The sequence below is a fragment of the Hemicordylus capensis genome, chromosome 2 (genome assembly GCF_027244095.1).
Source record: "Hemicordylus capensis ecotype Gifberg chromosome 2, rHemCap1.1.pri, whole genome shotgun sequence".
Classification (NCBI taxonomy): Eukaryota; Metazoa; Chordata; class Lepidosauria; order Squamata; family Cordylidae; genus Hemicordylus; species Hemicordylus capensis.
This window is the reverse complement of record NC_069658.1, coordinates 53,298,394-53,442,572: the sequence shown is the minus strand read 5'-3', so window position 1 is coordinate 53,442,572 and position 144,179 is coordinate 53,298,394. Positions and strand designations below refer to the sequence as shown.

General features: G+C 45.1%; 3 protein-coding genes and 2 long non-coding RNA genes across 8 annotated transcripts; 2 read left to right on the top strand and 3 right to left on the bottom strand.

The window, feature by feature from the left end:
* Positions 1-55,000: 55,000 nt before the first annotated feature.
* LOC128346001 (uncharacterized) lies at positions 55,001-63,938 on the bottom strand. 3 transcript variants are annotated; one of them, XR_008316735.1, is made up of 4 exons: positions 62,626-63,938; positions 60,993-61,189; positions 57,490-59,559; positions 55,001-55,242 (listed from the first exon to the last, which is right to left on the bottom strand). It is a non-coding gene; the product is annotated as an uncharacterized LOC128346001 (long non-coding RNA). The 3 variants fall into 3 exon arrangements; XR_008316736.1 differs by having other exon boundaries at positions 60,993-61,092; XR_008316734.1 differs by lacking the exon at positions 57,490-59,559.
* On the top strand, positions 58,767-64,067 carry LOC128346002 (uncharacterized). The gene is made up of 3 exons (XR_008316737.1): positions 58,767-58,976; positions 61,032-61,410; positions 63,933-64,067. It is a non-coding gene; the product is annotated as an uncharacterized LOC128346002 (long non-coding RNA).
* Positions 64,068-71,972: 7,905 nt separating this feature from the next.
* LOC128347418 (V-type proton ATPase subunit S1-like protein) lies at positions 71,973-119,793 on the bottom strand. 2 transcript variants are annotated; one of them, XM_053302003.1, is made up of 8 exons: positions 119,733-119,793; positions 110,391-110,436; positions 88,519-88,559; positions 84,922-84,983; positions 82,070-82,302; positions 79,797-79,847; positions 78,264-78,507; positions 71,973-73,297 (listed from the first exon to the last, which is right to left on the bottom strand). In XM_053302003.1, exons 1-8 carry the CDS (start codon positions 119,785-119,787, stop codon positions 72,995-72,997), a joined length of 1,035 nt encoding a protein of 344 aa, XP_053157978.1. In that variant the 5' UTR covers positions 119,788-119,793; the 3' UTR covers positions 71,973-72,994. The 2 variants fall into 2 exon arrangements, with proteins under 2 accessions (XP_053157978.1, XP_053157979.1); XM_053302004.1 differs by lacking the exon at positions 119,733-119,793 and having other exon boundaries at positions 110,391-110,529.
* Positions 119,794-131,967: 12,174 nt separating this feature from the next.
* On the bottom strand, positions 131,968-137,456 carry LOC128347727 (40S ribosomal protein S23-like). Its single transcript, XM_053302751.1, has 4 exons — positions 137,305-137,456; positions 135,659-135,818; positions 132,352-132,472; positions 131,968-132,165 (listed from the first exon to the last, which is right to left on the bottom strand). Exons 1-4 carry the CDS (start codon positions 137,384-137,386, stop codon positions 132,019-132,021), a joined length of 510 nt encoding a protein of 169 aa, XP_053158726.1. The 5' UTR covers positions 137,387-137,456; the 3' UTR covers positions 131,968-132,018.
* Positions 137,457-137,781: 325 nt separating this feature from the next.
* LOC128347728 (40S ribosomal protein S23) lies at positions 137,782-142,952 on the top strand. Its single transcript, XM_053302753.1, has 4 exons — positions 137,782-137,938; positions 140,631-140,790; positions 141,833-141,953; positions 142,759-142,952. The coding sequence occupies exons 1-4, from the start codon at positions 137,935-137,937 to the stop codon at positions 142,903-142,905; spliced, it is 432 nt and encodes a 143-aa protein (XP_053158728.1). The 5' UTR covers positions 137,782-137,934; the 3' UTR covers positions 142,906-142,952.
* The last annotated feature ends 1,227 nt before the right edge of the window (positions 142,953-144,179 follow it).

Below are 144,179 nucleotides of genomic sequence, written 5' to 3'. Positions count from 1 at the left end.
CAATGAAAAACCATTTAAAACTAATTAAAATACTTTAAAAAAACATTTACAAACCTAGGAAGGCCAGGCCAAACAAGTAAGTTTTTAGGGCTCTCTTAAAGGCCGACAGCGAGCCTAAACTACGGATATCTGCCAGAAGTGCATTCCATAGGCCAGGAGCAGCTACAGAAAAGGGCCTTTTCAAGTCGCCACTAGATGTACCGGTGGTAACTGGAGACGGACCTCTCCAGATGAACTCAACGAGCGATGGGGATCATACTGACAAAGGCGCTCTCTAAGGTAGCCCGGACCCAAGCCGTTCAGAGCTTTAAAGGTAATAACCAGTACTTTGTATTTTGCCCGGAAACATATCAGGAGCTGTTGCTGACTTGTCACTTTTGTGGAAATCCAGCTGACTGTCAAACTAAAAAAATAAGTAACGCTGAAGGGAGGAGTCTCACGCCTCCTCCTGGGATGTGATTGGTTGGAGTTAAAAACCAGAGCAAGCAGTGGGAATGCACATAGGAGAAAGATTGCAGGGAGTGCGGGGAAGAGCCCATAGCTATGTGAAATGTCCATCTAATCCCCTGAATTATTATTATTATTATTTCTTGTTTACACAGTCAGACAGGTGTTATTGACTGGTTTGTTTTATCCAGACATCGAGTCCTTCCCAAGGACCTGGGATGGCTGAATTTTATTGTCAATTGTTATAGATATCGTCGCAGAATATAGGCTGTTCCCAGTAAAGCTGCTTTTTGTAATTGGCTGATGGTGATTATTATTATTTATTTATTTATTTATTTATTTATTTATTTATTTATTTATTTGATTTCTATACCACCTTCCAAAAATGACTCAGGGCAGTTCACACAGAGAAATAATAAATAAATAATAAATATATAAGATGGATCCCTGTCCCCCAAGTGCTCACAATCGAAAAAACAAATGCCGCGAATCTACTGCGAAGTAGATTCACTCCTCGGATACCCCGCAGCATAAAGCCATGTGTGAATAACTCCCAGGAATAGCTTCAGTCATCCTACCAAGATCTGTCCTCCTTTCCTTTGAAATTCTGCGTTGAGAGCATAATGGGTACTGGACTGCAGAATACCATAAATACTGAAGGCACGCTGAAGATCTAAACTTGGATATGGAGGCTGTTCTCATGAACAGCCAAGACTGGGCTAAGGCAGCTAAGCCTGAGCTTGGCCACCTGTGGAAACTGCTGCGAGCCAAAGGACTCCCGGCCGGCAGCACCTTAGCAGCAAACCCGGCTAAAAAGCTGGGCTCTTAAATAAGGGTAAGGGAACAAGCACTCCCTTAACCCCATTTAGTTGACCAAGTGTCAGTGCCAGCTGTTTTCAGCCGCAGCTGAAACACTGATGGGTGCCCACCCGTTGCTGGGGAGATCTCCACAAGGCACCAGCATTCTCACAATGCATTGTGGGATTTCTGGGGGCCAGTACAACATGTGCCATCCCCCACACCTGGGGCAGTAGCAGAATGTCTGGGCATGTGATCCCATACCAGGATCGTCTGTGGGGAGGACAAGCTTCTGCAGCCTTCCCTGCCACCCACTGGCAAGCCTTCTCATGCAATTGTGAGAAAGGGCTCATATGTTTGATATCTTTCCAAATCAGTTTTGTCAGATCTTTGGAATCAGAGAAAATCAGTGCTGGTTATATAATCTCTCCTTTCTTCTGACCCTCATAATTTGATATCAGATTTTAAACTGCAAACAGTGCAGCCCTTCTTAGGATGTTAAAAGAAACATCAGAGCTACCTTCCTTGATTGTCGAGGATTACAAAGAAGAAGCCCAGGCAAACACAGATGGAGCAAATTAAAGGATCCCATGCAGATTACAAAAGTGTGCTCTGCATTATCTCCCAGTACCCTCTGCAAAGAACCAGATCCTTCCTGAGGGCAGGGGAGGCCTTGGCTGTAAAAAGGCCTTTTCCGTTAGTTTTTGAACTTTCACTATAGAAAACTGGTTTTGCCTTAATGTGAAATCTCTGCTTCCCTTTCCTGTTCATATTACACAGCTAAACCTGAGCGATGTCTGGTTGCTGTAGTTATTTTGATTTTCTACCACTGGGTCTGTTGGTTGTCCATCCTGATACTTTGACTTATTGCCCAAAATACTTTATAGACTAAACATAAATGCTATGAGTGCATGTGAGGAAATAACCCACCCACCTACCCCCAAAAGTGACTTTTTATGCAGTTGATGTGGAATTAATTTTTTGTTTTGTTAAAAGACTAATTTTTCCTTGTAAATTCATAATAATGTATCAAAAGAAACTAGCATCAGTTCCTGATTCTCTTGGACTAAAGTGTGGGATAATTGTAATAAATTAACAACATAATTGTAATAAATTAACAACATTTTTTAAAAGAGGCATGGGGGAATAGGAGCAAAACCTGCTCCTCCCCCACCTTACTTTGCTGTGTTCTCTTTCCTTGTGCCAATTTATGTCCAGGGTAAAAAAATAATCCACTTTTTGCCTCGGTTATTTGGGCAAATTCAAAATATCTGATATGGCCCACAACGCACAGTACTTTACCGTTCTTAATCTTGTGGTAAAGCCTGCTGTCTGGGAAACTCCTTGGGGAGGTTCGAGAAACCCAGCCTTATGCAGTTTTCTCCCGGCCCAACTCCAAAATCAGAAGTGGGCCAAGCCAAAAGAAAACTGCTTAAAGCAATGTAGCATAGCAAGATATGGTAGAGCAGTGATGGATTTCGCTTCCATTCCCCACATGCTCCTTTTAAAACATTTGGGCTGATACTTTCTGTGGTATAATGAGGACACTGCACTATGTGTCAACTCATCATTGGAAATAATGGATGTAGCATCAAACAATTGCGCAATTTTAAGTGGTAGTGGAACAGCCCTGTAGCTCAACACCGCAGGCAGCGTGTTAGGCCCCTGCAGCGGTTACTCTGTGTTACTCTGCGCAACATGTCAGCTTTGTTTATTTGTTTACTTATTACAACTATTTGGTATCCCACTCTTTAGTCAAGGAGTTCTAGAACAGCTTACAACAATTAAAAACAGCAGTAAAGGATACAAATTATTAAAGTGAGCAAAGCAACCAAAACTCTCAGCATAAAAACAGAATAAGATACTAAAAGATCTAAAAGTAAAGGTAAAGTGTGCTGTCAAGTCAGTTTTGACTCCTGGTGCCCACAGAGCCTTATGGTTTTCTTTGGTAGAATACAGGAGGGGTTTACCATTGCCTCCTCCCAGGCAGTATGAGATGATGCCTTTCAGCATCTTCTTATATCGCTACCTCTCGATATAGGTCTTTAGTCTGGGAAACATATCAGCGGGGATTCGAACCGGCAACCTTCTGCTTGTTAGTCAAGCATTTTCCATGCTGCGCCACTTAAGGTGACAAAAGATTTAAAACATCTAGGCAAATAAAAAGGATTTTACTTTGCAGCCAAAAAAAAAAAAATCAGAGAAAGGATCGGGCAAACTGCCCTGGGGACAGAATTCCAAAACTAGGGCACCACACCACAAAAGACCCTCAAAAGGCCCTCAAAAGACCCTCAAAAGTCCTCTAGGGCTTATATATTGAGGGGGAAGAAATGTGAATAAAACACACATAGGCTACTCCATTACACCTAGTGTATGCTAAGCGAATGAACTGTGAACTATGAAATCCCCAGTTCAAATGTCATCTCTCACTCTTTTTATTTTATGTTCAAATGTCATAAACTCACTCTGTGATCTTAAGGAAGTTACTCTTGGTCTCACCCATCACCCCATCTCCACCTGCAATGAGGGGATTATAATTCTGGCCTACCTTACATGATAGTTGTAAGGATGACAAAATTACTGTGCACAGGAATCTCGCTGAAAGTACAATACAAGCACTATTATCATTACAGTTCACAAAACACAAGATTAAGCTGTGGACCTCACATGGTGACCCAATAAAGTTAATCCACTCTATTCTTTTGGCACAAGATGTTTTTACAACATCTGACAGATGCATTTAAGCATACAATGCTTCGTTTTCCCGCTATCTCAGAACTGTGGAATAGAAAAGCCCCAACAATGATTCCATTTGAAAATTGTTATATCTCACTAGTATTGTGACAGCAACTGGGGAAACAGAAATGGGGGTGGGGGGAAGCAATTCTATTCACAACGGATGAGGAAAAGCTTTATTAGAAAAGAAAGGCAACTTGAAGAGTAAGGCCCATGAGCTTCCTGTCTCTGACCTACAGATTGTTGTCCTTGGCAGCGAGCAAGTGGCTTAGCGCAAATTGGATTTCAACCAAGTAAAAGAACAAGCAGCCTTTCAGTCAAGCCAATGGACATTATTAACATTCAACAAAATACTGAAAAGACGTATAAGTAAAATTATTCAGATGAAGGCTACACTTTTTTTTAAAATGGTGGTGTTTTTCTTTAAAGCAAGGATTCTTAAGCTTGGGTCATCAGCCGTTGTTGGACTACAACTCCCATCATCCCAGCCACAATAACTGATTGTCATTGCGGTTGAGGATGATGGGAGTTGTAGTCCAAGAACATCTGGGGATCCAAGTTTGAGAATCCTGGCTTTAAAGCAAATGTAATTGTTTTGAGAGGCACCACTTTTTGACAATTTAAAAAAATGGCTCCCCCCCACTTCATTTCAGTAAAATGATTTGATTTGTAAACTGCCCAGAGATGCAAGTTTAGGGCGGTAAAGAAATATTTTAAACTAGCTGACCCCGCACAGAGCATCTGTGAAGTAGTGCACTTAGCCTTTGGTCTCCCGTCGGGAGACTTTGCTTGGCCTTTCCTCCCCCGCCCCACGTTTTGCTTGGCCATGTATGTTTTTCAGCACTACACAGCAGACAGCAGTCACCTTCTGTGACTTTTCTGGCAGGTGGACAAAGTTAGTGCACAGGTCGCTGTGTTCCAGGCTTGGCCCAATGATCTGGGTGCTACTGGGTGCTACTGCCCTATTGTTGTTATATGCTATTATTCCTGTTTGGCTTAGTCTTAGTCAGTGCTCTTGCCCCTCACACTTCCTCGCTTGGACCCCCCACCTTCTCCTCCCTCTCTGTGCTGCAGATTGTGGTTCTGCTTGGCCCCAGTGCTCTTGTCCCACTCGCCTCCACCAGCCCCCTCACTCGGCCATGCTCCGCCAGCCCCTTCCATTGTCCAAGGTTCCAATCCTCCTCATCTTTCGCCGCCACCAGCTCCCACAGCTTGAACTTGAACTTGCTCCCACAGCCACCGAAGCCTCCCATCCTCCTCGCCGCCACCAGCTCCCTCACTTGGGCGACCACCTCCTGCTGCCCATGCGGGTCCACCGACCACCCAAACTGCTTCCTCCCTCAGTCGGTCAAGCCTCCATCGACAGCAGAAACTCCCTCAGTCATCCACCGCCTCCTCTCCCCGGCCAGCCAACTGCCTCCTGCCGGGCATGCAGCTCCACTGCCCACCCAAACTGCCCACCTCCTCATGCAAGGCCAAGTCCGCTGGCAGGCCAACCACCTCCTGCCATGTGCGTGGCTCCACTGCCCACCCAAACTGCTTGCTGCCCGTGTGTCCGGAACTCTCGCGAGAGTTCTGCCATGCATGTGATTTCCGATGGAACAGCATGTCTGAGAGAAATAAGTATATAGATAATATAATTAATTAAAAATGCACTCTTAAATTCTCGACCTCATGGTGGAGATCATGAGATGCCTGCTGATGGGCCCCAAATGGCCTTCTAGGGGTTGTCTGGTGTTGCTGAAAGGCAATTAGAAGCGCAGGATCATGTCTGTTTCTTACCCTGCTCAAGCCCACAGAACCCTTTTAGGCTCTCCACACAGCTTGTGTGGAAAGCCTTACTGAATCATCGAGGTAACCTTATTAGCCTTCTAGTTAGACCCTTGATGCAGAAAATCCAGAGCTGGAGCATCCCCGTTCAGCCTCTGCTTAGGAAAGGGCTTTAAAAAAAAAACACCCATCACACATACACAACCCCTATATCACTATCATCACCACCGCAATCCTGCCCTAGCTCACCCTGTTTCTCCCTGCCACCACCAGCTTATATTAGAGAACATTGCAGCACACAGTTCCCCATCTCCAATATAAAGCAATCAAGCACAAGCCATGCCACATGATCCTGATGACTGCGTAGCCCTGCTCTAAATTCTTCAGATGTCTAGAGACTGCCCATGGAGGATTGCTGTACCTCACCCCACTGCATATTACAACATGCTCTCAGGATGACAGTCACCTGTTGTTGAACCCACACTTGTTTTGTCTTCCTGTTAGGGGTGGTCCTTTTGTGAGGCTAGGTGAAGTGTTCATCTCAAGAGGCAAATTACTGGAGAACCAGGGATTGATAAATTGCCCCCACTTGCCTCACTTGCATTCCTCTTCCACCCCTGCCATCCGAGCAGCTCTTCGGAGGAGGAGGAGGAGGAGGAGCAGAGTGTGTACACACAGAAAATCAATCAAGCCACCACTGCATGAAAAAGGTGCAGCCTCATTTGGTGCACTGTCTCAGGTGCACTGAGGCCTTGAGTCACCACTGTCTCCTGTGCTGTGCCAGCCGCCTTTCCTATTTCCTGTGATTGAAACTGCTTCCCTCTGTTTATTCTCCAGCTCCAAAACCTACAAAAATATTTATTTATTCATTCATTTATTTATTCATTTATTTATTTAACTTGTATACCGCCCAAACTTTTGTCTCTGGGCAGTTAACAATGACATAAAAACAATTAAAACAAATATAAAAGGTTAAAACAGTTTAACAATTTAAAAACAGTATAAAATTAAAACCTACAGATTTAAAAAGCTGAAAGAGCTTGGGTGAAGAGATGGGTCTTCAGATGTTTTTAAAAAATAGTCAGAGATGGGGAGGATCACATCTCAGCAGGGAGCACATTCCACAATCTCGGGGCAGCAATTGAGAAGGCCCGTCTTCGTGTGGCCACCAGACGAGCTGGTGGTAACTGGATATGGACCTCCTCAAATGATCTCAATGGGTGGTGGGGCACATAACGAAGAAGGCGTTCTCTTAAATACCCAGGGCCTAAGCCGTTTAAGGCTTTAGAAGTTTTAACTAGCACTTTGTATTCTGCCTGGAAACCAACTGGCAGCCAGTGTAGCTCCATCAGCAAGAGAGTAATGTGGCTCTCCGAGATGACCCAGAAACCAACCTGGTTACCGCATTCTGAACCAACTGAAGTTTCCAGACTACGTACAATGGCAGCCCCATGTAGAGTACATTACAGAAGTTCCGTCTGGAGGTTATGAACAGATGTACCACTGTTTTGAGGTCATTGATCTCGAGAAATGGACGCAGCTGGCGTATCAGCCGGAGCTGATAGAAAGCACCCCTGGCCACCACTTCAACCTGAGAAACCAGGGAGAGGTGTGGATCCAGAAGTACTCCCAGACTGCGGACCTGTTCCTTTGGAGGAAGTGTGACCCCATCTAGAACAGGTAGGTCAAAATCATCTCTGGAGTTCTGACCCCGCACAATAAGTACCTCCGTCTTATCTGGATTCAGCTTCAGTTTATTCTCCCTCCTCCAGCCCATTACTGCCTTCAGCAGGCATTCAGGGAAGAAATGCCATCTCCTGAAGAAGTTGACATGAAGAAATAGATCTGGGTGTCATCAGCATATTGATAACATCCCGCTCCAAATCCCCTGATGATCTCTCCTAGCAATTTCATGTAGATGTTGAAAAGCATTGGAGAAAGTACAGAGCCTTGAGGGACACCATACTTAAGCTCAGATTTTGAAGAGCAACAGTCTCCAGTCGACACCATCTGGAATCTGTCCAAGAGGTAGGAGCAAAACCACTGTAAAACAGTGCCTCTAACCCCCATCCCCCTCAGACGTTCCAGAAGGATACTATGATTGATAGTTTCGAAAGCCGGCGAGAGATCCAAAAGGACCAACAGAGTCACACTTCCTCTCTCAGTTGCCAATTGGAGATCATCCATCAGGCCGACCAAGGCAGTCTTCACCCCATAGCCTGCCCAAAAACCAGTTTGAAATGGGTCTAGATAATCAGTTTCCTCCAAGACCGCCTGGAGCTCAGAGACCACCATCCTCTCAGTTACCTTGCCCAGCCTTGGGAGTTTGGAGACAGGCCTATAATTCCTCAACTCTGAGGGATCTAATGCAGGCTTCTTTAGAAGAGGTCTAATAATTGCCTCCTTAAGACAAGGAGGCATCCTGCCTTCCCTCAGAGAAGCATTTATGATTTCCACCAGGCCTCCTACAACAGCCTCCCTGCTAGATAGAACAAGCCATGTTGGACAAGGGTCAAGAGAACAAGTGGTAGGCCTTACCGCTCCAAGCAACTTGTCCACATCCTCAGGAGTTACAAACTGAAACCGATCCATTCAAACCACATAAGAGGAGTTGTTGGACACCTCCAATTCAGACATCGAATTAATTGTGGAGTCTCCGTCTAAGTCAGCCCGAATCTGAGAGATTTTATCTGAGAAAAATTCTTTAAACACATCACAGCGGATAACTGATGAGTCCAAATTCTGGTGGGGGGGGCAGGTACTAGTCCCCTCACAACCCTGAACAACTCCACCAGACACGAGTATGCAGAAGCTATACGGGCAGAAAAGAACCGCTTCTTTGCTGCACATATCACCTGAGTATAGATCTTTAAATTGTGCTATGACATAATCTGTCGGATTCAAGTCAAGTTTTTCTCCACTTGTGCTCCAGTCACCTACCTTGCCGCTTCAGCCCCCGTAGATCTTCCGTATACCATGGGGCCAGTTTTGAAGCAGGTCGGAGGGGACGCTTAGGAGCAATCGTGTCTACTACCCTGGTAAGCAAGTTGTTCCAATTCTCAACCCGGGCATCAACAGGATCACTGGCAGAGCCAACATTAAATCCCTCCAAGTCTTCTTGGAATCCTACCTGATCCAATAACCTCTTTGGGCGGACCATTCTAAAAGGCCCCTCACCCCTGCAGAGGTGGGAAGTGGCTGAAGTCTGACTTTAACCAGATGGTGGTCCGTCCATGACAACGGGGAGGTCACAGGAGTCCCCACCCATGGAACACCACCCTGATAAGAGTGAAAGACCAAATCAAGCATGTGACCTGCAATATGCGTCGGTCCTGAGACCACTTGGGATAGGCCCATAGTTGTCATGGCCGCTATGAACTCCTGAGCTGCCCCAAACAAATTGGTCCCAAAATGAACATTGAAGTCCCCCAGCACCAAAAGTCTGTAAGACTCCAACGCGAGTTCCGCGACCAAGTCCGTGAGTTCAGTAAGGGATTCCGTTGGGCAGCGAGGTGATCGGTACACCAACAGAAGTCCCAATCTATCCCTGGTCTCCAAACTCAAGTACACACTTTCAGTATGGTCTGATACCCTAACAGGGACCCTGGTAAGGGAGATGTTATCCTTATAGACCACAGCCACTCCACCTCCCCACCCACATCCCCTCACCCACTTCTCTACAGAATATCCTGGAGGAAGAAGCTGGGACCAGACTGGGCCACTAGCCTCCCCCAACCAAGTCTCGGTAATACACACCAGGTCAGCCCCTTCATCCCCCTTCATCAAATCATGGATGAGTTCTGATTTATTTTGGACCAACCTGGCATTGCAGAGGAGCAAGGTAAGGTTATGTGGGTTGTTGGCAGTGCTCCCCAAGGTCAAAGAGCTGGCAGGACAGCTGGAATGGGAGACAGCTATTAGGTTTCTGACTACCCTTCCCCTGGAACGGCCTGCTGACCTGCCAATGTTACTTCTATTCCCCACCTCCACTTGTATATCCACTTGAATAGCTGCCCCACATTCAACGAGGGCACTCCCCGCCTCTCCATCTCCCTATCTTTGAACTCCCTCTACCTCCTTTGCCTGAATATCCACTGTTCTCAACATTATTCTTGTCTCCTAGCTCCCCTTGAATGAATGAATGAATGAATGAATGAATGAATGAATGAATGAATGAATGAATAGCTTTATTACAATCATTGATCAGATGTACTTAGCTCACTTTGTCTCTCCCCCACCAATTGAAGAAGCCAGTGTGTTGTAGTGCTTACCATGTTCGATTAGGACTAGAGAGACCCAAGTTCAAATTCTCGTTCAGCCGTAAAACTCACTCAGGACTCTGGACCAGTCACTTATCTCTCAGTCTAACCTACTCCACAGGGTTCTTGTGGGCATAAACACAACCATAACAACCACTCTGGGGTCCTTGGAGGAAAAGCAAGCTATAAATGTAAAGATAATAAACTGTCTTGCTAAACTCCCCAAGCAGGGACTGTGTCATTTCTATATTCTGTAGAAAGGCTTGATCATTGCTGGTACTAACTGAAAATTACAAAGCAGTAGCAGTGGCGGAAACGATACTTAAGCTCATCATTTAATCAGCTTGCCTCTGTTGACAGGAATTTCAATTATGTGATAAGAAAGCTCTGTCCATTATAGCCATTGCACACAACTGCAATATCACCGTATAGTTGCCACTATCATAAAACAGACATGGATTTGTTGTGCACAGAACCCTTTGCAGGTTCACAAGCTATTTAGAAAAGAGTGACCCACTGCTAGTCATACTTTTGACATGTGTTTGCCCATAACTAGTTGTGCCTGGATGTATATTTGAATGGTCAGCCCACTGAAAGCAACACACTCACATACAGAACTCATTGAACATTTGGATGTGCATCAGTACATTGTCCCTGATCTAGCAGTTGATTCATGCATACCTATGGCCACAGGTCTCCTTAGCTGGATCAGTGTGAGTGCCTATGTTGCCATTATTAGTTGTGTACGATTGACATACAGTAGCTATTTAGCAGAGTTATGCCCACCAGAAAGCAATCCTGCAAATTTCACAAGGAAATCCATACATATAGGCCTGCCTGTTTATTCCTTACCAGATCAAATTATCATCTCTGATAATTAGCATCTCTAATGCAATCATATAAATTTAATTTCAACCTTTTGCCCACAAGAAGCTTCATTACACTACCAAAAGATTGGGGGTTTTTTGCAAAAGCTCTCCAGTCTGGGTTTATGTGTGTGCAATTATATTTTTAAAAGCCTGCATTTAAAGCCTTCTTATGCACACTGGTTTATATAAGATAATTAGTTGTTAATGGTAGTGTTTGATCAGATACAAAGAATAGTGGCTGACATACTACGCAGCACTGCACCCTCCAAAGAAGGATGAACTTACTCTGCTTCCAGGCCAGCCCAAATCCCATCCTTGCTGCTTGCGGAGGTGGGGCCTGCTTCCTAAACTGTGTAATCTCTGTTGAGACTGTGCTATTTTTGGTTAATCCATTTCTTGATCCAGGCCAGCTTTTGAATGGGGCTTTAGTTACTTGTATTCCAGTCCTAGAGTAGAGGCGGGGCTAACAATCAGCCAGCAGCAAGAGCATGGAAAAGCAGTCTGCACTTGCCTCTCTATACATAATATCTATTTCATTAAACTGTTAATATTCCAGATTCTACTCCACTGCCTTGTCCTTGCATACCACAACTCTTTCCCTTGGGTTCTACAGTGACCTACTCCCATAATCTCCAGTGGGAGTAAGTCCCAACCGTGATTGTGCACATCTTCAGAGGCATAAAGCAGCCCACATCTCCGCCCAAAGATGGACTTTTGGCTGGCACAGAAGCAGCATGCACACATCCCTCTTCAATGGGTGGCACACCACGCAGTATGTCAGCCAGTGAACTTCACTCAATGAACCACAGATGACATTAGTGTTGGAAATTCTCTTTGGTGAGAGAATCCTTTTTCATTGTAGCAGAGTGCACAGAGGCACAACACAGCAGAATTTACTTAGGCATGCGTGTTTGCTGAGAGTAAAGTAACTTGGAGCCAATTCATAGTTTCAAATCAATATATAAGGCATTTATTAGGGAACTCCATTCTAGATAGGAAAGTGAGGAGTTAGGATCTCTAATCTATCTATCTAGCTGGATGCAGATGGATTCTGCATCTTCTCTGCACACATGGTGCAGGGAGAGAGGCTTGCCATGTTGCAAGGTAGAAGGGCAGGTAGGGAAGAGAGAGAGAGGAAGGAAGTTAGTCCCTGAGATTAGCAATCTACATATCCAAGATTTTCCAGGAGGGCTTTGCCCCCTGGTTTGCCAGACAGCATCAGCAGCTTCAGTGGCTGCCAGCTCCATCACTCAGTCCCTGTCGTGTTTTTGCAGGGACTCAGCAAGTTCTCAAGCCACACTGCCATCCTCTTTGAAGTTTTAAAGATAAGAAAGGGAGGATGTTCTTCAGGGGGCAATTCCTCCCTATGAATAAGCAACTGAGAGGAAGGAGGATCCTGGGGAGAGGAAAGAAAAGATTGACAGTCTAGTCAATGTATTGCTGAGGTATTAATCCACCAGTCAGAGCCTCAGAATGCCCATCCTGCCTATAGGAAAATCATTTCTTTTCTGCTTGGGGAAGTTGGCTATTTTTGTTCTTGACTTTTTAAGGGGGATCTTGAGCTTCAATCCAGATGCTTGTGTCATCTTTCATAGATTCTCACACTCCCTCTTAGCAAGTTTCAGCGCTCTGGCTATGTGATGAACACAGATCTCACACTATTTTTACAGTTCCGTTTGCAGGCTAGTGCTTGAAAATCCATCCCTTTTCCTTACTAATTTTATGTAGTAATTAGGGATGTGAACGGAACTGGCTCAATGCACTCCTGGGAGGGCAGGGAGTTCTTTAAGGGGCGGGGAGGCACTGCCTACCTGCCAGCTCCACCCCGCTGCTTCCCCTCCCATGGCGTTCTCGCAAAAGGTGGGTATGCAGGACTGCAATGTGCCTCACTGCCGCCTCAGACAGCGTTGCCACACAAATGGCCACTGCATATGCACATGGCACACACACACACACACACACACACACACACACACGTGCATGGCATGGCATGTGTACACATCAGCCATTTGCATCACAACACTGACTGGAGCTGCAGGGAGGCATGCTGCAGCCCCTCTGCTTTTTGCAAGAGCACTGACGGGGGGAAAGAGGAAGGGTGGGGCTAGCAGGTAGGCAGCACCTACCAAAAAACCCACCCTTCGAACCGGCTTGAACACCAGTTGATGGAGCCGGTTTGGCGCTCCTAGAATGGAGCGCTGAACAGTTCTGCGCACATCCCTAGTAGTAATGAAAAGGGACAGATTCTGAAGTACTGGCCAGCAGGTGGAACTGTGAAAATAGCACAAGGGTCGTGCGCAGTGTTTGGCCAGAGCATGGAAACACGCTATGAGGGAGCATAAGAATCTATGAAATTCTACACACGAATCTGGATTGTGTGCAAAGAAGGTCTGTAAGTGAGTACCTATTGTGGAAGCTTTAAAAATTATGCAGTAAACTCACATCTGGAAAAGCCCATACTTTAGCAATCATTTTGCTTAATCATTTTAACCAAACTACTAAATCATTTTAACTTAATTGTCTCTATATCATAATATTTTCTTCTAACATTTGGAGATATTTTGTTTCTTTTCCAACTTCTATTGTTCTTTATTTCCACTCTTTCCCCCACTCATCTGGCTTCCTTTGTTAGGTTATTCAATGAGTCTTTTAAAATAATAATAATAATAATAATAATAATAATAATAATAATAATAATTTCATTCTCGTCCTTTCTTTTTTTTAAAAAAAATCCTCTGGACTCTCTTCCAGTCGACCGGTCTTTCACTAACACCACCTACTGGATTTAATTTTTCTTGAATGACACTCATGAAGCCAGGAAGATCAACAGATTAGATTAGTCAAAGGTTAGAGCCAATGAGCCTTTTAAATACCTCCTCCTGACATGCCAGTGAACCTGTTTCTCAACTTCTCTTGCAATAATGAGATGGAAGTTTATCTTTCTTGAGCCATGGAAAAGAGCAAGGGGAGGACACATCTTCATTATGGATGAAGTCCTTTCCCCAGTTGTACATTGATGTTGGGTTGTATATGAGAAATTTTGACTAAGATTTCTAATTTTAAGCAAACATAATGATTAATGTCAGGAAGTTTCATATAAAGTTGTCTTTGCTTGAGTCTAAGATTTTTACTGGCAATCATAACTTTAAACATTAAAGCAATAAAAGCATAATCAAATGTAACAGATTTTGCAATGCTTCACTGATATTGTTAGAAGAGGTTGGAAGAGAGATAAAGGACAAAATCTTTTGTTGTTTGTTGTTATTTTACATATTAATCATAGTTGGGAAATAAAATGGGAGTGAAAACATAAATATACACTATTTAGAACTAATTTGATTTCAAATCTTTCATAAAGGTTTTATGAAAAGTTTTTTATAAAAAAAACTAGTGATTTTTCTGAGCCTTTTAAATTTCCAATCACCATTCACACTTGTATATGCACGAGAAAGAGATAATCAAGTAATCAAGTAAACAGGAAAGCCTACATAAAAATGATAGGAAAGATGACAACAGAAGGAATGAGAGAAAACAAGGGGTGGGGAAAACAATTCTAAATGATCCTGAATATTTGGGGGGGACCACATATATTTACCCCAAATTTCCCCATACAGTATCTTTATATATAATTCTCTAAGACATACCCATGGCTAATCCCATGTGTGGCAGCTCTTGCGAGAGTTAGGAGTGCTGCTGGATAGCCACGGGAGGGGCAGGAGGGAGGAGAAAATGGTGGTGGCGGCAGCTGGCCAGTCGGCCAGAAAGCAGTAGCGGCAGTGGTCAGGAGAAGAAGTCGGTGGACGAGAGACACAAGATGCCGGCGCCCGGCCAGCCAGAAAACGAGGGGGGGCAGATGGGAAGCAGCAGATGGGTAGGCGAGAAGAAGCCAGCTGGCCAGCGAGAAAGTGGCAGGGGGTGGGCAAGATAAGAAGCCAGCACCCAGCCAATCAAAAAGCGGCAGGAGGGTGGCAGACGGGAGAAGAAGCTGGTGACCGGCTGGCCAGAAAGCAGCAGGCTGGCAAGAAGAAGACAGCTGACTGGCCAGCCAGAAACAGATGGGGGGAGGGGCAGGTGGGAGAAGAAGCTGGTTTATTATATTTCAAATGCTACTTCTTCCTTGGACCAGAAAACTATATTCATCATAAATAGGCTTTATGCTTAGTGCCAGGGGCAGAGGAAGGTTTGCAGCAGCCACCACCACCTTTGCTCCCCCTGCCCCCGCCTTCCTCTGGGCCAGGGACCAGCGGCATATGTGTGCCCCAATGCCGGCCACCACATCCCCTGCATCAACATCAGAAGCACAATGGAGAGAGAGAGAGGAAGCACCCAACCACCAAGGAACTACTCATTAACTGGGAGAGGAGAATGACTGTCATGTTGTACCTGCCTCTCAGCTCTGCACACTGCTGCCCTCCTGTGGCAGCCAAGGTTCCTTGCAGACTGACTCTGGCATTTTACAGCTTGGGGCAGGCCTCACCCCAGCCTTTCACTCATTGGCCACTTCTCTGGCACAAGAAGTATAAAGGGACTTCCTGGCTAGAGTAGCCTTGCCTCAGTATCAAGGTTTACTTGCTCTGGTGCACAACTCCCTCCTGATTCTCCTGACTACTCAGTGTGATCCCTGGCCTGTTACAACTCTTGTTTCTCATCAGAGATGCCCTTACCACCGGACCTCAGGGTGCAAGTCTGGGGCTCCACAGCCTCGCTGTCTCTGGGGGCCCTCCAAATCATCCACCCAACCCCAGCATGTATGCCCCAATTTTCTCCCAGCTCCCATGGGCTGTGTCAAATCCAGGACTAGATGGGCCACTCATCAGCCAATGACTCAGACTCTCTCTCTCTCTCTCTCTCTCTCTCTCTCTCTGACTCAGAAGCAGTGCACCTGCTCAGTATGCCTGCCTCCAAGTCTGACCTGCCACATCCTGCCCCTTCCTGGGCTGCTGCATACTGCTTCCAGTACAAGGAAGGAAGGTGACCTTAGCAATAGCAGCAGCATGTGTCACCGGCATGGAGCTGGGTGAATGGAGCTGGAGCTGCAAGAGGGTGATGGCAAGGGCAAGGGTAGCAGCAAGGCTCAGGTGGCTGGCAGGGTCTCTGGCAGGTGAGACTCAAAGACACCAGGCAAGCCAGTGCATGGAGGCCTTGCCTCCCCAGGCTGAGCAGTGTGCCACACAGGCGTGAGTGGAGAGGCAGAGGCAACAGCACCAAGCAAGCACCTGCAGTGAGCCAACCAATGCATGCCTCCCTTGCTTGCCACTGTGCCCACCCAGACCAACCAGAGAACCACCACCACCAGACCAGTCCAGCAACAGGTAACTGAGCGAGTGCACTCAGACCAGAACTGAATTCCACCAACTTCATGCTATGAATTGGGGTCCTGGAGTGGATGGGGAGAAAGAGAGAGAAAGGAGAGAGAAAGGGGGGGGAGTTGTGATATAGCTGCTTCCCTCATAACCCTAACCCCCAACACTTTCTACAGGATCGTCCTTGGGACAAACTTCTGAACAACAATAAGATTATGAGATAGAATACAACCAGAGTGTGCTGGTGCTCCAAGCAGGATCTGGTGCTGCTTAAAGTCGCAATGAGGAGCTGGAGGGTGTGTGTGTTTCTCTCTCTCTCTTTCTTTATTTGAGTGGGGAGTAAGTGCACGAATATTCAAGAGGTGTGTCAGGAAGGAAGATTATGCTTATCTTGGAAGGGGGCGCCATTAGGTCCAGGTTCCAAAATTACCTGGCTGCACCTCCGTTTCTGGCACTGACCTCTGGTGTGGATCCTGACTTTGGTTCTCATCTCAACCCCTTGATTTGACTGATCTTCTGGGTTGACCCTCCTGCTCGTTCCTGGACCTTGTCTCCTGCCTTTGACTCCAATTTCTGCCTCCTGACAGATTCCCTGGTTTGACCTCCTTGCACGTGCCTGACTCTGGTCTAATGCCTTACTCCACAGCCCCAGCTCATTGGCCTCTCCAACGCACCACTCCTGGTTCTCCTCCCAGCCCTGGCTCCCTATACCAGTTACCGCTGCCCACGACTCAGCCTCCTTGACAATGGCAGCACATGTGTGCCCCAATGCCAACCATGCTCCTTTCATCAGAGTGATTCTGACATTAATGTAGGAGGCATAGGAATATAGGAAGCTGTCATATACTGAGTGAAACCATTGGTCTATCTAGCTCAGCATTGTCTACACAGACTGGCAGCAGCTTCTCCAAGGTTGCAGGCAGGAATCTCTCTCAGCCCTATCTTGGAGATAGGCCAGCATCAGAACATGGAAATGCTACTTGTCCTCTCCAGCTGGTGAGTGTTCACCGGCTGTGTGCTTGGGGGGTGGGGGTTGTAAGAGGGTACCTGGGGGGCAGCTCAGGGAAATTTGTTTTTTCCCAGTACAGTGACAGAACTGCTTACTGCCTATACTTCCAAAGTATCTCTTCCCTGTGTAGATCTGTGGTGGCCCAAGACCTCCTCACATCTGAGGCAGGGAACCAAAGGCCAGCCCTCTTCATGTACATGCACACACACTCACCTCTGCCACCTCCTTAGCTGTGACAATGGTCACCACCATGCTATATGCAGCACTTGCACCCTTCTTTCTTGGTAGAGCTCTCCAGCATTATAATGCCCTTTACTTATGTTCTCTTCCACTTCCTACCTCTTATTATCAAGGCAGTGGCGAGGAGGAGGAGGAGGAGCAGGAGGAGCAGGAGGAGGAGGCAAGGGAGTGGCTCTTTGTTGAGCAGTGTCTGTGCCACCGCTTGACAAAGAGCTGCTCGAACGGTGATGGACAGCAGTTATGTACAAGTGATTATCATGTAAATGAAATTCAGCTATCAAGACCAAGGTTGTGAGCTCAAATGTATCCAAAATTACTCTGAATCCTATATTTAGTTACTGCAGTTTTTAAAAAAATGAAACGTCTGGGAGTCATGAATATTTAAAAAATGTTTAATGCTTTAAGACACACACACACACACACACACCCTACTGCCATACTTTTGAATAAAGGTAAAAGCTTTAGAATTCCAGCAGGTTTTATTTGTGCATAACATGGCACAAGTTAAAATGGTGTGTTTTTATTCAGCCACTTCTTGTGCATGTGGGAGCTCTACTAGACACAAGGAGTTTCTGTCTGGGAAAGTCTTCCCAATTTCCTTCAGTCGGGAAGGTAGCTGTGAATGAGGATCCCCATTCACAGAGTCAAAGAGATCCTGTGCAGATTCCCTCTATCAATGAAGTATCTGGGAAGATAACCTGCATGAGAGGCAGTCCTTCCATTAAACAAGAAAGAATTACCTCAGGTAGCCAACTATTGAGGTGCCAGCAGTGGGACCAGATGCCCCCACCTTTAAAAAATTATCCATTTTCTACTAATTTTTGGAGGAATGTGGATCATTTCCAAGTTAATCTGAGACCTTAGGAGAGTTCTCCCATCTCTAAATAGAAATGATATTTATTGATGTTTGTTTTGCTTGGTTTTATACCGCCCAGTATATCTCAGGGTGGTTTACACTAAAACCAATTTAAAGCAACCAACAACAACATTAAAATGATTAAAGCAATTTAAAATCTCAATATGAACTTTAAAACTTGTTAACTGTAAGGCCTGATTAAAAAGGTACATCTGATAAAAGTGGCTAAAATGGTCAGCATCTAACAGCAACAGTTCTAGCAAACAAAAACCATCCACATTTCCAGTGTATTGCAAATACTACTCTCCAAACACAGAATTGGTCTCTGTAAAGGATATCATAACTTATAAAAAGACTTATGGAACTGTCAGAAAGACAGTTTCTTTCCAAAATGCCAAGAATAAAAAAATACACTTAAATATAACCAGTTACGTCATCCAGCTCCAAGATCCAAGTTTCCCACTGTGCAATGTTATTTTAACTCTGACCATCCATGTCTGCCCTCAGCTTTATCATACAATCAGCAAGCATGATATGTTATAAATAACTTCCTACATCAAAGACTAACAAATTACTTTGATGCCTTTTAAAAAGTCAGTGGTTTCTGATGCTGAACATGTTTGCCTTGATCATATGATAGGGAATCATTATACAGTAGAGAACACCTTGTTTCCATTCACAGTTGTTATTTTTATGAGGAGGCATTAGCCTCTGACCTTTGAGATATCTGTATTGGTAGCACACAAACCAAACACACACACACACACCCCAAAAAGGTATCAACTCATACTGGGATATGACATATTCTTGTAGGGAAGAGTGCTGGATCAGAATTGTTCTTCATGCTTGCTGTCTATTCAATATATATTTTACACAGAGAAAAAATTATCGATGCTCCTTGCATTTCTCTAGTAATAAACAAAACATGAAGTGTCAAAAAGTAAAGCAATGGGCTATTAATCACACCCCCTTGATAACCCTGACCCTAGTAAAGCAGAACATCTGTTGTGTGTTTTCTATGGCTGAGAGCCAGAGTCAGGATAAGGGAAGCAGCCGTTTCACTGGTCAAATATTAACATTACACAGCATGTTGATTTTGTAACCACCCTGCAAACTCAGATGCTTTAATGGGACTGTCTCTGATTTGGCTCCTATCCCATCTATTAATATTCCCAGAGTGAGTAACCCATGTTAACAGACAAGCACTAAGTAAGTTATGTCTAGGAAGGTTCAAAAGGAACCACTCCCTTTTCCAGAGCAGAAGAAAGATCTGGGACTAGCAAATGCATCAGATACAGTGGTGTCAAGGGTTTTAGACCAGGGACTCTGGCAACAGAACTCAGGTGCCTTTTTCCATGATCCAGCACATCAAGAGGTATCAGCCTGCATCAAGAGGTATCTCAAGCAGAAGTATTGACCTGCACTGCAGGGAGTGCAGAGGATTGCGGTGGGAAGGAGACGGTGAGGATGCTGGGAGTTGTAGTCAATAACATCTGGAATTCTCTGTTATAGGGGACATTGCTGGGGACCCAGGTTTGAGAAGCCTTGTTCTAGGACAGGGGTAAGCCACCTTGACTCTCCAGCAGCTCCCATAATCCTCAGCTACAATTTATTGTGACGGGGAATGAGGAGAGTTGTAGTTCAGCAGCCGCTGGAGAGGCAAGGTGGCCCACCCTTGATCTAGGAGAACAGTGGAGCAATCTGATTATCTCCTCAGCATATATTTGATGCTCACCACAAGCCCATTAAGCCCCTATCCTGATATGTAAAAGAGCTGTGTAAACCCACAATGTTGCTTGTTAAGAACCAGGGGCTTCAGTGTTTCAGACTATGGCAACATCTGCACATAATGCAGCATTCCATTGGACCTGCTGTTCTGCTCCCCCGCCCCTGCTCCCCCATCTGGATTCTGACATCACAGAGAGGTCACTCTCTGCAGTCAGTGAGACTGCAGAGAGGAGGGGGAACTGGCTGTCTGGGCTTCCTTCTTGACTGAAGGACATCCCTGGCAGCCAATAGCAGGCAGAGTGAGGGAGGAGCTTCCTCCCTCAATTCCAGTTGCAAAACTGCCAGACTGTGGTGCCATGTTCAGATGAAATGCTGGCCCCACTAAACTGGAGGTCCAGGCGGTGAAACTCACTGTAAAGTGAAGGTACAAATCGCAGTCTGGGGTGGGAACACGTGGCTCCATTTTCTCTCATAACTGCCGTTGCCGACATTCAGACATTCAGAAATTGAAACCAGCATTCCCTTCACCTCCAGTTTTGTGCAACATGCAAATGCGGCCTATGAGTAATTATTCTTGAGGACAGTAAGACTACTATACAGTTAAATTGAACAGACATGTTTTTGCTGGATCAGGACCTAGACTAGCTAAGAAACAAGCCAACTCTACCAGCAGCCAAGTCAATAGCAGCCAGCAGCCAACACATACACATCCACAACACATGTGCTTCACACCTATGTGTAAATATTAGAAGAAAGAAAACATCTCTCCAATTGTTAGTCAGGTGCTTGGCAAAAGAAGTGTAGGTACCTACCTTACAGCCAAGTAACAGAGTGGCAGGCAGATTAATAGGACTCTGTACCACATCACTGGTAGAATTCAGAGGAAGGTCTAGACAGAAAAACATATGAGGAAATAATGAAGAAACTGTGCATGTTTAAAGATGATTCCCACAGCAACGGGTAGACACAGACTGACAATTTGGTTGTTGTTTTTTCATTTTATTTAAAAGATTCATACACGGCCTTTTAGGAAAACCCAGCAAGGCAGGTGTAACGGTAAAGTGTGCTGTCAAGTTGGTGTTGACTCTTGGTGACCACAGAGCCCTGTGGTTGTCTTTTGTAGAATACAGGAGGGGTTTACCATTGCCATCTCCCTCGCAGTATGAGATGATGCTTTTCAACATCTTCCTATATCACTGCTGCCTGATATAAGTGGTTCCCATAGTCTGGGAAACCTACCAGCAGGGATTCGAACTGGCAACCTCTGACTTGCTAATCAAGTCATTTCCCTGCTGCACCATTAGGTGGCTTAAGCTGGGTGTGCAACAGTTAAAACAGCATTCTACAGTACTAGCATTCAGAGAAGCACTGAAGCAAGAGCAGTGATGCAAGCCATTTTCTTTGCTCCTCCTCTTCCCTGAGAACCTCACCCAAACCCATTCCTAAGGATCAATGGATCCTCAGCAACAGTGTGGGATTTGACACTTTTGGCTGTAGTGGAGAATCCCCAGAAACCTTCTGTGCAGACACAGAAGCACAGAGCACAGATTTCTGTTTTTCTTGCTGATAATTTGTGATACAGAGATGGAGATTCCCCCCCCACCCGCTAATCACAAGATAAAAGAAATCCCATGGGAATGAGCACAATCCATTATACTCATTGACACAGTGCCCACATGGAGAGGGATTGATATGGGGATCAAGAGAGTTTCCTTCCATCTTCTACCAGCCCAAAGCCCCTGTTGTTGGGCACATGAGATCTATGCACCTCCTTCTCTTCATCTAGCCCTTCTCACTCAGGTACAATTCAAGTTCAGAAAGTAGGCTAGTAGGCAGGTCTGTCTGTCTATCTGTCTGTCACTGTCAGTCTGATTTATATACCGCCTGCTATGTGTAGCTCTAGGTGGTGAACACAATTTAACAAACAACAAGTACAAAACTGAGTAAAAACAGTTAAAACAAATTCATAAAATAAAAACAACGAAACAGTTTAAAATTAATTTTAATTATTTTATGTATTTATTTTATGTATTTATCATATTTCTATACTGCCTGATATGTACATCTCCAGGCGGTGTACAAAATTTAAAATATTTAAAAGTCACAAATTAAAATGCATGTCACAAATTAAAATGCATGTCACAAATTAAAATACATGACACTGGATTTTGTAATTAAAAGCCTGAGAAAACAGGTGTGTCTTGAGAGTCTTTTTAAAAGCAATCAGAGATGAAGATGCTCTTATTTTGGTGTATTCCAAAGCACTGGGGCAGCCACAGAGAAGGCCCAGTCCTGAGTTGCCACCAAACAAGCCAGTGGCAACCATAATCGGGCCTCCCCAGATGATCATAATAGGCATCAGGGTTCATGACAAAGAAGGCACTCTCTTAATACCCTGGACCCAAGCCATTAAGTGCTGTGTCCTCCTTATACACAGGTGTCCATCCATCAAAGAAATCAACAGCAGGCTTATCAGATATTATTTTTCACATCATAACTATCAAATCAGTTCACTATGAGAAATTGGTGAGGTTCAAAAATATGTTGACACAATTAAGTGTTGTGTTGACACTATTCAAATACTCAAAAATGTCACAACAACGTGGGATCAGTTAGACAAATCCTAGGATAGTACAAAAAGGAATGTGCTTAAAAGGAAGTCTGCAGAAATGTATCTAGTTATCAAGATTCTTCTGGCTCTATATGGACACTGCAACACACCGAGCCTTCTTTGTGGCTGCTGCCCTGGGGCTCTGGAATACACTCCCCATTGCAATAAGAGCATCTCCTTCTCTGCTTGCTTTTAGGAAGATCCTCAAGACAGGTACCTGTTTTCCCAGGCTTTTAACTGAAATTTAAATGTTAATGTTTTTATTCACTGAGATTGTTTTTATCTGTTTTATGAATTTGAACTGTTTTATATTGCTTTTACATTTGTGATGGTTTAACTTTGTACACTGCCTAGAGCGGTCTATACCAGACGGTACAGAAATATGAAAAATAAATAAATAATAAATATATAAATACAAATAAACACTCTTATAAAGGAAGATTTTGGACAGTGTGGCACAGATAAAAGAACTGCCTTGTCATAACAGGATTAATTGAAACCTCAATTAATACCAAATTCCCTAGCCAAGAGTTAATGTCATGCCTTGGCCAATAGAATTGATACAGAATACCCAGGTGAGCCTCCAGTCAGTTAGCACTCCAGTAACTGCCTCTGTCAACACACTACTGACATGAGAGTGGGAGTGAAACTGCAGCTGGTAGAGAAATTACCTGGATTAAGAGAGTGTAATTACCCAGGCGCACATACCTGGAATTCTTCCTAGACAACCTTTTCCTCATTAAATGCAGATTTCATCCTTGAGGGATGGAAAGAGGTAATGATGGATGTACTCAGCAAGTGGATTTCAGCAAATGGATTTCAAGTTGTTGAAAAGATTTTGAAAAATGCCTTTACATCAAAATCACAAAGCATGCAAACTACTTTGTGTAATTAACCCTCAGAGCAAATATCTTATGAAGACTGCCAGTCTTGAACACAAGAAGAGGTTGGAATAATTCAATAAAACCAACATTTAACCATCTTGCCTACAAACAAACTATTTCTCTATCAAACCGCAGAGGGAAAGGGATGCTACAATACTATGGCCTGGTTCTCACAATCAAAGGAATGCCAGATAAGCAGGAATCTATACATCCCCATAGCACATGCATTCCTGATTTCCTGATTGAGAAATTTTTCGATGATGTTGAGTTGGCAACACGCCAACCTGATTTTTAACCAAGATTATTAGTCTAAGATGTGACTTCATTAACCATTTCTCACATATGGAAATCAGGAGCACGTGACAAGCAAATGTATAGATTCCCACTTACCCTTTGATGGTGAAAAACAGGCCTATGATTAGTTAAAAGAATAATTCAAAGGGGAAAAAATATATAAGAGGAAACCAGTAATTAACACACATACACAAGCACACAGGAACAGAAAGTGAAAATAAGGGGTAATTAAGGAAGCTGTTTGAGGAGCAACTCACAGGCCACACATCAGTTATCCTGTTACCATGATAAACAGGAAGCAAGAAAAACACACACGCATGCAAAACCAGGCTGGGCTCCCTTTGCCTAGTTTTGCATGCGTGTGTGAATAGGCTCAGTGGGCCCTTTACTGAATTAGACAGACTCCTGGGTAAATGTTACAGAAAGATCTTAGGCATGGGCAAGGGCATTGTTGGATAAAATAGTGTTCATATGGATACAATAATGTATGTTTTTGTTAATATTTTAACATTAACTGTTAATATTTTATGTTATTAAGATGTTGATTTCATCTTTATCTAAAGACCTTGCTTCTCTACAGTTAGCTGCAAGTGGTTCCACACCACATTTTTGTGTTTTCCAACTATCTGTGGAAAAACAATGCCTGACCAATATTAAAGGACTCTGGTGAGGAACAACCACAATCAAGTTTGCAAGTAACACCAAGTAATTAAGGATTGTAAAATCCATTACTCCCAGAATGCTGTCTTCAAACAATGTAACTGGGCAGCAGAATGGTAGAAGATTTAATGCAACACTTTGGGACAAATAAACCTTAACTTCATACGTATGCTGATAGACTGGTTGGAACTACAGCGTAACATATCCTGAGATGACAGTAAAAAGCTCACTGAAAACCGCTCAGTGGAAAAGGCAAAAGGCAAATTTCAGTGACTAACATATCCCACACCATTACACAGACAGTGCCAGACCCACCCATGCCACTGTGTGGGGCGCTAAAAGATGCAGTGATGCTACTGTGCAAGAGGTCAGCACTGGGACTGTGGGCTCTTGAGTGATGGCATGTCATGCATGACTTCCATTATTCACAGCAGCATTGGCAGGTATTTTAGAGCCCTGCAGTGGTGTGGGCAGGTCTGGCATTGCCTGCAATATGCTGTAAGATATGTAAGCCACTGCTATCAGGGATGACCTTTCTCCTCTTTTTACACCAGAATATGCTCAGGGCAAGGTTGTTGTTTTTGAAGAAATTTTCAGTAACATACTTCCCTATGACCTGCAGACACCAAAATTTGCATGGACAATCCTGCCACTTAAATTAGCTGAATGCATTACTTTTTACACCAGAATATGCTCTGGTTATTGCCGACAATAAATGCAAACTTAGTTCCCCAGGGTTCGCCACAAAAACACAACAATGGGCCCTGCCTCGTGGTGTACAGAAGGTTCTTTTTTAAAAAATCTGAATAACATACCTGCCTGTGATCTTCAGCCAACCAGCTCACCAGCTCTCCCTCCCCACCCTCCTCTCATTGATTCCTCCATGGAGGCCAGGTTCAGAGTGCGGAAGAGCAAAGAAATGCCGCAACAGAGAGAAGTGTGGCAGGGGGTAAGGAGCACTGCAGGGAGTAGGAGAAGCAGTGGGGAGAAGATGTGTGGAGATGTAAAGGAGTGCCATAGTGGCAGGGAGAAGATGTGCAGCCACTTATTGGCTGTGGCAGCTCAGCCAGCATCTTGTTGCCCTCGCTGGTAGGGATGTGCATAAAACTGGTTCTCCCGGTTCGGTTCGGATCCGAACCGGGACCGGACCGGGGTGGTTCAGTTTTGGTTTTGCCGGACCACCCCCGGTTCGGTTCAGATCCGAACTGGTTCGGATCTCAAAAAGTAGCTGGTTTTGAAGGGGACCTTGTGTTCTACCTGCCACCCAAATTTCAAGTCGATTGGACCTTCCTCTGATTTTTTACAATCTTTTTAAAAATTTTCAATTTTTGCCCATAACTCCCAATGTGGAGCACTTAGGGGCAAAAAGCTGGGGTGGGTGGTAGCCACCCATGGGTGTCCTCCACCCCAAAAATCCCAAGGCAATTGGTTGCTCCTAGTATTATTGGTGAATTTTTGAAAATAAAAAATTTCCCATTGGCTAGAATGGGGGTTTGGGGCTGCCCCAGACCCGCCTCTGTGGAGCGGCAGCACCCCCAAAGTGAGTCCGGGGCCATGGCAAAAATGGCCTCAGTCCTTCCCAGCAATCCCCGGAGAGATAGGAGTGATGGTTTTTTTAATTAAGATTTTCTAAGGCATTAAATAATATCTAATTGGAAAGAATAGAATGTGTGTCACTGGGTGAAAGGTGATAAAAAGTCACATAGAGAGACAGTTATTCATTTAATGCCTTAGGAAATCCTAATTAAAAAAACCATCACTCCTATCTCTCCGGGGATTGCTGGGAGGGACTGAGGCCATTTTTGCCATGGCCCCGGACCTACTTTGGGGGTGCTGCCACCCCACAGAGGCGGGTCTGGGGCTGCCCCCCAAAAAACCCCAATCTAGCTAGCCAATGGGATTTTTTCTCTTCTTTTCAAGAAATCCACCAACAATGCTAGGGGCAACCCAACAATTGCCACCCCAGCTTTTTTGCCCCTCTCTCTGGGCGCCCTAACACGTAACACCCAGTCAGTCCACCTTAATGCCTACCTACTACCACCACACCTATCCAAGCAACTAAGAGGACACTCAGAGAGACAACACCAACTCTCTGATCTAACAAAAAGGCCACTGCTGTTGCTGCCTGCCAGCACAGCAGCAGCAGTGGAGCAGCACACTAAGCACAACAGCACACACACAGAGAAGAAGCAGGAGGCGGAGCAGCAGAGCAGCAGACCTGCTGCTCTGCATGATGGGTGATGTGATGCCCAAAGAAACCACCGCCTCACTCAGTGCCTGCCACTGACTAGGCCCGACAGGCAGAAGCTAGCCAACCTGCTCTGCTCTGCTCTGCTCTGCTGCTCCCCATGGATGACGCACACACACCCTACATCTGCATCCAAACCAGACCAAGTGCGCAGAGTCAGCACAGGCCAGCAGCCACCAGCCCAGCAACAACAACTACTACTGCTACCACCACATCCAGTGTTGCTGCTACACTAACATTCCCATTCCAGTCACATGCGCCACAGCCTGAGCCTAGCACACACAGCCAACAGCTGCTGCCAGCCAGTGCCTAGCAAGCCAAGCCAACATGAGGAGGAGACCTAAGTAGACGGCGCACGCACACCAACCCATCACGACGCAACTGCAAGGGGAGAGGGCGCAATTACAGGCAGGAGGAGGAGGAGGCGAGGCAATCCTAGCACAGATTTGAAAGTTTAAAATCCACCAGGACAGGACATCTTCTTTTCTACCACCACCAGCTGTAGTGTCTAGTTAGTGAGTGCTGTGCAGCAGCTCAGCTGAGCTGCGTGTGAGGATGATAGTAGCTACTAGTTTAGTTTCAGCAGACTGAGCATTGAGCATTGGCAGTGGCCTTGGGAAGCAACACAATTACACAACACTTACCTGCTGCTGCTGGTTCTAGAAGTTGCCTCTTCTTGTCTTTTCACCGTGTGTGTGTGTGTGTGTGTGTGTGCAGTGAGTGCATGCCTTTTGCCTTACTTGAAAGAAATGCTTCTCTGGTCCACCACCACATTTGCTCAAGGACACAGAGAGGCCCAAGGCAGGTGGTGGCACCAGTGTGAGTGCATGTGTGCTGGTGGTGTTTGCCACCACAGGCGTTTTGTGTGTGTATGTGTGCGCTGCTAGCTAGGAGGGGGGAGGGAGGGAAGGGGGGAGGGAAGGGGGGGAGAGGGATGTGGCAGAGGGGATTGAAGGGGGAGGAGGGTCTGGCTCAGAGTTGGGTCAGCCACATATTATGCACACACGTGATCATGTATGTGCTTCGGTGGGAGACCAGATTCTCATCATCTGCCAGGCTGGGGTTTGGGGGCAGGTGAGGTGGTGGTGGGCTGGAAGGGAGGATGGAGGGTGGTGAAGAGGAAGGGGGGAGGATGAGGGGAGGGATGGAGGGAGGCGTGCGGGGGGAGGAAAAAAAAGGTAGACAGACACACAGCACAGACACAGAAGACAGCACACTACACAGAAAGCATCCACACACAGAGACAGTGCTAGGCATCCATTCACACAGACAGACACTGAGACACACAACAGGAAGAGACAGACTGAGCCTGCACCACACACACACACATACACACACACAGACCCAATTCCCCCCCTGCATAGTTATCAATCAATATGTTGTGTTGGCAGCCAGTTCATTGCTATTCTGATGGTTTTTTTTTGGGGGGGGGGGTTGCCATCAGCCAACATCAACAGTGACCACAATGAAGATGAACATAAGATAATAATTCATTCGTTTCATTATAAAAAATCATCAAATTATTTTCTCCATGTAAACCAAGCCCCCCACACACATGATTTCTGGTAACAATTTCAATAAAATCAATTCATTTAGCATTCATCAATCATTTTCTTCTCCCTTTGTTACCTCTTTTTTTTTCTTTTGCATAATTTTGAGGGTTGGTTTTAACATGGGGTTTTACAGAAAAAAATATTTACATGTTTATTTACATACAAGTATTTACAATATTTACACTGCATTAGAACGTATACCCGCCGCTGCCGCTGAGTCTAGTACTATTTGGGCTGTGCTACTTTTGGGGTGTGTGCCGTGCCCACGCCAGGTCCCCAAATGCTGACAGGTGGAGAGATAAGGGCCTGTGCTGGTCAGCATTGGGTTTCTTTTTAGGTGGGCATGGGCATTGTAAACGTCTGGCCAGTCGCAGCACTACAACTACTACTACCAATGCATCTCTGTGTGGGCACACTACACGCTGCGACTGGCTGGCACAGCTCAGCATCTGTCAGCTCAGCTAGAGGTGGAAGGGGGGAGGGGAGGGATAAGCACAGAGGTCGAGCCAGGCAGGTGACCAACCATGGGGCAACCCACGGTAATCACTCGCCCGGCTCAAACTCCAGCTTGGGGTAGCCCAGCAGGGGGAGATGCACCTTAAGGAAGACCAGCTGCTCCACCAGACCAGGGTCCAAGCGTGAGCGAGCGGGTGTCACCACGTCCCCGGCACGTGAAAACACCCGCTCGCTCTGGACACTGGTTGGGGGGCAAGAGAGGAGGCGCACAGCCACCACCGCCAGGTCCGGCCAGACTTGGCAGCGGCTCGCCCAGAACTGTGCGCAGTCCACGCCGTCTTCCTCCACAGGCTCCTCCAAGTACTGTGCAATGCATTGCTCAGCACTGGAGGGGGGCCTGGCAGGTCGAGCCTCCCACATACCAGGCATGGCGCCATAGCAGAACCGCTGAAACCACTGGGCGGATCTCGAGTCGGTAGCAAGTGGCTGCTGCGATGGCGCCGCCTGGGATGCCGCGCTGCTGGACTGGGAAGAGGAAGGGGAAGGGGAAGCTGATGCCGGCTGGCCGCCCATGCTGCTGCTGGGTGCGGGTTGGGTGGCTGCCCCCGCACCACTACCAACATCCTGGTCTCTGCGGGCCCTAGCGGCCTCCTCCTCCCTAACCTTCTCGACCAGGATGCCCCTCCACCTGGGCAATTCGTCAGCACTCACAGCATTGCCCTTGAGGTCTGGGTGACAGAGACAAGCGAGGACATACTCCTCCCTCTCTCCCAGCACATCAACGAGCCGCCTGTCAACCCCAGACCTCAGCCTCCCAGCCAGAGCACGACCCTCTGGCGTGGTCAGAGAGATATGGAGTCCACCCATCAGCTTCTCGAGACCAACAGCTGTGGGCAGCGCCTGGCTCAAGAGAGTGGTGTCGGCACACAAGCCCTTCGTGGCAAATTGGAAGGGCTGGAGTGCCGACACCGCCTCAGACATCTGCTTCCACTCTGCGTTCGAGAAGTCGCAGACATCCAAGGACTCGTCCCTCGCCAGGGCGACAAGGGCTCTCTCCTGCTCCAACAGGCGCTGGAACAGGAGGAAGGTGGAGTTCCACCGCGTCTCAACATCCGTAGGGATGAGATGGTGAGGAAACCCAAGGTCATCCTGCTTGTGGCGAAGCAGTCTCCTGGACTTCTCGCTGCGGTGGAAGTGGGCGGCCAGCTTGCGGGACTTATCCACAAGCGTGGCCGTGGCAGCAACAGCAACTGGGACGGGACGGGCCCCCCTCTCCTGGGACGCCTTCAGCTCCTTAAGGCCAAGGGCGTCCCTGACGGTCAAATGGAGCGTGTGTGCCATACACCGTATGTTCACACAGTCCATGAATGTCTCGACAGCGGCGGTAACGTTGGCTCCATTGTCAGTGACAATGAAGCCACGGGAGAGGTGTGGACACCCGCCAATCCACTCCTCTATCTGACGGTCGAGTACGGCCGCCACCTCCTCCCCAGTGTGCCTCGTGTCCATCATCTCCACGTGCAGGACGGCCCACCTGTGCCGTAGTGCAGCGGGAGCCACGCCAGACCCGGAAGCATCGCCCGAGGAGGTCCCCTCACTCTCCGGTCCCCACCAGTGGGCAGTGAGGGCCAGGAAAGCAGCGTACATCCCAGTGACACTGGTCCAGAGGTCAGTCGTGAAATGCACACTTGTCCAGTCGTGAAATGAACGCTTGTCCAATTGGGGAGATGGGTCTGGGAGGTTTTTTAAAAAATTGGGGATTAAAGGGTGGACCACGGGCAGTTGGGTGGAGTAGTTGTGGTGTGGGTGGCAAGTTTTTTTTTAATTTTGGGGGAGAGTGGATGGGGGGAGGGCACAGCACCTACGGGGGGGGGAGGGACGCAGTCAAAGCTTGGGCACCTGCAGATCAAAGGAGGAAACCCTTATTTAGTGAACTGAAACACACAGTGTGGTATGGTTCTGGGGGGTGGTTTTCAAGTAATGCTCCTGTGGGGGGAGCATCAACCTCAATGCAGCCTATTTAGTGACTTTAAATTGCACACAACCAAAACCAGAACCCAGTCGCACCTGCACAGAAGTTGAACCCACCCACACTGTGACTCTGCCCACCATGGCAAGCAAGCAGCAGCAAACACTTGATGGCAGCATGGATGGAACATCATCATCTTATATGTGTATTGGCACAGCAGCCATGTAGTAGCAGCAAGCATCAGAGCAGAACCCATGACCCCACTCTGCCCCACCCAGAGGCCAGGAAACTCTCTGGCATGGCATTGGCCCAGCATGTAGTGGCAGCATCAGAACCCATGACCCCACTCTGCCCCAGAGGCCATGAAACACTCTGGAAGGCACCTGTTCAAAGACCAACTGCAAGACGCATGCAATGCAACGCAGCACACAGCAGCAATTTCTTCATTGAGCAAGAAGACACAAGTTACAACAGTACATCTCCTCTCCAAGGGTCCCTCCCTCCTCCCCACACCCAAATGCATTTCAAAATAGGGGTGTCCCTATTTAAAACCGCCAACTAGGGAGGGAAAGGGGGCAACAAAAGGTGCACAATTGCACACGCACTAACCCCTCTTCTTCCGGTCCTTCTCCTGCCGCTCACTGCTGGTCACGAATGCGCCGCCGCCAGCCAGCCACCCCTGGGCTGGGACACAACAGGGCGGCCACACGAGGCACAGGCAGCCGGGGTAGGTCAACGATGGAGGGGCAGAAGTGAGGAGACAGACAACACTATTTGTGTCACTCAACTCACCCCCAAGCAGAGACAAATGAAATGAAAAAGAAAAAAAAACCGATGGCAGGGACCTCCAGGTGAGGTCGGAGGTAGGCTACTGTGTGGCTGCAGCTGTGGGAGGAAGAAGAAGTGAAGGGATGAGGAGAGAGAAAGAGAGAGAGAGAGAGAGGAAGAAGAGAGGAGGAGGAGCCCGGGGAGCTGTAATGTAGCAGCAGGGAGGGGGGATTCGGGTGTGGGAGGACAGCAGCAGCAGCGGTCCCAAGAGGAGAGACCAGAGGGTGTTTGGGGGGGTGGGGGGTGTTTCAGGGGGTCTGGGGTATGTAGCAGGGAGTCAGGGGGGCAAGAGGGGGAGAGACCAGAGGGTGTTTGGGGGGTGGGGGTGTTTCAGGGGGTCTGGGGTATGTAGCAGGGAGTCAGGGGGGCAAGAGGGGGAGAGACCAGAGGGTGTTTGGGGGGGTGGGGTGTGTTTCAGGAGGTCTGGGGTATGTAGCAGGGAGTCAGGGGGGCAAGAGGGGGAGAGACCAGAGGGTGTTTGGGGGGTGGGGGTGATTCAGGGGGTCTGGGGTATGTAGCAGGGAGTCGGGGGGCAAGAGGGGGAGAGACCAGAGGGCAGGGTGTGTTTTGGGGGGATTAGTGTGCGTCAAGGGGGCAGAATCTGGGTGGGAGGGGGCAGGGCTGGAGTGGAGGAGTTGGCAGTGGGGGGAGTGGGTTTCTGGAGGGAGGAGGGAAGCTAGGAGCAGGACCACACAGAGGGGAACAATCAAATTTGAATCAAACCAAACCAATCAATATGAAAAAAAAGTCCAAAAAAGAAAACCTGGGACCAAACTGGGCAGAAAGTCTGGCGGGGGGGGAACCAACAACAACCAGCAGGGAGGAAAGGAGTGAGACACACACAGCAAAACCAGAACCAAAAGAAGCTAATCTCACAACAAAATTCAAAGGAAGACAGGACTCAACAGGCAGCAGCACCAGGGAGGATGGGGAACACTCAGTCTGGGTGGGAGGGGACAGGGCAGGAGTGGAGGAGGTCGCGATGGGGGGAGTGGGTTTCTGGAGGGGAGGGAGGAGGGAAGCTAGGAGCAGGACCACACAGAGGGGAACAATCAAATTTGAATCAAAACAATCTATATGCAAAGTAAAAAAAAAAAGGAAACCTTGGACAAAAGGCAGCCAGAAAGTCTGGGGGGGGGGGCAACAACTACCAGGGAGGGACTGGGGAGTGGGTGGGACACACACAGCAAGCAAAACCAAAACCAGAAGAACCTAATTCCACAACAAAATCCAAAGGAATGCAAGACTCAACAGGCAGCAGCACCAGTGAGGAGGGAAACAATCTTATCTGGGTGGGAGGGAGGGAGGGGGGAAGCTAGGAGCAGGGCCAGAGGGGAACAAATTAACAATCAAAATCAGAACCCAAGGAATCAATTGCAGCAATAATATAAACTAAATCCTCAGAAACAGAACTCAAGCAGCCAGCAATAACAATGGCACAAGTTATTAATTAAAAACTAAAAGCAGCAAATATATAAATTTACACAGAAGCAATAAACAATCAAATTGAATGAAAGTCATTGGAACAAAAGTCAGGCAAGAAGGCACAAAAACAGCAAAGCAATGCAGAATATGGGTGGTGGTGGGGGGGAGGGCAAGCCAAAACTTTGGGAGGAATGAGTGAGGAAGAGAGAGAAAGGGTAAAGGGAGAAGAGAACAGAAGAAAACACAACAGGAAAGGTTGGGGAAAGTTCAGGGAAAAGTAAAGAGGTAACTTTGGACAGATGAGACAGACACAGAGGGCAGATGGACAAAAGGTGGCACACAACAACACACAGAGAGAGCAGAGAGACAGACACACACTAATATGACACACAGTCAGGGACTCACAGCAGACACCAGCAGCAAAAGAGCAAGGTCTCAGAGATGATCCCACAACTGCAGCCAAGAGAAGTTTCCAGAGAAGAGGCTTGGGTTTATATAGGTTTGAAATTCCCTCCTTTGGAAGCCCCCACCTTTGCACTCCCCCCACGGCCAACAGGGTGCCAGCTCTCAACAGTGCAACAGCCAAGCAGCCTACCAGACCAAAGGACTCATTCTGGCCAGTCAAAGGATCAATAGCGCAGCCAATACAATGCCTGAAAATAGCATCACAAAATGGATGCCAGGAGCAAAAGTTTCAGGAATGAGCCACAAAATGGAGGACACACACCAAACTTCACAGAGACACTGAAAACAGTCCATAGAAGCCTCTGGCACTCCCGAACCGGTTTGGAAAATCCGAACCGGCTCGGATTCGGTCCGGATCGGTCCCAAAAGGGCCCGATTTGGTCTGGGATCGAACCGCCGAATCCGAACTGGTTCGGAACAAACTGGTTCTGATCCGAACCGAACCGCACATCCCTACTCGCTGGCCTGTTGCCAGCCCCTGTAGCTTCTTGGCGTTGGTAGAAATAGTTCAGGGCTCAGGGAGCTAGATCCTACCCATGGTTTCATGGGCCAGATCCCACCCTCAAGCTGGGACTTTGACAACCCTGCCCTAGGCAAAGTTTGGCTTGGCTACCCACACCCAGTCGAGAAGTATGGAGCCCTGGCTTTAAATTGAGCTATGCAGGCTGCTCATTTGCTGGGATAGGAGAGAGTTTGGGGGACCGGAGAAGCAAGGCAAGGTTGGCTTTGCTCAGTCACTGTTTCTCCCCTTTCCAGCCCCCCAGCCCCCAGGAAATAAGATATCAATAATACCATTCTATAGATGCATAAGGTACACGGATATTTGGAATACAGAGTGTGTCCTATGCAACCAACATAGCAGATGTTTGCTGCTGTTTCACTACCGTGGCCCTTAATACATATCCACATGTTCGGGGCATGTCAACATTAGAAAGCAGTTGAATTTAAGCTAGTCACAATGGCTAGTGGTATATTGCTCCTTGGAGTTCAATGGGATTTAGGGCCAAATTACACACTGTTCTGCAGTTGCACTTAACCCTAGCCCAGTGGTCTTTTTTTTCATTGCAGAAGAATCATGGTTTTATTTTTATTTTATTTACTACAAAGAAGCCAGATGGAGAGTTGCTAGTTTGATCAGGGAAGCAAAGCTGCAGAGGAAGTGTTTCTTGTATTCTTCTAATCTATACCATTTCCGCAGTGCAAATTCTTCCTTGAAGCAAGTCTCCCTTCCAGGGGCAGGGGAGGGTGGATACAGATTGAATCACAGCAAGGAGAGCTGTTTTGTTTTTTACCTGTTTTGTTGTTTTTTTGTTCTGAGTAACCTGGAAATCCCTGGTTAAGATAAATAAAATGCAATGCAACAGCACTCTGAAAGCTGTGGATATGATTGTAAGGTCTGCCACTTGTCTTGCTTAATGTTGATTTGACTTCAGTGACATCATTAGAGTTAATCCACCACACAATTTAGTTAGACAAGATTTCAGCTCTGAGAGTTTACCATTTCAGTGGGCTTTACGTGATACAAAAAAGCATATCTGTGTGGATGCAAAGCTCCAGGAATAAATGAGATCACTAGAGTGAAAGAATCATCCACTCCCAATTTATTCTGCCATAAAAACTGACAGTTGGGTATTTTAAAGCACTGCAGTGTATAAACAGTTTTGAATTTTAAATGAGATCTCTGGCTGCTGCCATTTTTAGCATCCTCTCGGTAGTGTCTTAGTGTTTTAATGAAATGTCATTTTTATCCTGTATGCTTTACAGATTGTACATTGAATCAAGTATGATAACTCTCAAACAAATGAGAGTCAGTTTAGATGGGTCTGCAGAAGAGAGTGGCTGTTTGCTCTCTTCTGCATATATTTTCATATATATAGGAAGAAGAACCATGGCCAGCCAACCAATGAGGCGCAATGAGGCAGTCTTCTCAGGCGGTAGATTGGTAGAGGCAGCAGATTAGCTACTTCTACCAGCCCACCACCAGTTCCATTAGTGAGTGGGCAAGTGACCATCCCTATCTGTCAGTGGCAGGGAGCAAGGTAGAACTAGAATAAGACAGAGGGGTTCCAAGAACTCGAACCACCCAGCTCCTGGGGGCTGCCTGACTTACCCCTCACCCCAGGTTCCAGCCAGCCAGCCCTCATTTCCCAGCCATTTTAGTAGACAGCAGAGAGAGAGAGAGAGAGAGAGAGAGAACAAAACATGCAGCCAGTAATGAGCACAGCTGGGAAATGAGCTCTAGGGGGCTTGCGCGGCCCTTCGGGGTCACTGGCCACACACCCTTACATGTGATGTCAAACACAGAGGGGTTGCTGGTGTGTGTGTGTGTGTATGCTGTGCGCACATGCACAAAAGAGAGCCAACGTGGTGTAGTGGTTAGAGTGCTGGACTAGGACCGGGGAGACCCGAGTTCAAATCCCCATTCAGCCATGATACTAGCTGGGTGACTCTGGGCCAGTCACTTCTCTCTCAGCCTAACCTACTTCACAGGGTTGTTGTGAGGAGAAACTCAAGTATGTAGTACACCGCTCTGGGGTCCTTGAAGGAAGTGCGGGATATAAATGTAATACATACATACATACATACATACATACATACATACATACATATACACACACACATACATACATACCAAGCAGGGCCACCAGGGAGGGGGGGTGAACACATGCCCCGCTGGTAAAAGCCAACAACCTGGATGGCTTTAAGAGGGGTTTGGATAACTTCTTAGAGGAGCGGTTTATCGGCTACTAGTTGGAAGGCTAAAAGTCACCTCCAATCTCAAAGGCAGGATGCCTCTGAGTACCAGTTTATTTATTTATTTTTTATTTTTGTATTTTATTTGTATACCGCCCTTCCAAAATGGCTCAGGGCAGTTTACAATTAAAACACACCACTAACACAGTAAAGAGCTAAAACAAATTAAAAAACAATATAACAATTAACAATTTTAAAACATTTTAAAAGAACAATTAAACAATAACAATGATTAAAACCCCTGATATCGGGTTTTGAATTTTAAAATAAACCAGAAATTAAAACCCCCACAATTTAGGAAGCTGAGAAAACTTGGGTGAAAAAAAGGGTTTTCAGGTGTTTTTTGAAAATTGCCAGAGATGGGGAGGATCGTATCTCAGCAGAGAGTGCATTCCACAATCTCGGGGCAGCAACCAAGAAGGCCCGTCTCTGTGTAGCCACCAAATGAGTTGGCGACTGGAGACGGACCTCCTGAGATGACCTCAATGGGTAGTGGGGCTCATAACGAAGAAGATGCTCTCTTAGGTACCCAGGGCCTAAGCTGTTTAGGGTTTTGTAAGTTACAACCAGCACTTTGTATTTTATCCGGAAACCTATTGGCAGCCAGTGTAATTCCATCAGTAAAGGAGTTACATGGTCTCTCCGAGATGACCCAGAGACCAACCTGGCTGCCGCTTTCTGAACCAACTGAAGTTTCTGGATGATGTACAAAGGAAGCCCCACATAGAGCACATTACAAAAGTCAAGTCTGGAGGTTACCAGCAGATGTACCACAGTTTTGAGGTCATTGATCTCGAGAAACGGGCGCAGCTGGCGTACCAGACGAAGCTGATAGAAAGCACCCCTGGCCACAGCCTCAACCTGAGAAACCAGGGAGAGGTGTGACTCCAAAAGTACTCCCAGACTGCGAACCTGTTTCTTTTGGGTAAGTGTGACCCTACCCTGAACAGGCAGATCAAAATTGTCTCTAGAGTTCTGACCCCAAACAATAAGTACTTCTGTCTTATCTGGATTCAGCTTCAGTTTATTCTCCCTCATTCAGCCCATTACTGTTTCCAAGCAGGCATTTAGGGAGGATATGCCAGCTCCTGAAGAAGGTGACACGGAGAAATAGATCTGGGTGTCATCGGAATACTCGTAACACCCAGTCCAAATCCCCTGATGATCTCTCCCAGCGGTTTCATGTAGATGTTAAAAAGCATTGGAGAAAGTACTGAGCCTTGAGAGACACCATACTTAAGCTCAGATTTTGAAGAGCAACAGTCTCCAATTGACACCATCTGGAATCTATTCGAGAGGTAGCAGCGGAACCACTGTAAAACAGTACCCTCCTCCCCCAACACCCTCAGATGTTCCAGAAAGATACTATGGTTGATAGTATCGAAAGCCACCGAGAGATCCAAAAGGACCAACAGAGTCACACTTCCTCTGACAATTCCCAACTGGAGATCATCCATCAAGCCGACCAAGGCAGTCTCCACCCCATAGCCTGCCCGAAAACTAGTTTGAAATGGGTCTAGATCATCAGTTTGCTCCAAGACCACCTGGATCTGAGAGGCCACCACCCTCTCAATTACCTTGCCCAGCCATGGGAGGTTGGAAACAGGCCTATAATTGCTCAACTCTGAGGGATCTAATGCAGGCTTCTTTAGAAGAGGTCTAATGATTGCCTCCTTAAGACAAGGAGGCATCCTGCCTTCCCTCAGAGAAACATTTATTATTCCCACTGGGTTGTTTACAACAAACCCCCTGCTAGATCGAACAAGCCATGTTGGACAAGGGTCAAGAGAACAAGTGGTAGGCCTCACCGCTCCAAGCAGCTTGTCCACATCCTCAGGAGTCACAAACTGAAACCGATCCAGTCGAATCACATAAGAGGAGTCGTTGGGCACCTCCAGCTCAGACATCAAATTAATTGTGGAGTCTCCATCTAGGTCAGCCCGAATCTGAGAGATTTTATCTGTGAAAAACTCTTTAAACACATCACAGTGGGTAACTGATGACTCCAAATTCTGGTTTCAAGGGATGGGGGGCAGATACTAATCCCCTCACAACCCTGAACAACTCTGCTGGACGTGAACTCACAAAGGCAATACAGGAAGAAAAGAACCACCTCTTTGCCGCACGTATTGCCTGAGCATAGATCTTTAGATGTGCTCTATGTCGCAATCTGTCAGATTCGAGTCGAGTCTTCCTCCACTTACATTCCAGTCGCCTACTGTGCCATTTCAGCCCCTGTAGATCTTCCGTATAGCAAGGGGCCAATTTTGAAGCGGGTCAGAGGGTACGCTTGGAAGCAATTGTGTCTACTGCAGGGGAGTAACAGCAGGAGAGAGCGCATAAGAACATAAGAACAGATGTGCTGGCTCAGGCCCAAGGCCCATCTAGTCTGCATCCTGTTTCGCACAGTGGCCCACCAGATGCCGCTGGAAGCCTACAGGCAAGAGTTGAGGGCATGCCCTCTCTCCTGCTGTTATTCCCATGCAACTGGTACTCAGAGGCATCCTGCCGTTGAGGCTGGAGGCCTATAGCCTATAGCCCTCTGACTAGTAGCCGATGATAGACCTATCCTTCATGAAGTTATCCAAACCCCTCTTAAAGCCATCCAGGTTGTTGGCTGTCACCATATCATGTGGCAGAGAATTCCACAAGTTGATTGTGCGTTGTGTGAAAAAGTACTTCTGTTTGTTGGTCCTAGATTTCCTGGCAATCAATTTCATGGGATGACCCCTAGTTCTAGTGTTATGTGAGAGGGAGAAGAATTTCTCTCTGTCCACTTTCTCCACACCATGCATGATTTTAAAGACCTCTATCATGTCTCCCCGCAGTCATCTTTTTTCTAAACTAAAAAGCCCCAGGTGGTTTTGCCTTGCCTCATAAGAAAGGTGCTCTAGGCCCCGGATCATCTTGGTTGCCCTCTTCTGCACCTTTTCCAGTTCTACAATGCCCTTTTTTTGATGTGGTGACCAGAATTGTACGCAGGACTCCAGGTGTGGCCGCACCATAGTTTTGTATAAGAGCATTATAATATTAGGCATGTCCTGAACTCCTGCCTGTGGCTTCCAGCGGAATCTGGTGGGCCACTGTGTGAAACAGGATGCTGGACTAGATGGGCCTTGGGCCTGATCCAGCAGGGCTGTTCTTGTGTTCTTATGCCACTGGTCAGTGGTGCTGGCAGCAGTGGTAGATGCCCCACCACTGAGTCACTCTTCTTCCTACAGCTGCCACTGCAAGGCAGGGGGCAGAGAACAGAGTGCAAGGAAGGGTGGGGTCATCCACACACATCCTTACACTCAGTGTCTCCCACACACACACCCGCCCTCTTCAAAAGGCAGGCAGACTGGGACTAGTGAGAGGTGAAGGGAAAGCAGTAGCAGGAGTCCTCATTGCCACCAGGTAAGGGAAGATGGAATGGAATTGGCATAGTGTCACGCCCTTGCTCTCAGATAGCGAGGAGGAAGGGGATGCTGACAGCCCTTCAGCCAATGCAGGGGTGCCTGAGGGGCAGAGCCCAGCTGTCAGTTCCCAAGAGACGGCTGAGGCAGGTCCGGCTGATGTCTCAGAGCAGGCACAGCAGTCTGAGGCAGCAGAGACAGTGACTGACAAACTGGAGGATGTGCTGTGCAGGCAACCTCCACTGACTCCACAGCAGAAGTGGGTCACAAGACATCAGGCACAGCTGGAATCCATCAGGAGAAGTAAGCGCCTCTTGCAGAGGGCTGATAAGCCTTGAATCCTTGCCAGCTGAGTGTTATCAGCTTGGACTATAAAGCACATCTACAGCTTGCAGTTAGCCACTGGAAGACAACATATGTCATCCCTAGTGTTGACAGCCTTCAGCCTGAGCTAGAGAGACACACATTTTCGAGCCGTGTTTTGCTTCTGCAACCCAGACTGGTCTTTAGTTAACTATCATCCTAGACTTCCTTACCGGGTGGCCAGATTGATGACACATGGGGACTGAGACTGGGGTAAGGGTGAAAGTCAAGGACAATTGGGAAAACTGGCAGGGTGGGGGAAAGAGAGCAGAGTTAGCAGGAGGAAATCAATGGTGGTAGGAAAAGGAAAGCAGGGTTGGCAGGTACGGGTGAAAGAGATCAGAGTGGGCGGGGCAATTGGCATGGGGAAATTGAGATGTGCCTTCGGGGTGGGTAGGGAGGAAGGAGTCATTGGCACACAGTAGGGATGTGCCTGGTCCGGAGCAGTCTGGACCGGCACCGAAGGAAGGCCTTTCTTTTAGGGCGGGGAGGGCTTACTTACCCCTCCCGCCTCTTTGCCCCCTCCAGCGCCCATATTTCACTGTGTAATTGGGGTGCTGGAAACCAGCCGCCCCCGCTGCCCTGCCCCCCGCGAGCGGATTAGGGCCAAAAGTAAGCTACTGCCACCGTCGCCCGCCCTCCCTCCCTCCCAGCCGCCCGCCCAAGTCCTCACCGCATGGTGTTCCAAAAACGAGAGGAGCTCGCGAACAGAGCTCCTCTCTCGGCAAAGTCTTGGCCCCAACTGGGGCCTTGGGCGCGCGCGCACCGCATAGGACACCTGGGAACTTCCGCCGGAGGTCCAGTCTACCCGCCAGCAGGGGACGGGCCTCCGGCAATCGGAGGCCCGGTCTACCCGGCCTCGTCCCCTGCTGGCGGGTAGACCGGGCCTCCGGCGGAAGTTCCCAGGTGTTCTATGTGGCGCACGTGTGCCCAAGGCCCCAGTTGGGGCCGAGACTTTGCCGAGAGAGGAGCTCTGTTCGCGAGCTCCTCTCTTTTTTGGAACACCATGCGGTGAGGACTTGGGCGGGTGGCTGGGAGGGAGGGAGGGAGGGAGGGAGGGCGATGGTGGCAGTAGCTTACTTTTGGCCCTAATCCACTCGCGGGGGGGCGGCGGGGGGGCTGGTTTCCTGCGCCCCAATTATACAGTGAAATACAGGCGCTGGAGGGGGCAAAGAGGCGGGAGGGGTAAGTTAGCCCTCCCGCCCTTAAAGGAGACCCCCCACCCGGACCCGGACCGGCCAGGTCCAAACCGGTCCGGACAGTTTGGAGGCCTTTTGAATGGCCTCCAGACAGGTTCGGACACACCCCTAGGACACAGTGCACTCCGTGCACTATAGGGGCAGAGAGTAATATTTTGACACCCTGCTCCAGGCAAGAGGGCGCTTGGGCTGGGCCTGTGAAAAACCCCTGATGTATCATATGAGTGGGGGGGAACACTTGTCCAGTTTCCTGTTTCAAACAGTGGCCATCCAAACGCTTCTGGGAAGCCCACAATCATTTATGAAAGCAACCGGCCTGCCCTTCTATTTGTCCTCCACATCTGCTATTCCTTTATATGCCTTTGTTTCAGCTATCACGACTAATAAGAGCTGATAGACCTATCCCTATAAGACAACCAGACTGGTATGCTTCACAGTCAATAAGATGCGAGCATCATTCATTTTCTTCCATTGTAGATTCTTTGACAGCCTGGTCTGCTGGCAGCAAACATAGCTCAACCTAGGCACTGTGTCAGTTTAGGGTATGCCAATAAATATATACAAAGCATTGCCACTCAGAGTTTTAAGGCCTGCAGCTGTTTCTAGATGATAAATTTTCTCTCCTCTGATCCTGGCTGTGCAGTTTTATTTATTGGGGCATATGTGTAATCATGAATGGATTATGAGCATTCTGTCTGTTTTATTGGCCCACGTATCTTCAGATAATATGGTAATGTCTCTGGCACCACTAAATTTCATTATTCTTCTGCCCCTGATAATAATTAAGGTTGTTTTCTCAGCACTAGGACCACTAAAACAAAGTCGAATTCATGTTTAGTGCTAGGAGCAAACTCAGCCCATATTTAGGTATATGGATTAGGTATATTAATATGTACCTATATTAATCTGGTAGCAAACATAAGCCCTATTTAGAGATCATGTTGTACTTATGTTCAGAAGTTAGTGTGCTGGTATGTGTTTTTGTGTGAATGACTGTACCTGCATTCATTTTGAGTGTAAATCTGGGTATAGGCCCCTTCAAGTACGTGGTAGATATAGGAAGTATACTGCTATACCTGTGCTCAACATAACATATGAATATCTGTACCTGTGCACATTGTATGTGCTATAGTTATACACATATTTATAGTAAACAATTTGCTGTATATCTTCAAAAATTCAAAATGCCAGTACTGGCCTTATGTAAACTGACAAAATTGTAGTGAACTGAACTAATGTCCACAGCTTAAGTCCACGTGATTTTTGCTTCCTTTATTTGAGGACTAATGTCTTGTTAATGGCATTTGACAGTCAATGTTTCCATATGAAACCCCTACTGTTTGGGAGAAGTTGGAAACCAAGCCTATTAAAATTGTATGTGTGTCCTGCAAACAAATATTTCATATAATTAAGAGGTATGTCTATATAAAGTTGGCACTGCTATTAATTAGAAACAGTGTCACCTGCAAGGCACTCCACTAGGCGCAACAAATTGTTGTATGGCGATCAAGTGGGAAGACACAATCGCTAAACATTATATTATTTATTTATTGTTCCATTTTTATACAACGTTTCATAAAGCATCCCAAGGCAGTTTACAAAAGTTAAAATACAATAAAATTCCCTAAACCCCTTATAATCAGTTCAAGTATTAAAATCAGTATAGGTGTTTAGGTATTAGTCTCTTGTATCATTAAGAAAGCTAAACCAGGTTATGTTAATTAACAAAGCCACTAGACACGGCATATCTCTTGCCTTTCTCCTTCTCACCAACAGTTTTGGTATTTTTATTTTATTTGTGTTGGCTGACATAATGAGGAAAATTACTAAAAGTAGTCCATTTACATTAAAAGGGCAATGTAGACAATGCATAACTTGTCCTTTGAATTTCAGTGGGACTACTTTGAGTAATTTTCCTCATCATGTCAGCCATGAACTTTCATTTGCATTTATATTTCCTGCCTTGGAATTTTATTTTACATGTGTAAAATCTACTGTGTATGTTTTAACTGTGCAAGTATATGGTTTCCAAATAGACAGGCATCCCTGCCGATATCAGCAGCCTTCTATCCTGTCAGAAACCATGTGGTTGTACAATGCTGGCTACTGCACCACTTGGCTACTGCCTACTGACACCAAAAGGTAAGAAAAGGAATTCCTCTCCCTCCTTGATCTCCTCACAGCAGTTGTCAGCAATGTTGCCTAGTGAACCACCCCATTGACCACCACTATATGCAAGGATTGGAACCAGGACACGTTCTTAGACATTATTCTCTGCACAGAAAGACTACAGGAACAATGTATGTGGATGAGGCATCACCAGAGGCAGCACACATAAATGCATACCCTTGAGACTTTCAAAGTGGGGATTGATTTCTTGCTCTCTTCTTTTAAAATAAATTTTAATTCTAAAACAAGTTGTTCTAGTAAGAACTAATCTGCCTATTTTCCTTTCACTATCCCTACAGCTGTAGCAAATATGGTTCAAATCAGTTAGACAGTCCACAAATTAGCCCACTTGCACCTCAAAGGTTCATGTGTCTGGCATCTCGGACCAGGGTCGATGACACCATCAAAAACTATGCCATTGGGGCATCCCTATGTGTCCCTACAGCTGTAGCAAATTTGGTTCAAGTCGGTTAGACAGTCCACAAGTTAGCCCACCTGTGCCTCAAAGGTTTACATGTCCACCAACTTTGATCGGGATGGATGACATAATCACAAACTACACTGTTGAGGTGTCCCTACAACTGTACCTGATTTGGTTCACATTGGTCCAGGCATTACAAAGTTGATAGGGTGGGGGGGACACACAGACAGACACACACAAAGAATGCCAAGTGATCTTATCAGCCTGCTGGAAAGCAGGCTAAAAAATACCACAGCAGAAACCTAGAGAGAACTCAAGGCATAGTTCATTTATGGCTAGATTTTGCTACCCTACCCATCTACCATCTGTAAGGTTATAATAATCTACAGCTACAAAAACATCATGCCGAAAAGAAAAGCTTTGTTCCACCCTGAAAATAGAGAAATAGCCATTCCAAGAGATTTTTTCCCATGAAATCTGCAACAGAAAATAATCTGGAAAGAAACTTGGAACAAAACTTGTGTGATTTTTTCCTCCCACTTTTCTGATTTCAATACATTTCCACAGTATTTAATTTTGAGAAATGTTTCAAGAACCAACTCCACCACTCAAAAAATACATGCTGAATCCAACACTACACTTACAAGAAGCTCCAGTTTCAACAGTGATCTGACACACAAAAACTGCACGTAGTTTATACAGCAGGCAGGAAGCAAAAATATCCATAGATCCTTTCCTCCCAACACCAAGGCAAGTCAATAGATCTTGCTCCTTTGGCAACTCCCTGAGCTCTGTAAATATAAATTACAGATCACTGCTTTCCCCTTTGTTGCTTTATGATCATCCGTCCCTCAAACCCAACCTTTGTTTTGCAAGAAAGAAATTAAACTTGAACCTCATTTGATTCACACAACACTTAGCGCAGATTCAGATGTGCTCTTCCCACATCACAAGAGAAACTGTGTGGGTTTTGTATGGGTAGTGGTTGGTCTGGGCGCCTCTTTGAGTTGTGTGTTTAGTCTTAGTATGCGACATAGATGTACTAAAAATACTTATTTTGCTTTTCCCTTTGGCATATAAGAAATCATGTTTCAGCTGTTGTTGAATTACAATTCAACAGCCTTGCTGGGGGTGATGGGAACTGTAGTTCAACAACAGCTGGACAGCCAAGGTTGCCAACCCCTTGCCTAGAACCTTACCTTGGTGACTTTCTGTGCTCAGCTCCCACGCATTTTTGGCCGTCTTACCATTGTGCCTCAGCTGCCATCAGGGTCATTGTTGCATTGGCCCCTCAGTGAGGAATTTGCTGTCTCCAGATTTTCATTGTAATCATCTTTTAATAGCACCTGAAAATGTTTCTGTTCTCCAGGTGTTTTTAGGGAAACATCTGGACTTAATTTCTCTTCTAGCTTGCATGGACATGCACCTAATTTTAGTAGAGATCGAAGTACACTTTGCAGCATTTGAGGAACCCTATATTTTATTATTATATTTTATCTATCAGATTTCCCCAAACATCCATCTCTGGGCAGTGTACAACAATATAAAACAAATTAAGGCAAAAAAACCCCAAAAACCTTAAAACCACAATAAAATTAAAAAGCTTGGGTGAAGAAATAAGTAATGACTTTTTAAAATTTGTCAGAGATGGGAAGGCTCTCCTTTCAGCGGGGAGTACATTCCAAAGTCTTGGGGCAGCAAAAGAGAAAGCCTGTCCCTGTGTAGCCACCAGACAAGCTGGTGCCAACTGCAGACAAACTTCTCCAGATGATCTCAATGGGCAATGGGGCCAATGGCGAAGAAGACATTCCCTTAAATACCCAGGGACTAAGCTGTTTAGGGCTGTATAGGTTATAACCAGCACCTTCTATTTTGTCTGGAAACCTGTTGGTGGCCAGTGTAGTTCTATTAGTATTTATTTAGTACGTTACTATACCACCACACACAAAAAGGTCCCTAGGAGGTTCAAGTATAGGAGTAATATAGTATCTCTGAGATGACCTGGAGACCAACCTGACTGCTGCATTCTGTACCGACTGCAGTTTGCGAACTATGTACAAAGGCAGCCCCACATAGAATGCATTGCAGTCAAGTCTGAAGTTACAAGCATATGAGGCAGTGTTCTGAGGTTGTTTATCTCAAGAAACAGTCACAGCTGGTGTATCAGCCGAAGCTGATAGTAAGCACCTCTAGCCACCACCTCAACCTGGGACACCAGGGAGAGGCTTGGATCCAGAAGCACCCCCAGACTGTGTACCTGTTCCTTCAGGGGAAGTGTGACCCCATCCAGAACAAGCAGATCAAAGTCATCTACCAAGTTCCAACCTGCACAATAAGTACCTCCATCTTATCTGGATTCAGTCTCCGTTTGTTATACCTCATCCAGCCCATCACCTCCTCCAGGCAGGCATTTAGGGGAAGTTATGCCTTCTCCCAATTTATTTAATTTAATTTAATTTAATTTAATTATTTATTGTTAAATTTATATACCGCCTATCATTAAAAACAATCCCAAGGTGGATTGTTGAGATGGAGAAATAGATTTGGGTGTCATCAGCATACTGATAACACCCTGCACCAAATCTCCTGATGATCTCTCCCAGCAGTTTCATATAGATGTTAAATAACATTGGAGATAATATGGAGCCCTGAGGGACACCTTACAAAAGTTCAGATTTTTTAAGAGCAACAGTCTTTAAGGGACACCATCTAGAACCTGCCTGAGAGATAGGAGCAGAACCACCTTAAAACAGTGTCTCCTACTCCCAACCCTCTCAGACGCTCCAGAAGGATACCATGGTTGATTGTATCAAAAACCGCCGAGAGGTCCAAAAGGATCAACAGAGCTACATTCCCTCTGTCAATTCCCAATTGGAGATCATCCATCAGGCTGACCAAGGCAGTCTCCACCCCATAGCCCACCTGAAAGTCAGTTTGAAATGGGTCTAGATCATCAGTTTCCTCCAAGACTGTCTTCAGCTAGGAGGCTCCCACCCTCTCAATTACCTTGCCCAGCCATGCAAGGTTGGAGACTGGCCTGTGGTTGCTTAACTCTGAGGAATCCAACACAGGCTTCTTCAAAAGAGGTCTAATAATTGCCATAAGGCAATGAGGCATCCTGCCCTCCCTCAGAGAAGTGTTTATAATCTCTACCAGGCCCTTCTTCTATACCAGGCCCATATACCTTCAACAACCCCCCTGCCCGATAGCATAAGCCATGCCGGGCAAGGATCACGAGGACAGGTGGTAGGCAAAACTGCTCCAAGCAACTTATCCTCATCCTCAGGAATCACAAACTGGAACTGATCCAACCTAACCACACCAGAGGAGTCGCTGGACACCTCTGCATCAGGCACTGCAGTAATTGTGGAGACTGAGTCTAAGTTGATGCGAATACAAGAAATTTTTCCAACACAGACTCATTAAACATATCACAATGGGTAACTGATTGTTCCAGATTCTGGTTTAAGGGAGCGGGGGCACATACTAGCCCTCTCACAACTCTGGATAGCTCCATCGGACATGAGCTTGCAGACACAATAAAGGCAGAAAATAATCTCTTTTTTGCTGCATGTATTGCTTGAGAATAGATCTTCAAATGTGCTCTCTTTTGCAATATGTCGGTTTCAAGTTAAGTCTTTCTTCACTTGCTCTCCAGTCATCTACCTTGCTGCTTCACCCCCTGTAGTTCTTCTGTATACCAAGGGGCCAATTTTGAAGCAGGTCAGAGAGGATGCTTAGGAGCAATCATATCTACCACCCTGGTGAGTTTGCTGTTCCAATTCTCCACCAGGACATCAACAGGATCACTGGCAGAGCCAACACTGAATCCCTCCAAGGCTTCTTGGAATCATATTTAATCCAATAACCTTCTCAGGCAGACCATCTTAATAGGCCCCTCACCCATGCAAAGGTGGGAAGTGATCGTGAGTCCAACCTAAACCAGATGGTGGTTCATCCATGACAATGGGGAAATCACAGGAGTCCCCACCCATGGAATACCACCCTGATCAGAGTGAAAGAACAAATCAGGCATGTGATAAGCAATGTACATCAGTCCCAAGACCACATGGGATAGGCTCATCATTGTCATGGCCACTATGAACTCCTGAGACACCCCAGACAAGTTGGTCCTGAAGTGAACATTGAAGTCCCCCACCACAACATGCCTGGGGGACTCCAACGCCAAGCCCAAGACCAAGTCCATCAGCTCACTTAGAGACTCCATTGGGCAGCAGGGTGATCAACAGCAACAGAAGTTCCAGTCTATCCCTGGTCCCCAAACATAAGTACACACATTCAATATGGTCAGACACTTCAACAGGGATTCTGGTAAGGGAGGTGTTATTCTTATAGACCACAGGCACTCCACCTCCCCTCCCTCAGCCTCTCACCTGCTCCTCAGCAGAGTATCCTGGAGGAGGAATCTGGGACCAGACTGGGCCACCACCCTACCCCAAACCAGGTCTCTGTGATACATAACAAGTCGGCCCCTTCATCCAGAATCCAATAATGGATGGTTTCTGACTTGTTCTGGACCAACCTGGTATTACAAAGGAGAACGGTGAGGCTCTGTGGGTGGGTGGCACTGCTCCCAAGGTCAAAGAGCTGGCAGGACAGCTGGAAGGGAAAACAGCTAATCAGCTATTTCTGATTCAATCAATCATCTTTATTATGGTCATAGACCAGCATAAAATACAGGGGGTGATTACACAATGCAAAGTATAATGCATAATGATACATCAAAGCCTTTAAATGCATAAAAGGGCATAAAATAACATTAAAAGGCATACAAGACATAAAGGTATAAAAGGCACAAAAAGGCGTAATTGCATAAAAGCCTAAGTGATAAATACAGCAAGACTATACAACTATATATAAAAAGCACAAAGCTATAGCGCAAAAAAGTGGAAGGAGCATAAGTCTTTCAGATGATGCTCTGTGTTGGATGAACACATTGTAGCACACAGGAGCCAGCAGAAGGTCAAACTGCTTACTAGCATCCACCGCTTACTAGCATCCGACAGATTTTGGATATTGTCGCACAGAACCTGGCAATGCTGTATGTAATAGAGGGCTTAGAGTCGGAAAGCAGCATAGAGATATAGATATGGCTCAAACGTCCTGGGTACTTGTGTGCTCAGTTGTTTCAATCTGCCCAAAGCCACAGGGGCATTGTCACTCTGCGAGTGGGATCTATCTGAAATGGCCTGCAAGTACAGCTGAGGAGAGGGTGTGACAATGGGCCAAGGTGAATGTCTTCCTATGTTTTGGGACTTCCAGTTGTGTAAGATATGATGCCGGGGAGGGTAAAAATGTGAGACCTTCACTGCTGAGAAAATTTGGAACCCTGCTTAAATCAGTTTGGCGCTCTATGTCCATTATACGCTGTTTGATAGGAGCTTTGGCCTGATCATAGCCCATATTAAGTAGAATCAAGGGGTAAAGGCCCAAGAACACTATTTTTGTCTCAATTGACCATTTGCACTTAGATTGGTAATTGTCACATAAGGTTAAGGGAGCAAGACCAATGGGGCAAAAGTATAGTCTGAGCCAATAGCTGAGAATGGCCACCCTGGCCTCCACTTTGATCAGGCCTGTCTCGCAGAGTTGCCAGAACCTAAGGGGTATACTCGTGGGTCAAATGGGCCGTAAGCCAGAATTTGCCTTTTTTTAAAGCCAAATCTGGCCACCTAGGCACAGAGTGGCGTTAGAGACACCGCTTGGAAGGAACTTGGAGGACTGCCCGCAGGAATTTGGACTGCACTCATTCCAGTGAGGTGAAGCTGTGAAAGGGACCCAGTTGTGTTCCATAAAGAAGCTGGACTAGTGGTATGGCAATGAACAGGTTGAGGGCCATGGGTACCTAATCTTCTCATATGCCGGAATTTGATGGTAGTGGAGAAGCACCTCTGGGCATTTTAAACCACATGTTCCCTGTGGGCTTTCCTAGAGCTGCCAGAGTGAAAAACTACCCCCAAATATTTAAAGCGTGGGACCTGCTCAATCATATGTCCATCTAGCCACCAAGAGTGAATTTGGGGCCTTTGGGGGAAGACCATGATTTTAGTTTTATGGTAGTTAATTTCCAGGAGGTCCTCCTTGCAGTACTGTGTTAGGGCCCTCAGTGCTCTTCTAAGGCCAATGGGGGTCCTTGAAATGATTACTGCATGATCTGCATATAGCAGAGTCTCCCAAGAATACTTCTGTTCCACCACCAGAATGGCCACACCATAATTGATGGATACACCCCCTGTCTCCACATTTCAACATAAATCTAGACACATTATAAAACAGTCTCACCCAAGACTTACTTAAAACAGATGCCAAAGTGTTAAATGCCCACCCATTCACCCAACCACCATTTTCACACACAAGGTTCCTGGACCAGGAAACCTGGCCCTCACCCTTGTCAAAGCAGGAAGCCTGGTCCCCCCTTTGGTGGTGACCCCACTGGTGGTGCTACCACAAGCAGCATCCCTTTATAGACCCAGAGGTGGCTACTCTGGGCAGTTGATATGCAGAGACTGCTGAGTCACCCTTGCCCCAATCCTGCTTGGACTCCTCACAGTAGCCACAACCCACAGTCTACAGGTCAAACAGGGGCTGGCAGGTGGTCTCTCCCTCTTCCTCTCTTGCAAGGAGGCACAGGCACACAGCAGCAACTGACAGCCAACAACACAGTCTCTCAACCTGGGGGCCATCCAGGAAGCAGGTGGCCTCTCTCTCTCTCTCTCTCTCTCTCTCTCTCTCTCTCTCTCTCTCTCTCTCTGTTGCAGGGCTTCTGGCAGGCTGAGGCCACAAGCAGCATCCCTGTATAGGCCCAGAGTTGGCCACTCTGGGCAAATAGTATGCAAGGACTGCTGAGTCATCCCTGGGCCCCAATCCTGCACAGACTCCCACAGAGTAGCCACAGGCAGATCCCACAGTCCCACGGGTCAAGCAGGGGCTGGCAGGTGGTTTCTCCCTCTTCCTCTCCTGCAGGCAGATTACATCTGCCTTCTGTTCTTTTCACAAGAAGTCCACTGGATTTTTTGGATACTTTTACTATCTGTAATAAGTGGTATTTTAAGTACAGGCAAACCTTTAATAAATCAAGGTCTTCTCCAACTCCAGTCAAGCTCTTCTCCAATAGCATTTATTACAGATAGATTTACATGGCAAACCCAGAGAAGCTTGGAAAGATAAGGAATTAAAGTGAATGTGGTTTGCACAGCACCAGAGACACTAAAACAACTGCTAGTTAACTCCAGATTATCTGATAGAAGATGTGATGTACAAGACTGTGAAATTTGTGAACAGGGGAAGGAAATTGTGGAAAGAAAGGTGCAATATATAAAATTCAAATTATATATAAAATATATAAAATAAAGCATGTTTAGGTTGCACTTCGTTCTACAGTGGAGAATCCAGTAGATCACTGAAAGATAGATACAAAGAACATCTAGCAGATATGAGGCATTGTGCACAGAGAACAAAATCCTAGTCCATGCATACAAGGAAAAAGCATGAAAGCAAAGTCAGGACCAACAAAGTTGTGCCATCAAGTTGATGTCGACTCCTGGCAACCACAGAGCCATGTGGTTTACTTTGGTAGAATACAGTAGGGGTTTTCCATTGCCATCTCCCACACAGTATGAGATGATGCCTTTCAGCATCTTCCTACATTGCTGCTGCCCAATATAGGTGTTCCCACAGTCTGGGAAACATAGTCTGAGAAACATACCAGTTAGGATTAGAACGGGCAAGCTCTTGCTCACTAGCCAAGTTACTTCCCCACTGCACCATTACGTGGTGCAGAAGGCAAACTAGTGCCCACTAAAATATCTATTTTGGCGAATGAAAGGAATTCACAAAAAAAGGGAAATAAAGCAAGCATTATTTATAGAGAAACTGAGACCAGACTTCAATGCTTGGGAGGTACTGGCTGATGCTATAAGGTTCATTAGCCTCTGAGAAAAAAATCAGGTGATTCCCCTTCTCTCTCCCCCACCCCTCCCTCATTATCTCTCCACCAGTCACAGAACAGAATGTTATCTGCTCTAAAGAATTTCACAGTTGGGGAACAGAAGAGGCCTCTTATTTGTGCTTGTTTTTTAACTGATTATGGTGTGTACGCCAAAATGTGTTTATTTTATGTATGCCAACTTTATTTTTGCATAATAAAGGGTCTCTTTAAAGAGAGTTGAGGCGTTAATATGCGCATGGCATTTCTGACATATCAACTTATACTTTTACTAGTACTGTGTCAATCCCATTTTTAACTGTGCCAAATGAAGAGGTTTGCACATTCCTTTTCAGAAGACTGTTTCTATCACAGGCTTGCCTGTAAGTTTATCTTGGTGTTCAATCCAAATAATCACTTTCTGTAATTCACCCTATCATTTCCAGTTACATCCATCGAGGACAGAACAAGGATGTTAAAATAGAGTGTCTTTTTAGCATAGCAATGGCTGAGGAAAAAGGACAACCAGCCAATGTCAGCATGTCGTTGGCAGGCATAGGCTGTTCTTATGTCACTTTGGTTTACCTCAGCAGCAAACTTCCACTCTTCTTAAGAAAAATAGCTGCCCTCCATTTTTTAAAATAAATATCCATTATTTTAGCATAAAGGGCAATTCCAAAGGAAAATATACTGAAATGTGTTATTCAAGGAACCACCTCAATGTTCTCCTCCAAGGGCTTAGTTAATGTATTTGTTTCAGATTCTTTGTAGAAGAGACTATGATTTTATTTTATTTTATTGGCTTATTTTAGAGAATACAGGCCAGTATCAGCAAAGTATCCCTGGTATATTGGGTGTCCAGTGAAACCATGTGTAAGTTAGCAGTTATTACATTTGCGCAATACTTAAGTACCACTGTTATGTGTACAAATCCCTTCACTTTTGACTTCCAACCTGAAATATTCACAGCTTAACTCATGACCCAATTCCATAACTGCTTTGCTAACACAACAACAAATAGTCTTTGGTCAGACACCATGACTGGCCAGTTGGACATTATAAAGATACTTCTGTTCAAAAACCCAAGGGTCGTGGATGCCCAACACATATACTTGCAGAGAAATATGTGTGGTCCAGCATCACATGTGATGATCCACATGTGTTGAGCCCAACAAATGACTACCTGGCCAGGAACCACATTTAAACCCACTGGAACTGGTTGAGAGAGTTCATCTTACAAAAGATGTGTGCCAGCGAGTTCATCTCACTCTGTGTGTGTGTGTGTGTGTGTGTGTGTGTGTGTGTGTGCACGTGTGTGCATGCATCTGAATTTGTGATGTTGTGTATGTGCATACAAGTATGTGTTATATGGTATGTATCTATTTATGTGTGTATTTCTGTCTGTGTTGTAGTGTGTACATCTCTGTATGACAGCCTATGTTGTGGCATGTGTATGAGTCCAAGTAATTTTGTGTGTGTAGAGAGAGTTCATATTGCAGTATACATGTGAGTCCATATTGCAGTATATTGGTATGCCATAGCAAATGTGTGAGTTCATGCTGTGGTGTGTGCATCTGTGTTACAGTGCCTCTGTGTGCATGGTTAATTACGTGGCACGGTGTATGTGTGTGACTCTGTATAGTAGCATTTGTGTGTGTGAGTCCAGGTTAGGGTGGGGGTTGTGTGTCACAGCTTGTGTGCATTTGTGTGGGCTCATGTAATTGTATGTGTGACTTTAGCATAGAGTGAGTTTTTTTGTGTGTGGGTGAGTGAGTGAGTGAGAATCAGCCTCCCAGTGTGAGTCCATATGGTGTACGAGTGTATGTTGAAGTTACCTCATTGCTGTCATTACACAGATGATCTATGTGACTCCAGTGACTGAATGGTTAACAGCTACCTTTCTCGCAATGTCCTGCTAAGCTTTGTTCTATTTGTTTGTCAGCTTTCCTGCTTTATATTATATTAGCCTTTTGAAACAAAGGCAGTGGATGCCCTCTACTGATTTCCTGTGGTCTCTGCAGCCATAAGCCAGAGAGACACTGCTGTGCTGCTTGATATCATTTTCGCTGCTAATAAGCATGTGTGCCTTGTCAACAAGCTACTGTAAACAGCCTCCAACAAGAGATCTGTTATAAACATATAACAGAGTGAATTGCTCCTTAGTGCATCATCTTTTTCATCCTAAATGAAAGCCTTTTTTTTCTTTTTAATGAATGTTCTCACTGTGCCAGTGTGCTGCAGATTTAAATAGTGTCATCGTAGGAGGCAGCAAGAAATTGTAATAAAAATGATATATAGATATATGATATCTTAACCCCACCACAGTTTACACAAATCCTCTTCTTATTCATAGGTTGGGTGATTTGACTTAGGGTTAGGGTTAGGGTTGGGTGATTTGACTTAGATCACAAATGTTCATTACATGTGGAAGAAAGGACAATTAGTACAGAATATGTATATCTTTTGTGTTCTATGGTGAATATATATATTCACCGTAGAACACAAATGATATATATATTCTTATTTAGTGTTATTATTAATGATATTAATGTTTTATTATATTTTATTATACCACTTTTCAACAAAAACAGTTCTCAGAGCAGTTTATATAGAAAAATGGAAAGAAAGTAAAAGAATAGTTTCCTGTCCCCAAAGAGCTTGCAATCTAAAAAGAAACACAAGGGAGTTGCCAGTAACAATCACTGGAGGAATGTTGTGCTCAGATTGAATAAGAACAGCTGCTCTTCCCTGACAATTATAAGAGAGCCAGTACTTTAAAAGGTGCCTCTTTTCCTCACTAGCAGGGGCAAATACCCTGGTATTGGTTATTTACAACTACATTGAGGCTAAAATTTCGAGTGCCTATTCATGCCTGGATTGCTTCCAACACTAAGGGGAACTTTCTTTCCTATTTAACGGCCCTGTGTTGTTACTTGACTGGCATTTGGCAACTACCTTTGTGGAGTTATTGGGCCGAATTGAGCAACAGGTCTCCCCACTGCTTGGACAGACGCAAGTAAACTGTCCTGACTCTCTGTTCATCTGGCAGGTCTTCAAGCAATGAAGAGAACCTATGCACACTCACTCCTCCCCACACAGTAGGTCAGATTGCAGGAGGTGAAGCTGAATTGTCCAATCTGGTCCCTCGTGTTATCCTGATATGAATCAATAATATCTACCTGCTATAGTTCAATGGCTCTGACTCTTCCAACTTAACATTATAGAAGAAGTGTATTCTTTTACAACACATATCAAGGCAGGCTTTCTGGCTTCACGATTACAGTTTGAAGTTTGCATTACTAGTCAGTGGCTATGTGGGTCTCACAAGCAACAGGCAGTCGTAAACCAGTTTTAAGGCTATTAATGTAAAGAGATAAATACACCACAAGACAGATACAAGCATGCAACTGAAATGCCATCACAGTCCTCCTCCATTTAGTTTATCAGACTCAGACCATTTATTGGAATAGCTTCACTGAAGTCAATGGGAGTATTTCAAAATAAGAAGCGTAACACTGTCTGTGAATATAAGCACTTTCCAAAGAAGGCAATGGCGTCTCCTTAAGTGGATTTCCCATCACAGCAGAGCTATAAAGGGAGAAAAGATGGTTGATTGAAATAGCTTATCATAGGTGGAAATAGCCTTGACAGCACAAAGGATGGAAGTGGAGCGTTACCATAGCATGACAAGAACTACAATGTATAGAGTACAACACAATTCTGAAGTGGCAAACACTTGAGGAAGAAGGAAGCAGGCCTCTTTTGAGATTAAGTGTCAGAGAAGAAGGAAGCCAGTGGTTAGAGAGATTCCATTTTGGAAAAGTAATCTGATAAGCGAAAGGGAACTTAACTGATGTAAGTCTGGGAGCCAAATAGTAAACATTAAAAATCAGCTGTTGGCCTCATTTTTGTTGACTTTTTCCCCTACTATGTGTTAAAACCCACCATTAAATTATGGATTTAAAATCCTTAAAGCAAGCAGAATTGCCTTTTGTACTAGGGATGTATCTTGTAGAGACTTTCAAAAGGAATGCATAATTAAAAAAATAAATGACTTGAGGAAGAAGTAAATGTAAAAAGTGTATAAAGTAATCATTCTTTAAGTGCTACCAGTGCCATTTTATCCTGATCTAAACTGGGTTATTTTAGTTGAACTATTAAATACTAAGCTACCGGGTGTGTTTGTTTTTAAACGAACCAGTGGCTGACATCCTGACTAGCAAAGCACCAGTGTAATGGGACACATGTACATGTGTCCTGTCCCAAAATCAGGAATTGGCAAGGCAAGGTGAATTACAGCACCCTGGATAGCTCCCAGTGAACAATTTGCTCCATCAAGGGCCAGAAGTGGAATGCAGTCTTAATCCACTCCAGCAGGCTCAGACAACCTCTCCCTAACTCTCTACCTGGAGGACAGAAAAATTTAAAGGGGCAGTCCTCAGGCCTGAATCTAGTGCTTCACTTCCACCCCATTAAACCCCTCCTGACCCATTGCCAGTTCTGTTGTAAAGGCTTGAGGGAGCAGGAGGAATGGGGTGTGGAAGTGGCTGGCTCATTTGGGAAGCTCAGACACTGTGTTTGCTGTTTCTTCTGTCTCCAGTTCTCAGGTCTCTGGTGGTTCCAAGATCTGCCGGATCACAGGCTGAGGCTCCAGCCTGATGTCAAATCTTGGAACTGGGACTAGGCCTGGGACTAGCTTCCCTGGTCCAACTGCTCCCCCAGCCCGACTGTTCATAAGAACATAAGAACAGCCTTGCTGGATTAGGCCCAAGGCCCATCTAGTCCAGCATCCTGTTTCACACAGTGGCCCACCAGATGCAGGCAGGAGTTGAGGGCATGCCCTCTCTCTTGATGTTACTCCCCTGCAACTGTTACTCAGAGGCATCCTGCCTTTGAGGCTGGAGGTGGCCTATAGCCCTCCAACTAGTAGCCGAGGATAGACTTCTTCTCCATGAACTTATCCAAACCCCTCTTAAAGCCTTCCAGGTTGTTGGCTGTCACCACATCTTGCTCCTCCCTTTTCAGAATCAAACTCTGCAGTACTACTCAGGGTGGAGATCATGACAGCATGTATGTTCCATGCCCCCTCCTGGAATGCTATTCCACTTATCTTAATCATGTGAGGTTTCTACTAAATACCACAGTACATGTGTACAGTGGAACAGCACACTGGGAGTGGGACATGGACATTCATGTTTCTAGCTGCATGGCAGACATTAATTCTGAGGCAGTGAACTCTGCCTCTACAACACTTGACAACTGTGGCTGTTAAAAGAGGGGTAGTGGAAACGTAACCAGAGGCAACTTCCCATTTCAATATGAGAATCTCCCCCTATATCTGTGGTGGGGACTGGCACTTTGCAATGACAGTTTTGCTTTAGCAATAGGATTTTACATTTCTTTCCCTGATTGGAAGCCTTCCCAGATGATTACATTGTCCTGAATCTTCTTAGCAGGGGAAATACCTGGAAAGGAGACAACAGTTAGCTTCTTGGATACTAGAATTCTTACCACAATAGATGCGTGTATGACAGTGTCATACATGTACAGTATTAGTTCAAATGCTCTTTTGGACTTAGGAGAGGAAGCATGGATTTAAATAAAAGGCCCAGTGGCTGGAATTATTGTTTGAGGGGTTTTCCCAATAAAAATTCTTCAATTGAGTCACTTGAGTTGCGTTAATACTCTTACATATCAAGTGGAAGCATACTATCCAAACAGCACAAGTTCAAACAAAAGATGATGCCTTGGGAATCAGATATTTCCTGAGAAGCAAGCATGAACTTTCAGAGTTAGCTCTGCCTTTTATCTTTCAGTAGCAGATAAATTGAATACCTTGGAGTTCAAGGAGTACAAGTCTTTCCGATGACACCTTAGAAATGATGAGCTTATCTTCTCTGCATGAAGCTCTCTTTTCTGGCCTCCTAGGTCAAAACATCTCATTCTCCCCATAGCTGTGCTTCTGTGTCTGCACACCAGCTTCCCTATTCTATTCAAAGCAGACTCTTGCTCATACCATTAGTTGTAAAACATAACATAGCTGACCCCAGGCTCTCTCACAGACAACACTCCCACTGCATTCAGCAGTTTTACCTATGGGGAACAGCAAGATTGAGCTTCTGGCTTGTAAAACACTTTAAAATTTATTATCATGACATCACTCGCTTTAAAAACAAAGGCTTCTTGTGTCTGCACATCTAGCCTGAACCTAGCCAATTCAATCATGGGGAAGACGGGGGGAATCAACCCAATTCCGTGCACTAAAATAACCAGACACTAAAGAGCACTGTATATCTTGTTAACTGAGCCTCTTGTTAACGGACCCATAATCCTCACCTTGTGGCTAAGACAAGTACATGCAACTCTGGACCTTCATGATTGGACCCAATGGCTAACGTGATTGTACACTAACATAGACCAAGTAACTTGTGTGAAGTCACTACTGCAGACAAGGAAGCAGTGGTGGCACTGTAGAGAATAGACAGCAACACTAGAAGTGTTGTAACCCTTTATTTATTATTTATTTATTTGCTACATTTTTATAACTGCCTTTCTGCCTTGACAAAGGCAGCAAAGCGGTTTACAATATTAAAAGCAGCAAATTACAGAAGATTAATAAAACGTCTCAGGCTGTTGGTCTTTTTTCAGGAGCTGAGAACAAGAGCTCCCTGGCTTGGGCTCATCTTTTCCTGCCTTCCTCTCAGGGCACACTGGTCTTTCCGTACTCCTGGGAAGGTGGCGGGGGGAGGGGGCGCGGCTGCCCCAACAATCCTCACAGGCCAGAGCTGGTCTCTATGGGGACCAAAGTTATGGTCTCCCTGTCCTGGGTGCCTACTTTCATGCCTTCCTCTCAGGGCACACTTTCCCCCATTCACTACAATGGGCAGAGATACATAATATTTCTAACGCCCCTGCCCATTCTCTAAAGTCAGTGGCGCCTCTGCTTCCACATCGGCGGCAGCGCCTCCTCAAGGCCCTCCAGCTACATTAGCAGTGTGCATCATATCAGCCCTTCTCCTTTTAAAAAGCTTAAAAGCAGCTGTGGGGAAGGAGCTAAATCAGCTCAGGACACTGCTGAAGAAGACAGAGAGGGTCTCCACACAAGCAGTGTAGAGAGCCTGCAGGGGGGTTGCGGGGAGAGCAGGCTTGACCCACTCTCCCTGCACATGAGCAGTCAGCTTGCCCTCGGTGGCCATATTGGCTGCCCACATGATTACCGGCTCCGTCACTGAGCTGGTAATCATGTGGGGCAGCAGGGATCAGGGGGCTCCTGGCCCCCAGGTGTCCCAGAATGCCCCATGCAAGTGCATTCTTCTCATTAGGTATTGTCTTTTCCCCACTATTAGGCCTACTGCTGGTAAATATACTGTGACAAGTACAATATGTTTCTGAGTGAGGAGGACAATAAATCATTAGAAAGAGCTTCATTTTTCATAAGCCCTTGTTGATATATAAGTTTGACTCCTGTCAGCCCTAGGCTATGTTAAAAATGTTTAAAACAGCTTGCTTACATGGTGGTCCACAAAAGCTTTGATAATGATGGAGTGGTCCGCATAAAATAAAAGGTCAAGGGCTTCTATGTAGTGGTTAGAGTGTTGGACTAGAACTGGAGAGACCCAAGTTCAAATCCTCACTCATCCACGAAACTCACAGGGCACTTTGGGCAGGGCACTTATCTCTCGGTCTAACTTACCTCACAAGGCTGTTGATAAACATAACCATGTAATGGGAACTAATCAATCAAGCAATCAGTCAATCAATCCACTGCCTGAGGTGACTGCCTCACCGCACCTCACCTCATGAAAGGGCCATTCCTGCTATCACAGATGTAACATCCCAGACAGAATTTCTACGCATCCTCACATCACTTCAGATGCAGTGCTGTGCAGGGGATCATACAATCAGCTGTCGGGCCAAAAGTGTACAGTAATCAAGTGTTGAGAAATCAAGTGATTAAGATTATCGCCTGGTTTTAAAGAGCAATCAAATGAATTTTAACTGATAAATTAAAGCTGCATGTAGCATATGACTAAAATATTAGAAGCAACATTCCCTCTTGTGGGAGAGTGAAGGCGGAATTCTAGGATGGTCTCTTCCATCTGCAGTTTTTATAAATACTGTACTTAGATTAAAATATTTTAATTTGTTGCCTGATTAATAGGGGGTGGTTTTGTAATTGATTAAAAAGACGTTTAAAGGAGTAATCTAACCAATTAATCCTTTCAAGATTGCAACTTTACAATTCACAACATCTGTGAACTAGGTCAATGTACTGTATCTTGCATTTCACATTCATTCTCATAGTCCCCTACCAACAGAGCAAAGAGGCACCTTTTTAAAGTGGTGGTTCTCTTTATTTAGCAGGGGGAGAGCAACTGGCCCTATCCATCTCCAGCACAGCATCCCTCCAGTGGCTATTGCTGGTGTCTATCCTATGTTTCTTTTTCTTTTTCTAGATTGTGAGCCCTTTGGGGACAGGGATCCACTTGACTGATTGACTGATTGATTCTTTATGTAAACTGCTTTGGAAATTTTGGTGAAAAGCGGTATATATTCACCATATTTGTGTTTGTATAGCTGGCTGTGTTCTTCATTGACATATAAGCCAAGTGATGCACTGCAAAGAGATGTTTTGCCTTAATTCAACAACATTTTGTTGGCACTTCATATATAACCAGTGTGGTGTAGCAGTTAAAGCAGGGCTGCACAACTTAGCCCTCCCTCTGTTTTTTAGGCAGGCACCTGCAGGAGGGCCAAAGTTGTGCAGTCCTGAGATAGTTTTGGACTAGGATTGGGGAGACCCAAGTGCAAATCCCCATTCAGCCATGAAATTCACTGGGTGACTCTAGGCCAGACCTCTAGGCCAGCCTAACCTAGCTCACAGGGTTGTTGTGAGGATAAACATAACCATGAACAATGCTCTGGGCTCCTTAGAGGAAGAGGGGTGTGTGTGTGTGTGTGTGTCCGAGAGAGAGAGAGAGAGAGAGAGAGAGAGAGAGAATTCAGTGCATGTATCCACCCCTTCTCTCATGAAGACATGTGCAGTGATAAAACTATGTATCCATCCCTTCGCTCATGAAGACGTGCAGTGATAAAACATTCTTGGTCTGAAACAGAATTAGTCAGCTATGATTTCAGTTTTGAATCCCCTCTGCCCCCTGATGTTCAACAAAAATACAGGAAGAGTCTGACTGAGGTTGAATTACTTATAGCCTTAGAAGGTTTTGTTAATCTTTCCAGCCTTAAATAATTATGTAATACTTCGCTTACAGAAAACAGATGCATTGTGCTAGCAAAAATGTAACATGGCCTTCAGCCAAGGGAACTATTATTTTTACCTGAAGTAGGGCTCTGTCTTCATCCCTTTGTATTTGCAGATTTCAGCAGGAGTCACATCCTCCTGACCTCAAAAATGTGTGTGGCAGAAAATTCAAGCACCTGCAGGAATAGAGGATGGCTGTCTATTGTTAGCAGGCTTTATCCTGACATTGGTCTGTTATTAATTGAAAGTACAGTGGAGAGGAATGCAGCAGTCCTGAGGGGAAAAGGAATTTGACAGAGGAAAAGACAAGTCTTATTTTAAGATCATGTTTTGTTTTCCATCCAGAATTGCTGTGGGTTTTCATTATCTTTGCAGGTGGCAACATACCAGCTGCTATTTAAGCTGTTTATGTTGACACATACATCAGCTTACATAGTGAGCTACAGAGACTCCAATCAAATCTGTGCTGAAGGATATGAAACCTAGAATGTCAGGTAACATGGAGAGAAAGGCCCCATAAATATAACCAGCTTACCTCTAAGGTCTCACATTCTGTATTTATGTATATTTTTAAAAGCTGTCCTGCCTTTCCACACAAGGATCCCTCACAAAGCAGCTTACAAAATTAATGGGGGGGAGGCAGAATTAAGAATTAAAACCATTAGGAAGATTAATAAACAGAACTAAAAATAATAATAGCATCCAAAGAATAAGCAAACAAGAGAAATCCAGAGCAGTTCTCATAGTAAATGTCACCAAATTTCACCATTTTGGCCGCAGCCCTGCATGTGTAAATGGCCTCTGCAAGGCCTGGCATGGCCCATGGCCTCGCATAGGTCATTTGTGCATGCGAGGTGGCCATTTTGGAAAAAACAGGCCTCACAGAGGCCATTTACGCATGCATGGCGGCGGCCAAAATGGCTGCCATGCACACTTACAGAGGCCCAAACAGGCCGGAAAGAATCATTTTACCTGGCCGCAGCGGTGATTTAAGAGGCATGGGGGGGGAGGGGGAACCTTCATGGACACACACACACGCAGCCTGCAAGAAGTCCCCCAAAGGGGCTGGAGATATTTCTTTATTCATATATTTATTAAAAAATTTAAAATCGTGGGGGGAAAACCCCGGACCAGACTGGACTGGGGGGGGTTCAATGGGGGCCGGACTGAACTTGTCCGGCCTGGTTCAAGTCCAGTCTGGACTCGAATCGAACCAGGCCAGCCGGTTCCATGCACACCCTACTCCCGTTATCGCCACAGTGTCTCAAGACTGAGAACCCCTACTCCATCGACTATCATAGCACCTGAATAGATACACGTGGGAGAATGCAGCTTTCAGACTCCCTGGCAGGCAAGAAGCATAGCCCACTGTCACTAGAAGGAGGGCTGTGGGAGGCTACAGGTTTGCAAGCAGCCTTCCTGATGAGGGATGATGAGAAGCCATGCCCTCACCCCTTGTCTGTGGGCTTCTCAGTGGCATCAGGTGGACCACTGTGTGAAACAGGGTGCTGGACCCGATAGGTCTTGGGCCTGATCCAGCAAGGCTGTTCTTATGCTCTTATGTTCTGGTGCTGAACGCTGCTTTGTGCAGCAGTCTGGGCACAGAGTGGGAGGGAGAGTGGGTTTTGCATCTCTCCCTCCAAAGGCTCTTTACACTAGAAATAAATCTCTTTCTGAGGGCCATGCAGTACTCATGAACAGATACCTACAACTGGAAAGGGCTTTGGGGAGGCAGGAGAGAGCTGCAAAAACCAATCCCCTCTCCCACTCTGTGCCCAGACTGCTACACAGAGCAGCCTTCAGCACAAGGAAACTGAAGGCTGCTGGGCGCTGGCACACATGTAGCCCTCGGCAGCCCTCCTTCCGACGACAGAGAACTGTGCATCGTGTCTGTGGTGTTTTCAGTTAATCCATTCCTTGATCCAGGCCAGCTTTTAAATGCAGCTTTAGTTACTTGTATTCTAGTCCTGGAGCAGAGGCGGGGCTAACAATCAGCCAGCAGCAAGAGCACTGAAGGCAGACTGCACTTGCCTTTCTGTACATCATATCTATTTCATTAAACTATTAATATTCCTGATGCAACTCCACTGTCTTGTCCTTGCATACCATAACTCTTTCCCTTGGATTCGACAATGTCAACCCCAGTAGTCAAAAGACCTGGAGCATAGGGACAAATGTCACTTTTGTTCCAAAGATCTTTTAATGTTGTGGTTAGTTTCTGCTGCCCCACACAGTTTTATACATCATTATACAAATACGAATATGACAAACATTTATTATATACTGCTTTTCAACAAAAGTTTCACAAAGTCATTTACACAGAAATAAATAAAGCAAATAAATAAATAAAATGGCTAAAATGGCTCCCTGACCCGGAAGGGCTCACAATCTAAAAAAGAAACACAAGATAAATACCACCAGCAGCCACTGGGGGGGATGCTGTGCTGGGGATGGATAGGGCCAGTTGCTCTCCTCCTGCTCAGTAAAGATAATCGCCACTTTAAAAAGTGCCTCTTTGCTCATTTAGCAGGGGGAGTTAGTCGTCTCTGTTCTGGAACAAAAAAGTATTAGGTTTTGATACTGAGGCAAAATCCTTTACCATTGCAAAATCCTGATGTTAGGCAACAGCCACTTTTAATGAGGAACCAGTATAAATATTCTTTTGCCTACATATTTTGCCAATTTTAGTATTGTGTTCAGTGTTTTAGCATTTGTGCACACAAGGCCAAAAAAAAAAAAAAATCACTGCCATTAAATATCATCAAGTCACCTTTCTAACAGAATCACAAGAAAAGGTAACACAATGCATTTGGTTGACCTGAATGTTTCCATTCATTCATGTATGTGGCTTTAACAAGTCTCCTGCTATTCTTTTTCCATTAATTGCAAGTAGCTCAAGTCTTTATAAAGCTCTAATTATATAGGGGTTTTCTGCCCAAGGCACTGAATAATTTCCATTGCTTTATTGAGCGCAGATCTTTTGTATAACCATAATCTTCCTTTAATCCCTTCTCAGGTGACAACCAGTAATCTGCTGGGATCTTTACACGTTAAAAAGAAGCAGCACAGCCTGACACAATTAGAAGAGCTGTTTTCTTCTTAAGCATCTGCATCCCTTTAGTCAATAATATGCTCTCCCTGGACTACTAAGACGCTTCAAGGCATCCCTGACTTGACCTCCTTCTGAAGACGTATGTTTGAGGCATGCCGTAGCTTTCTTGCCTTAGTTACTACATCTTGCAAAAAGAGAATGCGAAATTACAACAATGGCAAACACTAAACAGTGAAAAGAAAATGTTTAAGTAAAAATTAAAAGTAAAAGTAAAAATTATCAATGGTATTTGTTAATGTCAGATATCTCTTGTACAGAAGGAAAATGAGAAGACAAACAGAAAGGTGGTTTCCCCCCCCCCCTTTCCAAACTATAGTAAGTGGGCTATCAAAGACTGACACATTCTTTCAGGATGCTGAAGTATCTGTCAAGGGGTATAAAATCTCACACGAGAACTGCAGAATAAAGCTAGAAATCAATCAATGGAAATTCTCACATTATATCTGTGGAATATGAGAGGGAGAGAGAGGGAGAGGGGAGAGGGAGAGGGAGAAACCACATTCACATAGAATGCAAAACCGCAGTTAAATGGGGCAGAGGTTGGAACTCCATTATGTCGAATGGGTTCAACTGTGGTTCCGCAGTGAAAGTGACTTGCAGTTTGCCTCACCAAACTCCAATTTGAACCTTAGGTTTGTAGTGAATTTCACCACTGTAACCTGAGGTTTTTTGGTGGCAGCATTACACCTGAACACAGACAGCACCATAACCATGGTTTTGCTCACTTTCTGGAACCGTAATCATAGAGACGGCAGCGCAGACCTGCCCAGAATCATGCCCACTCCATGCCTGCGGCGCTTCTCACTGGCCACCTCTCCAAGCACTTGCCCCACCCAGTCTCCGATCCAACAAAGCAGTTGCCTGGCAACAGGGATGCTGCCACGTCCCATCCTAAGTTTCAAAGCCTGTCAAGACAAAGTTACACAGGGGCATGCCCTCTTCCCACTCTGTCCCTTGCTCCACCCTCCTGGCAATCAGGAGAGAAAGGGGGCAGAATGGCAAGATGGGCATCATTATCATTATCATTATTACATTTATATCCTGCTCTTCCTCCAAGGAGCCCAGAGTGGTGTACTACATACTTGAGTTTCTCCTCACAACAACCCTGTGAAGTAGGTTAGGCTGAGAGAGAAGTGACTGGCCCAGAGTCATCCAGCTAGTATCATGGCTGAATGGGGATTTGAACTCGGGTCTCCCCAGACCTAGTCCAGCACTCTAACCTATGTGCTTTGCTTTCTGAAAATGAAGCAACAAAGATGTATATTCACAAGCACATGCACTCGAGGTGGGCATGGCAAATAAAAGCAGGGAAAATAAAAGCAAAAACAGACCATAAAAACGCTGGGATGGCAGCATATGGCAGGGCAGCAATACCCAGGGTCATGTTTAAAAGGCATCCCCAACCAGGAATTTTTGAATGCCTCCGGTCTATTTTTTTACAATTACGTTGGGGGATTCTGTTGTACAATTATTCCTCCCTTTGGGGAATGTATGTGGTCCCTAGGCTTACTCATGAGAAGCGCCAGGCAGCAGGATCAGCACAGCCCCAGTGAAAGGAGCAATTTGATATATGTGACGATGATGGATGCTGTTCCTGAGCAGATCCCTCACTCATGAGAGTGTAAAGCCATGAGGATACCCCTCCCCAACTCATGTGAAGAACTGACTGTGGAGACAGGGGTCAGTTAGGATAGCTACTCATGTGTGGTGACATCCTTTCTCCCATGGACTGCTTTCTCACAAAAGTATCAGGCCATGGGGGTACTGCCTAGCCAGGTTGCTCTATACAAGCGAGCTGAGGGGGCAGGTACCCTGGCAACAGCTCTCCCTATCTTGGTGGCTGCCGCAAAGAAGCGGTCAAAGTGTGCCCTCTACCAGCCCGTCCACCCATTTGAACATGTCCATTTTTGCTTTTGCCCATAACAGTGACCCCTCTCTCATGGAGCCATTGGAAATCAGGGTCCCCTCTCCCATGATTCCCCATGGTGGCAGATCTGCATATGGTGCAATGTTGGTCTGAACCTGGGAAATCTGAATGAGAGTAAAGAACCATCCCCGGTCCTGGTGTTTCCCCAGTCTGCCCACCCGGCTAAGCCCACACAAAATCTCCTTTGGGTGCATCAAAGGCTCCCCTAGAGATGTGGGGTCACTGTGCAAAATTTCTATCATTGACCAGAAAGAACGGGGGCCCCCACACAAGTGGGGCCCCCTTTGGGGAGTTAACTCAACTCATGCTCTCGCAATCTGATGGAAGCATGACGGTTTTTGTGAGCCTAACATCCTCCCCAGTAGACTGGCTGTCTCATGAGAGTGTTAGTCCACTGGCAGCAAGCTGCCACGGGGGCAGGAGTGTGGTTTGGTCTGCACAGACTGCTTTCCAGGGTGAGCCATCACAAGAACATCCTTGGTCACAGCCCTCCCTCATATACATGCCCCCTCTAAGGAAGTCATCATGTTCCTTTCCCTTTCCTGAGTAAGAGGGGAAATGGAATTACTAGACTGTGTGCAACCTCCCAAAAGAAGTGTGAATGGTGAGGAATAAAGTTTGCAGTTCAAGATTAGTCAGAAATTGGTCAGGGAACAGCCATCTATCTAAAATGGGTTCATTACCAGAAGACTTGCATTCCAGAGGACTAAGGTAACATGCTGATATACTTTAAGAACCTCTGTCTATTATCACTGAGACATTCTGGAGAGATGGTGAGGTGCCCCAAGACTGAGACAGGCTGATGTTGTCCCAGTTATTAAAAAGAGGGCAAAGGAGGATCTGGGAAACTGACTGCCTTGGGTACCAGAGAAGATACAAGAAGCCATTGAGGCTCTACCCACGATCCATGTGTGGAGCCTTAATGGGTTCTGCGAGGAGAGTGGGCTTAGCTTGATCTCCCCACAGTCAATCCCCAGGCTAGCCCTGGATGGCCAGATCGACCGCCCACATGATTACCGGTTCCATCATGGAGCCGGTAGGGGTGGGAGGGATCAGGGGCCTCCTGGCCCCCAGAAGTCCCAGGATACCCTGTGCGAGTGCAAAGGGATGCTCCTATTGCCTAAGGACATGCCGCTATCAGGGAGAAACATTAAGCTTTTGATTTCAGTGTTTTGAGCCACTGAATCCCCATCCTTCTGGGATGTCTGTCCAAATCCAAGAGGAAGATTTTAATTAACACCTGGCTGCACCTCTTTTCTGTGCTAGACTGCAAATTTTCAATCTTATTTCCTATAAAGGCTAAAAGTCAACTTTTGTGGTTAGTCGGTAGGAGAGGAGAGAGGGACACTGGGGGTTGCTGATTCCAGAATGTTACCTTCTGAGTTGGTTTAGCTTTGTTAATGGAGTCCACACATGGCTTCTAGAAGCGTGCACAGTTTGCCATGATGCAAGCTTTTGTTTTGCGAAATGCAACTTAAAACCGATCTACTAATACCAGATACCTCACTTGTACATTTTGACCATTTAACCTTGTTTGCCTGTAAACCGGGATATGCAAAATAGGCCACTGGGATTTGGGAAGCTTGAATGTGGCAACCCTATCCTAGGGGGTGGCAGGCTTTCCCTCACTGAAGGTCTTAAAAAAGCGGTTGGACAGCCATCTGTTAGTGATGTCATAGGAAGTTTTTTATTCCCGATTTTCCCTCTTGCAAATTTCCTGAGAATATTGCCGGCCCCATTTTCCTTCACTGCTTTAGTCCTGAGTTTCCTGCATCAATCAGGGAGGTGCATGGACAAGATGGTCCATAAGGCTCCCGCTCCAACTCTATGGTTCTGTGATACTGATATAACTTCTTAACTATTTAATTAGTCATTCTCTGACATTCCATAGAAAGGTGCAACATGTAATCAAATGAACAAAATTTATTTAAAGAATGTCATGTTCCCTTAGCATTCAGGCATACCATAATGTGCAACTCACCCATACCAATCCCAAAACCTGATGAGAGGAATGCATGAGTGAAGAACTGGCCTGTGACCCCATTATTAGGCTCCTCATTGGAAAAGATTCATATATTATTTAAACATTAACTGTGTGGATGGCAGGAAAGGCCGGACAGGGATAGAGACCACACAAATATGTAGCTCCATAAAAAGCTAGTCTGTATTCCAAAGACTACTAAAAAAGCTAAAGATTGAAGAGCTGTATCTGCATTCAGATGCCTGTGCACATGTGAAATTGACTTTACAAATCCAAAATGGAGAAATAAAATCAGTGTTGTGATCAGGAAAATCAATATTTTCCTGAGTTATGGAAAATATGAGTACTGATTTGATTTTTTTCTTAAATAATAATACAGATTGTTATAAGGATTAAAGCAAGATAATGTATGTGAACTGGACTGAACACTATATAAGAACATATGAACAGCCCTGATGGATCATGCTAAGTATCATTACACAAATGCCAAAAAAAAATTGTTTTTTTGTTTTGTTTTCAACTCTTATCAGATAAAGTACCTATTCTAAATCTACAGTTGATGCCTCTGCACTTTTATGGGAGTGAAGACTTTCTGTAACATAACTTCATGATTTTTTGCGTCATGTCACAATCTTCACCATACAAATAATTATTAAAATATTAATAAATATTTTTAAAGACCTTTAGGCAACTATCTAACAGTGGCTTCTTTTTCTCACACTGCTCTGTCTCCATTTTTCGTTTGGTGCCTATCCTGAAGAAGAGTTCTGCAAAACTCAAAAGACAGTTCATTATTTTAATGGTAGATTTTCTTATAAAATTGTTCCAGCATTGAAGACCTTTCCAGCAACAAATATTAAGAATGGCCAGTAGGGGTCTCTCAAGCACTGTATAAACAGACTTCTGAGGGAATGAGCAGGGGGTGGGTTTAATTGTTCTTCCATTCACCTGAATTTGAATTTATGCTTTGGGGTGGAATGGTCAGAATATTGTCAGAAATTGCCTCTCCAGTGGCCCACCAACAACGTGCCACCACACACATCTGCCATAGCATATAAATAACTCAAGCATTGTATTCCAATTACTTCCACATGAATTCCCATACATTCACATTATGTAATGCTGTAAGCAGATTTAAAGTGGAATACATTTGCCCCTCATCCACCCACTTTTATTACATGGGAAACTGGCCGTTAAGGGTTTGTTCCCATTTTGGCGAGTCAGAGACCTCATAATCTTTCTAATATCAGATGTATAGTATTTGCAGATGATTATTGTATCTTTTTTGTTACTGGAAGCTGCATGCTGAAAGCAGGCAGAGCACATGTGTGAAAGAGCTGTCAGTTGCTCCACTTTGCACATGTTCCACTTAATTATTCCACTTTGCAGCTGAAGACACATACAACATTTTGCATGCTGTGCTATAGCGATCACAGTTTACAAAACTATGCATGGTGTGGAGAGAGTATATAGGGAGATGTTCTTCTCCTGGTCTCACAACTCTAGAACCAGGGATCCCAGGAAATTTAGAAGTGACAAAAGGAAGTACTTTTTTACACAGCACCTAATTAATCTATGGAATTCTCTGCCACAGGATGTGCTGATGGCATGACCACTAGCTTTGATGGCTTTATGCAAGGCTTAGGAAAATTCATGGAGGAGAAATCTATCCATGGCTAGTAGTCCTGCTGGATATTGGCTACCTACATGTTCAGAGGTAGGGAATGTCCTTTACTTGTAAAGGGGAATGAATACTTTACATGTCCTTCACTTGTAAAGGGGAATGAATGAATAAACGAATGAATCGCCAGATTCGCCTTTACCAGTAGACCCCCGAAGCGGACCACGAACCAGTTCTGAAGCGGCCTGCGAACCCCTACTCTGCATAATCATTGGTGCTATCCAGATGGCACAGCTACTGGAATAAGACGATAATAATAATGACGATGACTGACACAATGCACAAGTCTCATGAAGATGGAAGACATTAGTGCTGCCACTGCTGTTGATACGGGAGTGGTGCAGCTGTTTCAGACCAGCAGTTCCACAAGCAGCATCCTTGTGGTTTCTCGCCTCCAAATACCAGTTACAGAGGAGCAATGGCAGAAGAGGGGGCATGCCTTCATCTCCTGGCCATGTGGCTTCCTAAAGCATCTGTTGGGGCGCTATGGGAAACAGGATGCTGGATTATAGGTCATGAATTTGATACAGCAAGGCTCTTCTTATGTTCACTGCTACAGGCAAGACTTGGCATTTATTTATATTTACTTATTATGAACTATTTACTATCATTATTATGTCATCATCATCATCATCCTTATCTGATATGATGAGCAAGTCTTACAAGAAAGGAAGACATCAACGCCGCTACTGCTGTGGGCATGAAAGGAGCAGCACCGTGGTTTCCAACTGGTGTTTTCCATTTGCTACAAGGGGAAAAACCACAAGGATGCTGCTTGTGGAACTGCTGGTCTGAAACGCGCGCTGCAGCTACTCACGATCGCAAAAAGCAGGTTTGCAGGAGCGCTCGCTCCGCAAACCTGCTTTTTGCCAGGGGTTCGCCAGCGGGTTAGCCGTTCCAGAACCTCCGGGCTCGGCTGCGAGCCCGGTGGTTCTGACGACCAACAAAAATCGGGCTAGCCTCTGCTAGCCCAATTTTTGTTGGTCGTGAGAATAGCCCCAAAGTGTTGCCTATTTGTCATAAAACTCCATAAACAGCTCAAGCCAGGATTCAAAACACCATGCAGCAGCCAGCTTCATATTCCCTCAGGACAATCACCCATGCTATAAGGAAAACCACAGTGGAAGAGGGGGGGATGCCACAGGCTCGGTGCACTACCACACAGATGCTCTGCGCGGGGTCAGCTAGCAATATTAAAGAGTCATAGGCAGGACTGAGCTACATTGTGTGCCATTGTGTCCCAAGGGAACCAAAATACTACATCAAAGAACTGCAGACTGGACCCTCAAAATAAGTTGTGAAAATCTGCCTCAAATTGGTTAGATTTTGCCTTAAATTGGTTAAATTTATACCAAGAACTGCTGTCTCTATGTGTTAAGAAATGCTGTCTCATAGTGGATTTTTTTTTATACGGTTGACGGATGTGCACAAAACCGGTTTCCTGGTTCAGTTTGAGTCAAAACCGGACTCAAACCAGACCACGTATGTTTGATTTTGGCAACCCGATCAAGGGGCCCGACTCAGTTTGAATTTGAACCAGTTTGGGTTCGGTTCAGATATGCCAGGGGTGCCCAGGATGTTAATTTGGGGGAGGAGCAGACTTACCACCTCTGAGTGCTTCTGCGACCTCAAGGAGTGCTGCTGTGGCCACGGGAACTTCCCCCTCCCCCGTCTGGCCCCCCCTTGCCCATTTCGGGCATCTCTAATCACACAGTGGCCATTTTGGAGGCTGCCATGCGTGCATATGGGCCATGTGTGTGGCCTGTGTGCATGTATGGCAGCCTTCAAATGGCCACTGCATGCTCAGAGGCCCCAAAGGGGGCAGACTGGTCCAGGGGAGGCCAGCGGGGGAAAGAGGAACTGCTGGAGACCCCATGCAGCTGCAGCTGCAGCTGCAGCAGCACACCCCCTGAGGCCGCGGAAGCACTCAGTGATGGAAAGGCCACCTTCCCCCCCAAAAAATATTAACATCCCTGGCACCCTTGAACCAGGCCCAAACTGGCCCGGAGAGTTCGGCTCGACCTCGAGCCAAACCGGGCCCAGTTCGGCTCAAGGGCAAGCCCTCGAACCAGGCCAGTTCGATGTCGAGCCAGTTCAAACATTCCTAATACAGTTGCACAGGATAGGAAGCCTCCTGCCGAAAGCCTATGAAGAGACGTTTATTCCTCCCGCCCCCTCAATCTTCATTATCAAATGTAATTTGCAAAGGTTTGTAAATTGCTTGTAAAGACAAGGGCTTTACTTTTGTAGTATCAGAACCAATCTTTGCTACATTAATTTCTTCCTTCCCACTGAGATCTCTTTCTATCTCCTTGTGCTCAACGACACATTTTGAAATGAACGCCAACAGTCTGGTATCTTTTGATCATTCATTGGAGAAGTCATTTAGTAAAAAACATTTAGCTAAATATTAGAAGAACAGAACATCAGAAAGAAAATGCTGATAACTTCACTGAGATACAAAATGAACAAGAAATTTGCTCAGTGCAGAGGGCACCCTTGTAAAAGCATCAGCAGATGGAGACCACAGCCATTCTGCACAACATACTGATATGTAACAGACACAATTAGCATAACATCTTCTGAAGAAGTACACCAGTTGCTGGCTTATGGACATATTGCATTTCTGCGATGCAAAGTGGCACAATGAGAGGGACGTTTTGGGATCAGTGCATGGCAGGTGATTAGCAATTCACTGAGTTTTCTGTACCTTCAACACTGGAGTCATAGACATTGCAGAAAGGAATGAACTAGTTTAAGTGCTCAGATCAATACAATCATTTCATTCTGTCCAAAGACTGGTGGCATTCCAGCAGCAGAGATTCCCAGTTTATCAATCTCTATGAGCAGCACAGTTCAATTAACTTCATATACAGCTGCAGTTCACAACGCTCCAGTGTCATGGGGGGGAAGTGTGCCACCTTCACTAAGCAACATTTGAAGAACCTTAACTCAGATTTCATTCTTGTTATATATCTTTGGTTGTGGCATTTTATTGTGACGGAGAAATAGTCTTGGCAGTTTCCAACTGTGTGAGAAGTCCATTCTTGCCAGCTGAATGTTCTAGCCAACTAGATTACCACATACTCAATATATGATTAAATCTCAATTGTTCCTAACCATGAGACAATCACTTCTAAAAACATGCAACTTGATTTAGATCATGGAAACACAATGCAATGCAAGTGGGGTTATTGTGATTTGGCTTTGAGTTTCTGAGAAATTTGCACACAGTGCTGCAGCACTTTCTCTTCACAATCATAAGGACTATAAATCTTTTTATTTAAATTGAAGTTGAGATGTTCAAAACTCTAAAATAAGCCCACAGGATGCCAGTATTCCACAGGAGCAGTTTGTTCTCTGTCTATGGAGAACTGCTAAATATAGATTTTAGAGTACTGTTGGCTTCTAAGTTCATAGATTTCATTCCCGTTATTTCTCAGAGGCTCTTTTTCATCAGCTGTGTCAGTGTCTCTCATCTGTGGAAAATAAGCAGGAGAAGCTTTGCATTCGTAATGCCTGTCAAGGGATTTCAAGTGTATCAGCATATGGAGAGCATAGGCCAGAACAAGAAGCAAAATCAGAGACATAACCAGACCCATCAGAATTGCTGGCGGGAACAAGGATGCACAATCTTTCGCATAAGCAAATTGTCCATCTTCAATGTTAAATCCTTGAATCTGTTAAGAAAATAAGATGATGTGAATTAAAACCTCCTCCCTATCCTGCTTTTAGTTTGTCCCCATTGCTAAATCAAGAATGGGTTGTCAGTTTTATCTTACAGTTTTCCCAGGGGTACCTGATATTTGTCTGGTGCCCTGGGAAAATCAAATTTCCCTGGGTACTAGGCACTCTACCCTAGCAGGTTACATATATGAGAGAAAGGGGAGAACAGATAAAGACTGAGGCAGAAGACTGAGACCTCTCTGCTTCCACTGCTGCAGCTATCACGGGAGAAGCCACTGAAGCAACATAACAGAAGCCAGTCCAAGTCCTACAACATGCACCAGCACTGAGCCATTCAGAGGAGGGAACTCCTACATACTGCTGTTTATTTTCCTATGCCTCCTGATATCTTGTCTGCCAGAAAGTCCTAGGCCTCCTGTCCTCTTGTCTGCCAGAAAGCTTCTATGGCTGGTGGTGACCATTTTTTTGAGCAAGCATGCCACACGTCAACTCAAGCCCCAAGATGGAGATGTTATTATATTACTGGTCTCTACAGTATATATGCGCAACCAAGCTCCTCCTTCCTTGGGGTGTTTTCTCCTCAAACCTACTGACTCAGGGATCAGGCAGCACTAGAAGGGCAGGTGGTGGTATAGACCTAACTCTAAGCCATAGCCAGGCCCAAAGAACCTGCTACAAGAGTGCCACTAACATCCACTGCACTGCCTATGCCACTTTTGGCATCCACACCAGTTTGGCCAGTCATGTTCTAAGTCACGCTCACACATCCACATACTCCTAGGGAGGAGAGCTCGTCTTGTGGTAGCAAGCATGTGGTAGCAAGCATGACTTGTCTCCTTAGCTAAGCAGGGTCTGCCCTGGTTGCATATGAATGGGAGACTTGATGTGTGAGCACTGTAAGATACCCCCTAGGGGATGGAGCTGCTCTGGGAAGAGCAGAAGGTTTCAAGTTCCCTCCCTAGCTTCTCCAAGATAGGGCTGAGAGAGATTCCTGCCTGCCTGGACAAGCCACTGTCAGTCTGTAAAGACAATACTAAGCTAGATGGACCAATGGTCTGACTCAGCACATGGCAGCTTCCTATGTCCCTATGTCCTATCTGCCAGGCAGGCATGGCTGTCACCAGGGACATGCTGAGGAGGAGGTGACAGCAGCAGTAGCAGCTGCAAGAGGAGTGGGCCGTTGTAGAGGCAGGACCAGAAGGAGGCAGCCCCAACCCCCAGCAACAGCAGCCCAGCACCGGCCAGCCCCCAGCGGCGGGGACCTTCTGGCTGACCCGCCTGGCACTCCTGTGTGCCACCGCCTTCATCTACTTTGTGGCTTTTCTGGTGGCTTACCATCAGAAGAAGGGGCTGATGTGAGGACTTCTGCCTTGCAAGCTATACCTGGAGAACATCAAACACTATTGCAAGGGGAAGATAAACCTGGAAGCCCTGAGTTATGCCCCAACTTCTCCCCTGGTTCCTGGACTGGTCTAGCATGGAGCAGTATGTCCATGGTCTAGTATGTAATATTTTCACTTTTCTCTGTCACTCCTCTTCTTTTCTAGGGGGATCCCGTTCTTTTGTATGACTCTGAGAATGGGGTGGGGTTCTCAGCCAGTTCAGGGGCTAAATTCATTTCCAGATTAGGCTGAGGATTTGATGCTTTCCTGTGTTGTTCCAGGCCCTTTCCAGAGATATGCATGCATTTGTTTATTTCCCATGCCAATCAGATGTTCACAAGTCCCTCCTTAAGCTCCATCTCTGCTTCTCCTCTCCCCGTCTCCCCCTCATTGCTTGCTTACCTAAAACTAAGATCCAGGCTGCCTCCTAAGGTATTTCCCTCAGAGGATGGAGCTGTTCTGGGAAGAGCATCTAGGTTCCAAGTTCTCTCCCTGGCATCTCCAAGAAAGGGCTGAGAAAGATTCCTGCCTGCAAACTTGGAGAAGCCGCTGCCAGTCTGTGAAGACAATACTGAGCTAGATAGACCAATGGTCTGACTCAGTATATGGCAGCTTCCTATGTTCCTATACACCCCTTGGCATGAAAATAGCTTCTGAGGAACCTAATGGCAGTCCAAAAAGCTACATAATAAGGCTGCCAATTTTATCATGCCAGATCCCAATTATGTATAGGCGTATATGTCAAAATAGCAGCACCTCCCTTTAAACTCATAACAAAATCAGTGCACACAGCATACATTTTAAGAAAGAGGAGCCACAAAGTCCTAGAAGGGACCATTAGAACAGGTAAAGATGGCCTTGTTAATTATCTATATGCATTGCCTGCAGATATCACCATGCCAGCTAACCTAAACTAGAGGTGGTGCATCAGTGGGTGGTGAGCTCTGATATAACAAGGAAATAATTGGCGAGCCCAAGAGAGAAACTCCCACAAGAAGAAAGTGGACAGGCTGGAGGAGAAACCTAGCACATGTGAATAGAAAGGAATAATAAACGCCTCTTTCCAAGAGCCCAGTGAGCTTAGGATAAGAAATATTCTCCCTTAAGAATATTCAATTAGATGTTCAAGAATGAACATTCAAGAACGTTCCATTAGATTTTTAGTCCAAGCCATTGGGATATCAGACAAGGAACAAGCAGAAAGGATTTGAGATGGCTCCCCAGCCAAGTAAAACTGCCACCTGACCTCTTTCAGAAAGTAAAATCCCCGAGTGTTCGGTGATCAGGAGAAGATTATGCTATCTAGATTCCAGCAGCCACTAGCACAGAAAAGCTTTAGAAGAGAACTCACAGGTACTGTGAATCAGTTAGAAAACCCAACAGCAACTTCAAACAAATGAGAACTGCTTGTTCTCTTCTACCTCTAGGGTGACAGGGTGATTCCTTCTTGGCTAAATAGTCTGTCTGAGACCGAGCCATGAGCCTTGACCTTCCCTCCTCTCTTAACCTCATAAGGAGATAAGAGTCAGTAGCAGGTATTATGTCTTGTCCTTAGCTGACCTCGGCAACTAATCCAAGGGTGATATTGCCCTTGAATCAGGGTTTATTTGATTTAAATTATGATTTAAATCATTTCACAGAAGGACTCAATCTTAATCATTTAAATCATAATTTAAATCACTAAGGAAAATTCTATTTAATCATTATTTTCTATTAAAAGTATATTATTGTTGTCCAATGTAACCTTAATATATATTCAGGGATAGACGTACATTTCATTTTTAGAAGGTAGGCACACACATCTCATAAAGCTGTTTCATTCGGGGAAGCAGGACTTGCATTTCTTTGTTGCACTGTTAACATTTCACACACATGCCTGTCTTATCCATAGGTACAGGAACTTCATTAAAATTTTCCTAAATGGGGTGTCTCTTACGGCCTGCTGCCATGATAGGTGTTTCTCTTCTACACTCAGAAAAAGTTTCCTCAGGACTGCATGAATACACTCTGCTCACTTTTGGTTTGACTTTCTATTCCGCTGCCTTATCCCTTGCATTTATATCCAGATTCTTCCTCCTTGCTCAGATCTACTCCATCAACTAACTCCCAAATCCTCTATTCATAGGAACATAAGAAACTGCCTCATACCAAGTCAGACCACTGGGCCATCTAGCTTAGTATTCTCCACACAGACTGGCAGTGGATTCTCCAAGGTTACAGGCAGGAGTCTCCCTGGGACCTTCTGCATGCAAGCAAGCAGATGCTCTTCCCAAAGCAGCCCCATCCCCTAAGGGGGATATCTTGCAGTGCTCCCATGTAGTCTCCCATTCAAATGTACACCAGGGCAGATCCTGCTTAGCAAAAGGGACAATTCATGCTTGCTACCACAAGACCAGCTCACCTCCCATAAAGGAAAGGATTATTCATTCATTGGTCTTCCTTAGCCTGATTCAGACATTCTTCTGTATGGGTGTATACATGTCTGTATACTTGTATACGTTTGTGTGAATGACTATAACTGGGTTCATTTTAAAAGCGGGCCCTTCAAATGCATGGTACAGACATGTACTGCTGTGCCTACATTCAAGATAACATGTGAACGACTGTACCTGTGTATAGTGTACACTCATAGGAGTGATGAACACAATGTGTGAATGGGCCTGATGTCTTTGCACTTTTAGAGAGAGAGAGGGGAGCAAGGGCTTGACTGTGTGTGTGTGCTGCAGGTGAACCACCTGTAGAACAGATTAATCAGGTCTGTTATCTCTCATCCCCATATACTGCTGTTAACCTGTTCATAGTACATAATCAGAGGTTATTAACGTAACCTCTATGATAACATAAGCATATGATAACTTTGACCTAGGTTCTTTTTTTATAAATTGTTTTTAAAAAAACTAAAATCCAATTTAAATTTTAAAATCAGATAGAGAGATAGATAGATAGATAGATAGATAGATAGATAGATAGATAGATAGATAGATAGATAGATAGATATCCTGCATTGAACTGTGGATGATGACACTTTCAGGGAACAATCCCCAAATCACTTTCAAATAATCAATGAGATGACCATTGAGATGAAGGCTCAAACAAATATTGCCATAAACACACCTTTGTCACTAAAAATAGCTGTGGGTCTAGTTTCCTCTCCTCTCACTGTAGTGCCTAGTTAGAGAAGAGTGTGTCTTCATGTCACCATGGGCCATTTCAGAGATACCGTCCCTGCCTATGCGATGTGCTGGGAGGGTGTTGGGACATCCATGGAGGATGTCCCAATAAGTGTACTCACAGCACGTCGCCTTCCTAATCACATGGGCAGGGAAGGGACCATCCAAACCACTATGAAGTTTGCCCTGCAAAGAATACTGCAACCAGGACACAGTTCTACCTTATATCACACAAAGCATAAGAAGATCTACCACCTTTTCTGTTCAAATCCCATTCCTTGACAGATCCTCAGAGACCCCTAGAATCTGCTTTCAGTAGCTCATTAAGCTTTCTTGCCACCAACACACCCAGAGCTGTCCTTTGTGTCCCAAATTCATTTGGCTTGGCTTCCCCTGCTCCATATTACCTGAAAGTCAATAAAAGTGACTTCCCAGAGCCTGGCTGCATCATTTGTGGAGCTGGGCGTCAGGAGCGCATCATATCTCTGCAAGTTGCTAACATGTTCACAGTGATAGGAGTAACTCGCCGGTGCATGGATTTGAGTCGCATTGAACGTTGCTTGTACAGAATGGTTGTAAATTAACTGGATTCTGTGCAAGGTAAACCAGTTCTGAATGGAGAGCTTGTAATAACTGTTTGTCAGTATGAATCTGGGGAGAAAAATCAGAAGAGAAAAAACAAGTCACTACACAATAGTGCTCTGCATTGTTCCATCCATTACTGTTTACCAAGGAAACTCACTAAATTAATTGTACATTTATCTGCCTATCAAATCCATCCTTGTCACTTCCCCACCCCACCATGTACCCAACGTAGAGTGATAACTAGGACTCTGATGTGGAGAGGGAGAAGCCAGTGAGTTCCATGCCACTAGTACCAGCTGCAGATGTATTCCCTGCTAACTGGCAAAGAGAAACCTTTTAAAGTGGTGGTTCTCTTCTATTTAGCAGGGGGGAAGAAACTGTCCCTACCCAACCCCAGCACAACATCCCTCCAGTGGCTTTTGGTGGTGTCTCCCTTGTGTTTCTTTTTATCATCATAAAAACGTATCAAGTCCTCTGGGGACAGGGAAGCATTTCCTCATTCTTTTGCTATGTAAATTGCTTTGTGGACTTTTGTTGAAAAGCAATATGTAAATAGTCTAACTCATACACACTATACTAATTCTAGAGGGGGAAATGGCTGATTTTTCATGCTTTGGTGTTTCAAGAGCCATTGTGGTATAGCAGATATGGCTGGATTTGGATCAGGGAAATATGGGTTCAATTCCCCACTCAGCCATCAACCTCATTGGGTGGCTGTGGGCCAATCACCTTTTCTCAGTCTCACAGAGTTGGTGGGGGTGAGGGGTGGCTATGTATGCCACCCTGAGCTTCTTGGGAAGAAGGGTGCTATAGTAATGCAATTCTTTTTAAAAAAAAAATGACCCTAATTCCTTTCTTACAACAACAACAAAATTAAAGACCCAAGGCTGCCATCTGGAGGCTGCTGGAAATGTTTGAAAGTGGTCTAAAAAACACCCTTCCTACACTCTCTCTCTCTCTCTCTCTCTCAATAGAATCTCCACACAACTGAGAAATTTCACATGGTAAGGATAGATATGCTAATCAGGGGTACCATTATAACAGAGTACATGGGACAAATGTCTATGGGCACTGAAAAATGCTTATCTGTAGCCCATCCTTCCCCTCAGCCTGACAGCCAGGAAAATGCTGCCTGATGCTCCGCAATGACATTTCCCTGGCTGCTGAGGCTGTCAGAAATGTTTTGTGATTTGTAAGACTTTTTTTTCCATTACAGCAATCACATCTTTTTCAGTTACTAAAGCTATGCAACCGGTCTTTATAGTGTGTCACAGAAGCAGGCAAATGGTTCAGGCAGAGTTGAATGTCATGTTTGCTGATAGCAAAAAAAAAGATATTTATATTTGAAATCTTACCTGATAACAAATCCCTTCAAATTGTCAATGTCTCCAAAATTAAGAGAAAGCCTATAGCACAAAATAACAATGTTAGATTATATTCAGACACATACAACAACAAATAATGCTATTTATATACCAATGCAATAAATAAATAAATAAATAAATAAATAATATACCGCTTTTCAACAAAAGGTTTCAAAGTGGTTTACATAGAGAAATAATAAATAAATAAGATGGATCCCTGTCCCCAAAGGGCTCACAATCTAAAAAGAAACTCAAACAGACACCAGCAACAGTTGAAGAGGACACGTAGCTGAATGTATATTCATTAAGTTACCTAATATTATAACACAATCCAGCATCTGGATTCTCACCTGCATCCTTTTATTAAATGGAAATTTGTGGGCTCTAAAGAGTGTTCCATGTCTGAAGTTGAATTCCCAGCACTGAAAGGGATCACAGGGCTGGGTAAGGCTTTGTCCCGAGAGTCCAGACAGGTCTGTTGGAAAGACTCTTCCAGTCATAGCTGACAGTACTGAGCTGGAAGATGATAATGTGGCTGCTTTATGTCCTTGAACTAATGCATGGTACGCGCCATGCACATTATTCTGCTGAATGTCCATCAAATCCTTTAAAATCTTAGAACGAACATAGAGGCCCTATTCACAAATTATGTTCAACACATGTACAATCTGTGTACAGTGTACACACATATGGCTCTGTACCCATGTACATGTACAGATTCCTGAATGAATGTACAGCATAATGTCTGAATGGGACTAGAGAGAGCCAGGCTATATCTGCAAAGAATATATTGGCAATCCAATATAATAACAGTAATCCATTAGAATTGAAGTAATAATGGATTCTGTTTCTACTTTTATATCTTTTTCTGGTTTGAGGAATTATGTCAGAGCCTGTTCTAAATACTCTATTATATTCTGAGTTTTCAGTTCCTCCTTTACTCCTCTAAACTTCAAGTTAAATTTTCTACTTTCTGTTTGAAGCTCTTCATCGTCTGCTTAATTTTTTCCACTTCTAAATAGCAAGCCTTTGTTTTGTCTTCCAGTTTTTCTACTCCCTCTGCATTTTCCCTTTAAGTGTGATTCTATTTCTATCTGTCTGTTTTGTACTACCCCAAGTCCCCCCACCCCATATTTTCCACTCTTTGCCCCCCCGGCCTTTTTTGAACTGCAACTTTCATCACCCCCAGCCACAGTGACCAATAGTCAAAGATTATGGGACTTGTAATTCACCATCTGCAGGAGGGCCAAACTTGTACAGCCCTGCTTGATGTCACTGAGCAGTAGGGGGAAGGGGGAGGAGAGGCCAGCCTCTTCAGCGAGCAGTATAGCCCAAATCAGGTATGTATTTGGACCATCCTGATCCTTAGAGTTCAGTATGGCACAGAAGCCACTTTGAGCAGGTAGTAGACAGGGCGGTATGTCGAAGAGCCAAGTAGATGGGGCCAGCCCTGCCCCCATCTCCTGCCACGCAAAGTATCATGGTTGCTGCAGAACCTGCAAGAAGCTGCAAGTAACAAAATTCCCCTTGGTGCAAGTCTTAAAGGTACAGCAGCCCTTTCAGGGTCTGGACTTAGGAATCTTTTGTCTTAGCCTGTACACTTCCTTCCTGTGCCAATAGCATACAGCCCTCCTGGTTCCTAGGCCCCACATTTTGCTCCTGCTTTCTTCCTGGGCTACTCCTCTGTTTTATTCCATGTCTCCCACCACCCATTGTTTTCTCAGATCCTCACATGTGAGCCTGTTGCCTTTAGCGACTCTGATCTTTTCCAGCTCCCACCACCTCCCATAGCACATCATCACTTATGATCTTGAGAACTATGAGCGTGTTCTCTGCTTAGTCCTATCTCACTTCAGTTCCCTGTCTCCTCAAGTCTACTTCTCCCCCTCCTATCCTCCTCTCACATTCCTTGGTCTATTACATAGGTTCCACCTTCCTTCAGATCCCTTGCCTAACAAGTCCCTGCTCCTTAGCTCCCCTACCTCTTGCAACCTTTTCTTAGCCCTTGGACTACCTCACCTTCTCAGCCTACAAATTTACTTCCTTTTCTGAAGTTTTCACTTCAGATTTACAACTTTATTTTTCTCACATAAGCATGTTTCCTGGGCAACTGGAACATTTATGAACATTCCAAGGTATCAAAACTCAACCAATCAGTATCAAAAGCTTCACCACCATGAGTATGATTCATTACAGAGGTTTCCACATTTGTTTCAATTGTATACTAGGTCTTAGATGCTCCCTATAGTAGAGCATAATCTTACATCGCATTTTCTTCACTGCAATTTGAATCGGCAACATCCACAGTTGCATGAACACCAAACGTCTTGTCTGTTAGGTCCAGTTGAGTGTGGTTCTGAAACTTAATCATGATTCTTCTGGCCCAGAAAAGAATGCAGGGGCTTCCATTGATGGTGACATTAAGAGGGTTGTAGTGGCTGTGGGTGACAGACTCCCTTTCTGAGTCCTCTTTGCTGCTTACATTGTAATTCACAACCTGAGAAATCCAAATGAGAGATGAATTAGAGGTATGGCTTTTCAGTATTTTCATTTTGTAGTGACCATTTCAAGAAGATTCAAAAGGTAAAAATTAATTAATTAATTAACAAAGACATCTTATCCAGTTTTGAAATGTAAGTGTATAGTACAACCAGAACAGTAAACAATAGCAATATACCACCTATAATAGAATATTTAAACTAATCCCTTCAGCATACTCTCTGCTAAGTGGTTTATGGAACACATGGCTTTTTAGTATTTATTATTATTATTATTACTACTACTACTACTATTATTATTATTATTAGTGGCCCACCTTCTCCTCAGTTTTAAGACAGTGGAACTCTGCCCTCACAGAGAGCTGTGCTGAAGGCTTGCCTTGAACTGTAGCACACGAGGAGGTAGGATAGATAACTGGTTTTTGCTTCTCTCCTCTCCATGCAAAAACCCTGTCTGCTGCCAGGCATATGTCCTGAGGGTCATGAAGCCTTTAGGGACATATTCCTGGCAGTGAACAGGGCTTTTACATAGAGGGAAGAGAAGTGAAAATTGCTTCTTGGTTCCCTCTCCCCATTCACTGTGGTGAAAGACAAGTCTTCAGCACTCCTAGTCTCCTGTCTCCCTGTGAGGGCAGAGCTCTTGTTCTGGCCTCATAAGGCCGTGGAGAATGTGGGCCATTTTTATTAAGAATACCTACATATTGTTTTTCAACAAAGTAAGTTCTCAAAGCAGTTTACATAATGAGAGAATGGTCTCCTGTCCCCAAAGGGCTCATACTTAAAAAGAAATATAATGTAGACATCAGCACCAATCACTGAAAAAAGGGTGAGCTAGGGTTCTATAGGGCAAGATCTTCTCCCCATGTTAAATATAAGGAAAGCACCACTTTAAAGCAAGCCTCTTTGCCCAGTTAGTAGAGAGTTAATTATCCCTTCTAAAAGAAAAACAAATCAAAGGCCAGTGTGAACTGTCGTAAAAGGAGCAGGATTTAAGAGAACAAGAATCAAATCCTGGTTGAGCCTTAAAGCTCACCGAGCAATCTTTGATCAGTCACTCCCTCTCAGTTTAACCTGTCTCATAGGATTGTCCTTTGGATAAAAAGGGCTGAGTTAAGTGTTGCAACTGAAACACTTTCAATCCTACTCCATAGACATGTACAAATAATAATTCTCAGGTATGCTCCTAGAATATAAAGAGGCCCACTGTAAATGGCAAGATGTGGCTGGCACATATACACAATAACTAGAGGAATGTTCTAGCTGAAACGATTCCTACAGTGTCTTCTTCAGACTACACTCACTTCAGATCAGCAAACGTGAATAACTAATCTGTGCTACAGAGTCTTGTGTTTCAGCCCCAAGAAAGCAGTCTACAAGTACAGCATCACCAAAAATGTCATCTTTATATCACTTAACAGTCTCTCTCTCCCCATTCCCAATTCCTTTATATGGGCCACCAGCAGATTTCCCCTATAAAAGGGAAATCTGAAGTTGTATCTTCAGCACACTGAAAGCATCTGTTGGGTCCATACAACATCAGTGTTTCCCACCCACCCAGTGAACTGGTGCATCACTTGATGAACAACTGAATAGCAATCCTATTACTGTACATTACAGAAAGATGCTGTAATCACATATTTCAGACCGCAGTGTTTAAAAATAAGTTGACATGATTTAGTAGCCCTCCTCCATCAAATTAGGACTTTGAGCAGTTATCCCTGTGCTATTGCAGCTCAGTGTTGACTTTAGGTCTACAGACACTGGGTCAGCTTCCTGGCTCAGCAACAAACTCAGTGAGGTCCTTGAGCAAGTCACTTCCTTTCTTTATACAGATACAGTTATATTTGTATTCCACCCATCCTCTGGGTAGTTCAGAGGAGTGTGCATAAGGCTCCAATGTGGTCTTCCATCATGGTTCTAACCAGATTTCATAAATGGAACTAAAATAGGGACCAGCAGGACATGATCTGGAATTATCTAGAGAGCTTTTTGTAGAAGAAGGAAATGAAGCAATGTTCTTGTGAATCTTAGGGACATGCAATCTGTTCAACTAGAAACATAAAAGAATAAAACAGGCATATGACGAAGAAAAGGGTTGGGCATCTGCAGCAGAATATCTTTTGCTGAGAAGCTGCAACCTGTTCCCATCCCACATTCTTAAAATTAAGAAGCAGTACGCTCTGATCATATGCAAAGCATCTTTTCCTGCAACTGCTGGAAATCCCTTTAAAAATAATGAGCTGCCTCGCCACCCTTCTTTAAAAAAAAAACAAAAAAAAAACCCCACTGCACCAGACTACACATTCTGTTCCATTCTATACAAAAATACATTCCTTGGTTTTTGTCATAGGCAAGACACCCAGTAAGGGTTAAGGAACTAAGGAAGGATCTGGAGGGGAGGGGAGGGGAGGGGGGAGGGACTGAAAAAGGTGTGGGGACACAACACTCAGCCAGCCAATCAGATCGGCACTATTGGCTGGAAAGAGTAGGGAAGCCCAGACATCTGAAGAACTACTTCAGGTAAGCCTGGGAGCTACTGGGAGCTCTGAAGCCATCTACAGCTAACCCCAATATACATCACGGAGGAACTTACAACCCAGTTCCTGATACCTCCATACCTGTGTAACTGCTACTTGTTGCAAATTAAGTTTTGGCTTCACAGTGCCATCATATCGTCGGCCTGCAGAAAAGAAAACACAACCAGAGTTTCATTATCTCCAAACTGAACAAGGAAAAGAAACATAAAACATGACCCTGGCTGTTGTACAGTCCAATATCATGAAAATGAATTCTGAAAACATAGAGTTCTAGGCAGCTCAAGTTCTGATGCTGAAATGCCTATATTTTATTTAAGAGGAAGCCTGACAGAGGAAAATACAGAGATAAGGGTTGGGAGTGAGAGAACTCTGCATATATTTTATATAACATTTTGAATTCTGCCTACCCATTACCCCATGACATAGACCATGAGTTCTTTGGAGAGCAAGGGGTGGCATTTAGCTTGTTTTAATCTATTTAGTTAGCTGCCTTGGGCTAGAAAAATTGAAAAATAAATGAATATTAAAAATGTATATGTATTTTCTGTTACCTGCCCTTATAAAGCAAGCTATATATTAATAATAATCAACGCTCAGTTTTAAAAGATACAGAAATCTTCTTCATTCATTCATATACTGCTTTTCAACAAAGAAAAGTGCTCAAAGGGGTTTAAATAGTAAAAATAATAATAAAATAATAAGTAGAAGATGGGGTTTTTTGTCCCCAAAGGGCTCACAGTCTAAAAAGAAATACATGGTGGACACCAGCAACAGCCACAGTGCTGGGGCTGGACAGGGCCAGTTGCTCTCTCCCTGCTAAATATATTGAGAATTGCCACTTTAAAAGGTGCCTCTTTGCTCAGTTAGCAGAATTGGCTCAGCTGCCAGTACAAGCTGGTAACCCAGATGCACAAACAAATGAAAATACGGCACTTATACCAAGTCAGGTCATCTTAAGTGGCGCAGCGGGGAAATGCTTGACTAACAAGCAGTAGGTTGCCGGTTTGAATCCCTGCTGGTACTATATCGGGCAGCAGCAATATAAGAGTATGCAGAAAGGCATCATCTCATACTGTGCGGGAGGAGGCAATGGTAAACCCCTCCTGTATTCTACCAAAAGAAAACCACAGGCTCTCTGTGGGCGCCAGGAGTCGAAATCAACTTGATGGCACACTCTACTTTATACCAAGTCAGATCAGTGTTCCACCTAGCTTAGTAGAGTCTACTTTGTCTAGCAGCAACTCTCCAGAGATTCAGGCCCAGCTCCTTCCAGTCCAGCTACCTAAGTGCAGCCGTGGGGAACTGAACCTGGGACTGTCTCCATGGAAAGAAGCAGCTGCTCCCTCACTGCACTGGGGCTCAGAAAATTGGCATGCACTTCTTCATGCTCTGCTTTCCCCCCAATTCTAAGGAGATAACCATAAATCTCCATTGCCCATCCACAACTCATTTTGAGCACACCTCATCCCACCCAATGGGACACAGCAGACACTAGACCAGGCAGGGCAAGAGGGAGGCCAGCAGCTGCCTGGGTTCTGCTACTACTGCCAAAGCCCCCTAGCCCCGCCCCTAGCCCCGCCCCCTGCATCTGATGTCAACACAGGGAGCATTTAGCTATGCCCCTGCATCTGACGTCAGATACGGGGGCATGGTTTAGCCCAGTGTTTCTCAACCACCGGTCCCTGGACCGCTGCCGGTCCCCGAAGGCTTGAGTGCCGGTCCCTGACTGGGAGTCAACCCCCCCCCCAACTGAAATCAAGGCACTCACTTCCTCAATTTTGCACATGGCACGGAAGAGGAAGAGTATCACGGAGGCATGGAACCCTTCTTGTGCCTTGTCTCCATGTGCTGCTGAGATCTTCCTACAGCTATCTTATTCCCTATCTTTACAGCTTCAAACTGTATGCGGTGCGGGGGCATGGAGGAAAAAGTATGGCAGTGGGCGCCACTTGAAGGGCTGCTGGTTCTTGCATGCTCATTATTTGCAGCCAAAGGTTGGTTGATTGAAACCCAGCTGCCTGTTGTGGTCGAGGCGCCTTGAGAGGGAACGCTGTTTCCCTTTTGCATCAGTGGGGCTTGCTTGTATGTTGTTTTCATTGGCCCCATGTAGCTTTTGAATTTTTCTAATGGCCCAACATACCCTCTCCACTGAGTAATCAGAAGCACCTCCACCCCCACCCCACACATACTGAAGACATACTGGAGACAAATTTGTTCACCCAGGCTTTTAGATTCAGGGGTTCTCAACCTTGGGTACCCAGACGTTGGTGGACTTCTACTCCCATAATCCCCAGCCATAATGGCCAAATGCCATTGTTGTTGGGGGTTATGGGAGTTTAACTGAGGGACCCAAGGTTAAGAACCCCTAATATTCCATGTTTGCAAAAGATTCCAAATTTAATTATTTTAATGCTTATATTATTTTCATTCTAAACTGCCCAGAGATGCATGTTTGGGGCAGTATAGAAGTCTGATAGATAGATAGATAGACAGACTTGAAACCAACCCCTTTACTAACTGCTGGTCCGGGAAACTGCGCATGAAGAATGTAGCGGTCCTTGAAACTCTGCACGAAGAATTTAGCGGTCCTTGACTCCAAAAAGTTTGAGAAACACTGGTTTAGCCGCACAGCCCTATTTGGGAGTTAAACCGGCCAGCACTGCATTTGCAGCGAGGCCAGAGTAACTCTCCCTGCCTTTTAAAGGCAGGGAGAGCCACTCCGGCCGTGGGGCCACAGCACATGTTTGCAGCACAGCTAGGAGCAACTCTCCCTGCCTTTAAAAGTCAGGGAGAGTCACTCCAGCCATGCTAAAGATGCAGCGCTGACCGGTTTAACTCCCAAACAGGGCCTCATGGACCCATTTAGGAGCTAAATCACGCCCCCTGTGTTTGATGTCAGACACGTGGGGGGGGGTGTCTGGAGCACCAGGCACGGCCCCTGAGAAGCAGTGGCCTGGGTTCTTTGAACCCGTCCATTCAGTGGCGGCTCTGCTCCTGAGACCAGGTGTTTCTATTAAAGAGAGAAATGAGCAGGTACCTAGAGATGCCAGGGACTGAACATAGGACCATCTGCATGCAAAGCTGATGCTACCTCTGAGCTATGGCCCCATCCCAAGGCTTTCACTTCCTCTTCTGCTTGTTGAGGTTTGCATTGCTTGGGTGGGGAGGAGACAAATCAACTACTTGCTTCTTAACTCTGTCCCTACACATCTGCTGGAAATTCAAGCAGTCTGCCTCATATTAGGGAAGATCCTGGTGTTTCACAAGAAGATTGCAAGAAGAGCTGCATACTCCAAGTATTGTGAATGTGAAGCTAAAATAGCAAGGGAAAGGCTATTTCTTTATTTTGTAGACTCCATTTTCTAGAGGAGAAGATGTTGCAGAGTAAACAGCAAAAGCTCATATGTACAACCAGAACACTTCATATCATGTCTGATATTCAGGTGCACAACAGCCAAGATAACAATTGCTTATTCCACGCACAGACAAAATAATAATAATCTTGTCAGAGAAATGCAACCATGCAAAATCATGTATTGCCCTCAGTCTTTGACTGGGTTCTCACAAATATGAATGATCCCATGGTTTTTAATTTTTTAAAATATATGCATTGTGAAAAAGAACACTGCATACTGCTATCAACAGGGCAATTCATTCAAAGAAAATTAACAACCTTACCATGTCTATGGAGCAGATCTTGATCAGAGAATGCAAAGAAACTGGAACAGAGCACAAACAAAAAAACAGTACATGAGCAATATTTTGTTCAAATCTGGAACCCTGTTTCAGCTAGAGAATCTCAGTGTTTAGCTGTAAAAAGCAGAAACAACTTTTAAGGCCACTGAATAAACATGATTAATCCTGTTTGATATTCTGTAACTAAACAATTGGTAGGTCTATTCCCTTGCATCTCAGGGGGACTTTGTGCAAACATTGCAACCAACCTTCCACTACCTCATTAATATATAGTACTAAGGTCATCCACACGACCATACTTGCTGGGGCTAGGGAGGGTGGGTGAAGACAGGATTGTACCTACCTTCCAGTAGCTTTTTAAGGTATTCTTTAGGTAGCTAAAAAAATACCTTCAGGATTGTACATGACCACTGGTTCCTGGCCAGCTGCACCACTCGCTCACCCACATGATCCATGCGGTAGCAAGCAACATAGTACTCCAGAGACTGGGGGAGCAAAGCCCAGCAACCAGGAATCCCACACAAGCAGTGTGATGTATTGTTGAAATTCCTGAGACCGGGTCGCTCCTTCCTTTGACCTCTATGGTAGTAATGGCTACCAGCAGCCCGGATGAAGCTGCCCCACACAAATGGGTGGTGGGGTAAGAGAGCAAGCACACACTCTCCTACCTCACTTGTACACTACTGTGTACCGAGTTTTACATCTGGGCTGCTAGGTGGAGGAGCCCCAGGATCGGTCCCAATCCTGGCAGTTCTCATGACTATCCCTACCTGGGCTACCACTGGCCTACCCAGGTAGGGCTGGTCATGAGAACAACCTCTCTGACTACTGAAATCCTGGTGTTCTGCTTTCACAACAGTGTACTAGACAGAATTATGGGTTAAAGGAGGTTGTGCAATTCTAAGGCATTTCCCCCCTCTTTTTTTACACAGCACAACCTCCGAGACTGCAGTGTGAAACAAAAGACTAGCAGAGTGGAGTGGGCCTTTCCCCATCCTCCATCCATCAGTTTCATTCCCGATCAGTACTAACATATGCCATTTCCCTAATCAATACCAAACATATAGAGAAAGCAGAAAGATCTATGTGCCCCTGCTCCAGTAATGTTTAGTGTAAACTTTAGTTTAGTGTTTGTTTAGTGTTTCTCCAACCCACAGAGGAAGAGGACTGGGACACCATGGAGGATCAGTTGTAAGCAAACAGTATGTGAGACTGTAGAACCTGTTTACCGCTTACATAGCATGGAAGCTGAGGTTAAGACCTTCACTTAATGTCCATTCTTTTTGGTACATGAGTAAATTTGTATGCCTCTTTTGGTACGCGGTACATAACTCTTCTCTTAAACAGAAGGGTTGGTTTTTTTTAATCATAGAATGGATACAAGCAACATCTATCTGGAAAAGCAAGATAACTAGATATAGCCATGCTATATGGTTTAGACTGGTACCTGCAGAGTTGCATCTCAAGCTGAGTGCTTAATGTTAAGGCGCTTCTTGTGCTTCATTTGAGACTAAAATGAGGTGTGTGTCACATCTTAAAGAGTTCATCTCAGAGGAAACCTAATTGGTGTGAAACATCAGTTCACAGCAAGAATGTGGATGTTTGTTTATATGCCCACTCAGGCGTCTGGTGTGTCCCTGAACAGTTGCTATCTACTTCCAAATGTGTTAGTTATGATAGGTTGCTTTATGCTTCCCAGAAAACCACTGGAAAATGAAACCGTGTTTCACGCCACAGTAACAAGATTCTACTCTCGGCAGGAAAAAAATCCACCAAGTGCTAAATGTGCATCCCGAATGAAATATTCATAGCTCAGCTAGAAACCTAGTGAGAAGAGTGATCTGTGGGCCTCTGCAAAATATTACAGACTGGCGAATACAATCAGCAAGCTTTCTACTCCTTTAGGGAAGCAGTGGTAGATATGTCAGCAACAAGGCCTCTGTGTATGACTGTTATTTGTGTCTGCAGTATTCACAGACTTCCAGTCACCACAGTATCTAGGAAACTGAGATGTTCTTTACACAGTTGCCTGTTACAAATGCTCATGTGAATTATCTTACAATGTGTGGATGTGCTTGTGAACAATGTCTTTTCCTGAGGAAGATTACTAAGAATGCTGCATCAAATTGTTACAGCAACACATATAGAGTTAGGAGGGCCAATATCAGCATCAAGTTGGTTAAATATACGGTTACTCTGGGACACATTTTTTGTGCCATATATATTTCATAACCACACTTCTGAAGGTCAAACTGAGTGGAACTTCATGCAACTTTCCCGTAACAATTTTATTTCTTAATGAAAAACAGCTGCTGGCAGCCACACTGAGCAGCAAAAGTGGGACAGGTTGAGGGAGAGTGCTTAAGTCTTTCACTAGCAGCTGTTTTTCCTTTCAAAATTACCAGGCTGCTTTTTTCCCCAGCAGGGGAATACTACCGCTACAACAAATATTTATATACTGCTTTCAACAAAAGTTCTCAAAGCAGTTTACAACATAGAAAAACAAATAAGAATAAACAGGATGGTTTATTATTGAGCCAAAAGGGCTCACAATCTAAAAAGAGACACAAAGAAAACACCAGCAATAACCACTGAAGGACTGCTGTGCTGGGATTGAATGGAGCCAATTGTCCCCCACCCCCCGCCACCGCCCTGTTAAATAGAAAAGAATCACCAGTTTAAATGGTGCCTCTTTGCTGAGTTAGAAATATATACAAGCCCGAAATATTTTTCCTGGTGAGGAGGGGGGGGAAATTGGGAGTAACTTTGAGAGAAAACAGCTGGCAAGGAAAGGGTTAAGCACTCCTTCCCCTGGCCTTATCCATTTTCCTCTATGACTGCAGCCTCCAGTGACTACTTTTCATTTGTAATAAACTCCTTTGGCTGCAATACACAGCACTACACCTTATAGCACAGAGGTATAGACAGTCTTTCAGCAAAACCCAATGCAATCGGTCCACATTCATCTGGGGGACAAATGATTAGTGAATCATTTCTTTGTGTACAGAAATAAAATTCCCTTAAGTAAATACCACTTGATTCTAATAAGTAAATGTTTGATTCTAACAGCATGGAATTACACTGTGTGTGGGGAACAGAGACTCACTTAGAAGCATTCATAGAGGGAAAATGTTCTTCACTATAAGCAAGCAACTTGCTTATACCAATTTAATTTTCTGTTTTAGCTGCCTGCATTATAGTTGACCATGCCTCCATTCCTGGCAATAGCTGAAGTCAGGGGTGTAGCAACAATGGAGTGGGCCCTGGGACAAAAAGTAAAGATGGGCCTCTGCCCCTCCCACCTCCCCCTTTGGAGATGTTGCGGAGGGGGGAGATCAAAGAGCAAGTTGTCGCTCAGCTGGTGGGCCCCTCTCCCTCAGTGGCCCAGGGATATTTGTGTCTCCCCTTTATGAACATAGGAAGCTGCCTTATACTGAGTCAGACCATCGGTCCATCTCACTCAGTATTGTCTAGACTGGCAGCAGTTTCTCCAAGGTTGCAGGCAGGAGTCTCTCTCTCAGCCCTATCTTGGAGATGCCAGGGAGGGAACTTGGAACCTTCTGCATGTAAGCATGCAGTTGCTCTTCCCAGAGCGGCGCCATCCCAAGGGAAATATCTTACAGTGCTCACACATATCTCACATTCAAATGCAAACCAGGGTGGACCCTGCTTAGCAAAGGGGGCAATTCATGCTTGCTACCACAAGACCAGCTCTCCTCCCGTTGTTCAATTATAGCTATGCCTCACTGGCTAAAATCAACTCTCATTCAGGAAGTCTCAAGGCATAACCTGCACATTATTTTAGAACCTCCTAGGAAGTCCTTATCCTCTGATTTCTCAACTCTCTCCATGTGTTCATTATACCAAGGAATGGTTGATTTGACAGTATGGAGGATTTCCTCTGGTGTCTATGGTACAGGGATGAGATCCCACTCATAGACTCAACAAGTGCAGTGAAGCAGCTAACGCTATGTATACATAAGACTGTGGTAGTTATGGGAATAGCTGCTGTGCCAGAGCATAAGGACATTTCAGGTATCTAAATGCAAGCCACATTTACTTGCTTGCTTGCTTTTTAAAGTATATTTGCCAAACTGGAGAGCTTTCAAGGGAGAAGAGGAAGCAGATCAAACCAGATCAAAAAATTAGGGAGAGGGATGAAGTGCTGAAAAATAAGATAGCAATGCACATGATCCCATACAATCATGTAAACAGGGAGAAATCATATGCATGCTACCCAGAGCTTCATGGAGGAAGGACAGGACAGAACTGTAATAAATAAATAACTCGAAAATATTATTTCCGATATTATTGTTGCTTGCAGTATACTATGCACATTCATTTTGCATGTCCACCACTGTCTCCAACCTCCTTGCTGGTATTTTCAAAGCACTTCTAGAAGTACCCCTGGAAAGTCAAAACAAGCTCCTAGAAACATGAACAAAACTATGTCTTTTCTTTTTTAAAGGCTATGTCCACACAATCACAAGGATCCCAGTTAAAAATCCTGGTTTTCTATCCTAGTTAAGTGTTGGTTAACTGGAACAATTTGACCAGGATTACCCTGAAATTCTTGGTTCACACAATCACCTCTGCTGGGCTCACTAATCCTGATCTACTTTTTAACCAGGATCCTTATGATTGTGTGAATGCAGCATTTAGTATTTGGAAAGGTGGGTACATGTGTATTCATGTCCACTCCCTTAAAAAGAAAAATGGCCCACATGTTCTACAGGCTTACCCCAGTGTTTCAGATCAGCCTGCACTGCTGTGGGCATCTAAGAAAGTCCTGGTGGTCTTGCGCAGGAACCCAAGGGCACGGATACTTAAAGTTATAGATCAGCACTTCAGGAGCACAACGTACATTGTTCCCAATGTAATTATTTTTATGAAGTGTGGTCATGGAACTGTAAGTATTTGCACACTTGAGCTCTTGTTTCCTTAGACACCCACAGAAGTGCTGGCCAATCAAAAATGCCAGTTTATGCCTGTGCAACGAATCGGTCAGTCTATCTTACTAGTGATATTGACTAAACCAGGAGCTGCCTACAGTGTGGTCTAGTTAATATCATGACTTCATTCATATGTATTAGACTAGGAGATATGGTTTCTACAAGCCTTTTCTCTAGGTTCAGTGAAGCTTAGGAACACAGAAAGCTTTCATATACTGAGTCAGACCATTGGTCCATCTTGCTCAGTATTGTCTACCTAGACTGGCAGTGGCTTCTCCAAGGTTGCAGTCAGGAATCTCTCTCAGAGTATCTTGGAGATGCCAGAGAAGGAACTTGGAACTTAGATGCTCTTCCCAGAGTGGCTCCATCCCCTAAGAGGAATATCTTACAGTGCTCACATGTGGTCTCCCATTCAAATGCAACCAGGGTGGACCCTGCTTAGCTAAGGGGGCAAGTAATGCTTGCTACCACAAGACCAGCTTCTCCCCTCCCTCATTACACAGATACAGTCATAAAACTACTGATGCTAAATCAAGGCTTGTGCTGCAGTAAGTCAATGCGATTGCTCCATACAAAATCTGTACACAGCACTAATCCATGTGCAAAACAATTCTGACCTTCAAGCAAAATACGTAAGTGCAAACATAACAACAACAGAGCTATCATACGAGTGTATCATTTTATACTGACACTGACTCGACGGCACACTTTACCTTTAATAAGTTTATTTTACCCATTCTAGGTCTGTCACCAGCAGAACTAAAATTGGCTTAGCTCTAATGAAAAGCACTGGAGTAGCTAATCACTTTGTAACACTCAATTAAATAAGATTATATGTATTAAAAAGAATGTAAATGCCTACTTACCAGATGACATTATCCATCAACAAGATCTCAAAATCTGGCTTGTTTATTTGAAAATTGCTCATGCAACAGAATAGCGTTTGAAAACTGCCAATTTAAAAATGAATATGGTTGAATTATTGCATCCATTTTTTGAAACACTGGAAGCCCTGGACTACCATGGCTTCCAGTGTTTCAAAAAAATATACATGATAAAAGTATGTTATAACAGCAGATAATGTTTAATTGGGAATGACATTAACTGGGCTTATAAAAAAAATCAGTGCAATTGAACACGCTAGCATAAAATACAAAGACAAATAGATTCCTGTATTAACATGCCTGTGCATTCAAAAATATATTTCAAATGCTTGACTCCAGTCCAACTATAGCCATAGGCATGAGTCACATGTAGCAACTGGTGGTCCTGGAAGTGAGTGTGCTTCCCCATTCACATCAAATGGCGCATCTGCTAAGGGCTTGGATGAACACAGCAATGTGGGTGGGGATATGCATCCAAATCCATATCAGGAACATGTGGAAAGCTATGCTTGCACATATGGATCTTTCCTTCCAGACTGGGGTGTCCATTGTTAATGACTTCCATCTTAACGATACCTCATTACTGATAAAGTACAGGTTATTTCCAAACTGCAGCTTCTCCAGCCATTATTGATACCAATACAGGAAGGTGAAAACATACAGCCACTAGGGGCTCAACTGAGGGTACATGATACAGTCACCTTGACCTTCTTGAAGCTAAGCAGGTCTGGGCCTGGTCAGTGCCTGGATGGTCTAGAATCCCATGGAAACTGGCTTGAGCTCCAAGATGGAAGAAAGATGGGACACAATGGCTGTTGTAAACCTGCCAGCCTGTGTGCCCCCTAACTTGTGGGACTGTGGCTGCTGCCCTGTGGACGCGTCTGTGCGGGTTCGGGGCCAAGGGGAGTGAGTCAGTGGTTCCTGAGGACCATTTGCCCAGACTAGCCATCTTTCTGGGCTTCTAAAAGGGATGCTGCCCTGTGGCAGCAGGGTCACCACCAAAGGGGTGACGCCAAAGGGGGGTGCCTCTTTGGGGGGCCACTTCAGGGGACAGTGAGGGTGAGGGCCAGGTGGTATTATTTTGGTTTCTGTTGTGTTTAGGTCCTGGATGTTTCAAACGTGTCTTGGTTTGTCTGGGGATAGGGAAACAGGGGGCATGTCCACTGACTGTGTGATGGCGGGGAATAGAAGAAATAAAGTTGGCAGGTCAGCAAGACATTACAGGGGAAGGGAAGTCAGAGATCTATTAGCTGTTTCCCCTTCCAGCTATCCTGCCAGCTCTTTTGACCTTGGGGAGCAGTGCCAACCTCCCACAGACCCTCACCTTGCTCCTCTGTAATGCCAGGAAACCATCCATTATTTGATTCTGGATGAAGAGGCAGACCTGGTATGTATTACAGAGACTTGGTTTGGGGAGGTTGGTGGCCCAGTGTGGTCCCAGCTTCTCCCTCCAGGGTACTCTGTTGAGGAGCAGGTGCAGGTGCAGGAATGTGAAGTGGCTGTGGTCTATAAGAATAACCTCTCCCTGACCAGCATCCCTGTTGAAGTGTCTGAACATAATGAATGTGTGTTCCTAAGTTTGTGGACCAGGGATAGACTGGGACTTCTCTTGGTGTACCAATCGCCCCGCTGCCCAATGGAGTCCCTAACTCAGCTGACGGACTTGGTCTCGGGTTTGGCATTGGAGTCCCCCAGGTTTGTGGTGCTGGGGGACTTCAATATCTACTTTGGGACAAATCTGTCCGGGGCAGCTCAGGAGTTCATAGCGGCCATGACAACTATGGGCCTATCCCAAGGGGTCTCGGGACTGACGCACATTGCTGGTTACACGCTTGATTACAATTACTGTAAGTATCTGAATCGGAGGTGTCCAGCAATTCCTTTTGTGTGCTCAGGCCGGATCAGTTCCAGTTTGTGACTCTAGAGGATGTGGACAAGCTGCTCGGAATGGTGCGGCCTACCACCTGTTCTCTTGACCCTTGCCCATCATGGCTTATACTATCTAGCAGGGAAGTTGTTGCAGGAGGCCTAGTAGAGAGCATAATGCTTCTCTGAGGGAGGGCAGGATGCCTCCTTGCCTTAAGGAGGCAATTATTAGACCTCTTTTGAAGAAGTCTGCATTGGATACCTCAGAGTTAAGCAACTATAAGCTTGTCTCCAACCTTCTGTGGTTGGGCAAGGTAATTGAGAAGGTGGTGGCCTCCCAACTCCAGGTAGTCTTGGATGAAACTGATTATCTAGACCCATTTCAGACTGACTTTCGGGAGGGCTATGGAGTGGAGACTTCCTTGTTCGGGCTGATGGATGATCTCCAATTGGCAATTGACATAGGAAGTGTGACTTTGTTGGTCCTTTTGGACCTCTCAGCGGCTTTCAATACTATCAACCATAATATCCTTCTGGAGCATCTTAGAGGGTTGGGGGTGGGAGGCACTGCTTTGCCATGGTTCCACTCCTACCTCTCGGGCAGATTCCAGATGGTGTCCCTCAGATACTGTTGTTCTTAAAAATCTGAACTACAGTATGGTGTCCCTAAGGGCTCCGTATTGTCTCCGATGTTGTTTAATATCTACATGAAACTGCTTGGAGAGATCATCAGGAGATTTGGTGCATCTAAATCTTTTTCTCCATGTCAACATCATCACGAGAAGGCATAACATCTCTAAATGCCTGCCTGGAAGCAGTGATGGGCTAGATGAGGGATAACAAACTGAGATTGAATCCAGATAAGATGAAGGTAATTGTGTGGGGTCAGAACTCAGGAGATTATTTTGATCTGCCTGTTCTGGATGGGGTCACACTTCCCCAGACAGAACAGGTATGCAGTCTGAGGGTGCTTCTGGACACAAACCTCTTCCTGGTGTCCCAGGTTGAGGCAGTGACCAAAGGTGCCTTTTAACAGCTTTGGCTGATATACCAGCTGCGCCCGTTTCTTGAGATAAATGACTTCAGACCAGTAGTACATCTGCTGGTCACCTCCAGACTTGACTACTACAATGCACTCTATGTGAGGCTGCCTTTGTATGCAGTCCAGAAACTGCAGTTGGTCCAGAATGCGGCAGCCAGGTTGGCCTATGGGTCATCTTGGAGAGACCATATCACTCCTATCCTAAAAGATCCACACTGGTTGCTGATAGATTACCGGGCAAAATACAAGATCTTAGTTATAACCTATAGAGCCTTAAATAGCTTGGACCCTGGGTATTTAAGAGAATGTCTTCACTATGAACCACACCACCCACTGAGATCATCAGGAGAGGTTCGTCTGCAGTTGCCGCCAGTTCGTCTGATGGATACTTGAGGACGGGCCTTCTCCACTGCTGCCCTGAGGCTTTGGAATGCACTCTCTGCTGAAATAAGAATCTCCTCATCCTTACAACTTTTTAAAAGGCAGCCAAGACATATTTGTTCATTCAGGCTTTTAATTAGATACTGTTCTAATAGTTTGATGATTTTCAATAGTTTTAACATTGTTTTAAGTTTTGAACTGTTGTAATGTTTAAACCTTTTTGTTGTTAAAACTTTTTTTAACAACCTTTTTGTTAAAACTTCTTGTTTTGATTGTTCTGTTGTAAACCGCCCAGAGACTTGTGTTTTGGGCAGTATACAAATATGTTAAATAAATAAATATAAATGTAATAAATATACCAACAGAAAACACCTCAAAGAGGTACTTTCTAGCATGGATATTTGGCACTCGTTAGTTCCTGTTACAGTTGCTCCCCTAGCCATGCTGATCCTGCAACAGGTTTCAGTCAGGGCCCATTCCAGGTTTGAGGGTGCTGTGAGCAAAGTGACCCATTCTACCACAGTGGGGCCTCCTCCCCATTGTCAAAGGTGCACGCTCCCGCAGTAAATCAAAGCAACAGCTGGAATGCGTGGGATTCACGTTTTTACTAGCAGCAAAGCAAAAGCAAGTGTGCATAGGACAAGGTCAATTGAAATTACCACATTTGAATCATCAGTCCATAAATCATAGTCGAGTGCCAAGTCCAATATGGGTCAATGCCAGGAGAGAGGTCGGTTGCCAGTTCCGTAGTCCAGGGGGTTCCGAAAAGAGTCAGAAGTCAATAGTCAGGCATAGGGTCAAGATCACAGGAGCAAACAGGAACCAGGTGCTCAAGAGCAGGGAGCTGGAACTTCACACCAAGGCGATCAGTTGAAACCAGCACGGTGCAGAGTAGAGTGGTCTGAATTTATACCTCTTCAAGGTTAAATGCCAGGTGAAGCCAATTAAGGCCACACCTGCCTTCGGAGCTACAGATTCAGACACCTCCCTGGGCAGACTTTGCAGCCAAACAGCCACTGCTCCTTCTCTGCACAAAACGCGGCTCCTTTCTGCGGTCATGCCGACACTCCACGTAGCTCACCGGTCTGCTGCTTGGTCCCAGCTCCTCCCCATCTGAAAAGGGCAATGGCTCCCTGGCACCTCCTGCTGTTCCACAATAGGTAAGCTCTGGGGCTTCCTCCTCAGTGTCCTGCAGCAGGACCGTATCAGGGGACTGTGGGGCAGGCAGCTCCTCCTCAGAATCTTCTGAATTGAACCACTGCCTGAAACCCTTACTGTGATGATGGTCACAGGTTTCCAGGGCTGGCTCAGGGTAGTGGTCAAAGTGGCACTAACAAAGGGAGCAGAGGTTTAGGGGCACCGAAATTGATCAGTCTCTAGGTTCCCCCCAACCCATAGGAACATAGGAAACTGCCATATACAGTGAGGGAAATAAGTATTTGATCCCCTGCTGATTTTGTCCGTTTGCCCTGTGACACAGAAATGACCAGGCTATAATTGGAATGGTAGGTTTATTGTAGCTGTGAAAGACAGAATAACAACAAACAAACCCTCAAAAGCCCAGTGCCCAAAAGTCAGCAATGGATTTGCATTGTAGTGAGGGAAATAAGTATTCGATCCCTTCACAAAAGATGTCTTAGTACTTGGTGGCAAAACCCTTGTTGGCAATCACAGAGGTCAGACGTTTCTTGTAGTTGGCCACCAGGTTTGCACACAACCCAGGAGGGATGATGTCCCACTCCTCTTTGCAGATCCTCTCCAAGTCAGAAAGGTTTCGAGGCTGATGTTTGGCAACCCGAACCTTCAGCTCCCTCCACAGATTTCCTATGGGATTAAGGTCTGGAGACTGGCTGGGCCACTCCAGGACCTTCATGTGCTTCTTCTTGAGCCACTCCTTTGTTGCCTTGGCTGTGTGTTTTGGGTCATTGTCATGCTGGAATACCCATCCATGACCCATTCTCAATGCCCTGGCTGAGGGAAGGAGGTGCTCACCCAAGTTCTGACGGTACATGGTCCTGTCCATCGTCCCTTCGATGCAGTGAAGGTGTCCTGTCCCCTTAGCAGAAAAACACCCCCAAAGCATAATGTGTCCACCTCCATGTTTGACGGTGGGGATGGTGTTCTTGGGCTCATAGGCAGCATTCCTCCTCCTCCACACACGGCGAGTTGAGTTGATGCCAAAGAGCTCGATTTTGGTCTCATCTGACCACAACACTTTCGCCCAGTTCTCCTCTGGATCATTCAGATGGGCATTGGCAAACTGCAGACGGGCCTGTACATGTGCTGCCTTGAGCAGGGGGACCTTGCGGGCACTGCAAGATTTCAGTCCTTCACGGCGTAGTGTGTTACCAATTGTTTTCTTGGTGAATATGGTTCCAGCTGCCCTGAGATCATTGACAAGTTCCCCCCGTGTAGTTCTGGGCTGCTTTGTCACCGTTCTCATGATCATTGCAACTCCACGAGGTGAGATCTTGCATGGAGCCCCAGACCGAGGGAGATTGACAGTTGTTTTGTGTTTCTTCCATTTGCGAGTTATCGTGCCAACTGTAGTCACCTTCTCACCAAGCTGCTTGGCGATAGTCTTGTAGCCCAGTCCAGCCTTGTGCAGGTCTACAACCTTGTCCCTGACATCCTTCAACAGCTCTTTGGTCTTGGGCATGGTGGTGAGTTTGGAAGCGGAGTGATTGCTTGCTTCTATGGACAGGTGTCTTTTATACAAGTACTGTAACAAGCTGGGATTAGGAGCACTCCCTTACAGAGGGTGTTCCTCATCTCAGCTCGTTACCTGCCTATAGTGAAAAGACACCTGGGAGCCTGAAATCTTGCTGGTTGGTAGGGGATCGAATACTTATTTCCCTCACTACAATGCAAATCCATCGCTGACTTTTGGGCACTGGGCTTTTGAGGGTTTGTTTGTTGTTATTCTGTCTCTCACAGCTACAATAAACCTACCATTCCAATTATAGCCTGGTCATTTCTGTGTCAGAGGGCAAACGGACAAAATCAGCAGGAGATCAAATACTTATTTCCCTCACTGTACTGAGTCAGACCATTGGTCTATCTCGCTCAGTATTGTCTTCACAGACTGGCAGCAGCTTCTCCAAGGTTGCAGGCAGGAATCTCTCTTAGCCCTATCTTGGAGAAGCCAGGGAAGGAACTTGAAACCTTCATGCTCTTCCCAGAGTGGCTTCATCCCCTGAGGGGAATATCTTGCACTGCTCACACTTCTAGTCTCCCATTCATATGCAACCAGGGCAGACCCTGCTTAGCTATGGGGACAAGTCATGCTTGCTACCACAAGACCAGCTCTCCTCTCCAACCCATGCACAGCTATTTTTAGTATGCAGCCAACCTACAGTCTCACTCCACAGTGAAACAGCTTCTGCGATGCCTTTTCCTGGACCTGCCCCCACCGCCACCTTTCCCCCGCTGCTGCCATGTTGGCTCTTGCCACAGCGGAAAAATCGGCTCTCTCATGAAAGTGAGAGAACCGATTCTGCTTCTCTAGCAACAGAAAGAGCAAGACTCCTACTGAAAATGGCGACAGGCATGCATGCACCTTGATAACGGCGACCGGGTGCATGCACGCACATCATGATTTCCAATAGGCTCTTACTGCAGTCAGAGCAGGAGGGCAGCATGGCAGCAGGGTGGGTGAAACGAAACCAGAGCAAAATTGGCCAAGGGCAGCACAACCCGTTGAGCCAGCACTGCAGGTTTCTTTCCTTCTCAGTGAACTGGCAGCAAAATCACTGTGGAAGGAAAAACATGGAGGGCAGGAGCTGACTAGAACACTGCTGCCGCTGCTGCTGAGAAGGAAAGAATCCTGTATTGGTCACCACTATCAGTGGAAGACGGCACACCCAGCCGGCAGCCACCAGTTGCTGGCTGGGCCAAATCCTCCCAGAGGACCAGAGCAGGCACTTTGTCTTCCAGAATGCCAGGCCCTTGTCAGCTACCCAAAGGATGAGGCTGTAGCTCAGTGGCAGAGCATCTGGTTTGCATGCAAAAGATACCAAGTTAAATCCTTGGCATCTCCAAGTTGGACTGGGAAATACTAATTCCTGTCTAAAAGCTGAAGAGCTGCTGCCAGTTGGAATAGACTATACTGAGCTAGATAGATCCACAGTCTCAGTACAAAGTAGCTTCCTATATAACTTGTGCCCATGTCGGACCTGATTTGGGATATCAACAAGATGGGACTGGCACAGGCCACGTATGGCTTCTAGATCTCAAGTCAGGCTGGCTCAAACACCCTCAAACAATGTGATACAGAAATACTTTATTCTTACTTGTAAAGAAGGAGAATGAGGAAAATTATAGAGTAACTATTATCTAAGCACCTTAGATACACATCATATCCCCTGCTAACTGGGCAAAGAGGCACCTTTTAACGTGGTGATTCTCTTTATTTAGCAGGGAGAAAGTAACTGGCCCTATCCACCCCCAGCACAGTACCTCCAGTGACTGTTGCTGGTGTCTATCTTGTGGTTTTTTTAGAATGTGAGCCCTTTGGGGACAGGGAGCCATCTTATTTATTTATTATTTCTCTGTGTAAACTGCCCTGAGCCATTTTTGGAAAGGCGGTAGAGAAATCGAATTATTATTATTATTATTATTATTATTATTATTATTATTAACAACATCAACTTCGCAGCTCAGGTGGAAGAGGAATGTTGCAAGTCCATCAAACAGTAGAGGAGGAGAAAAGAGGCCTCGAAGAATATATCAAGGACAGTGAAGAAGATGCACTTCAAATGGTCAGTAACGAAAAACTATTCAACACCAATGAAACAAAGCAGGCCTACAAGAAAGAACAAGTCAAGAACCGAGCAGAAAAATCGAAAAATAAGCCCCTGCATGGTCAATATTTGCACAATATAAGTGGAAAATCAGACATCACCAAGACCTAGCAATGGCTTAAGAATGGCAACTTGAAGAAAGAAACTGAGGGTTTAATACTGGCTGCACAAGAACAGGCACTAAGAACAAATACAATAAGAGCAAAAGTAGAAAAATCCACAACAAACAGCAAGTGCCGCCTTTGTAAAGAAGCAGATGAAACAGTGGACCACCTAATCAGCTGTTGTAAAAAGATCGCACAGACTGACTACAAACAAAGGCATGACAAGGTAGCAGGGATGATACACTGGAACATCTGCAAAAAATACAAGCTACCCGTAGCCAAAAATTGGTGGGACTATAAAATTGAAAAAGTTGAAGAAAATGAAGATGTAAAAATATTATGGGACTTCCGACTACAAACAGACAAACATCTGCCACACAATACACCAGATATAACTGTAGTCGAGAAGAAAGAAAAACAAGTTAAAATAATCGACATAGCAATACCAGGGGATAGCAGAATAGAAGAAAAAGAAATAGAAAAAATCACCAAATACAAAGATCTACAAATTGAAACTGAAAGGCTGTGGCAGAAAAAGACCAAAATAATCCCAGTGGTAATTGGCGCCCTGGGTGCAGTTCCAAAAGACCTCGAAGACCTCAACACCATAGGGGCCACAGAAATCACCATCAACCAATTACAAAAAGCAACTTTACTGGGAACAGCCTATATTCTGCGACGATATCTATAACAACAGCGACAACATTGACAATAAAATTCAGCCATCCCAGGTCCTTGGGAAGGACTCGATGTCTGGATAAAACAAACCAGTCAATAACACCTGTCTGACTGTGTAAATAAATCAATAATAATATGATCTAAGCGCTAGGGGGAAGAAATTTGGCATAGTTACCTTTGATCTGCAAGTAGTAATGGGGGTGTGGGGGAAATCAACTATCAGCCACATTTTTAATTTTCAAGAAGGCAATGGGTGGGGTGTCCTAACTTAGAGACATTTTTGTTTTAATGAATTTTCACCATTTGCACTGTGAGGACAGCAAAACTATATTGTTAAATTACACATCTGAAAACATATTCTTAAGTTTTCAAAATCTGGGAGCTTCTTTTCCTACCAAAAAAAAATCCAAATATTTCCCTGTGGTGGCAAGACACAAGGTTACAAAAATATAAAGATACACATCATAAGGACACTATTCAAACTATATTATATATAACAAACACTTAACTGATCGTCCACTAAAGTGTTTTTATTTTTGTAAGCCACCATGAGACATCTGTGTGTGGTGATACTAAAAAAATGTAATAAATAAATATTATTTATCTCCCCTACATATCACAAGCTATGAATTGCTTATCCCGCTCTTCCTCGAAGGAGGTCCGAGTGGTATACATAGTTATCTTTAGCCTCACAACAGCCCAGTGAAGTAGGTTAGGCTGAGAGATACATGACTGGCCCAGTGTCACCCAGTGAGTTTCATGGTTGAATGGGGATTCTAACCTGGGTCTTCCCAGTCCTAGTTAAACACTCTAACCTCTATACTATGCTAGCTAATAAAGGCAGTTGTAGCCATCAGCTCAAAGGCGTAACGATAGGGGGGGCAGGGGGGGCACGTGCCCCCGGCGCCATCTTTGCTGGTCACGTGGGGGGCACTGCCATGACCCCTGCCGATCCCAAATTTTTTAAAAAAATAATAATAATGCAAAAAACGCGCCGCGGCGCCCAGGCAACCCTCACTTCCGGCTTCCATGCGACTTCCCCCCTCCCGCATACAGAGTGGCAGAATGCAGCCACTCTGTATGTGGGGGGAAGTCGCATGGAAGCCGGAAGTGAGGGTTGCCTGGGCGCGTCGGGAGACAAGACAAGGCGGCGGGAACGCTGAGAGCCCTCCAGCTGGAGGCAGGAGAGAGAAGCTGCTCGCTCGGAGGCAAAGCCCAGTCCAGGAGCAGTAAGTAAGGGAGCCCTGGCGGCGCCCCCATGTATTCCGCACAGGGGCTGGCAGAGGGAGCAACCTACCTGCTCCCCGCTGTCTAGATTCCCAAATCTTCTGCGAAAAGGCGGGAAAGGGGGCAGAAGCAGGGAGCCTGCCTGCTGCAGAACCGTGTTTGCATTTGTTGGAGCAGCCATAAACAAACCAAAAAACCCAACACAACCCACCCACCCCCACACTAAAAATAAAAAGCCTGGCAAAATAGATACGTTTTCAGAAGCTTCGTAAAGGACAGAAGGAAGGGAGCATTACACATTTTTGAGTTCCAGATCAAATGCACTCTGTGTATGCTCCAAGGCATTCTGTTTAATTTCATTTGTTCTTGGCTGAGCTTTGCCATGAAAAACAGGCACCGGGGCTAAGACCTCATGAGCAATGGTTAAAATAAGCTCAGCCAGTGATTTGTAAAAGCACTTAGAAACTCGAATAAATCTAGAGGGAGCACTCCAAACTTTACTGGCTTGCATGTTCTGGAACTTAAATGCTTGGAAAGCATTAAAAAAATAACACTTGTCTTGCTTTCTGTGGGCAGAAGATAGATGTTTATTCCACTGGCTTAGCTGAGTGTGGTAAGACTGTGGAGTAAGGGGGGGGAGGCGGCAGCAATGTTTATGAGGGCTTCAGTTCATAGCCCACCATTAACTATAGTTAATAAGAGCTAAATATATCATTTTACTATAAGGCTTCATATTATTTTACTATATCAGTGTCCTTGTCATTAATATATTCAAGCAACTACATATGGAAACAAAGTGGTATGTGACCTGTATTAACAAATGTCTCTTTGTGCCGTGGTTTAGTTATTGTGGGGCTTTAAGATTGTTCTTTAGCCATAACTGGCACAAGTTAATGTGCATACAAACCTGCAATCTATCCACTATAACCCAAAATGTGTCACTAAAAATTATGAAGGTGCTGCTCAGTATATCTTGGTTTTAATATGATGTGTACTGATTGCTGCTAGATGCATTTTCCCAGAAAGTGATTTTGTTGCTTTAAACACAGGCTGAAGTATTCATAAAGAGTACAGGGTTACACTTTGCAGTGATTGTATGGCAGTGAGTGGGGATTTAGTGCTACCAACACTGTGTTTATTAAAGACAGTAATTGCCATGAAATTTAATGGAATACTGCTGTCATCCAGATATCTGGCTACTTAAAAAGAACATAGGAGCATAGGAAGCTGCCATATACTGAGTCAGACCATTGGTCTATCTAGCTCACTACTGTCTTCACAGACTGGCAGCGCCTTCTCCAAGAAGAATTTACAATGACTCCCAATACTACTCCTACACCTGCCTCCTACTTTCACTTACTGTAGCTTTTGTCATTACACTGTCACTTAGTGAAAGGCATACAAATGGAGGAAGCACTAAGTGACTACTATGAAGAAATACCTACACGTAGAGTGCTATCTAATGAATAATATAAAAAGTTAAAATAAAAACACATTCAAATCTCTTTTAGCAACAGTGGCTTCTAATTGTTGCTCAAACAGATTAACAGATTAACAAGCATAACTTTCAGATAAATTAATATTTGAATTTATGGTGTACCTTCAAAATTGCATGGCCTCCTGAATACACAAATATTTTGTAATAGCCCTAATCACAGGGGTGTGGCTTGAGGCCAGATAGCTGAGTTTGTGTTTATAGAGGATCACTTTCTGTACCAGGCAGAATGTGAGCATAGGCAGGCACTGGTGGAAGAGTAGATTACGTGACAGTCAGATGTATGTTGGGGAGGCCGTGGGGGGGGGGGCGGCGGGGGGGCGCAATTTCAGTGCTTGCCCTGGGCGCCGTTTTCCCTAGTTACGCCTCTGCATCAGCTTTCCCCTGTGATCACAATGCTTCAACAGACACACAAGATCAGTATGACTGACACAGGGGAACCAGTGTTTATTTTTAAAATGCAATGAGATACAAAAGATGCAGGGTTGGGGGGGGCGGGGTTAAGTGCATTCTAAAAGTTGTGCAATTCAAAAATTAGATCAATGCAAAAGTTGTACTATGTTAGATGATATAAAAAGTGATTTATAACAATGAGAAAAATAAAGTCCAGGATCCTCTAGAACCTAGACCCTGATCAAGTGTACGCATTTCTCCTCCCCCTTCCAAAGATGCTTCCCACATACTGCATTGCTACTCCCCACAGTGTTCACCAATGATTATCTTCTGCAACAGAGCTGTCAAATTCCCGGTTCTTCGGCATTTCTCCCACTCTATGTAGGTTTCTAAATGTCATGGATGTGACTCTAGGAAGCAAAATATGTGGGCATAGTCAAGGAAAATGCAAAGGGGTGTGGGTGTGGCTGGGTATCCGTGTGGGGGGTTGTTGCATTTTTACTGGTTAAACATATCACAAACATACAGTCATTTATAACAGAACCACAAGCATCACAAGCAATTATCCCTTTCTACTATCACTTAAGTGCTAATTTCTACTTAAATACATGACAACCTCATTAAGTGATCTTTCCAGATATTAATGCAATTGGAAGGTGGAATTTTCCTGATTTGTAAATAAAATAAAATCAGACCATGTCATTAATACAAACAAACAAACATTGGGATTGGCCAGACCCAATAGAAGATGGATAGTATGGGTCAGTTTTCCCAATATAGTTATGTGCCACATGTGCTGATACCATGTATTAAGGGTCCATTTTTTCCAATGTTGTGCAATAGACAGTCTGGCAGCTGTTAACATAAATACTGTCAGTTCCTTAGATAACTCTGAGCTAACCCTCAAAAATATATTTAGTATAATAATGCCAACTCTGGACTCAAACTTAACCTCTGCCTTACCATTTTACTCATCTCTGAGAAAACCTCTGTCCAAAAAGAAAGAACACTAGAACAGGATCACCAGAAGTGAAAATATGTTCCCCTAGACCCACAATGGTGCAGCAGAGAAGTAACTTGTCTAGGGAGCAAGAGGTTGCTGGTTCGAATCCCCACTGGTATGTTTCCCAGACTATGGGAAACTCTTATATCAGGCAACAGCAATACAGAAAGGTGCTGAAAGGCATCATCTCAGACCACGTGGGAGAAGGCAAGGTAAACCCCTCCTGTGTTCTACCAAAGAAAACCACATGGCTCTGTGGTCGCCAGGAGTTGATCCACAGCAGAGAGGGGTGATACTCTTGTTGATATAAGCTAATCTGGAAGGGGGCAAAGATGTGTATTGTGCAGCACGTCCTATGCATGCAAATTACACTCACATACCATTGAGCAGTTCTGAAATTTCCTTTTAAAAAGCCCTGAGGGGAAGACTGCCAATCTTTGTCTTAATCCATGATAGTCCAGAGAGACTAGGAGAATCAGTACAGCCCAGACTGGCAGTGGCACTGCAGCTCCAATCACTTGAGCATACCACCATAATAGGCACCTCTTCCCAAAATATCACCTGTTCTTATTTGCAGTACCCCAGTGAATTGGGTACAAAAACAGGAAGCATCCCCTAGACTGGTCCTGGCAGACCATAGAGATAATAATGGGATAAAGAATAATCAGGTATGTATGTATGTCAGCTACACAATGGATATACACCATATCACAGCTCAGATTGTTGCAGTTGTGATCTAGTAAACCCTAATTTTAACAGGCTGTTCTAAAAAAGCTGCCCTCGCCTCTGGTTTGTTTATGAAGTGCTCAGTCTTGTAAGGTTTAGTTGGCTTTTCTGATTCCCTTATCTCAAACAGCTACTGCCTTAAAGGCACACTGAGCCCCTGGTGGCACAGTGGTAAAACTGCTGCCCTGTAACCAGAAGGTTACAAGTTCAATCCTGACCAGGGGCTCAAGGTTGACTCCGCCTTCCATCCTTCCGAGGTCGGTAAAATGAGTACCCAGAATGTTGGGGGCAATATGCTAAATCATTGTAAAAAACCGCTTAGAGAGCTCCGGCTATAGAGCGGTATATAAATGTAAGTGCTATTGCTATTGCTAAAGGAAGCTTCTCTATCAAGGCAAATGGCAGTCACGGTGGGGGTGAGATCTGGATCGAGATCATTATGGGGGCAAAGAATTAAAGCCCTTCTCCCCACCACAGCCTCAGTTTGGACACAGCTGCCCTGTGGCTACAATTTAGAAAAGGAAAGGCCAGAGATGAACTTCTGAGCATACAGTAACGCTTTGTTTAATTTGACCCTTATACCAGACTGAGGGGCTGTTGCTGCTTTTTGCAGTTATTTAACACATAATTTAGAAGAGCACAAACTTAAATTGCTTTCTTCCTTACTGATTAGTTGAAGGCTAAGGCACATAGGACGCTGCCTTATATGGAGTCAGACCACTGGCCCATCTAGCTCAGTAACATCCACACTGACCACCAGTGGCTCACAAGGGCTTCAGACAGGGATCTTTACAAGCCCTATCTGGAAATGCCAGGGATTCAACCGGGGACCTTCTGCATGCAAAGCAGACGCTCGCTTTACCACTGAGCTGCAGTCACGTCCCATAGGTTCAGAGATCAGACCCTTATAAAAAAGGGGTATGCTGGTCTTAGACCGTAATAATGATTGATTGATTGATTGATTGATTGATTGATTGATATAAAAAGAGGGACAGAACCTCAAACTATATTTCAGGTATATGAAATCAAAGCTCTGTTCACACGATCAGCACTCATACAATCTGTGTACAGGGTTACAGGTACAGATCTATTTGCAAGAACAGTTATTCACATGTTCCACTGAACAGCAGCAATGGAACACTGCTTCCTTTCTATATCCTACAACCAGGGGCATGTCCCCAGGTTAACTTTAAAATGAATGCAGGCACTCACACAAAAACATGTCCATGTATAAGAATGAAGGCAAAACATAATGTCTGAATAGAGCTCAATGTTAAAACAAAATTTTTAAGTGAAGTAAAATCCAGAACTTCAGGACCTGACATTGTAAGGTTTCTGTTTAATTCAGCTCTTTAAAGCTGTCACTTTACTTTGTGACAATTGACAAAGGCATGTTATTTGGAAAAACACCTTGACTGGGTGTCTTCCATGATCACAGGAAACAAACAAATTACATGCTACAGTATGCTTTAATTCATCAGTTAACCAAGCCACCGATCTCTTAATACAAGCTTAAGCAAATCACCACATGCCCCTGTTACCCTACATGCACAGACTTCATCAGTAGCTGTGATCCTCATCATCGTTATCTGACCTGTATGTTAACTTATTACTGTCAGTCAGACACTATGTATATAATGCAATTTAGCTATTTCTCTCTGTAACTTCCCTTGGGCTCAGACACCTGCTGAAATATCTTAGATCTGTTTATACCACACAAATGTTAACACTGCATTATAGCAATGTGGAAATAAGAATGCTTAGGTTATGTTGCCCATTTTCTGGAAAAGCTAACACAACACATCCACATCCATATAATAAGCTTCCCTTTGGGTTTTTAAAAATAAGAACAGTACCAGCTGTATTTCTGGGAGTATGTTCTACACCTACGCTCTTTTATTTATATCTCTGTTATTAACACTTTGGAAGGGTGGTGAAGTCACAAAAGCACACAGGAATGTAATAGAGAATGCCTCCTTCCAGAATGTTATGCTTCAGATATAAAATAATATGAAAAAATGATCCATAGAATATGCAATTTTCAATGCAATATCTTAAAAGAAGTCCTATTGATGCTAATAGTCTTGTTTTTTTAATAAACAACTTGCAGCAGATTGCATCTTTAATGCTGCAACAATTTGGGTCAACATTAATTCTGACTTTTAAAAAAAAAACAAAAAATGCTAAGCTTCAACTATATAAAATACAAGATATGTTTACAATTCCCCATTCACAAGCAACATACAAACCAATTGTTCAGCTGTACCTATGCTTTTTACTCAAATGCATGAAATCACTGACCTCCTCTCCATTCTTCCAAATACTTGGTCCACAGACGCTGAAAATCCTACACAGAAAAACAGAAGTAAAAGCCTAAAGGCGATGTTGCTTTCCATTGAGAAATGAATCGGTCACTCCAGACCCAGCATATCGGTTCATGTGTAGCACAGCAACCTGAGCCAGTATTCTGGGGAGCTATGTGATGGATAGCAGAGCCAACCAATAGGAAGCAACGTATTATACCACATGAGTTGTGTTCTGCACTCTCTATAGAAAATAAAAGGCTGTCTGAGGCTGTTGAATGCAGCCAGCTTCCTTTTGTGACCTATAATGCCTGTTAAGGAACGATGAGATGCAACTGGATACTTCGAGGAAAACAGAGCTAATACAAGAGGTGTCTCTTAGGATTTGAAACCTCAAGCTCCCTACACTGTGTGGCTTTATGATTTATTTGTCAAAGTTTGTAAATGTTTCAAAATGGTCAGAAAGTTTAAAATTAAAATGAAATAGGCCACAAGCTATTGGAAACACAACCAATGCAAACATTCAGAATGGCAAGTCCTTTCCTTTCGAAAGGATTGATACAGGGCATATTTATGATGTTGTAATCGTGGAATCAAGTGAAGCTGCTTTCTACAAATACTTGTTAGGATGTCTCATTTAGTCCTTTGGAACTTATTTCTGAATGGACACACTTTGAACTGGGCTTCTAAGGAACATGCCCCCCTTGGCATCATCAAATCATTGTCACCGTTGTGTTTTGAATTTCTTGTTTTTGTTTTTGGCTGATGTTTTACTTTTGTTTTTATCTTGTTGTGAACCGCCCAGAGACGTAGGTTTTGGGCGGTATAGAAATATGTTAAATAAATAAATAAATGTCAACCTGAGGAGCAACAATACTTACACTTGCCTCCAAGAAAAGGAATTTCCATAGTGTATTATTATTATTATTATTATTATTATTATTATTAAGCGGTTAGCAGCCCCATAACAAATTGTTCTCTGTGTGGCTCACAACATGAAATAAAAACACATAACACATTGAATTATAACAGACCAAAACCGGGGGCGGTGGGGGGGGAGAAAACACAAAGTACAATACAAAGCAATTTAAGAACTCTTTTAAAATCTGTTAAAAATCAAATTTGAAAATCTAAATGTAAAAGTCCTGAGTGAACAAAAAGGTCTTTTCCAGGCACCTAAAAGAACAAAGTGATGAAGCCAGGCAAATCTCACTAAAAAGGTTATTCCATACATGGGGTGCAACCACCAAAAAAACCACCTCTTCCTAGTAGCCACCCGTTTCACCTCATTTGGCAGGGGCACTCAGGGTTATCTACCATTTCTGCCACGTGCTTTATAGATCCAAATGATAGCGATGTGTTCAAAATGCAATTCAGCATCCGGATTGCAGACAAGTCCCTTTAAAAATGAGGGCTTACACAGCCCCTTTAAAGCAGACGAGAGCAGATCCATACCTGCTCCTTCGATCGCCGTCATTGCCATAATCCCAGTATTCCCCACAGCTATGCCCATGTTCCAGAGGCCATGTGTGTGCCAGCATCCGCAGGGGCAGCTGGGAGACACCTCACCCATGTGCGGGCATATCTGGTGGGAGTGCCAGGGGATACAGCAATGGCGGCATTTGAAGAAGGAACAGGTATGGACCTGCTCTCCTCCATTTTAAAGGGGTTGTGTAACATGTTCTTTTAATTTCGGTAGGATTACTTTGAGTAATGTTCCTCATTATGTCAGTCACTATCTCGCTGTATTCTCTAAAAGTAGGAGAGGATGGATTACTGGCCTTTTTGTTTTAAATATACTAACAGATCTTATGCCCTGTGAGATGCTTTGGCTAATGTCAGATTCCTTTAGAAGAATCTGTGTGCTGGGTGGGGTGCTGGTAGGTTTACCTCACAGGATTTTTACATTGTTTTCCACTCTTTTCTATTCTCCCCTCCCGCAAAACAATTTTCCAGGGATTGTTTAACTGCTCCCTCATTATATGGAAGCAAGTCTCACTGACTTTAATGGAGTTTACTTCCTTCTAGGTGTATGCACATAGAATTGCAGATTCAGTAATCAAAATGCTCCTGGAAAAGGCATGTGCACTCCAGCCCAGCATCCTCCTTCTCATACTGCTCAGCTACATGCTTCCAGAAAGCTCCAAAGAAGTGCAGCAAGGAAATCCAAGAAACCATTCCCACCCAGTGCCAACAAACTATTATTGTGGTGTAGACTGCCCTTGAACATGGAGGTTCTACATGACAGCCAGAACGCCTGCGAAAATGGAGGCTTCATTTCTTAAGTATGACCAAGTGAAGCTTCCATATTTATTATGTATTCATTTATTAGATCGCCCTTCCGATACGGCTCAGGGTGGTTCACAACATGATAAAAACAATTAAAAACAAATTAACAATTAAAATCAAACTATTAAAACACAATAAAACCAATAAAACAGCTAAAAGCCCTGAAAATCAGGGGAACAATTTAAAACAGTTTAAAACAATTAATCATTTAAAACTCTGGAAGGCCAGGCCAAATAAGTACGTTTTAAGGGCTCTCTTGAAGGACAACAATGATCTCAGATTACGAATTTCTGCCGGGAGTGCATTCCACAGCCCAGGAGCAGCTACAGAGAAGGCCCGCCTCTGCGTCGCCACCAGACGAACTGGTGGCAACTGGAGACGGACCTCCTCAGATGACCTTAACGTGCAGTGGGGATCATGTAAAAGAAGGCGCTCTCTTAGATAACTCGGACCTAAGCCGTTCAGGGCTTTAAAGGTAATAACCAGCACTTTGTATTTTGCCCGGAAACATATCGACAGCCAGTGTAGCTGTTTCAAAACAGGCATGATATGGTCTCTCTGGGTTGCCCCAGAGACCAATCTGGCTGCCGCATTCTGAACTAACTGAAGTTTCCGGACTAAGTACAAAGGCCGCCCCATGTAGAGCGCATTGCAGTAGTCAAGCCGGGAGGTTACCAGCTGATGCACCACTGTTTTGAGGTCATCCTCTCCGAGGAATGGACGCAGCTGTCGAATCAGCCGAAGCTGATAGAAAGCACTCCTGGCCATGGCCTCCACCTGAGATACCAGGGTGAGGCCTGGGTCGAGCAGTACTCCCAAGCTGCACACCTGCTCCTTCTGGGGGAGTGTAACCCCATCCAGCACAGGAAGATCTAACTCATCCCTCAGATTCTGAGCCCCCACAATGAGCACCTCCATCTTGCTTGGATTCAGCTTCAATTTGTTCTCCCTCATCCAGCCCATTGCGGCCTGTAGGCAGGCATTTAAAGAATGAGTGCCATTTCCTGAAGATGAAAAGGAGAAGTAGATTTGGGTGTCATCAGCATACTGATAACACCCAGCACCAAATCTCATGATGACCTCACCCAGCGGTTTCATGTGGATATTGAAAAGCATTGGTGACAGAATGGAGCCCGGAGGGACTCCATATAACAGCTCCCGTTTTGAGGAGCAACTGTCACCAAGCTCCACCATCTGCAATCTACCCGAGAGATAGGAGCGGAACCACTGCAAAGCAGTGCCTCCTATCCCCAACTCCCCCAGGCGATCCAGAAGGATACCATGGTCGTGTTGGAAATTATCTGTGGTGAGAGAATCCCTTTCTCATTATAGCAGATTGCACAGAGGCACAACACAGCAGATTTAATTAGGCATGCGTGTGTGCTGAGAGTAAAGTAACTTGGAGCCAATTCATAGTTTCAAATCAGTATATAAGGCATTTATTAAGGAACTCCATTCTAGATAGGAAAGTGAGGAGTTAGGATCTCTAATCTATCTATCTAGCTGGATGCAGATGGATTCTGCATCTTCTCTGCACACATGGTGCAGGGAGTAGGGGTGAGCACGGAACCGCAGAGCTGCGGTCCGGCACTGGGGTGGGGGGTTCCATCAAGGGCGGGGGGGGGCTTTACTAACCCCTCCTGCGCTTTCCACACACTGCAGCTGTAATTATTCTAATAATCGCTCCTCCGTTGGCGGCTCCTCCGATGGCTCCTCCAGTTAAAAAAATGGCCGCCCCCTTGTAGTCCCGGCCCCCTGCTGCTGCCGCCCCCTTGAAACCCCCTCCCGCCCCCTTGAAGCCCCCTCCCTCCCCCTTAAATCTCGCCCCAGGCCCCGATCGATAACTTCAGAGGCGAGTGGCGGGGAGATATCCTCCCGCCCCCTTCCCTGCCGGGCTCAGGCTGCAAATGACTTTAGGAAGGCTTCTGCGCACGCAGAAGCCTTCCTAAAGTCATTTGCAGCCTGAGCCCGGCAGGGAAGGGAGCGGGAGGATATCTCCCCGCCGCCCGTTTCCCTGCCGGTCTGCAAAGGTAAAAGTACTTTTGCAAAAGTACTTTTACTTTTGCAAAAGTACTTTTACCTTTGCAGACCGGCAGGGAAACGGGCGGCGGGGAGATATCCTCCCGCCCCCTTCCCTGCCGGGCTCAGGCTGCAAATGACTTTAGGAAGGCTTCTGCGTGCGCAGAAGCCTTCCTAAAGTCATTTGCAGCCTGAGCCCGGCAGGGAAGGGAGCGGGAGGATATCTCCCCGCCGCTCGCCTCTGAAGTTATCGATCGGGGCCTGGGGCGAGATTTAAGGGGGCGGGAGGGGGCTTCAAGGGGGCGGGAGGGGGTTTCAAGGGGGCGGCAGCAGCAGGGGGCCGGGACTACAAGGGGGCGGCCATTTTTTTAACTGGAGGAGCCATCGGAGGAGCCGCCAACGGAGGAGCGATTATTAGAATAATTACAGCTGCAGTGTGTGGAAAGCGCGGGAGGGGTAAGTAAAGCCCCCCCCGCCCTTGATGGAACCCCCCAAACTCCCCACCCGAACCAAAACCACCCCGTGACCGGACCGGTCTGGAGGCCTTTAGAATGGCCTCCGAACCGATCCGTGCACATTCCTAGCAGGGAGAGGAGCTTGCCATGTTGCAAGGTAGAAGGGCAGGTAGGGAAGAGAGAGAGGGGGGAAGTTAGTCCCTGAGATTAGCAATCTACATTTCAAAGGGATAGTATCAGAGCAGTGGAGAAGTGATGACCAATGTCTTGACCCTCTAGCCCTCTGACTTACTAGTCTGTCCTCCACTGTCTGAGATAAGAGACAGCGCAAAGTCCTTTAACTTCCAACAGGTCGATGGTATCGAACGCCACCGAGAGATCCAGAAGAACCAGCAGAGTCACATTCCCTCTGTCGATTCCCCGGTAAAGGTCATCCATCAGGCCAACCAAGGCTGTCTCAACCCCATAGCCAGCCCTAAAGCCAGTTTGAAATGGGTCTAGATACTCAGTTTCCTCCAAGACTGCCTGGAGCTGGTCAGCCACCACCCTCTCAATCATCTTGCCCAACCAAGGGAGATTGGAGATTGGCCTGTAACTGTCCATCACTAAGGGATCCAAAGAAGGCTTCTTTAGGAGTGGTCTAATCAATCCCTCCTTCAAACAAGGGGGCACCCTACCCTCCCTCAGTGATGCGTTTATGATATTAACTAGGCCATCTCCAACAATCTCCCTGCTAGATAGGAGCAGCCAAATCGGGCAAGGATCTAGAGAACAGGTGGTAGGCCTCACAGCCCCAAGCAGCTTGTCCACATCCTCAGGAGTCACAGATTGAAACTGATCCAATCTAATACTGCAAAAGAGATTGCTGGACACCTCCTCCATAGATCCTGCAAAAACAGTGGAGAGTCCAAGTCGGCCCGAATACAGGAGATCTTGTTTGCAAAAAACCCATTAAAGGCATCACAGCAGAATGACCCCAGGGACTGATTTGAAGTAGAAGGAGCAGAAATCAAACTCCTCACAACCCGGGATAGCTCTGCTGAGCGCAAACCTGCAGCCGCAATGTGCGCAGACCAAAAGCTCTTTTTTGCCGTACGCACCGCAACCGCATAACTCTTCAAATGGGTGACATGCTGTATCCTATCAGATTCGAACAGAGTTCTCCTCCACTTGCGCTCTAGTCACCTACCCAGCCACTTCATATTCATGGGCAGTTTGGGGTGTTTTGTTTGTTTTTTAATATTTATATCCCATTCTTCCTCCAAAGAGCTCAGAGCGGTGTACATGGTTATTTTTATCCTCCCAACAACCCTGTGAGGTAGGTTAGGCTGAGAGATACATGACTGGCCCAGAGTCACCCAGTGAGTTTCATGACTGAATGGGTTTCCTAACTTGGGTCTTCCCAGTCCTAGTCCAACACGCTAACTACTTTGCTATGCTGGCTCTTATATAGAACCTCCATGTTCAAGAGCAGTCTACACCAGAATGATGGTTTCTTGGTGCTGAGTGGGAACGGTTTTGCAGATTTCCTTGAGGTTTCACCTTCAGAACCTCCTAGCATGGGATCCTCGGTCCCAATCCTATACATTTTTACTCAAAAGTAAGCCCCAAAGAATAAATGGGTTTCCCCCTTCTATGCTTTGCTGAGGAGCTGGGAGGAAGGGGGGAAAAGATAACCCACACGCTTGCCTAAGATCTCTGCTAGTCCTGATTCTTAAGTGTGTTTACTCAGAAATAAGCTCCAGTGGATTCATAAGAACATAAGAATGCCCTGCTGGATCAGGCCTAAGGCCCAGCTAGTCCAGCATCCTGTTTCACACAGTGGCCCACCAGATGCCGCTGGAAGCCACAGGCAGGAGTTGAGGGCATGCCCTCTCTTCTGCTGTTACTCCCCTGCAACTGGTACTCAGAGGCATCCTGCCTTTGAGGCTGGAAGTGGCCTTTAGCCCTCCAAATAGTAGCCGATGGACTTACTTTCAATTCAAAGGACTTACTTTCTAGTAACTTATTCCAAGCTTTGCTGAGGGCGTCTTCTTCCCTCCTTTGGTGAGGGTAAGAGAAAGGGGAGAAAACAAATGCCCCTTAAAGGAAAGGGAGGGGGAGGAATGGTTGTTTAACTATACATGTGCCAGAGTGTTCATAGACTGTCCTTATCAGGCACCTATGTTCAGAACTAGGAAGTCACGCACTAGAATTGCCAAGACCTGCCCCTCCCAACTTTGGCTTCAGAATTCTCAGTGGGCAGACTCAGCTATGCTCTTTGTTAACTTTCCCTTAGTTATTTTCCCTGTTGTTATGGGAATTTTGAAGAGTAATTAATTACTCAGAAATCACTAGATTGATGTTTTTCACACCAGCAAAAGGCACCAGTCCCATATGGACCTGAATTTGGGGGGGGGGGGGGGGACACTGAAAAGACATCAAACATTTAAAAATATACATTATCTGTGGTGAAAAAAATGTCGCCAAAACTTTGAAACCTCTTTTTAGGAGTTAAAAACATAAAGTGTAGTATCTCAGCCATTATGCAACGGATTTGCACACCTTTGGAGGAGTGGTGTCTCTTGTCTCCTAGTTGATGTGTGCATGATTTCAGAGGAATTGTGTGGACACTTTTGACTGTATAAGCAATAGAATGTTTAGGGCTTATAATGGCGGAATGTTGAAAACACTCCTCGTCTTAACTTTACTGGCATGTGACTGGGCCAGTATAATACCGTATATGGCATTGCTGCCTCCTTCTGCCCTCCTCTCAGCAAAAGGACTTCCTCCTAGAGTTCCTTGTGATCATGCAGAGGACTCTAGGAGAAAGGCTATTCACTGAGGGAGAGCAGAGGGCAGGGGAGAGGAAAAGGAAGAAGGGAAACCTTGATGGTGGCTTCTCCTCTGAGCAAATGGGGGAGGGGGAATGTGGCAGCTCCTCCTCCTGTGTTATGACAAGGAGGGAGAGCAGCTGCCATCACATCCTTCAAGTTCAAACCCATTCACCAAAGGGAAAGAGTGGGAGCAACCTTCTGCTAATCAACTGTTGGGTCTCCCTCCCCATTTGGCTAAGCTGGGGGTGATGGGGCAGCAGAATGTCAGGGAGCAGAGTCCTATGGGGAATGCAGTGGGGTCTGGGGTTTCTACTGCAGGGGTTTGCACAAGGGATCCCAGCAACTCAGGGCCACCCTTCCACAATGGTAACTTTTCTCCATTACTCATAGCAGATTCTTGTTCATACTTCACAGGATATCATCTGACTTATTTGCCATGGACAGAAATCACTGCCACAGTCCTTTGTGCATTTTCTCAAAAGTCAGTTATTCCCAAATAAGTGGGTGACATATTCCACTCTTCAAGAGAAACAGTGATTGAGCTGTAAAAATTGCTGTGAAATGCATTGATACCCCCATTAGTGAAAAGACCACCTGGATGAAATATATAATAATAAGGTGTGTCTCCTGTGTGCACACCCCTAGACAAAACCAAATCCTGCTGAGGAGACCATGTGTGTGGCTACCGGCATGCCGCTGGTGCGCAAGGGCTGCTGCAGGGAGCACCACCAGCACACAGGGGCTGCAAGGCGGGGGGCACACCACCACAGCAGGAAGCTGTGTGGAGAGGGAGAGGAGCAGGTGAGGTCGGACCTGCTGTCCTCACTTTTAAAAGTGCCGCTCACTGTCGCCCCCTCCCCCCGTCATCACCCTTCTCCAGGATGATTGGTTTGATGGCCTCATGTACCAGTTCAGCTTCGAATCTGTGCACACCCCTACTCAGAACGGCCCCATCCCCTAAGCCGAATATCTTACAATGCTCAGACGAAGAAGCTATTCCCGCAATCGCCCAAAAGCGGGCTAAGGGAGCCAAGCTCAGCCCGCTTTGGGGTGATTGTGTGCTGCAATGGGAGCCGCGTGGCTTCTGGCAGCTAGCCTCGTTAAATCCCCCTCCTCTTAAATGAGGTTTAACCTTGGTTTTTTGCTCATGTGTCACCGCAGCAAGCACTGACACACGAGTAGACCCCCCACCGGGAGGTTTGCTTGGGGGGTCTCTCCAGGATGCCCTGAGCACTCAAATGGGGCATCCTGGAACTTCCAAGAGCCGCACAGCCCCCGATCCCCGCAGCCCCCACTGGCTCCATGACAGAGCCAGCAGCCATGTGGGGAGCCGATCCAGCCACCCAGAGAGGAGGCAGTGATCTTCTGCGGGGAGGTAAGCGCTTTTGGGCTTCCTCCCCACAGAAGGCGGTAGCCTCCTGCAGTGATCGTGAGGATCGCTTCATAGTCTCCCATTCAAATGCAAACCAGGGTGGATCCTACTTAGGAAAGAGGACAATCCATGTTTGCTACCACAAGACCAGCTCAATCTAATAGGCACTCAATGACCTGAGTTTGCTAGCTTAGTATAATGATACCCAAGAACATTTAATATAAACTAGCCAACCCTGCACAGAGCATCTGTGCGCTCTTTGAAGCCGGCGGTTACCTCTTCCCCCCACTTTCTGCCCCAGTCTCCACTTCCAGGTCCAGCCGCCTCTCCTCCCCACCGCCACTTCTGCCCCCCACACACACTTTCTCCCCCCCCCTCCTGGGCCTTGCCTCCGCAGCTGGGCTGGGCCTCTGAGGCCAGGCCTGCGCTGCCGCGGCGACCCATCCTCCTGGGTGCGCCTCAGCCAATCAGGCCCATCCGCCACCCAGCCAATCAGCTGGGCGCTGGGACACACATTCCATGGCACACCCAGGAGAATTAATATAATAGGTTATTTTCATGATTTATTCTAGCTGTGAGAGGGTTGGCCCTGTTAGTCTGCTGAAACAGAAAGAGCTGCTGTTGTCTTGTGGCACTTCAAATACAAGCACATTTATTTTGATTGCAGAATTTGGGTTCCCCTGCCTGAGAATGTATGGGTTTTTGAGACTCAGATGCTCCCCTGATTATATGCTGCTTTTTATTACTTGCTAGGCTAATGTGGCATACCTACTGATGCGATCATGGAAGAAATGACCGATTAAGGAGGCCAATCAAATGCAACCTAGATATAAGATTAAGCGGGGGCTTTAGCATCTGCAGCCATTAAGCTTGGGGATTTGCCTTCTTTAATTATTTTTTTTCCTTGAGTGATATGATAATCTGCAAATCCTTCTCCAGCCTGTATACATCATGAGCACTCTTCATTTGACAGGAAATCCAAATACAGGTCTTACAATGAAATCTCAGTCTGACAAAATAAAAAGGAGCGATCACATTAGTGGCTGCCATGTGAAGGCAATAAGCAATGCACCTTTTAAGAAGAAATCACAGTAAAAAAAAATCTATTTGCAACAATAAAGATGACAGGGGAGACTGAAAACAAATCAGGAACTGAAATTATTAGTTTTAAACTCTCCTTAGAAAAGGGGAGGGAATAGAAAAGCCAATATACTCTGATCCATGATCCATGAGAAAAGCCTCTAGGTCAGGGATGGGGAACCTTGGCACTCCAGCTGTTTTTGGACTACAACTCCCATAATCCCCAGCCACAGAGGCCAATAGCTAGGGATTATGGGAATTGTAGGCCAACATCTGCAGGAGTGCCAAGGTTCCCCATCCCTGCTCTAGGTGGTTAGCGGGGAGAGTGGGCTTAGCATGGCGGCAGCCCTGGGCAGCCAGATCCCGGCTCCGTCACGGAGCCAGTGGGAGCTGGGGAGTTCAGGGGCTGTGCAGCCCCCCGGAAGCTCCAGCATGCCCTAGCTCCCTAGCCCCCTAGGCTCCCCTAGCCCGATTTCACCTGATCCTGGGAATAGCCTCTCTGTATACTTAGGACGCATTCACAAGACATTAATGCAGATTAGTTGCCTCCTAAAACACATTTGGCACAATGTTTACTCAGAAGTGCCATTTAAGTTCCATAGCACTTACATCCACTTTAAGTTACCTCTTAAAACACATTCGGCACAATGTTTACTCAGAAGTGCCATTTAAGTTCCATAGCACTTACGTAAGTGTGTTCTTACTGACCATTCTTTCTAAAGCTGAAATAATGCTTAGTGGCAGAATGGACTGCACAATTTCAGCAGAGATGCACTTTGGTAATTTTGGAGCCTGAACCTAAAGGACTTTTGAGGGAGGCCCCCTCCGTCTGCTGGAGCGCCCCTGCCCCACTGCAAGTTAAGTTTCATCCCCCTACACACACACCATGACAAACACATATTTTTAACACGTGGGGTATATTTATGCAAATATGCAGTAGAACACGCATTTCAACACGCAACCTAACATATTCCCATCCCACATTTTTCTTTCCCCACTCCCCAATCTGTCTCTAAAGCACTCAGCACAAGTCATAATCACACTTGGCCGCCCGGCTCAGTGCAGGCCAGCAGCAACCACACCACCCAGGACAGTCTAAAGAGTATTTGGGGGCCCCAGGGGGTGTGGAGGCCCTGAACTTCAGCCTCAAAGTCCAGGGGTAGGAGCGCCACTGCATTTCAGACTGTAGGTGGAGGGTTCAGGTTCGGGTTCAGGTTCAGGTTCAGGTTCTGAATAGTTCTCCATGGAATATTTCTTCGGGGGGGGGGGGAATCCCTGCAAACTGAAAGCTAGCACAAAAGGGATAAAGGTTCTATCTCAGCCCTTTTGCCTGCTGTGCTGTTTTTCAACTTGCATGGAGTTTTTCACAAGAGGGAGCATGCAAAATTGTGACCACTCACCTAAGCACATAGGAAACTGCCATATACTGAGTCAGACCCTTGATCCATCTAGCGCAGTATCATCTACACAGACTGGCAACAGCTTCTCCAAGGTTGCAGGCAAGAATCTCTCTCAGCCTTATCTTGGAGTAGCCAGGGATGGAACTTGAAACCTTCTGGTCTTCCCAGAGCGGCACCATCCATATCTTACAGTGCTCACATGTGGTCTCCCATTCAAATGCAACCAGGGTGGTCCTTGCTTAGCTAAGAGGACAAGTCATGCTTGCTTCCACAAGACCAGCTCTCCTCTCCAACAGTATGAAGAGGTACCTCTTCATACCTACCATATGAAGAGGTACAGTCCATCTGTCCACCTCAGCACTCTAACACAGGGGTTCTCTGTAGAGTTGCTATGCCACCGCCCCCCCCCCCCCGAAATTCTGGGTTTCACCTAGATTTTAAGCTTCTCACCCAGATTGCTTAGCCCACCCAGATTTGCCTGGATTTCAGGAAGAAGAAGAAGAAGAAGAAGAAGAAGAAGAAGAAGAAGAAGAAGAAGAAGAAGAAGAAGAAGAAGAAGAAGAAGAAGAAACTGAGCTCTAGCCCCTGTAGAAGCAGAGTTATGGAGCTAAACGTGCAGTCCCTATTCAGCTCAAAAATTATTTCCAAGCCAATTTACATAATATGCATATTAGGCATCAAGATTTGGAAAGCCAGAATATGGCAACCCTAGTTCTCGGACTTAGGTCCCCCAGTTTGAGGGTTCTTAAACTTGCCCTTCATCATTCCCTGACACATTTGGCCTTTGTAGCAGGGGATTATGGGAGTTGTGGTCCAACAACATTTAGGAATCCAAGTTTGAGAATCCCTGCTCTACTGCTTTATTCAATTACATATGAAGATCAGGCCCAGACCTGGTCCATCTCAAATTTTCACCCAACCTCAGCCCTCCCAAAGACTTCTCTGGCCCCCCTTGTCTCCAAAATTTGTTCAAGGGCCCAAAAATATACTTTTCTCACACGCCCTAGTGAGGTGATGGAAGACTTGACCTGCTGCAGCAGACTGCAACTTGTATTTTTCCTCCAATCTATTGCCTAAGACAGGATGTTGTTAGCGTTTGTTTTCCCTCATGATGGAGATGATTGATCTCCATTCTTAATGTAGAGCAACTGAGGTGAGAGATAGACTGTGAAAAGAAAGAGTATTCCAGAAAACGTTGGTGGGAGGGGAAGCGGCCAAGCCTTTGTTTTGAATTTCAGCTTCCTGAGGACATGCAGAGTGCAGAGAAGCCTCCTTTTGCTTCAGGATGCAAGTTCCAGCTTGATGCTGTTGTGAGCTGCTGTCCCTCTGACCCAGCCCACTTTCCCCACCACCACCTCGGTCTGTGAGGGCCTAATGAAACTCTTATGGTGGCTATGGGCCTGACTAGGCCTAACTATAAAAGTTAAATGCTTTAGAAATACAGGATTTTAGAAATAAGAATTGCTCCAGACGTGGAAAGCTTTGCTCCCTGTTGCCAGGTAAGTGGCTTTTGTACTCCAGTACGGAAAAGAACACTGCACATGCTCACAGGCCAACACTTGGTTACCATTCATATGTTAGACAAATAAAACCAGTTCCAGAGCTATGTCTTGGTGAAACATATTTGCATCTACGCCCTATCTATGTTTTCCATGAGCATAAATTCTGACATCCTAATTTTTAAACAAGTTGTTCTAGTAAGAACTAATCTGCCTACTTTCTTTTCACTATCCCTACAACTGAACTAAATTTGGTCCAAATCGGTTTGGCAGTTCACAAGTTAGTCCATTTGTGCCTCAAATGTTCATGCATCCACCATCTTGAATTGGGGTGGATGACATCATCACAAACTACATCACCGAGGCACCCTACAGCTGTAGCTGTAGCTGTAGAGGTGAGGAGAGGAGAGCTGGTCTTGTGGCAGCAAGCATGACTTGTCCGCATAGCTAAGCAGGGTCTGCCCTGGTTGCATCTGAATGGGAGACTTGATGTGTGAGCACTGGAAGATATTCCCCTTAAGGGATGGAGCCGCTCTGGGAAGAGCAGAAGGTTCCAAGTTCCCTCCCTGGCTTCTCCAAGATAGAGCTGAGAGAGATTCCTGCCTGCAACCTTGGAGAAGCTGCTGCCAGTCTGTGAAGACAATACTGAGCTAGATAGACCAATGGTCTGACTCAATATATGGCAGTTTCCTATGTTCCTATGTTCCAAATTGGGTTCAAATCCGTTAGGCAGTTCACAAGTAAGCCCACTTGTGCCTCAAATGAGAATGAGAAATGAGAATGAGAAATGTTTACACAGCCGCCATCTTGAATAGGGGTGGATGACATCATCACAAACTACGCCATTTAAGTGTCACTATGTGTCACTATGTGTGGTTCATATTGGTCCATGCATTGCGAAGTTGATAATAGGGGACACACACATATATATGAAATGCCGAGGTTTCTCATAAGCCTACTGGAAAGTAGGCTAATAAATACTCTTTTTCTGTACATGAATGCTTCAGTGACCAAAGTTGCAGAGACTTGCAGGTTTCTCCCCTATCTTTATCAGCAGATTTTTGCACATTTGTTCTTCTTTTCAAGATCCCACATTGTTCTCCTCCTTTGCCAAAAGACAAGACCTTGGAGAAAGGAAAAACTGCTAATCAAAAGAAATAGGTGAGCAAGATCTAAAATGTCAGCACGGATTGGGCCAAACATGTGCAGTGAATCTTGTTCCGTCTCTGCAAGCAAATATTTTATAATTATAGTATGTATTGGTTTTTAAACTTGCAATGCAATGTTGCCAATTATATGTCCGGAACACTTCTTGCAAAACTATCCTTTTCCGAACACAATGATCAATTCAGGCCTCTTAACAGTCTCCTTGAACTCCCATCAAAGACAATTGGACTATGCCATCGTAAGCAGTTTGGGAACTGCTGCCGCAGCATTTCCCCACCTTGAGATTTCCTACATGCAAGTGTTTGGACAGAAAAGCGAGATATAATGTATCCATCTCATCAAAGTGAAGGCAAGAGTTCTGTTGATAAATGTCAGCTGCACTTTGGCTCTAAACACCATGAGCTAGAGAGGAACGACATCAAATCAGATATTTCCCAAAGAAAAGAATGGATTTGCTACAGGATCCACTGCACAGCTACCATCTCACAAAGTGTACTATCAGGTTGGGGTAGAGCAGGGCTGTACAACTTTGCTCTTCCTGCAGATGTTGGCCCACAGCTCCCATGATGGGAGTTGTAGTCCAGCAACAGCCTGGAGGGCCAAAAATGTTGCCCTGGCACAAGACACAAGGCCTCAAGGGCACAAGCCCCACAATTTAGCAAGGTATCCAGTCTTAACAGTCAGATACTGAAGGATTCCTAATCACAGGCAAGTGATTCCGCTGTAATAGCTACAGTCTTTCCCCAGAGATTGCACCAGGATAGAAATACTATAGTTTTCTGTTCTTGGCTGTAATTGGAGACAGACAGTTAAGGTGTGACAGGATCTCCCAGACAGGTGTATTCTCTTGAAGGTTGGAAAATGGGGCATGGCTATAACTGAGCAAGGCAGGACAAATGTCCCTGGGACTTGAGGGCAGGTAGGGGCACTGCATGGGGAGTGTGTAACATTATTTGGCTAGAAGCAAGAGAAAGGGTATGCCAAGAATGTTTGTTTTTCACTATGTTCTTATGTTCACTGTGATTTGAACTCATATATGACAACATAGTTGTTCACTATGTTCTTACAGTTCTTCTAGAGCAAGTACGTGGAGGAAGTGGAGTGGGGGGAGAAGATGGGAGGTCCAGGGTCAGGGGAAAGGGGCCATGTTTACTTCTTCACCAGGGCCCATTCCAACCTTGCTATGCCGCTCTAGAAATGAAATGAATCCCTCTTGAAAACTGAGATTGAAAACTGGTAGCTTCAGAACACTCACCCCCATCTGCTTCTTCCCCCAATATTAATCCTGGGTTTGTGGTGTCCTCCTGGGGTTCCTCTGACCAAGAGCTGAGGCTTCCACACATCACTTCCAGCCATGCCAGGCTTACTTCAGCTGTGTCCGATTGTGCTGTAGACAACATAAGAGAAACCCTGCTGGATCAGACCAAAGGTGCATCTGCTTCCCACAGTGGCCAACCATAGTGCTGGAGCCAGGTTGGTGGGAGCTCTATGCCAAAGCTCTGCACTCAGCCCCATTGAGCTCCCTTGCCCTTCAAGCACACAACTGATGGGCAATTTCTCCTCTCCCCATTGAAGAATGGGAGGAATCTTTGGCCGCAGCAGCTCCTTCCCCTTGCAGGGGAGCAGCAGCGTGGGAGAGGGCATGCCCTCACCTCTTGCCTGTGGACTTCTCAGAGGCATCTAGTGGGCCACTGTGGGAAACAGAATGCTGGATTAGGTTGGCCTTGAGCCTGATCCAGCAGAGCTGTTCTTATATTCATGTTTGCAGTATGGGTGTACTAGGGAGGGACAAGGGTCCAGTTGTCCCCCTTGAATTCATAGCTGGATTAGATTCCTATTTACATATTATGTATACATAAACATATTGTTCCCAGCTTTGAAAATTCCGGTAAATGCCCATAGCCAACAGGGATGAAGGAAGAGCAGAAGAGGATCTGCCACAGCCATCACTAAGACCCTCAATGGCTGCTCCTTCTTTTCCCACTCTATCCATTGGCCAGTGGGCTTTCTCCCAAAGACTCTTGGCCAAGCAATTCGTGTGGCAGATCCTCCTTCTCATGCCTTCCTCACTGGCAATGGGAGCATTCCCTAGAGGCCAATGACACAGAGGCCCCTGGAATCCCCATGTGAAGATGGGCATGCTGGACACAGTGATGATTCAGCAATACCACTGCCACCAGTTCAGGAACTGGCCTGGCAGCATGGCCCCTCTGACAGCATGGGCCCTTGACCCATGTCCAACCTAGGTGACCCTGGATACCAGCCTCTGGCCAACCAGATGCCTCTAGAGAACTCACATGGGGCATAAAGGCCCCCAAGCAACTGGTGTTCAATGGCATAATGCTTCTGAAGATGGAAGTTCCACATAGCCATCATGGTGCCTCCCAAGCAGGGTGGATATATTGGCTCCTTGCAATTCTTGACAACTCATATGTTGCTGACTTCCTCTTATTTACCTGTTGGACTTCTGCTACTTGGCATCAGCTGTTAATCTTTTCAGATTGACTACTACATAGTTTTGCTGTAATTTCACAAATTTGAGCTGCAAAAGGAGAAAAGCAAAACAGATAGCATATAAGAGGCTCCATTAAGCTCTGCTCTGTTGCTTCTCAGGTGCTCCTGGCAGAAGACTGGACATTTTTCAGTCTGCAAGCTTGCAGTCTAAATGGGATGCAGAAAACAGAGACTGATTAGGCACTAGCTTTTTTTCTCATGGCATCAACTATATAGCAACTAGAGTGTCGCCCCCTCCCCCTCCCCATTTTGCATATTTGGCAAGAGGTCTGGGCATGTTGCACAACTCAGCAAACCTTGTGTCAACCAGGATGATTACATAAATGTTGATGAAGACCTGGAGACACCAGCTGTGCTGCCTGATGCCTCAATGATTACATACAGCCTGCATTTACATTCAGGGGATGATACTGCACCAGATTATATCATTTTCAGCATGGATAATTCATACTGTGACGAGCACCTCCTCAGGCAGACAGAAGAGCTCCAAACACAGATAGCTAATGATGCATCAGGACTTGAATCTCCTCATGTTGAGTACTTTGTGATAGGGAATATCCTTCGGATATGGCAGCTGCTGAAGATGAAGTAGATGTTGAACCTTTTAATATAAATCATGATCTCATGGTCAAATGCTTTGGATACACATTGCAGAAAGCAGTCTCAGCATAAGAGCAGAAGGTCACAGAGACCTGGAGAAGTCCTTTCTGGCCAGCATGGCAGTTGGCTTCTAGCTTTCCCTTTACTGTACAGAGGCCTCTGGCCTCTCATTTCTCATGCACTTACCCACAAACACACACATATCAGACTGTTGATTGTGGAGACCATGAATATTCTCAGGTCAGTGTCCTATGATCCTACTGACTCAGGTCAGTCTCATACGATTTACATAAGACACCCAGGGTGTGTGTGTATTTTCAGTGTTTCCAGCCACCCACACTGAAAACATGATCCCTAAGGCAGATTATAAGTTGGCTGAGCCAAACACAGATCATTAGTTGATGATCTATTTTTAAAACTATTTAAATATAGTCTGACTATAAGCCACTTTGGGGGAATTCTTGAAGGAAACAGGATATAATAATAAGTTGTATTTGCTCAAAAATCAGTCTTCAAAAACACAAGACATGATTTTTAAAAAAAAATTAATGTTTTTTGACATTTTGTATTTTACATACATCTTTCCCCATTTAGCCCTCCCACCCACCCGGCCCCAATCCCAACCTTGGAGCAGGAAGGCGGAATTGGGGTATAGAACACTGGGAGGGTGGGAAGTGTCTTAGGTTTACAGTTTTTGTGTGGGGTGGGGGGAACTTGGGAATTGCCTCATAGCCGGCCCTTCTGGAAAGTTTAATGCTGATTGTCTTCCTCTTCTTCTACCTCTGCCTCCTAACTCTCTCCTTCCCTCTGCTTTTCTCTACTTCTCTACTCCACTGTCCCCTACACACCGTACTCACCACCACAACGACACCACTAAATGCTGGAACTGCTATCACAGCATACAAAGCGGTATATAGGTCCTCCATTTTGATGTCTACCTACTTGTTTTTTTAACATATCTCTATTGAGGACATGATTTTAATGCTGGTACAGGCTGGAGGGATTGGCATAGAGTATAATAGAGCCCACTTGCCCTCTCCAAGGCCATTATCTCAGTGGGAGGGTCCTGCACGTCTCCCCAACCCCTTTCTCTCCTGCCCAGTATTCTATCCTCCAACCTGCCTAGTTGCCACTCAATCCTTTGACTTTCTGTGTGATCTCTTGGCCCCCATGCTAAGTGCATGTCCTGTTTCTTTGATGGTGTTTTCTTTGCTTCTCAGCAAGTAGGTTTGCTGTGATCTCATGTTTTGAGGACCTACTTACACATCTTGGCAGCACAAGAAGGGGAAGATACTGGGCCAGGGACTGTTTTGAGGCAGTATCTATAGGATTGCGTCAAGCAATGCCTATGTGTTTGTGGTGTTACTTGGATTTGAGACACACTTGAGTATGTGATGTTCATCTCAAAGAGCTACACACTATAGTCATCTTGTGTAAAAAGTTATCACTTGTGTTTTGAGAACATGGCCATGCATAGGTACAAGTGGATTCCTAGAGATGGCATAGAGCTGAACCAGCCATTCTGAGCACTACACCAAAGTGCTACTTTTTAAGGATGCATTTAATGTGCAGTGGTCACCAAGTGGCACAGTGGGGAAATGCTTGACTAACAAGCAGAAGGTTGCTGGTTCGAATCCCTGCTGGTACAGCAGCGATATAGGAAGATGCTGAAAGGCATCATCTCATACTGCGTGGGAGGCAGCAATGGTAAACCCCTCCTGTATTCTACCAATGAAAACCACAGGTCTCTGGGGGCACCAGGAGTCGAAATCGACCTGATGGCACAACTTACCTTTATAATGTGCTGTAACTGTGAATCATCAGGGGCAAAGCTGAATGCCATTGGCTGTATGATTGGCACCTTCTGTCACCATCCTGACATTGCTGTAAATGGTTCCCTCGTATGAACTTCCCCTTCAGCCTAAGTGTAGCGAAGCTGCATTTAATCACCATTTAGAAAATCTCATAGTGGACAGAATGCCAACTAGTATTTATACACTCAAGTTTCTCCTAAACCATGTCTTGTCTCTGCTTGCTTAAGATCTGTCTAAGCCATTGCACAAAATATTCCCTACAGCCATTGCTAGCTGTTTCAAGTTCCTTGCACTAGTGCATGGGCCAGAACTTCTGATGGCACCATGCCTGGTGGAGACTTCCATCCATGCAAGATTACTAGGGCTGACATTCTGTCTGCTCAGCCACTCCTTGATGGGGCTGGGATCAGAGTACTAAACTCTGGGTCAAGGACCCATTTCATTAAACACATTTCAAAGTAATATGCATAGCTCTCTTTCTAAACAAAAGGAACTGTGGTGGCCCTAATGGGGTTAGAAGCACAAAGGAAGAAATATCACCATGCCAACAAGTAGGAAGAAACCCTTTCCCTTTCCACTGTTTTCCCTTCAAAACTCACCCCCTCCAAACAATTTCCTCCTCAAGAGAGCTGATACAAATAGAAGCGTCAGGATTTTTTCAGCAGCACAATGACAAGGAAAAAAGGACTAACCTCTCCCTGCAAGACACAATTCTGACCCAGATTGTGTGTCCCTCCCCCATGGTTGCAGATTGCTTAAGAAGAGAACCAGCTACCCTTAGGTATGTTACTTTAAGATGCATTTACTATAACATGTAGTTTGGCCCTTTGTATGAAATATTTCCTAGCAAGATGGCAGAGAGAGGCTTCTGAAAACTCAGGAATGTATAAATGATTCATTATCACTGCAGATTTCCTCTGAAACATCACTGAACCTGACTTGCGTTATCTGCATGTGTAATTAAATTAGACTGAAACATATTTAAGAGCAATTATTAATGTTTTAGAAAGAAATCAAACTATGTTCAGAATTGCGCACATAGTACAATTCTGTCCACATTTACTCACAGTCAAGTCCCACTGACATCAATAGTACTTGCTTCCTTGTTAGCATAAACAGGATTTGCTAACATCTGATTACATAGGATTTAAACATTTAATCAATGAGATCAAAATCAACAAGAATATATCAAAGCAAACCATTTTAAGATGACAGCCAAAAGCCCATCTTCAATTATATGCATTATTTTGTCAAGCCATTACTGCTTTAAAAAAAAAAATAGAATACTTAGGCTTGTTTGAATGAGTAAATATAAACATTAACAAAGTTAAAATTACAGATTAATACTGATGTAACAGGTTGCGCAGCACGTGGGCAAGAGCAATCCACCTGCACTGCTGGAGGCTCACAGCAAAGAGTTCACAATCGTGCACCTTTGCACTCCAGAAGTGCTAGTTAGATCAGAAACACATCACTGTTGTCAAGCAACGTGTTTCCAATCTAATTAGCACTTCTGGAGTGCAGGCACTAGTTTGAGTATTTGCACTCAGTGTGGGTGGATTGCAAGATTATTAACTGGGCCTGGGCATTTTGATTATATCACTCCAGTGCTTTGTCAGCTGCACTGGCTCCCAGTCAATTTCTGGGCCCAATTCAAAGTGCTGGTATTGACCTTTAAAGCCCTAAATGGCTTGAGACCAGGTTACCTGAGAGAGCACCTTGCTCCATGTCCTGACTCGGACCTTAAGATCTTCAGAGGCCCTGCTCCAAGTGCCCCTGCCAAACCAAGTGAGGTGGGTGGCTACTAGGGAAGGCTTTTTTGGTGGTTGCACCGTTTATGGAATAGCCTGCACAGTGAGGCTCACCTGACATCACTTTGTTCTTTTAGATGCCAAGTAAAAACCTTTCTGTTCACTCAGGGCTTTTAAATTTGATTTTTAAAACTGACTTTTAAAAAGGTTTTTAAATTGTTTTGTACTGTACTTGGGTTTTGGAGGGGTTTTTTATGTTGTGATTTCAAGTGTTTTATGTGTTTTTACTTGATGTTTTAAATGTTATGTTATGAGGCACCCAGAGAACAATTTGTTATGGGGTGGCTAACAAAGTTTATTATTAATTATTAATATAAATACTACTACTAATACTACTGCCCATGTTATGTTGCACAAGATGTGGGCCATTGAAAGCTTAAGCAACTGTTTTTCCATACAGAAAAATTCAGATATACAAGAGCAGTATGGGAGATACAGCAGGTAATGTTAGGCTGATGAATGTGCTCAAAGAGAAGCAAAGTTGGAAACAAGATGTTGGGCAAGAAAAACACTTGATATGATCCAGCAGGCTTCTTTGTTTGTTCTGTTTAGGGTTAAGTAGGAGCTGTATTAACTAGAATCCAAACTGTCTGGCTTTACTGAGTGTAACAAGTTATAAAAGTCAGGACTCTAGAAGGTTGCTCAGAGCAATCAAACTCAGCATAAGAAAAAGTCATCACATCATTTAAACCGCCAAAGCCACAAACTATATCATACACCATAAAAGGTACAACATAAATTTTTTTTTAGGAGAAAAACTTTATTGAGCATTTGATAACAAAGCAGAGTTTTATGATCTTGGTCTCTCCTTCTTGCCTTTGTACAAGGCTAACAGAGAGACATTAGCTACTTTGACCACCTTGAAACGTACTCCAGGAATGTCACCAACAGCATGGCCCGCCCGACCAAAGCCAGCAACCAGAACTTCATCATTTTCCTACAGTGAAAAAATAATGAAAGAAATGTTTACTCACATGAAATACATGCACATATATTTTAAAGTCAGGGGCTTTAAAACTACAAGAAAAGATAAAGTAGTTTGGTTTAGTTTTCTCTTACTGCTTGGATCTACATTATATCACCAGCAACCATTTTTTAAAAATTGCCTTCCAAACGCATTTACCTCAATGAAGTTCAAACAACCATCATTAGGAACAAAAGCTGTTATTTTCTTGCCATTCTTGATCAGCTGGACTCGGACACACTTTCTGATGGCAGAATTTGGCTGCTTAGCTTCTACACCACTGGGATATGTAATGAACAAGATAGAAGTTGTTACAAGAAATACACCTCTAAACTGAATACCTGCAATTCAATTTACATCTAATACTTATTAGTAATCAAGCAGACACAAACTTTCATACTCAGATCTGTCTTCTCACTATTGTAACTCAAGGCTGAAATGAAAATCTAAAATAAAACTGTGATCTAATGTAACAGACATTACACTGAAAGAACAAAACACATAGTCCCATATAAAAGTCTATCAGTTTCAAACAAATGTAATCTGACCAATGGGTGCTTAATCAAAAGTACATCTCTCTGAATTCAATGGGAATTAGTAGCTATTGTTGTTGAAATAACAACAGTTATAGTTACAATCATTTCAATACCTAATCAGGAATGCAGCCCTGACTAAAGCTGCAATCCCTATGGAGGAGTTAGATGTACCTATGTCTACTGACATCATTCGACTTATATATTCTATAGACTCGGGCTGCCCAACATGCTAGATATTAGGCATGTGCACAGAACCAAACATATACTAGAAAGTATATATACCGTGTAGAGAGTCTATTCCCACACACGCACAAAGGATAAATAAACATATGTTATGAAGCACACAATTACAAAGAAATAGCCTATGTTCTAGATCCCAAAAAGTGTAGCTGAAGGTCAATTGTGTCCATAGTCCTTATACATGTGGATATATAGTTCTTCCAGATCTTTACTTTTCTTAGGTTGGTTCTTGTTCCGGCTGTAACTCCACAAGTTACTCAAAAATCTTCCAGAACCATTGCTCCTTCTGATGGATGCTCCTTGTCCAAGTAATACCCAACAGGTATCCTAGGTAATTTTAACCTGTTTCCTCCTGCTTGAGCAGGACTTCCTCAGGAGAAGTGAGCTGAATACACTTCTTGTGTTCTTTGAACCCATTCCACATCCAAATCTTTAAGTAGGGCCAGGATCAAAAATAGCAAATTATGCCTATAGATAACTGGAAAGGTCATTGACCTGATTTAGACCAAAAGGTTCCAAAGTCCGGAGCTAATAGATATAAAATGCCTCCCTCTGTAGGAGGTCAATTTTGATATTTGCATAAGAAAATTCTTTTTGTTTGTATCTATAGATAACAAAAAATTCCAAATCATTACAGAAGTGCCCTGCCTGCATGAAATGATTAACCATGGGGCATTCCAAATTTTGGTTCCTAATGCGAGAGCGATGTTCCAAAATGCGAGCGCTGGCTGTTCTGGTTGACATGCCTACATATCTCAGGGAACATGGGCATTGTATTATATATATATAATGTTTTTGGTGGAACAGTTAGCAAAAAAGTTCAATCTGTATTTTTTGCCAGTATTATCGTCCCTATATTCTGTGGTTTGCTAAGCCATAGGGCATGCCACACAATGACACTTGAAAAAACCTTTTGGTTCCACGCCCTCCCTCTGAGGTAGGCTATCGGCTCTGACAAGAAAATCCTTGAAACTGGGACTTTTTCGAAAGGCTACTAATGGGAGGTTGGTGCAACCTGGTAAATCAGATACTAGTCTCCAATGACGTCTGATTGTCTGATACACAAATGGGAAAGAGACTGGAAGGACTATGAGTCTCTCCTGTTGGAGAATGGGATTATTTATATATCTTTGATAAGTATTTACTTAAGCTATGTTTTGGTTCCACATTGTATTTGTATAATTGGGAATTTAAAAGGGACAAAAGGTCCACGACTTTTTTGGAAGCTTAGCATTGCTGTTTCCTCACACACGCACATGAATATAATTGGTCATTTAGACGAGATTGGATAAGGAAGCACATCCCTTTTGATCAAAGGGGAGTGAAAACATTTGGCAGATGCTGTAGGATATATTAAGCGTTATCTGTACCATTTGAAGCCAGTACAACTTGGTACTCAGTAGGATTTCTAATTCAGAAACCACTGGCAAGTGCAGTGTCACTTCAGAAGAAATAAATGTGAGTAATAACTTAAAATTTCTAACCCTTTGATTTAATACTATTTGTTGAAGGTATTTTTGTTAAAATGATATATGTATTATTGTGTATTCAGCTCACTTCTCCTGAGGAAGTCCTGCTCAAGCAGGAGGAAACAGGTTAAAATTACCTAGGATACCTGTTGGGTATTACTTGGACAAGGAGCATCCATCAGAAGGAGCAATGGTTCTGGAAGATTTTTGAGTAACTTGTGGAGTTACAACCGGAACAAGAACCTAAGAAAACCTGAGTAAAGATCTAAGAACCTGAGTAAAGATCTAAGAACCTGAGTAAAGATCTAAGAACCTAAGAAAAGTAAAGATCTGGAAGAACTATATATCCACATGTATAAGGACTATGGACACAACTGACCTTCAGCTACACTTTTTGGGATCTAGAACATAGGCTATTTCTTTGTAATTGTGTGCTTCATAACATATGTTTATTTATCCTTTGTGCGTGTGTGGGAATAGACTCTCTACACGGTATATATACTTTCTAGTATATGTTTTGTTCCTTGGTCCGTGTATCCTCCTTGTTTTCACAGTGTGCACATAACCGGCACGGGCCAGTTTGACAGTGGGGAGGGAGTGATTTTAAGAGCGGGGGTGGGTGCACTTCCCCCACACACACCCCATGCGAGTCCCTAAAAGCCCGTGGGGGCAGCAGCATACCTCCCTGCCACCCTGTGATGTTTACCGAATCTACCCGAAAGTAGGACCTGCGACTGCACACATCACTCATGCGCATGTCGTGTGCACACATTAGGTGCGCGCGTGATGTGCCTGCAATATGCGAGTGTGCAAGGTGCACAATCGCAGCTCCTACTTCTGGGTACATCCGGTTGGCACGAGGCAGCAGGGAGGTACGCTGCCGCCCCAACAGGCTTTTAGGAACTCACATACCGGTGGAAAAACGCGCCGTTGAACCTTTGCGCTGGCCAGGGTTTGAACCGGTTTGGAGGGTTCAAACCATAAAAGGGCCTCCAAACCAGTTCGTGCACACCCTTACTAGATATGTGTACTATACTCTACAATGACTTTCCGAGATCTCTTCCATTAGCAGAAAATGAAAATTAGAAAGTCACAGCTTTTTTTTCTATTAACCAAAGAAAAGGTTTTATGCACACTTCTTTCAGGACAATCCCTTTGACCTAACAAGCTCTGCCAAAGCGGTTGGCCTTCAATCAAAATGAATTCTTATATTAAACTTACACTTTTTCCAGGACAATTCCTTTGGCATGGGACGCTCCCCCAAATGGGTTGGCCTTCAAAGCAGTGCCCAGATGGGCCTTCTTGTATTGTTTGTCATGCCATTTCTGGTCCCGGCGGTGACTGCGAAGTTTCCTGGCAGTACGAAGCCCACGGCACTTGCCTGAAAGAATAAAGAGAGTTTTAATCTGAACGCATCAGCTGAAAACTGCTATTGCCCCATTTGATGATTTTGTGCTCACTAGCAGTATTAATTCTAATATTGTTTTAATAGCAAACCGTTCAAAAGAACATAAACACCCTGCTGATCAGACCAAAGGCCCACCTAGTTTAGCATCCTGTTTCCTGCAGTGGCCAACCAAATGCCTTTGGGGAACACTGAAGGAGAACACATAGGCAAACAGCCCTATCCCATACACTGTTATTTCCCCAGCAGCTGGCACTCATAACCATACTGCCTCTGAATCTGAAGGCATCATGTAGTCATGACAGGCACATAGCCATTATGACCAACAGCCATTGATAAACTTGCCTTCCATGTATGTGTCAAATTCCCTTTTAAGGCCGTCTCCGTTAGTGGCCATTTCATGACAATAACTTCCATAAATTAATTATGTGCATTGTGAAAAAAGTACTTTTTTACTTTCTTCTAGCATCATGAAGCGATGAAAAGATTCTCTCTGTCCAAGTCCTCCATACTATGCCTCATTTTATACACCTATATCACATTCCTCATTAGTTCTTTTCTAAACCAAAAAATCTCAGACATTGTAGCCTTTCTTTGTAATTAAGTTCCCTAATCATTCTGGTTTCCTTCTGCTGTTTTCAGCTGTACTAATATCCTCTTTGAAATTTGACAACTAGAACTGTATACACTGCCCAAGATCCTAACCAAGTGAGCATGCTTCGAGGAACTATAGGAACAAACCAGGAGCCCTCATGCAACTCCAGTCCCCTAAGCAAACACTATTGCACCAGAGCCCTTAGAGTTTGAAGCCCTATCCATGCTTTCTAAGACGGGAAACACATTGTTGAGGGTCAGCAACATGTTTCCAATCTTCCAGAGTGCAGGAAGCACTCCCCTGCGTGTGTGCTGTTGTGCCAGAGCTGCACAACTTCAGCTTCCCTGCAACAGTTAAGCCTACAACTGCCATCATACCTATTTGCTACTGTGACTGTGGATTGTGGGTGCTATAGCCCATGAGGGGCAAAGTAGTGAAGCCCTGATCTAAGGGCTCTGGCACAACAGCACACATGCAGGGGGGCTGGAGGAGTTGCATGAAGGCTCCCAGCATGTCCCTGCATCCTCGATATCATTTGCCAGGATATCAAGCGTGGCCACACCACAGCTGCGCATAAGGGAATCATGTTATCTACATTTTTGTTCATTTATTGGTGAGCTTGTTTTAAGATTCTATATTTTAGGCCCTCTAGACATACTGGGCAAAAACCGGGATAAAAGCAGCTCCCAGGCAGAATTGTCACGTCAGCGGACCGGGCACGTGGAGTAGGCCTGAGCCAGGCCAAAGCTCATATTCCAAGGCCTCAAAACTGCCGCCCCGAAATTGCCCACCAGGAAGGTTTTATTAATCCCGAAAGGAGACTATTTCCGAAAAGAACTATTATTCCCGTAAAGAAAACCCGCTCACCCATCCTGCAGCCGCCCGTCCAGCCTAAAGCTACCCGAAAGAAAGACCCACAATCCTCTGCGGTCCCTTCAGGCAACCTCATCCAGGACCCCGCACAGGGTGGCTAGCGTTACGCCTGCCACCCGAAGTTTCTCTACCCCTCTTGAGGCGAAAGAGAAGGCGGGGGTGAATAAAGAGGAGGCCTGCAAGTTACCCATGGTGGGCAAAACGGGAAAAGACGGGACACTACAATATTCTTTCTATTAAAAATGTAAAGAAATGAAACGAAGAAGTCAGTCTCGCCCAAGCCGAGCTTCCGGTTTCACATTGAAAGCCGCCAGATTGACCATGCTAATCTAAGGGACACTCTATCATTTGCATCTCTATGGTGAAAAGCTTATTTTCCCACACTTGCTAAAAATACACTAATAAGGGCTTCGGTCTATCAAAAACGCCTCTCTGTTTCTAAGGTGTGGGTGGGACTGCATCCCGAGCTCGACGGTGCATAGGGGGGTGAAGATTTTCTGAGCAGGCGTTTAGGTAGGCAACTCTGCCTGCACGGAAAGGGTCCTCGTAGCGGAGGAGGGTCTGTGTCGCGGTGGATTGTGGGCCTCTCTCTTTCCTTCCTCCTCGGGATCCGAGTTCGGCACGATGGGTGAGTGACTGGCTCTGGGTGGGGGTGTCTCGCGATGGCTGGAAGGGCGCGGGGTGCAAGAGGGGACCCCACAAGCACGCCGCGGCCCTGCCCTGCGAGAAATATGGCCTCTTGGGCTGCCCCCTCGAAGTTAGCCAAGCCCGGGAGAAGTGAACTACGCGGCCGCCTCGGAAAGGGTCCCTCCTTTTTTGAGGCTGGATTCCTAATTCCCGAGCTCCAGGTGGTGCGCATGGTTCTCTCGCACACCACATCGGAACATAGGGAGCTGCCTTATCCCGAGTCGGACCATTGGTCCCTCTAGGTCAGTATTGTCTGCCCAGACTGGCAGCGGCTTCTCCAAGGTTGCAGGCAAGAGGAGTCTCTCTCAGGCCTCTCTTGGAGATGAATAAAGAGGAGGCCTGCAAGTTACCCATGGTGGGCAAAACGGGAAAAGACGGGACAGTACAATAGTCTTTCTATTAAAAACGTATTTCTATTAAAAACGTTCCAGGGAGGGAACTGGGAACTTAGATGCTCTTCCCAGAGCGGCTCCATCCCCTAAGGGGAATATTGTGTCTCCCATTCAAATGCAAGCCTGGGTGGGCCCTGCTTAGCAAAGGGGACGATTCCTGTTTGCTACCACAAGACCAGCTCTCCTCATACGCACTCTGTGTGGGAGAGGTTAGGCTGAGAGAGAGAGGCTGGCCCGAAATAACCTGGTGAGCTTCATGGCTGGGTGGGGATTTGAACCTGGGTCCCACTGGGTCTGATTGAAGCTGTTCCTTGAAGAGCCCCTGGTGGCGCAGTGGTAAAACTGCCACCCTGTAACCAGAAGGTTACAAGTTCGATCCTCACCAGGGGCTCAAGGTTGACTCAGCCTTCCATCCTTCCGAGGTCGGTAAAATGAGTACCCAGAATGTTGGGGGCAATATGCTAAATCATTGTAAACCGCTTAGAGAGCTCCGGCTATAGAGCGGTATATAAATGTAAGTGCTATTGCTATTGCTATTCCTGGAGGTATTTTTTCCTCTCCCTGCCCAACATGTCAAGCCATTAGAACATCCAGGATTGCTCTGAATAGTCGTGTGGAGATTCATGCTAATCATGGAGAGTTGGCAGCTTTACACCTGGTCTTAGTCCAACATTCTCACTGTTGTGCTGCCTGGTTCTCAAGAGGGATGTGTGCGGAAGCGGATGGGGGTGGCTTGAGGGGGTGGGGGTGCCACTATAAGGGCGGGTACTTGCGGCCGAAGGGAGATACACTGCCGTCCAGAAGGCTTTTATGGAAAATGAGCACCAGTGGGGAGGGGTGGGGGGGAGTGCACCCTCCCCCACCCTTAAAGTGGCACACACACAAACACGGTGTTCGAACCTGTTTGGAGGCCTGTGAAAGGGATCATTGCCTCTCCCTCCACCCTGCTACCAGATTGCCCTGGGATTATAATTTATGGGCCCTCCTGTCTCCTGCTTACTTTAGCCTTCAGGTTCCTTGAAAGAATTCTTTGACTATGGAGACATATACACACAGGCTGATTGAGATGGAATATTTGTAAATTGAGCATGATGGCTTTGCAGGTGAAGCGTTAATAGCATAAGAACAGCCCTGCTAGATCAGTCCCAAGGCCTGTCTAGTCCAGCATCCTGTGTCACACAGTGGCCCACCAGATGCCTCTGGGGAGCCCACAGGAAAGAGGTATGTGCATGCCCTCTCTCCTGCTGTTGCTCCCCTGCAACTGGTAGTGAGAAGCATTGTGCCTCTGAGGCTGGAGGTGGCCCACAGCCACCAGACTAGTAGCCATTGATAGACCTGTTCTCCATGTCTTATGTTTTTGATTGATATCTATACCGCCCTTCCAAAAATGGCTCAGGGCAGTTTACACAGAGGAATAATAAATAAATAAATAAGATGGATCCCTGTCCCCAAAGGGCTCACATTCTAAAAAGAAACATAAGATAGACACCAGCAATAGTCACTGAAAGTACTGTGCTGGGGGTGGATAGGGCCAGTTACTCTCCCCCTGCTAAATAAAGAGAATCACCACATTAAAAGGTGCCTCTTTGCCAAGTTAGCAGGGGTTATGTGACCATGTCTTCAGAGTGGATTGTCCATTCCCCATTCTGTACATCATTCTTGCCTCATTTAATTTTAGACAGAAGGATCTGCCTCTTCACCCATTAAAGCACTGTATACATTAAAAATACTCAATTATTATTATGAGAATAAGTTAGGAAATGTTTTGTATACTTGTAAGCCTCACACGCTGGATTCTGGCATTCGGTTCTTTGGATTTTTTCCCCTTGAACTTGTATTTTAAAATCTGGAGCTTCTTACACCTAGTTGGAACTCAGGGAATACTAAGGAACAGTAATGGCACTCAAGTGGACTCTGGGGGTCATCTATGACTATTCAGTCCCTTGACTGTGGGACTTCTCTGTCCATAGCCACTCTGGTTTGTAGTCCATTAGCCATAAATTGCCCAGTTTACAGCAATGATACTAGTAGATAAAACTTGTAAAGACACTTCTGCAGGAACCAGGTTCTGTATTAGAACATATTCTATGCATTTTACAGTGTAGTCATGACTATGTTGATGAAAAGGTGTGGGTCATACCACAATTCAAAAAGGAGGGTTGAAAGTGGTCGATCCTAGATGTTAAGTTCTATGAATTTAGCCATTCTTGCCAAATAAACTCCAGTGTGCTATTTTTTCAGGCAAGTGTCGTGGGCTTCGTACCGCCAGGAAGCTGCGCAGTCACCGACGTGATCAGAAGTGGCATGACAAACAGTACAAGAAGGCCCATCTTGGCACTGCTTTGAAGGCCAACCCGTTTGGGGGAGCTTCCCATGCCAAAGGAATTGTCCTAGAGAAAGTGTAAGCATCATCCAAGAATTTGTACAATCTAGATTTTGAATGAGACTCTAGTTCCTGTAAAGAGTTTTGTACTATGCAGTAGAACTGATGATATGAAGGCAATTTAAGAGCATGTGTAAGTGTACTTTTAAAGCTGACTTTAAAAGGGGTTTAGACAAAGCATGGAGGAGAGATCTATTGCTGGCTACTAGTCAGAATAGCATGTGGAACCGCCATGTTCTGAGACAGTGTATAGCAGTTTCTGGAGCAACAGGTAACTGCCTTCAGTCCTTGCTTTTGGGCTTCCCAGGGGCCTATGGCTTGCTGCTGAGAAATAGAATGTTGATGGCTCTTGCTCTGATCCAACATAACCTTCCTTATTTTCATAGGGGCATTGCTAGCATTTTGCCTGTTCCCTAAATTTAAAAATGTCATTATTCACCTAGATTAGCACCACAGAATTTTCAGGCTGCCATTCTGGAAAATAATGTATGCTATTACATAGTATGTGTTTGTGCAGATAAAGATGGATACTAGAAGATTTAGTCAGTCTTTGAATTTCAAATGTCTTCTAGCTTTGTTCTTGAACCTTTTTTTCCTTAGCGGAAATGTAAGCAATCTTGGTTGACATGCCTTGGAGTAATGCTGACATTTTAGAACCTCTCTTGAAGGAAAAAACGTCATTAAACAATACCGTACAACTCCAGGGATGAACGCTTCTCACAGCTGTTAGTGCTTCAGGTTTATTTCTCTTATGTCTAGCTTGCATTTCCATGTTTGTGACTTTAGCAGGGCTTCTCTTATTTCCAATACCGTTTCTCTTTTTTATTTAGAAGGTGTGCTTCTTAGAACATCTTGTTTTTACCTTAACTCAGTAAGTTTGAGTTGTCCTTCATACATAGCCAATAGACAGCTCTGGTTGGTTTTGAGGTGCTCCTGTAAAATGTGGCTGCTTAAAACCAACCTCCTCATCAGTGCAGTGTTTTTTGTTGTCCTAACTAATAGCACATACATACTTCTGTGCTAAAAATATAAGCATGTCTCTTCATTCTTTCCATTTTAGTGGTGTAGAAGCTAAGCAGCCAAATTCTGCCATCAGGAAATGTGTCCGAGTCCAGCTGATCAAGAATGGCAAGAAAATAACGGCCTTTGTTCCTAATGATGGTTGTCTAAACTTCATTGAGGTGAATATTTTATCAGAAACACTAGACCTCATTGCATGTGTTCAACACACATATAGTCTCTGTACCGTGTACATGTGTGCAGTTATTTGCCCATTATGTTCAACTCATTTCCCATCTATGACATGCATTTGAGGGACAAGATTCATTTTAAAAATGACTATGTACAGACATTCATACAAATGCATTCACACGTGTACTGTCACCAGACAATGTCTGAATAGGGCTACTCAGAATTATTTATATGTGAATACAACTTTATGATGTATTTCAGCTTCATGATGGTGGCTATAGCAGAAAGAGGTTGTTCGCATGGGAGTGGGGGGGGGGATTCAGACATTTCCAGGGATGCAATTTTCCATGCAGGCAAGCCTTGTACTTGAAGAGTGCAGGAGGCAATAGGGATGCTACCCTCCCATCACCAGCATTTAAGAGAAAAGGAAAATTGGAAGCTCATTGGGAAGAAGCAACACTCATAAAAAACATAATCACTATGGGCTTTTGAGGATTTCAGAGACTGAGGAAGGTCTTATATTGTACACATGATTTATAGTTCCCTAGGATCCAAACCCTTTTTTCCAAGGAGATTGGGAAATGCCTCTCACAAGTTTGACAACTCACAAAAGTTCCTTCCTGTTTTTCAGCTGTGCTGCTGCTTAATTATTTAAGAAATAATTGTCTTTGTGTGACAAGCATACACAAAGTTCATAGGAAATGTTTTAGCAGAATTGAATTGTCTGTGGTGTCTGCCACTTGTACAATGCTTGTTCATAGTCTGACATTGCATTATTACTTGTTCCAATTCCAGGAGAATGATGAGGTTCTGGTTGCTGGCTTTGGTCGGGCAGGCCACGCTGTTGGTGACATCCCTGGAGTTCGTTTCAAGGTGGTCAAAGTAGCTAATGTCTCTCTATTAGCCTTGTACAAAGGCAAGAAGGAGAGACCAAGATCATAAAACTCTCCTTTGTTATCAAATGCTCAATAAAAACTTCTCTAAAAACCTCTGTTGTGCCTTTTATGGTGTATGGTATGATTTTGTGGCTTTGGTGGTTTAAATGATGTGATAACTTTTTCTTAAGCTGAGTTTGATCACTCTGAGCAACCTTCTAGAGTCCTGAATTTTATAACTTGTTACATTCAGTAATGGCAGACAGTTTGGATTCTAGATAATACAGCTGTTATTTAACCCTAAACAGAACAAACGAAGAAGCCTTTTGGATCATAACAAGTTTTATCTTGCCCAACATCTTGTTTCCAACTTTGCTTCTCTTTGAGCTCACTCATCAAGCTAACATTACCTGCTGTATCTCCCTTACTGCTCTTATATATCTGAATTTTCCCTGTATAGAAAGACAGTTGCCTTACTGCATAGTCCTTCAGTTGTTGTGGGACTACCACTCCCATAATCAATGTGGCTCGGGATGGTAGGAGTCATAGTCCAACAACATCTGGAGACCCAAGTTTGAGAACCCCTGCCTTATTGCATTGGACTAAACTCTATAGTGCAGTACTCTTTTCCCACTAATGGCCACACAGGTGCTTTTGGGCGTTGCATATACAGGGCATGAAAGCATCAGCCATTTCCTATTAGTCCCAGCATCTGAAACTCAAAAATGCACTGTTTCATGATTTATAGTCATTGGTAGACCTAACCTCCATCAGCTTGTCCTTTAAATAGCAATATAAGAAGCTGCCTTATGCCAAGTCATATGCCAAGGTAAATACTGGTATCAAGGGGGTCATCTCAAATTCAATCCTATTCTGTTCTGGCAAATAAGATAACATCTGTACCGGAGGAGTTTAGAGAGATCCATCTAACACTCGAGTCAGCTTTGAATTTTGGCATACTGAATAGTTTGGCTGCATCCGCACACTTTACTACTCCATAGCTAACCCTGGGTTGGTTCCTAAGAAGTGCAAAGGTTCTCATGCAAGCAGTTTTCCCTCCCCCTCTTCTCCAGTTTCCTGAACCCCTCAAAAGCCATCCTTGAGAGTTAGAGGACCCTTGGGAACAGCATGTGGGACTGGTGGCAGAGGCAAATTCCTGGGACCAGTCCCCATTCATGAGTTCTCCAGAGGCATACGTTTCTAGCAACTCTCCCCTCCCATTGCACCCCCCAGGCAACATCCCACACAATTCGTGAAGGTTCTCTAATCCTCAAGAATGGTTTTTTGAGGGCATCAGGGAACTTGGGGGGTGGGGGGGGATGATTACTTGTGCAAGATCTG

Excerpts from the sequence above, each read along its gene's own strand:
- LOC128347418 (XM_053302003.1), bottom strand. The coding sequence starts at position 119,787 with ATGGGTCGCCGCGGCAGCGCAGGCCTGGCCTCAGAGGCCCAGCCCAGC. Across the intron at positions 79,848-82,069 it reads TGCAGTGAAGAAAATGCGAT|GCTTTCTCTTAATTTTGGAG; the intron begins GTAAGATTATGC and ends TTTGTGCTATAG. Across the intron at positions 78,508-79,796 it reads TTGAAGGGATTTGTTATCAG|ATTCATACTGACAAACAGTT; the intron begins GTAAGATTTCAA and ends TTTTCTCCCCAG.
- LOC128347727 (XM_053302751.1), bottom strand. The coding sequence starts at position 137,386 with ATGAGGTTGCCTGAAGGGACCGCAGAGGATTGTGGGTCTTTCTTTCGG. Across the intron at positions 135,819-137,304 it reads GACGGGCGGCTGCAGGATGG|GCAAGTGCCGTGGGCTTCGT; the intron begins GTGAGCGGGTTT and ends TTATTCTTTCAG. Across the intron at positions 132,473-135,658 it reads GGAATTGTCCTGGAAAAAGT|TGGTGTAGAAGCTAAGCAGC; the intron begins GTAAGTTTAATA and ends TACATATCCCAG.
- LOC128347728 (XM_053302753.1), top strand. Across the intron at positions 140,791-141,832 it reads GGAATTGTCCTAGAGAAAGT|TGGTGTAGAAGCTAAGCAGC; the intron begins GTAAGCATCATC and ends TTTCCATTTTAG. Across the intron at positions 141,954-142,758 it reads GTTGTCTAAACTTCATTGAG|GAGAATGATGAGGTTCTGGT; the intron begins GTGAATATTTTA and ends TTCCAATTCCAG.